Source organism: Grus americana, chromosome 18 (genome assembly GCF_028858705.1).
Source record: "Grus americana isolate bGruAme1 chromosome 18, bGruAme1.mat, whole genome shotgun sequence".
In the NCBI taxonomy this organism is placed as follows: Eukaryota; Metazoa; Chordata; class Aves; order Gruiformes; family Gruidae; genus Grus; species Grus americana.
Genome location: NC_072869.1, coordinates 2,962,070 through 3,088,205, shown reverse-complemented (window position 1 = coordinate 3,088,205; position 126,136 = coordinate 2,962,070). Strand labels below are relative to the sequence as shown.

The 126,136-nt window shown below is 51.5% G+C and overlaps 5 protein-coding genes across 16 annotated transcripts; 2 read left to right on the top strand and 3 right to left on the bottom strand.

The window, feature by feature from the left end:
• The first annotated feature begins 11,961 nt into the window (after positions 1-11,961).
• ARSG (arylsulfatase G) lies at positions 11,962-54,097 on the top strand. Of its 3 annotated transcripts, XR_008579815.1 has the most exons (13): positions 11,962-12,502; positions 32,596-33,357; positions 33,652-33,839; positions 34,733-34,780; positions 34,860-34,971; positions 35,283-35,423; positions 38,132-38,325; positions 38,888-38,968; positions 43,299-43,407; positions 48,103-48,223; positions 51,807-51,897; positions 52,214-52,695; positions 52,943-54,097. XR_008579815.1 is itself a non-coding variant. In XM_054847024.1 (12 exons), the coding sequence occupies exons 2-12, from the start codon at positions 33,161-33,163 to the stop codon at positions 52,546-52,548; spliced, it is 1,617 nt and encodes a 538-aa protein (XP_054702999.1). In that variant the 5' UTR covers positions 11,962-12,502; positions 32,596-33,160; the 3' UTR covers positions 52,549-52,875. The 3 variants fall into 3 exon arrangements, 2 of the variants coding, with proteins under 2 accessions (XP_054702999.1, XP_054703001.1); XM_054847024.1 differs by lacking the exon at positions 52,943-54,097 and having other exon boundaries at positions 52,214-52,875; XM_054847026.1 differs by lacking the exon at positions 52,943-54,097 and having other exon boundaries at positions 11,963-12,502; positions 35,286-35,423; positions 52,214-52,875.
• SLC16A6 (solute carrier family 16 member 6) lies at positions 17,461-25,876 on the bottom strand. 3 transcript variants are annotated; one of them, XM_054847028.1, is made up of 7 exons: positions 25,629-25,876; positions 25,426-25,482; positions 23,376-23,618; positions 22,610-22,753; positions 21,720-21,848; positions 19,912-20,733; positions 17,461-19,281 (listed from the first exon to the last, which is right to left on the bottom strand). In XM_054847028.1, the coding sequence occupies exons 2-7, from the start codon at positions 25,436-25,438 to the stop codon at positions 19,037-19,039; spliced, it is 1,596 nt and encodes a 531-aa protein (XP_054703003.1). In that variant the 5' UTR covers positions 25,439-25,482; positions 25,629-25,876; the 3' UTR covers positions 17,461-19,036. The 3 variants fall into 3 exon arrangements, with proteins under 3 accessions (XP_054703003.1, XP_054703004.1, XP_054703002.1); XM_054847029.1 differs by lacking the exon at positions 25,426-25,482; XM_054847027.1 differs by lacking the exon at positions 25,629-25,876 and having other exon boundaries at positions 25,280-25,482.
• On the bottom strand, positions 53,849-75,320 carry WIPI1 (WD repeat domain, phosphoinositide interacting 1). 3 transcript variants are annotated; one of them, XR_008579816.1, is made up of 14 exons: positions 75,174-75,320; positions 73,713-73,795; positions 71,964-72,133; positions 68,309-68,405; positions 64,533-64,630; positions 63,371-63,463; positions 62,998-63,068; positions 61,995-62,102; positions 61,421-61,585; positions 61,137-61,244; positions 59,773-59,894; positions 58,932-59,032; positions 56,712-57,371; positions 53,849-54,400 (listed from the first exon to the last, which is right to left on the bottom strand). XR_008579816.1 is itself a non-coding variant. In XM_054847035.1 (13 exons), exons 1-13 carry the CDS (start codon positions 75,242-75,244, stop codon positions 57,303-57,305), a joined length of 1,356 nt encoding a protein of 451 aa, XP_054703010.1. In that variant the 5' UTR covers positions 75,245-75,320; the 3' UTR covers positions 53,849-57,302. The 3 variants fall into 3 exon arrangements, 2 of the variants coding, with proteins under 2 accessions (XP_054703010.1, XP_054703012.1); XM_054847035.1 differs by having other exon boundaries at positions 53,849-57,371; XM_054847037.1 differs by lacking the exon at positions 56,712-57,371 and having other exon boundaries at positions 75,174-75,317.
• A 10,720-nt stretch (positions 75,321-86,040) lies between these two features.
• On the top strand, positions 86,041-103,019 carry PRKAR1A (protein kinase cAMP-dependent type I regulatory subunit alpha). 6 transcript variants are annotated; one of them, XM_054847039.1, is made up of 13 exons: positions 86,041-86,175; positions 86,825-86,969; positions 87,322-87,385; positions 88,288-88,466; positions 93,832-94,005; positions 94,628-94,719; positions 94,943-95,004; positions 95,526-95,572; positions 96,192-96,350; positions 97,010-97,070; positions 97,360-97,481; positions 98,082-98,163; positions 100,560-103,019. In XM_054847039.1, exons 4-13 carry the CDS (start codon positions 88,290-88,292, stop codon positions 100,730-100,732), a joined length of 1,149 nt encoding a protein of 382 aa, XP_054703014.1. In that variant the 5' UTR covers positions 86,041-86,175; positions 86,825-86,969; positions 87,322-87,385; positions 88,288-88,289; the 3' UTR covers positions 100,733-103,019. The 6 variants fall into 6 exon arrangements, with proteins under 6 accessions (XP_054703014.1, XP_054703013.1, XP_054703018.1 ...); XM_054847043.1 differs by lacking the exon at positions 86,041-86,175 and adding an exon at positions 86,234-86,638; XM_054847040.1 differs by lacking the exon at positions 86,041-86,175 and adding an exon at positions 86,313-86,659.
• Positions 103,020-103,997: 978 nt separating this feature from the next.
• Positions 103,998-121,760, bottom strand: FAM20A (FAM20A golgi associated secretory pathway pseudokinase). The gene is made up of 11 exons (XM_054847023.1): positions 121,349-121,760; positions 115,408-115,592; positions 114,900-114,950; positions 114,340-114,418; positions 113,033-113,125; positions 111,433-111,548; positions 110,824-111,004; positions 110,392-110,501; positions 109,951-110,032; positions 109,809-109,868; positions 103,998-106,450 (listed from the first exon to the last, which is right to left on the bottom strand). Exons 1-11 carry the CDS (start codon positions 121,654-121,656, stop codon positions 106,186-106,188), a joined length of 1,530 nt encoding a protein of 509 aa, XP_054702998.1. The 5' UTR covers positions 121,657-121,760; the 3' UTR covers positions 103,998-106,185.
• Between the last annotated feature and the right edge of the window lie 4,376 nt (positions 121,761-126,136).

Here is a 126,136-nt window from a genome sequence, read left to right as displayed (position 1 = left end):
TTTGCAACCGGCTGCAATATGAAACAATGGTTTGCAGCAAAACTTTGATTTCTCCTTGTCAGTTTTTATAGGCCTGAGATACTTTATTTTCCACAACAGCCTTCAGATTTGGCTGGCATGCTGTGGACACTAAATCTCTGAAAATACTCAGACCAAGTCAGGCTTGTTTATAGAGTTAGTGCTCAACATTAGTATTCGTCTTGATAATCAGAATACATAAACTGTAAAAATTCTTGATGTATGTGGATGTTACTGTGGATTAACGGGAACCTGCTCGCTCTCCCCCAGCCCCTGCGTTGAGCGGAGTTCACTGTGGGAAGGAGCCGCCTCCGCTCCCCAAAATTAGGAATTAAAAACCGATCAGATGCCCTGAAACTTAACCCAGCTCTGCAGTGCGGTTTTGATTCTGGGTCCTGCCTCATCTCGTCACCACTTTTTTTTTTGCACTGAAACAGTGATGAACATAACTTGTGATGTTGCTGTGACTTTGAAAACCGATCTCTTTAGGGTTTTTCTGAAAGCTTTTTTTTTTTTTTTTTTTTGCATCTTATTTCCTGAGATGCAGTCAGCCACCTGAGGAGTAAAGCTAACACCTAGAACTCATCTTAACAGATGGTGTTTGGTTTTTTAAGCCCAATATTACAAGTGTAATTGCATCAAGGTCACCTGGGCTTCTAGTTAAGCTCCCGTTGACTAAAGCTCTCATTACAAATAGGTTGTTGGTGGTGTACCGTCCAGCAGTAACTTGCAGGCTGATAACATTACCGCACTGCTGCGCCCAGCAGCTGAAGGAGGGGCAAGGAAGGAGCGTGTTACGGGATTTATGTGAGCAAGTGGAACTTTCTTCACTTTCACAAAGTTCTTGATTTAACAAAACACCTCATTGCATGTACTACTAAATGTAGGTTGGGTTTTTGAGCCTCTTCCTTCCTGTTAAAGTAACTCTGTGATTACACAATAACTGACATAAGGGAACGAAAATGGAGTGGAGCTCTGCCAAAAGCTTCCCTGGCTGCTGTGCCGGCTGTGGGAGCCGGTCTTAGAGCTGGCCTTTGGAGTCCTGGTCCTGCAGGGGACATGGCCTGGCCGTTAAGATGTACAGCAGCTGAAGGGCGAAGTGCTGGAGGAGCCGCTCCAAGTGAGCAGGGCCCTTTGTGCAGTGTGCCTGGAAACAGGGCGAGAGTCTGCGCTGGTGCAGACGCTGCTGGGTTTTTATCGAAAAAAGAAAAGGTAGATAGCATCAAGTTATTTCTGGCCAGCCCACCTAATGCACTGCTTGGCTGTGTTTTCCACACAAGCTGAAATGTGTTCGCTGTGTGTGAAAAGCAAATTAATAAATTAAATTAATTAAGAAGGGTGCAGATAGACCGAGCCCCACAAGGTTCTGCAACAATGTTTTATTTGTGCCTAACTTTAGATAGTATTGGATTTCTTTTCTCTGCTTTATTTGCTTGTGTTTCTATGCGTGCTTAAAAATGAGGGGCAAGACGTTTGTTCCTGCTGGAGTGCAACTTCCACCATCGGCAGCTTTGTGGGCTCTGTGATTCTTGTTACTGTTGCTCCTAAGAGAAGCTCCTGCAAGATCACAGAGCGAGCCCCGCGCTGGCCTGTGAAACGTGCCGTGGCAGAGTCAGTCCTTACGCCCAAGTTCAGTAAACAAGCTGCAGATGACTCGAAGATAAGGAATCAAAACATCCAGCAGAAATGAGATGTGCACGGTGACGGGAGATGCCGTCCCCACCCATACACTCAGTCAAACTGCTGCCTCTGCTTCGCTCTGTGGAGGGCACGAAGAGTTTGATTAATTGTTGAGCGCTAGATCTGACAAACCTGGATTTGGGGTAGGCTGTGGTACTTGCGACTTCATACAAAAGTTAATATTTAAAGCCTATGTGCTCCCAAGTTGTGCGTTAGTTGCTCCTCAGGCGATGAGGGCTGTAAGGCGCTGGAGAGTAAGGTAGGAAGGCGTTTGTCAGCAGGCGCAGTGAACGAATAAATCTCATTTCTCTGCCTGGATGGTTTGAAACGAGGTGACCCAGTATGATGACGCTGATCAGTGCAGACTGGTTTTTATTAATTTAGGGCTCACAGAGCAGGACGAAGCACAAGACCCTGTGCATCCAGCAAAGTGAGTTTTCCCCACTCCCTATTCCAATATTCAGTGTAGTGGACCGTGCCTGTGTAGAAGATGCTGACTCCCTTCCCAGGCTTCTTCCCGTTGACAGGCGGCAATGCTTAGAGTCAAAATCCCTGTCTGATGTCCGTTTCTCTCTCCTACCCAGCACCAGGCCAAACCTTGCATGGCTTTTAGCCACGTTGCAGCTCTGTCCTGTGTTCTCTCTGTTCTGTCGCCTGCAGCCTGGAAGAGTCAACTTCTCTTACGTAGAATAGAGCCACCCTGTTACCAGAGTCAAAGGGGAAACAGTAGTGGGGAGAAAAAAAAAAAAAAGGCATGTATTTTAATGTTAACACTCCCTCAGATGGCCTTCTGTGCTGATCGAGCGAATGAATGATTGTTTCCATGCTGACCGTGTACCATGCAAACGATGTTTGTGGGATGACACCAACCGTGAATAATTTATCTCCAGCAGCTCACCGCATCAGGCTGTTCCGGCAGTAAGCACTTCCACAATTAGTAGGTGCAATCACCAGCCCTGACGTGAGGTTCAATTCTGAGTGTGCTGCATACCCACAGTCTTTGCCTGGGAGTTGTTCTTTGCTTTCAGCCTTTATAGAAAGAAAAGGCATTACCTGTAAATGATACAGATCTTTAGGTGGTTACCTAGGCATAATATTTTGCACTTTTTCTGTATAAGCTGGATCCTCTTATATTAATCCAAAGTCTTAACAGTGGGAGCAGCTGTGATTTGATGACCATTTCCTGCTGTAGCCTCCATTTTCCCTGAAGAAAAAGGAAGCAAAATAACTTCAGTGAAACCAGCATTTCCAAAGAGTTATTAGCATTAACATTTGCAGGGGAGCGAGTTGAGCAAGCCTTCGGCAGCAATAGCCTTCTTACATCATGTCTGGCATTTGCTAAAAGTTGTCTAGAATTAAGGGGGAAACTTCCTCTTTTATTCATGCAGATAACCCAGGCAGACTCTCCTTCCCCCTCTTTCCCATCCCCACTTACAAAACTTTAGGAGAAAAGGGGATGTGATGCAGCCTGTGCCAGATCTGCTGCGGGGCAGGTGGCTGCGGGCGCCGTAGTGCATCGGGAGCGTGCAGGGCGATGGTGCCAACCCTCAGGGAATTCGTGCTTCTTGTAAACTTGTGGTGCCCTTTATAAAATCACAACCAAACCAACCTCAGAATTTCTCGCCGTGCTCACAAGCCTGGCCGCTGCCCGGGAAGGGGACGCCAGCCCGACATGACTCCTCCAGCTCCGCAGCCGCACCAGCTCTCCTTCCTCCGCTGCTCCTGGTGTGTCTCTCTGCCGATGGCATCACAGCAGGAAATCTTTCTGCTGTTCCTTCTCTCAACTCTGCAATACTCAGGGAGAAATATTGCTAAATATTTTTTTCCAGCGTGTAGCAAATCCTAAATCTTCCTCTTGTTTCCAGTGCAATGTTGCCTTTCATTGCACTTATAATAAAGCAGTGCACAATCATCTCTACTGTCTTTTATCTGGGGATGCCACTGGGGTAAGGGAACACTTTTACAGGTACAAACAGCAGCAAGTCGCTGGGGCTGTTTCCTTGTCATGCTAAAGCACTGATTGACGCTGTTGCAAGATTTCTTCCTTTAGAAAGGCAACCCCAGTTGCCTGGACCAGCAGGATAGATACATGGAGAGTATTTAGACATTTAATATTCAAATAAATTGCCAAAAGTAGCTCCTTTCTAAGAGGCTAGCAAGGTAAAGTGTTTTGGTTTTCCCTCTTCACAGAAGCAGGGATCGAATATGAAAGCACCTGGAAGACAGCCAGCCGTTTCGCTGGAGCCAGGCTTTCCACTCCGTGTCTCCATACCCCGTCTCATTTGCTTGCAGCAAGACAAATGTCTCCGATTATGCCAAAGTAAGGAGAGCAGAGGAGGAAAACATAGTCCAGCTCCTTCGCTTACTGCCGTGGCTCCGTGGGAGTGGAGGTCAGTGATTCCCCAGGCCGTCCCTTGGGTGAGAGTCACTGCCCACATTTGGGGAACGTTTCTCAGAGCTAGCAGCTTCAAGAGCCACCTACAATTAGTAGGGAGAAAAAAGCACCTCCAGAGAGCAACTCAGCCTGAAACAGTGACCAGGTAGGTCGGGTGAGCCGCTCCCCAGCAGTGCCAGAGGTGACGAGCCCAGACTTGGCACTTTCGGCCACCTCCAGCGCAACGAAACCACCTCTGCCCCAGCACCTTTGTGCTGTAGTTCCCTGATAAAGAAAGGCAGCACGGGGTGAGCGTGTTAGTGTAGAGCACTCTTGAGATCCTCGGAGGAAAGGTCTGGTCTATCTTTTTGCTGAGGGTTGTTTACAATGCAGGGTCCTCCAGCACCTCATCGTGGCAGGATTTCACCCATCCCATCTCCACGTTCCCTTTTGTAGCAGTCACAAGCCGTTGCAGATAAATGGCTCCAGATCTTGGCAACGGTGTGGGAAGTAACCCCACGTATTTTACAGTTCCTTAAGAGCAAAAGAATAACTAAATCCTGATTTAAATTCCCACTTCCATAGCTGGAGCTCTTTGGATCACACATGTCTTTAGTGTGGGGTAATTTTTTCCTCCATGTTCCAACCAGACAGGATTTTGGTTTGTGCGGACACAAACGTCACCCCAAGTTCATGTTTCTCCCTGCGTGGGTAAACTGCCCGGGAAGAGCTCCTAATGCCACGGTTATGACACGTAGGCCAGAGCTGAACCTATTAGTAAGAGAAACGGCAGATCTGCAACGCACAGCTAGTTTGACTGAAATGGCAAGATCATTCACTGCACACAATTCTGTTTGAGCCCTGTAACATTCTGAAGCAAGCCTGCAGCGTGACGCCAGCGTTACACCACGTATGTGCCCTGAAAAGTGTCGGAAACGTCGGAGCTGTCTCTGCTTTAGACCAAATCATCGCGGAGGAGCTGCGAGGCGGAGGGAGAACCGCCGTGATCTGAGCACAGGACTGGATTCCAGGAATGTCTGAGCACTAAATATAGCAGCCGTGCTCGCTCAGCAGCTTCGGGTCCAGCAGATAACACCCTGCTTCAGGACAAGGCTACGGGAGAAATCGTGTCACCCCAAGGGGAGGTGTGAAATTCAGTTTATCACCACATCGGCAACACTTCCCGGGAAACCCAGGACCCCTGTCTTTTTGCTGGTTTATGTCTCTTTGGGAGAATAATGACATTATCAGGGGAAAAAACCAGAACATTAATATGTGTATTTTATAACCATGGGCTAAATGGGCTAAACTCTTCCTCTGTCTGAACACTGTATCTTCCAGCAAGCCTCACTGATGCTTGTAAAAGAACACAAAAAGCATGCCACGAGTGTAAAATATTAGAGCTTTTGTTTGTTTGCTTGTTTTACAAAAACACCAAAGAACTCTTAGGTGCATTAAGGAAATGCTGCTTCTGGCAGGGGAATAGAGAGGGGACACGTATACAAACCAGTAAGCCCAGGAATACCTCCTGCTATAATATTTCCTAGAAAAAATGTCTCCTGGTGGCATTCATGGAGGCAGGCAATCCCCTGAAGGGTTCAAACACCGTGATGAGAGCGCGGTCACGGTGCCTCGTCGCTCAGGACACTTTTTTCCCCCATTTTCGCAAGGTCTACACAAATTCTCCTCCAGAAAGGACCATGCTCCGGTTGCACAGACCACAAAGGTCTCCTTCGCCTGCTGCTGCTTTCACGCAGGTCTTTTAAAACTTTTAAATTGTCAACTTTTAAATTAGCTGTATTAATAAAATATGCTCCCTCTCTCTCACGCACACATTTTAAATGAACAATTGCAATCCTGTTGTAAATATACGCTGGAAAAAAAGAAAAATTAGCAACAAACACAGCATGCCACGTCCTGGTGCACATGTCTCGTATTCGATCGGCTGTTTTGGGGATGCGGAGCTCCTTTCTGAACCAAAAGCTGAATTACAGCTCAGTGTCATGGTTTTGCCCCACGCTAATGGTTTTTTTGGTGCTACAGGTTGTGGGTAACATTGTGGTTTTGTGGTTTCAGCCTCATGCATTGCTTTGCTCGGATGTGATGGCTGTAAGCAAAGCCCTTATTCTGTGGCAACAGAAGATACCCAGCGTTACAGTAGTTATTGCAAACATCTGCATTGCTGTTACGCATTATTTTGGACTGCTGCTGTGTAATTCTGTTTGCCTTTGTTTATTGGTTAAGATGGCAAATATCAATGCAACAGATTCTTGGAATTATAAGGAATTTGTAAAAGGTTACATGTGTAGTGGGGGCATGTTATAAATGCCATCTAGCAGTGACTACATGTGTTTTTTCCCCTGAGAAATTGGTAGAAATTTGAAATTCATTAAAAAGCGAAATAAGTGGGAACATTACACCTCTGAGGAAGAGCCGTGGAGGGAGTCGGTTGACTTAACTGATGAACAGAGGGGACTTTGTCGCTCACCAGAGTGGAGATGTCTGATAAAAGATGCAGGGAAGGGCTGTGAGCGTGGTTTAACGCTCCCCGTCTCACCAGCCCCAATCCTAGCTCCGGCAGCTGTTGGATTCTGTAATTTTTATTTGCGTCAGTCGTTCCCTTCCAGCCGGCAGGATGACCCAAGAGCCGCGGGCTCTTTATTCCCGAGGCTGGGGAATAAACTCCCTGCATCGCTGCGGTGGTCAGCTGGAGGTTTTGCCTTTTGTTGAGCATAATTATATAGGATTTAGATTCTAGCTTCAACAGTAAAGATGAAACTCTTTTTAAGCCTAAGGCAAATTTTCTTTGGGTATAGTAATAAAATCTACTGTTTGGGCATTCTTAATGGTGATTTTTATCTGATGTGATGATCTACCAGGAATTTTGCTGAGCCCACGTAGCGTCCATAGGGCTAGGAAGATTTTTCCCACTAGCAGTCAACAACAGATTCAAGCATCTAAGTTTCTTACGCTTCTTTCTGCTTTTGTAAAGTAATGTTTCAATAATCTGTGAAGCAGAAAAAAAGTAAAATCTGGGCTGGTTTGTCTTGAGGCCCAACTCTGCAAAGAGAGCTTGGTCTTCAAAAGTGTTTCTTTGGAATATGGTTGTGTCTGAATGCTCAGGCTGTCCACCTCAGTAATGTGCATTTACGTACGTGAAAACAGCCCTGTGTGTTCACAGCTTTTCTGTATATTGCTGCTTCTTTCCTGAAAACAGCCTTTTCATAGGTGTTTTTTTCTTTTTTTTTTTCCAGGGGACCTCTTGAAATACCTGAAGAAGAAAAAGCCTGGAGATGCTTTGGGTATTGTGGGAATAACCCTGATGAGTCTTGGAATTTCATCATTGGACAAGCTGCTTTGACAAAAGGAGCACAACTTTTAAGTGTCGAAAACTAAAATGACTGTCAAAATATCAGCTCCATGATAGGAGAAACGCCAAGTCACGCTTGCTGCTGAAGTGTGGTGGAGGGCGAGCAGGGATGCTCAGTGCCTGGCGGTTTGCTTTATGCAATTTTTAGAAGACTGATGAATTTCCAACTCATTAAGTTCTAGATCATTTGGAAAAGGCAGGGACCCGGGTAGCACTGATTCACTGCGCTGCTTAGGCAGCCTTTCCTTTGCCAAGTTTCCCCAGCAGATAAAATGAAGGAGGGGAATTCCTAACAGATGCCGGCTGCCCTGTCGCTCGCAAGTGAACTTTTCTGTTGGAGGGGAAAAAAGTGTCCTTGATTGTTTTTACGTACTGAAAATGGTCATTACATGGGAATGACTGGATACAAGATATTATTTTGCTGTAAAACGAAGGCAAAGAGTGTGAAAAGATAGTAGGGGAAAGAGCCAGGCTGGAAGCGACCTGATGCCACATTCAGAGCAGGAGTTTGCCTCCTGGTCGCAGCAGGATTCTCTGATGCCTGAACCCTTCTGGACATAAATACGTGTCCTTCCCTCACAAAACGACGTCTGTGTTCATTGAAGCCGTCATGTATCAGACTTCCCTAAAGACGTCACGCTTTAAAAGTGAGGTTCACGCAGCGGCAGGGTGACGGTGCAGGGGCAGCTAGGAGGCTTCGTGGGCACCCACAGCAGGAACCCACCCCGCGGTGACTTCAGCGAGAAATACAGCTTTGAAAAGCTGACAAGCCAGGATGACCGTGGAGGCTGGAGTTCCTGTGTGGGCTTCGCCATCCCAGCAGCAACCTGCCGCGAAGCTCATCTTTTCGCTGGCTCTCTCGGCTCTTGCGGGTAGTTGGCATCTCCCCGGAGCTGCCTGCAGTATGTCACGGGGCGTGGGGGGGGAAACAGCGTGTGGGGAAAGACCTGCTCAGGCGTGCACCCACGGGTGGGAAAATCTCATCCCACTGGGGTTCCCGCTGCTCTAATCAGAACGGAGCATCGCGGCTGACGCGTGTGCGGAAGAGGGCCTGGCTTAATTAGTCTCGGCGCCCCGAGTCACGGGTGCCCCCCCCCACCCGTGATACCTGTCCCGAGTGGCCGGGCGGGACCGGCGCAGCCCCGCGGGGGGCCGGCAGGGGGCGCCCTCGGGCCGCGCAGCCCGGGCGGTGCTGGGGGACGCGCGCGTGGCGGGACGCGGGACGCGGGTGGGACACACGCGGGGGGGGTGGGGTGGGTGGGGGTGCGGACCCACGGGGAACGGGTTGGGGGGGGGAGCGCGGCTGTACCCGCCGGGCAGCGCCCCGGGAGCCCCTCGCAGCGGCGCCTCGGCTGCCCGAGCTCCCCCCCGACCCCGGGGCTGCGGGACCTGCGGCTGCGGGGGGGCTGGCGGGGCAGCGGGCACCTTCCCCCGCACACGGCGCTGGTTGCCGGTTCCCGGGCACTGCCCTTCTGTAATGCCCCGCTCCTCGGGGCCCACCAGGTGAGAGCCCGGAGCCCACCCTGCGATGGGCAGTGTAGAGGAGTGGCGGGAGGCGAGGCGTGGGTAGGAACGAGTTGCCTTCCGCAGGCTGTTTCTCAGACCCTGACTCATGAAATCGGGCAGAGTTTCGGTGTCCGTCACTGCCCGTGGCTGCAGGGCGTGATGCCGGGCTCCGGCCACCTGCGATATTTGGACAGACGTCCCCTGACCCTCTGCCCGGAGTGTTTGCAGGCTGCCGTAGGCTCTGGCGTTACAGAAGGACGTGGGGTACGCAGGCTGGGCAGTCATGCAAGCCGGCCCCCAACCTTTTCTTGCCTCCCGTCCCGCAGCGCTGCGGCTGTGCTGTTGGCACCCTCCGCCGAGCCCTCCGGCCGCTCACCCCTCCGCATGGCATCGCTGCCCACCCGCCTGGCAGGGCAGACCCCGGCAGAGTTGGTTCCAGTGGCACAGGAGAGCCGGACGGGCCCGGACCTGCGGCACGTGTGCCAGCACCACCAGCCAGCTGCTGCCCAGTAAAGTCACCCCCTGCCCTGCAGAACCAGCGCTCGTGAACGTCAGTAGCACGTCTTCAAAGCTGTGTCATCACCGATCCCAAGGCCTCCTGGAGACACGGGTGCCCAGGAGCAGCGTGTTATCATCAGGATGCTCCGGGCAGATTTCTGCCCCCCCCTCCTCCTCCCTGGGAACCTGGCTGGATGTGTGCCCGTCCCGTGGTGGGGCAGAGGCGCTGGGCCCTGGGAGCCCGTACCTGGCCCCTGCCTGGGACCCATCACCTCACGCTTCAGCCTGGATTACGACATCAATGGTGTGCATCACTCGGCCTCGCTCTTCAACTTCCTTGCAGGATGAATTTCACAACCCCTACGTTAGTTTGTGTTTCAGCTGTTGCTGTAGATACTGTAGCTTCTGTCTGTGCGTGTTTTCTTGTTTTTCTCATCTTTCTATGGTCTTACAGATGTAAAAACTGAAGGAGCATGTAAGTTCAGGGTTTCCAAAGGAAACTGTGGTCTGAGACATGCAAAGAAATGTCAGTGGTAGAGGGTTATACTTGTGGTTAGTAACTGTTTATTTGTTTTGCTAAGTAGAAGCAGGTGTCGCAGAAGAGTCAGGGTGTTTGGGGAAAAAGGCAGAAAGGTTGCGTTGCTCACACGGGTTGGGGGTTGAAAACCTTCTAGCCAGTATGAACCATATTGTGTTCAAATACAAGAAGCAGAATGCAGCGGAGAAAGGGAATGATTTTGCTTTAGTCTTTCAACATTAAGATCAAAATCTTTCCTATTTCATTTTCATTTAACGTGTTACATCTTGAAGACCTTACTATCAAGGAATGTGTGAAGATGATAGCGAAACAGTGGCAGGAATCCAAACGTGTTCACCAAAACCCCAAAAAGGTTCAAGGAGAGCCGCAAGCGGTTATTAAAGTGGCTTGATGTGCTGCAGGACTAAAGCGTATGGGCAGAGTATATCGTATACGCAGAAAAGCTCATGTATTTTAAAGGGTTACTTTCTGTCGTTTACTACGGACTATTTTAAAATTTACTGTCTGACAAGAAACTACCAGCGCGCTAAAAATTCTTCACTGAAAAGCTAATGTTTGTATCATCTCTTGGCTGACGGTGGTTGCTAACGTGATGCTGCAGTATTTGGGCTCTGCTGATGCCACGTGTATCCAGGGATGTTTGTCTTCATCACTCTTGAACACTTCTTTTCTAAACAGGGTCCGGGGTGTGCTGCATCCCACACAGCTGCAGGCGACTTGTGCCGTTTATTTCTTTGTATTTTATAAGATTCTAATAATAAAATTGCAGGAATGAGAGTCCCTATGTAGAAGTAAAAGGGTGTTTGCAGGTGAAAGGGGCAACTGTGAATGAACAGCGGGGTGTTGGGGGCCTGGCGCGACTCAGCACGTGGTACGTGCCAGAATCTGTCCCTGGCGTGGGTTGCAAGGAGAGGAGCAGAAGTCTGGTTGCATCTAAGAGTTTGCATGAAGACCGAGAGGAGATGCCTTGAACTTTAATCCAGGTTATTTACATAGTTTCTCTCTTTCTTTTTTTTTTTCTTTTTTTTTAAATCAGGTTCACAGATCTAATTGGTGCTTTGCGTGAGAGGTTTAATTTCCTGTGTCAGGATGTTATTTTTAATTACTGTGACCAGGATTTGGTTACGCTTCTCTTTTTCTTTACATCACCCAGGTAGGATGCTTCCTCCTCTGTGCCGGTAAATTGACTCCCTCCTCCCAGGGCCCCAAATCAGGCTGACGAGGGAGAGTTCCCACTGGGCACAATTTTCAGGATTAATTTCTGCTCTCTGCTTCACAAATCTACTTTTGTGCTCCCTTCCTGGTCTTACACACTGTGAGCAATTAGATTCTCTAAGGCCTGTGAATTATCTGCTATTAAAGGTACACACCAGAGTGCATCTATATATATATTTAAAATTACTCTTTTGAAATAGAATCACTTATACATTCTGATATTTATTGCTGTTGTTTCCTTGCTTATTAAAATTGAATTTGACATATAGTTTATGTCCAGTTATCACTTTACACACTGTTAGCTGACCACTTTGGCCCCCGTTGCTGCGCCGAAGGTGCTTTTTTACCGAGGAGAAATCCAAGACGTAGGTCAGGCTGCAAGATCAGCGTCCAGTCCTTGAAGACAAACACTGAGGTTGAAATCCTCGTCTCATTCAAAGCTGTGCAAAAGGGGTTGAATAAAAAAATCTCTGAGATGTGAAGATGCCAGTGTAGATGTGGGAAGGATAGGGGCCATCTCACTGAAAACGTTTTATGAGCTAAAGCTTGAACGTGGCTTTGTATTTAAATATTTGGGTGATCTATTTGCATCGGGATTTGCTGTAAGTGCTGTTGGGGGAGCGGGTTTCCACCTTCCCTGACCTGAGTGCTCTTGATTGAGATATTGGCAGAACCTGGGAAGGGCTCTGGCTCCGCACGGGGGGCAGGGGGAGAACAGCCAGCAAAAGGGAGAAGAAGCAGACAAACTGCCTCTGTGCTTGCGGACTCCTTTCCAGGTACAGTTTATTTAATGTATTTTACTTCTGGCAGAGCACGGGGAATCGCATGGGTTACCGAAGGAGGGGAAAGTCTCGTAAGGCCGGCAGGGGTTTCTGTGCGGGTGAGGGTGGGCACGAGCGTTGCTGGAGCGGCAGTTTGGGGTTTGCGAGCTGCGATGGTATGCGGGCAGGCACGAAACCCCGCACTGCATTACGCGCGGCCGAGGCTTGAGCAGCAAAGGGCCGTGTTTTGCGAACAGCGAGGGAATGACTGCGCGTCTGTCGTTCAAGGGCTCGCTGGAGGTCGGGGAGCAGATTTCTCTGGTGGTACCGAGCGGCGTGCAGGACGGGGTGGGACGTGCCCCCGCTCTCGCCCGTGGGGGATGGCCGGGGGCCGTGTGCTGCGGGGCCGGTGGCGTGGCCGCCTCGCCTGGACTCCCCAGCCCGCGCTCCTCCCCTCGGCGTGGATGGGGACGGGGAGGAGCGGGGCTCCCGTGGTCACGCCGCGGCGGGGAGGACTAAAACATGGCAGGCAGCTCTGCACCGTGAGTGCACAGGCTTTTGCTTCGTGTTTTTCTGTGTCTGGGGAGGGGGGGGTACCTGGCTTCGCGCTGACTTTCTCCGGCAGTGCCCAACTGCCCGGCATCCTTTGCCTGGTGGGACCAGTTGGCAGGAGCCCATCCCAGCGGGACGGGAGGCCTGCAGCGTCCGATAGCACCCGGGGGTGCCCCACAGCGGGGCGTGGGGGCAAGGCTGCCTGTGCCTGATGCTGATAAACCCTTGTTGCTGCATCCTGGGGTGCGTGAGGGAGGAAGATACAGGCGCACGGGGTGTTCGGTGGCCGTTTTTGGGTACGGTGAGGGCAAACTCGGAGCGTGCATCGGAGGCCCGGGGCTGCAGCAGGAGGAGGGGAAGGGAGTGATTTCACAGCGGGCAGGGAGCCCTGCGGTGTGTGGGAAGGAGCTGGCTTTTCTGGGGGTTCAGCTCGAAGCAGGGCACGGGCTGTTGCTCCACGCGTGTTTTCCAAGATCAAGTTTCCTGGTGTGCACGTTGCAATATTCGGAAAGGCTGCCTTGTCCCCAGCGCTGCTGTCGGACGAGCAGCAGAGGCACATCCTGTCCTGCATCCGCAGCGATGCATCCCGTCCCGCGGCAAGGCTGGCTTCTGGCGCCGGGATGCTCTACTCTTCCCTCCTCTCTGTGCAAACCGGAACCTGTTTTCACACCTGGTACAGGTTCTCTTAGAGAATGCAAGGTGGGAGTGTCAAGGTGTAGTAATTGCTGTGCTAGCTCCTGCCTGCGGATGCTGCGTCTTGAGTAGAAGTGGCCACGCGTGTCGAGGTGCCCTCAAATCCCCGCTGCGCTCCAGCTGCCAGGGCCGGCTCCGGCACGGACACACAGCCGCTGCGTGGTCACCACCGGCAGAGAAGCCGGGATGCAGACCCGCGAAGGGGGAGGGTTTGAGTAACTTTGGCCAAGCACTGTGCCTGGGAGCGGATAAAAGGCTCCAGCGGCAGGTTCGTCTGAGTGGCAGAGTCAGAATCAGGCCCTGTCACGTGTCTTCGTATCCTTTCGGCCATCTGTGCATCCGTCACCGCGTTATTTCGTCATTCCTTTACTGGCAGTTTATACCCACTGCAGGAAACCTTGCCCACCATCACACGCGGCGTGGAGGTGGAGCGGGGGCCACGAGGACGGGCTGCCGAGCTGGGGGCTGGGGCTCTGCGAGGGGACCCGACCCCGCTCACTTGGTGCCCAGGGCGGGGGTTAGGAGGATGCTCAGCGGGGGTTAGGAGGATGCTCAGCTCAGGCAGGAGCATCACCCTGTTACTGTGCGTGGGCAGCGGTGCATGGCTGCCCCGTGCCCTCCGTGCCCACCCCCTGCAGTCCTTGAACCCCAGGTATAACTTCACAAATGGCCTTCGCTTTTCACTGGTTATTTTGGGTCTTTGTCTTATTTTGCAACAGTAAAAAAAAACCCAAAAAAACCAAACCCAAAAAATTACCAGCCACATCAACAGCAAAATGCAAAAGCCTTGATGTGCTTCAAGTGCCCAATTTTGCTGTGTTCCCATAGCACAAGCACAAGCTGGTGCAGATTAAAGCGAATTAGCGGAGCAGGGAGGCAGGACGGTAGGTACCAGCCTCGCTGAGGAGAGCAGGTTGCTGAAGCACGGGGTGATGCCCAGCGCCCTGGTTTGCCATCACCCGACTGGGTCTCGCTGCTGCTCGGGCCCTTTGGGGCTGGTTTGGGCCGTTCCTCTGCCAGGCTGACTGCGGCAAGCAGCCGGCAGCGGATAAAGTAGAAAAAGACACTCACAACATTAATGAAAGCTTTGACAAAAAGGAAGTGAGGGAAACTATTGTCTCCTTGGCCTTATTCTCATAATGTCTGTGTGTAATAAGTCTTTTGGTTATGCTTGTGGCTTCTGTGACAAAGCAGTGATTTAGGGGGCTGTCTTTAACAGAGGCAGAGCTGCTCACGCAGGCCAAAGTGCTGGTGAGTAATATTTTACCACAAATTGTTGTAACTGGAGCTTGACAACTGCAGTAGGAAGGGGGGTGGGGGTTCGCCTTTGATTTATTAGATGACTTACTGCAATTTGCAAGAGCGAGCTTTATGCTGGCGCGGCCACGAATTTGCGAATCCTGCAAGTAAAAGTCCACGCGAGTGGAACCGGGGAGGGGAAAACTCTGCGTCTCGCTGCCAGGGTCCCCAGAGCTCGGCTGGATCGGCGGGAGGCACGCACGCGTCGCGGCTGCAAACCGGCTTCTCGAACCGACGGCACCTTGGGATGCCCGGGAGCCTTTCCCGCGTCACCGGCGCGGCGTGCCGGTGGGAACCAGAGGTCCTGTCTTTTGGTGTGGGCATCAAGTATAAAATAATCCCTCTGGGCAGCAGCGCTTGCTTTCTCAGCCTTCAAACCAAGCCGAAAGCTGAAGGGATGTTTTCCTAAACCCGACCTGTGAAGTATCTTAAAGATGAGCGTTAAAGAGGGAGGGAGGGAGGGAGGAAGGAAGGCTGCTGCTTGGGCTTGCATCACTCTCAAAATTCAGGTCATGTTTACTACGGGCAGCTGGAAAATGATGATCTCAGATGCTAACAAGTAACATCTGAAGGGAAGCCTTAAAACATTCAAGCTGTTTTGTAAGCACCTACTTTACTTTTTTCCCAAAATCAGTTTAGCTATTTTTAAAGATTCATTTGTCCTGTTAAGTACCTGATGTCTGCTTATCTAAAAGAAAGAAGTGAAAAAGAACAAGAGGTTGCCCTTCCTTTTAATTTCAAATGGAAAAATGGTTTTGTCATAGTTTGTTTTTTTTAAAAAAGACCCCAAACAACAAACAAACTCACTGTACAGCTTCCTTTCTGTTTCAGAAAGGATAGATACCTACGGTCCGAGGGCTTTTTGTCCTTCTGCAAGCTGACCTTGTGTAATTTCCTTTATTTAGAGTTGGCTGGCACTGGCCTCATTGACTACAAGAGTTTATACAAGCACTTTTGAGAGGAATACTGAGGCTTGCAGAAGTGAGTTCTGCCTCGCGTTGTCCCCTTATTTACTACTAACAAAGTAGATACACAATTCTACTGAATAAAAATAAGTGTTCTCATCCTATTTTGTTCTGGCCTTAATGCCATCATACCAGGATAACAGAGGGGTTGTGGGCAATTGATTTAAACCAGGTGGGAAAAATTACTCAAAATTGTTTCTGTGCAGGGAGACATCTGATAGCGTTGCAGTTTTATGTGCTTTTATTTATGTGAACAGCGTGCAGCCTTTGTAATCCCTTTTTTTTTTTTTTTTGGTGTGTGGGGGGGTGTTTTTGAGGAAGATGTTGCAAATAATGTTTGTTCACTGCTGTAATTGAGTCAGAGTCAAATTTGGAGACAGATTAGCTTCCCAGGACTTTGGTATTTGCGTTGTTTGTGCCGCTTGCATGTGCGATCACGTCTGTTCTAGGGCTTTTGCAACCAGAATGAAAACAAATTGCACTTAATACGTATTATCAGTGGCGTGATGATTCCTTCGACAAGCAGTCCATTTGCAAGTCGAATACATGCATTGATATGTGGAATTAAGCAATGCGGCAGCATTGCTCCTTGTAGGGTTTGGTGCTGCTGGAGTTAGGGGCTAAGCGGGGAAGGGCGTATCTCAGCTGGCGTAAAAAGAAATGAGGTTTGAAGGAGAGAAAATTGCCCTTTAACACAACTGTCCTGCTATTTAGTAGCTTGATTTCTGATACATGAGCTGCCTAGCCCGGAGAAAGCATTCTGCAATTCAGAGATGATAAAATAATTACATGATTGCATGCTTCTTGAAGACGCAAGGATAACGTTCCCAAGTGCCACCAATTCCGTTACCACTCAGGAGAAGAAAAGGCTCCTTCTAATCACGCCTCCTCGGGTAAGGGTTTACAAGAGTACCCTCGAGGTCGGCACTAATCTACCAGCTTCCAAGCAACTCATTTTAAAAAAAAAAAAAAACCAAACCCGTAGGATTGCCTAATTTGCAGGGTAAACACACTACTTCAGGCTGAGGAAGCGGCATGTGATGACCACGAGCCCTTCGGGGAGGGGGAAGCGGGGCCAAAGCCTGCGACAATCCCTCATCCGAGGGAGGGAGAAGAGGGAGAGGAGGAAAGTTTCTTCATTTTCTTTATTAAAAAAAAAAAAAAAAAAGAAAAAAAAAAGAAAAAGTTTATTGCAAAACTCAGTGTTTTAGAGTATTTCCAGAGTCCGCTAGCTACGTTACAAACAAATCAGTAAGTCTGGCTTTGAACGCATTAAAGCCTGCTTCTGGGTCTTCTGCGCCCGCACACACACATACTCACTCGCTCCCCTGCTCGTGCCGCGACACAGACAGGAACAGAAATGTACTGTGAGGTCAGTGACAAACATATTATTTGATCTGTATTGGAAATTGTTGTAAAAAAAAAATATTAAATTACAGTAGAACCTCGCAAATCTGCAGAACAGGGAGCTTCCACACACACGCAAAACCTGGAGGCCTTATTCCACTTCCAAGCAGAGTTGTGATAGCAAAGTGCTGTAGTGAGGTCTCGTATCACAAAGACTTCAATAATCTTACAATTATAGTCTACAGAACATTTACCAAAATGCTTGAAGTATCATAAATTAACAATAAATAAAAAGTACATCTTAATGCAACATCGTTATTTGTTCATTTACTCACTGATTCACAAAACTCTAGTTCTCTGTAAGGGGTCTTCCAGTCCTGGGTGCAATGCAGCGAGGTTCTGCTGGCCGTGATAAAGTGCTGAGGCAGAGGAAGGACGCGAGACCGCAGGTCTCGGGCAGTGAGGATGGATTGCTCTAGCCACTTGGGTGCAAGAGTGCCTGTTGCTCTTTTTTTTTTTTTTTGGGACATGTAAGACAGGGGAAAAAAAAAAAAAAAAAAGAAAATCAAGCACCTTCCCAAAAAGAGTTGGTTTTGGTGGTGGTGGTTGGGGTTTTTTTTTTTTTTTTGGGGGGTGGGGGGGTGGGTTTTTTTTTTTGTTTTTTTTGTTTTTTTTTTACAGATTGTCCCACATTTCTATGGCTGGTAAGATACAGACAGGTCAGCATAGCACTTAATGCATGATGCCACTTCCACTGAAATACACAGAAATAGTGGTTTGGGTTTTTCCCCCACACCTGAACACTTGTTTTATTTGTCCCCCTGAGTTGCCTAGAGGCGTTACGATGCACATAGGTGGGGTAAGCAAGCTTGTGTCACCATGAGTGGGACTCTCCCATTAAGACTAAACGAACAGCTAGTACATTATCTTCTACCGCTCCCGTCACACCTTCAACGTGCACAGGCTCCAGTTCAGCAGCAAAAAAAAAGAAAACAACCAACCAACAAACCTCTCGCTGACTTTGGGGGAGCCAGGGAAGGGGGTACGGCTCAGAGCAGCCGCCCCGTGCCCCCGCCGGTGGGGGATGCGGGGAGCAGACAGAGCGAGGGGGTGGGGAACGTGAGGCTTCCCCCGTTCCTTCGGTGACGCAGCAAAGATTTCCTTGTGCACCTGTAAGCAAAAGGTTTCGGTACATTAAGACATACTGGGCCAAATCCTCCCTGCGGGGTGGGCTGGTTACGGCAGCGGAGCTAGGTCCATTGACACCAGCTGAGGCCTTTCGGAAAGTGATGCTGGAGCTGTAGTTTATTATTTTTTTTTTTTTCCTTTTTAAATAACAACTGGGTTACCTAAGACCTACCTATTAAAAACAGCTACACTTTATGCTGTAAGAGTAAGTTTCCCAACAACTTCACAAGCTAGCAATACAAGATAGGTATTGAAGAGATTGATGTAAAGACAGCTTTCCATTATGCAAAAGATGATTTTTCCTCTCCAGTTATTTAACCTAACCTCTTTTAACAATCTTAGAATAAATTAATAAATACTAGTTAAATTAGAAACAGTACTATCAATAGAAAACAGTTCTCAGGATACCAATCGGGAGAAGAAAAATTATCTTATGAAGTATGTGCAGTAATAACTGGCCATAAAGACATATGGAGCCTCCAATTTCCCAGCATTTGTGACGTTCAAGTTAATTAGAAGAACATTAGCAATGGTTTAAGTCAGCTATCTAGCCTAGCCTCCTCCTCAAATCTAACACACGAGTCCATATTCTTCCAGAAGATGATGCAGTTGGCTACTGGTGGTGTAGGAAACGCTCGTCTCCAGTTCGTATCATTGGTTTCTTGACTGCGTGGAGTTTCGGTAGGGGACGGGTGAGGACAGTCAGAGGCTGAGCTGCTTCTGCTGTTGCTGTTCTCAGTTTTTCTGGGATCCGTTGAACCTTTAGCTATGCTTGGTATCAGGAAAGCAGGAGTGTGCATCACATCTTCATGCTAGACAAGTTATTCTTATGTGGCTATCAGTATTTTCTATGGAGCTTTCCATTGTTGGTTAAAAAAGTTCTTTCTAATAGTAATAAAAAAGTTGTTGGTAGCAACTGTTCACATTTAAAATTTCACATTCCCTTTAGAATGTAGTTTTAAAATGTGGAGCAGAGCTGATGGTTTCCCCAGTCTCACGCCGAGTACATTAGATGGAGAAGGAACAGCGATTTTATGCCATGCTCTCACAGCCTTTTCCTGAATTTTCTGCTTTTCCAATATCCATTTCAATAAAGTCATCTGGTAAGTCTGGTACGACGACCTCCGCCGCGCTCTCCTCTGCGCACGGCTGCTGGCGGTGGCACAGCCCAGCCTTGCACGGTCTCACCAGGGACAGAAACACAGCACCCAGGACCATGCCAGCAGCACAGGAGTAAAAGGCTGAGCTGTAGTTCTGCGTCGTATCCACTAAGACACCTAGGGAAAACACGTTTACAGCAGTTAGCCACGACCGGCTCTCCCTCTCCCATCCATCCCCCCTATAGGATTTTTAATTTGGGAACCACTGCATCATTTTATTTCCAATCAAAAGCTACTCAGTGGCAAACAGATGCTACCTTAAAAAAAAAAAAAAAAGTAAAACCATTGCATTCAGGGCCGTGTAGTGTCATCTTCAGGCAAGTCAGAACCCTTCGGGCACTGCAGGGACACTAAGCCCGAGATGCATCGGGCATCTATTTCTTACGCTAGAGACTTCACCTCTCTGCAGCGTACGTAGGAACACAGGCACCGTGAAAGCGATTTGTTTCTGCCATTCGCTAGAGCCTGAAGCGGTGCCAGGTTTAGGTTTTAACAGGAGCAGGGTAGCACTGCAGTATTTTCCTTCACTCCGAGGTTCCTCAGTGGAGGCTGCCTCCTCGGTGGGCCTCTGCAGAGCTGCATTGCAGCAGTCTTCTGGCTCCCAGAGTCTCCTACTACTAGTTGCAGGGCTTTTAGGATAGTACTATGATTAGCGCTGCCAGAACACTTTCTAGGCAGAGATCAGCACCAACAGCTGTCAAGCATACAAAAAAAAAAAGAAAATTAAGATGAAAGTTTTAGAGTTACCTGCAAGGGGTGGTCCGGCCAACCCAGCTAAGCTTTGAATGAAGACGTAGACTCCAGCCGCAGAAGACATCTTTGCGATGCCAACCACGTCGTCTTCTGCCAGGAGGGGAATATGCGTGCCCGCTACCGTTCCGAGCATGAACCCGAAAAATATGCTACATGTCATCAAGCCCCAGAATTCGGAGGCAAAAGGGAAGGCAAACAACGCTACAGACAGCAGAACAACGCAGATGAGTTCGATGTAGATTTTGCGGATAGGCTTTTTGTTGAGAACCCAGCCAGCTGAAATTCTTCCAAAGACCTCTGCGATGGCCATGGCGGACAGTATGTACGCAGAGTGGTCTTTGCTGATGCCAAGGCTGAGACTCAGGGGAATGATGTAGAGGGAGGGAGCGAAGAAGCCCAGGGTAGCGAACAGGCCAAAGAATGCATAACAGATAAAGCTATAGTCTTTCATCACAGAGAAGTCCAGTAGTTTGGTTTTTGGTTCTGGAGGGGTGCTGTTATTTTCAACAAGTATCTGTACGTGTTCCTTTGGTTCTTCACTTTTCGGCTCTGCTTTGGTTTTTCCAGGCACATTGCTGGGTGAGGTAGTTATTTCTACTCCTGAGTCTATGGACTCTATTGAGGTGCGTGTTTGCTCATTTTCAAGCATGTACTTTGTCTCCGTGGGCTCTTCTGGAGGCTGTGCTTTCACTTCTTCTTGCTCTTTGATGATAATGGGTCGCAGCAGTGATCCACAGATGACGATGCTTAGCTGTAGCACCCCGACAGAAAGGAGGCTGTATCTCCAGCCAATCTGCTCCTTCAAAGCAGTAATTGCTATGGGAAGAGAGCAGCAGAAGAGAGCATAACTAGAAAAGCCCAAAGTTATACCAAGACGTTATCTGAATTTACATCTAGGGAAGTAACTGAAGCTTCAATCACTGGAGGGTCCCAAGCACCTCGGCTCTTGCCGAGGCTGAGCAGAGGTCCCTCCTGCCCAGGGCCACCCAGGGGTCTTGCACCCACATTCTTCCCATCAGCTGCAGCAGACAAGAGCTAGAAGTTGCATTTAACATCTGGCTAGCAGAAGCTATCTTCTAGGTAGCCACTTCAAGGTCCCAGCAAGTTTGGGATGCGCAAGGATGAAGGTGGTGTTATTTTTAGTGAATGAGAGCAAACTCGAGTTTCCTTTCTCAGCTGACCTCACCCTGAAACCAGCTACTAGAGGAAGTGTCTTGCTCTACTCAAAGGTGCATGCCACTGCTTAATTACAAGCCTCCATCCGCAATCAAAGCAGCTTTGCAATGGGTATTAGCGGAAAGCAAGCACGCACAGCAGAAGACCACCTAACTGCAGAGGACAGGCGGTGACAGGGACGTGCTGCCTGGGGACACGTCCCCAAAAGGCTGGGGCAGTTCGGCAGCCCGTGCTAAGCACAAGCCCACTTAACCTTTAGGAGCAGTTATGTGTACTGCATATGTTTTAAATAGCTGAAGTTTCTTGGTCTTATTTTTAGCCTGCTAGATCTATATAGGGAGCCTGGCAGGCTGCGTATCAGCGAGGCACATCCTGCTCTGGCAGGCGATGCTGGGGAGAGCTCAGGCACCGTTACACCAGTCTCCAGGGTTACTTGTAACCCTGCCTGCCGGGCACGAGTGCCACAGGCATGTGAGCGACTGCTCGTGGGCTTTAGCAGCTCGTGGAAAGCTCCGTGAGCACCCTGATATCGACGGCCTTTGGCTCCCATTTGCTTGGGAAAAGGATGGGCGCAGCGTTGTGCTTTAGGCATGCATGTATGAACTCACAGTAGTCGGGCACTGTACCTGGTGCAAAGGAGAAAACAGCAAAACATTCTCCTGTAGATGCCACTGCTGTGACCAGCGAACGTCTTTTGTCAAAATACTGTGATAAAATGGTGACAGTCGGGAGGAAAGAGAGGCAGTATCCAAGGCCTGTGAATAAATGCCAAAAATTGCCATAACAACAAGTAAGGGAGGGGGAAACACCGATGCAAGAACACGTTAAGTCAGCTTTCTTGGTGGCGAGATTACAGTATCATTTCGGCCAACTCAGCAAGTCACCCTGGAAGAAAATCATTGGGGAAACCACAATGTTATTTTTTTTAAATTGGCGGGGGGAATAGAAGAGAAAAAAAAAAGAAAACCAAAACCAAGAGACCCAACCTCCCAAACCTGCTAGATAATGCCTTCTGTTCCCAAACAGCCAGCGGGGTCCACTTTGAGGACCTCGTCTGCTTAGAGTTTGAGCCTGTAACAATTGCTCTCCTAAGGCAAGCTCCTGGCCATGGATGTGAGGAGGACACCCAGGCCAGATTGGAGAGGGGGGAAAAGTGTCAGGAGAAAAAAAAAGCGATAGAGGGAGAGGTTAGAGGATTTGACCCCACAAACAGCTTTCACATCCCCAGCAATCCCAGTCAATCGGAAGCAACCAGAACAGCCGCACTAGCACGGTGGTCTGCGGGACCAAGTCCCAAGGTGGTCCCCAGGTGACACTGGGCAGAAAGCCAAGCCCTGAGCCCACGTCATCACCTCTGCTGGGAGGGTGAGGTCAGCTCAGACAGGGCAGCAGCATTTCTCAAGCACTCCCAGCGTCGCGGGGAGTAAAACCCTCCCCACCCCGGCCAGAGCCACGCTTGCGGGAAGCCGCAGGAGTAAGCAAAGAGTTCGGCAGGTACGGGAATAGGACGACTCACCAGAGATGACACCGATGGTGACATACATGTCCACAACAGTGCGGGCAAAGGAGGCGGTGACCATGCCGGTGCTGATCAGCACCCCTCCGGCCATCACCACGAAGCGGTGACCGAAGCGATTGCTGAGGACCGTTGACAGAGGAGCTGGATGGGTGGGAAAGGAAAAGAGCTGTGGTCAATACCCGAGTCAGCGACTTCACCAGCTACCGTCTCCTTCAGAGATGCTTCCTGTACCCCCACGCAGGTCTCTGACCTGCCACCTCCCCTGCCCATGGGCCTCACAGCAGAGCATCGCCCCACGGCCATCCCCGGAGCACTGCACAGCTCACAGCATTTAGATGTGCTGAAAAATCCTAAGAGACTAAGACGGGCGCGTGGCAGCGTGGGACAAGCCTGCAGCAACATCCACAGACGCCAGTGGATTTCTGTGAGGCTCAAGTTATTTCTAATCCTTTTCACTACAGAGCCAGGTTTCAAAACTCTTGTTTTCACCCCTTGCTGATGAGAGCTGAACGGCCGGGCCAGGGTCAGTGACACAGACCATGTCCCTGTACCACACAGCAGGAAATGAGATGGGGCTCAAAGGGACTTCTGGGCTGAAAGTAAGATTTCTTGGCATTTCAGGAGCACGCAGCCTCCGGGCTGTGTAGCTGTTATTTATAGCTGAGCCATTACAGACTCAAAAGTCGCAGGTACCAGGTCCTCATGTGCTGAGTCAGCAGCATGACTGCCCCTTGCACTCACACTGAACGCCTGTTACTCTTACCTGTGAAAGTCTGTACAAACACACATATGGATATTATCCAGGATATCCTGCTATTGGTTTCATCAAAGCTTTCCATCAGGTCATTAAAGAAGACACCAAATGATTTTATAATGCCGTATGTTAGAGCTTCCACAAAGAAGAAAGCAAAAGCAATTGTCCAACCCCATCCTCCGTCAGGCACTTTAGTATAAACATTTGGAGCCGTGCACGGCATTTTTACAGCTTTGACAGTCATTTTTTGATCTGGAAAAGAGGGGAGAAAGAGCCAGGCATCAGTTTAAGATGAATTTTGCTGGAAGAGGCAGCTGAAACACCACTAAGGGCACTGCTAGCCAGTCCCTGTGCTGCTGAGGGATTAAATGCAGGAGCTGGGCTGAAGTTTCTGCCTTTGTCACCCCACAGGGCTTGTTTCTGTTGGTACCCTTTGAGCCCAGGACCAGAAACTCTCCGCTTAGCACCCGGGCGAGCTGTTCCCATCAGCAAACCCCAGCGCCTGGGAGCCGTTGTCTGTATTTTGGTGTGTGTGGGTGGATGGATGCCGTTTGTGAAAGATCCACCGCGGGACCCAGCGTGGGCTCGTGGAGCCGCAGGACCTCCCCAGGAGCACCCATCCTCCCCACCACACCCTGCTGTCTGGCTTAGGGTGGCCGGTGACACCTCAGTGCCACCCCTTTGCTGCGGGGTCGGTCAGTGTTACAACCCACCATCGCACCCTGCGGTGTCCTGACCCCACTGAGCGGCTGCTGGCGCTTGGGGCAACAGGAGCTCCTCGGGAGCCTGCCTGTTCCCCAAAATGGCTGCTCCAGGGCTGCCAAGCACCCGTTGCCCACAACGTGGTAACCCGGCAGTAGCGGTGGTGCCACCCCCACTGTCACCAGCTCCCCAGCTGTCCCCTGCAGCCCTGGGGGTCACACCCCCCCATCCCCCGGGGCAGGAGGAGATCACCCCGTATGGCATGGTGGGGGTTGTGCTCTTCAGCCCTGCTCGGTGTCACCGTGGATGCGCAGGGGCAGCTTTTGCCCTGCACGGGCTCCCCGCCGTACCCGAGCACCGCCACACCTGCGGGGGGGGGGGGGGGGAACGGACGGACAGGGACACGGACGGACCGTCCCGGGGTCAAGCCCCGGCGCTGGTTCCCAGCGGTCACCCCGGGACAGGACCGCGAGGTGGCCGTGGGCTGCCGCCCCGTGGGCTGCCTCCGGCCCCACGCCCGCGGTGTTCCGGGCACGGCGTGAACCTGCGGTTCTTGCGGGCGGCGCGTTTCCTCCCCGCGCCGCCGTCCCCAGCAGCCACCAGGCATTTCCCTCCTCCATTTTATACACCAGATCATCGGCACGACTCTCGGCGGAGGAAGCCCGAGTGGATCCGGCACCGCTCCCCCATCCCACTGGGGAACTTCTCACGAAGGACCAGGCGAGTGCGTGCGCGTTCCCGGTGCCACCGGCACCAGCACCCACCGGGGACCCGTGAGCGGACCCACGGGAGCCTGGCTGGATGGGGGATGCAGGGGTCCACGCGAATGGGTCCCTTGAGCGGGGCGTGGGGCTCTCAGTACCCCGCTGACCCCTCTGCGGTGCTGCGCGGTGGCTCAAGGCTGGTGCACGGCTCCCTTGGGGGCTCTTCTGCCGAGGGATGGAGCGAGGCGTGGGCTCCAGCATCCCTCCGGTGCTGCCTGCGCCCAGGCTCTGCTGCAGCCCGGCGGGCCTGGGGGGGCAGGACCACCGCCGTGTGCCCAGGCGGGAGTTGAGCCTCTGCCCAAAGTTTGTGGGAAGTGCCTGGATGCCCCCCGAGAGGGGCACCAGGTCTGCAATGAATTCCTGTGTCACTGCACAAGGCATGGGGGGGGGAGAGATTAGATCAGAAGGAAGCACGCTATTTAGAAGCAAAAAAAAAAAAAAACCCACCCAAAACCCCACAAACGCTGGCGTACATTATGTACATTTAAAAATGAAAATAAATTATGATAGGGGAAAAAAAAAATTCAAGTGCCAGAGCTGAGGAGCCCAGTGCGGCCCCCCCTTCCCTGCATCACTTTCCGAACATTTCAGACCTGATTTCTGCATCGCCACCGCCGCACCGGCTCCTCGGCGGGCGCCGGGGCCGCCAGCTAAAAATAAAGGGATGCGGAAAAAGGGAGGGTGGAGGGAAGCAAAAAAAAAAAAGGCAGGAAAATTAAAAAATAATAATAATTAAAAAAAAAAAGGCAAACAAAGACCCCCCTCCCCCGGAGTTCCCGGGCGGGAGCCCACTCACCGGGCGGCGCTGGGTGCTGCGGCGGGGCTAGGGGCTGCCCATGGCCGGGGCAGGGCGGGCGGGCGACCCTCGGCGGCGGGGCGGCGAGAGAAGGCGGCCCCGCTGCCCGCCGGCCTCCGGCCGCTGCTGCTCCCGCTGCCCGCGGCGGCGGCTGCTCTGCGCTCGCTCCCAGCCCTTATATACCGGCTGGAGCCGGTCTCCGCCGGCGGCTCCGCAGCGCCATGTGCGCGCCGGGCCCGGCTCGCCCCAGCGGCGGCGCCGGCACCGCGTGTGCGGCGGAGGGGCGGTGCTGGCAGCGGGGGAGTGCGGCCTCCCCCCCCCCCCCCCCGCCCCGCCCCGGCCCCGCTCCCAGCCCCCCGGGCCGGCACCTGCCGGAGCGGTCCGGGCTTTCCCTCGCCGCCCCCCCCCGCCTCCTCCCGGCCAAGCTGCAGCCCCGCGGGGGGCGGCCGGGGCTGGAGCAGCGCCGGGCGCAGCAGGTCCCCGCCGGTTCGGCCGAGCCGGAGCCGAGGCCGTGCTGCGGGGCGGGGTGCCGCTCCCCGGGGGTCGCCGGGTGGAGGAGAGGGGGCAGAGCAGCGGTAGCAAAAACCCCGCCGGTGCCACCCCCCCTCCACCCCCCCCGCCGCTGCCCTCGGTGAGCGGCACCGGGAGCGGGTTTGGGTCCCCCCTAAAGCCAGCCCGCTCCCGTCCGGTGCCGAAGTTTTGGGCCCTTTGCAGAAAAGGCCTCGATCCCCTTATGGGAAAGGGATGAGATGGTGCGAGTTGGGGTGCAAGCAAAAATCCCCACACGCTTGAGGCCCTTTGGGCAGCGTGACCGGGATGCGGCCGCCTGCCTCCCTCTTCACCCCGCAGCAGCGGGACGTGGTGTTGGGAGCATCCCGGGTTCAGGCTCGCTGGGAACGGGACGGGAGCAGCTGGGATGGGGCTGAGCACACGGCGAAGCCCTGCGTGCCGTTTCTGAGGACGGCAGCGTGTGCCCATCTCCTCCGTGCTCTAGTGTGGGCAGCGCGTTTTTAGGGGAAAACACCTCCCTTATTTAGGGAGCTTAAAAAGTAGTGATTTGTGAGTCAAACTGGAAGCAGGCAAGACCGACTCACCACCTATATGGATGGGGGAGGAAGGGAGCGGGAGGGGGGGTTCAGACATCTGGCATGGAGAGCACGGGACAGAGGTCTTTCCCAGCAGTGCCTGGCAAAGGGGAATGGAGCTAAAATAATGAGCGCTTTAGGGTTTCCCCTAAATTTCCCTGAAATTGGTAAAAAAGAGGAAAAAACTGACAGCTCTGCATTTCCCAGCTCACTGTGCCACAGCCACCGCTACCGCTGCATCCCGGTGCTGGCTCGATGCGCTGGGCGTGGACGGACGCTGCCAGGGAGGTTTTGGAACCTTGCACCGTTCCCTGGGGCTCGTGGGCGAGTCACTTTTCCCCCCAGGTAATAACAGAGGGCTCGGAGTGGGGTGGTGACGGGACCCCTCCTCACCTGCCCTCCTGTGCTGGCCCGGGACCCCACCGCGGTTTGCTGGGTTAAAATGGAACCTGGCGATTCTGGGTCGTACCCCTGGAAAAACAACCCAGGTTAAAATGTTCCTTCAGTGCCTCACCCGTCAGCAAGGGCTGCTGTGTTTGATTTGGCAGGAGTCCCTTCTCTTGGTTTTTTTTTTTTTTTGTCACAATAGGCATTGCTAGGTGGGATGGCACAGGTAAGGGTAGCGGGCAGAGGGGGCAAAATTTTGCAAACTTCTGATAAATGCGGCAAATTAGCTATTGCTTTCGCTCGGTAACTTTGAGAAAGCAGCCGCTAATTTCTCATGGCTGGTCCAACGGCCACCGCCTCCAGCAAGCCGCCGATACTCTTGTCCTTGCTGGGAGGTTTCGGCAGCTTCACCCCTCGTAGTCCCATCCTGAACAAGCTAAAATCCAGGCGCTGGGCCATGGGGGGCGATGGGGATTGTGCCCTGTGTGTCCTTGGGGAGCCCCGTATCGCCCTGTCCTGCAGGAAACCCCTTCCTCCGAGGGGTTATGCCTTTCAGGGGTACAGATAAAGGGCAACCACCTTGTCTGGCCTCAAAGAGCCGATATCCCGTTACACAATCTTTTCCTTGCGAATGGGTCGCCCTCCCCGAGCTGTAATTCTTCCTGGCAGCGACAGTGCAAGTGGTTATGGGACAACAAAAGAGGTTTGTGCCTCCAGGGGAGAAATAAGAATGCAGATATCTTTGGCATGAAAAAACAAAGGCGATTTACTCCTTGGTATTTCTTGTCAGTACTTTGCATCTGTCTCTGCTTCACCTTCTCATTCCTTTCCTTTGGGCTTTCCAAGTGCAATAAGGCTTTGGGGAGCGATGGGAGCCGGAGGGGCCCTGTGGGAGGGATGGGGCTGACCGCTGGCGGCTGCAGCCTCTCCGGCCCAGGGCTTCGCGGCTCTGCTGTGAAATTCTTTTTTCCCCATGTTGTTCAGCCACTTCAGGCGAATTTCCCCTGCTGCAGCCCGGCCTCGGAGAGGGCTTGGTCATATCTTGCCGGGACGCTTTGCCCCAGCACATCCAGCGCGGGTCCGTCCCGTGCCTGGCAGCAGCTTGCACCAGGACGCGCTTCTCCATCTTCCCAGGGACTTCTGCTCTGCTCCCAGCTTGGGTGCGTGGCTGATGTTTGAGGGCTCTGTAAACCATAGTGAAAGAGAGCAAGCGTCCTGTCGGTGGGCATAAATCAGCCGGGAGCTGGAAAACAGGGCGGGCTGCAAGCAGAAAGGGAGCGTGGGCCCCTGCTTTCTGCCGCCGGATGGGTCAGGGACTTCCAGTTCATTTATTCTGCTGGGGTTCACCCAGCCCTGCTCAGCATGTGTAATGTTTTCTCTGAAAGACCTAGCAGTTATATGGGTGAAAAACATTATCCTGTCTCAGGAACTGGCAGAAATCCTAGTAAATCTGCAGAAGTATGTTTTTGTCGGTGCTGCTTATTCTGTTAGGGGAACTAGTATAAACTATTCCAGTAGAAAACCTTTTCCTGGAATAAAGTCTTGACTTTGTTCAGAGCATTGTCAGGACAGTTGTACTGGGAACAGAGCTTTGCTGGTAAACATGCCCGGACCGAGGAGGCCTGATAGGGCAGACGCAGAGCTCGTGCACCCTCTGCCCCACGGACAAACCCCTCACAAGGCACCTGCTGCCCTTTGCTGCGCTCGAATCAGAACTAAAATCTGTGCATGGTTAATTTGCAAACAAAATATGGATTTTTTTTTTGCTCCCCCCCCGGAAGCCTGGCTGTCCCAGCTGGGATGTGCCACCGTCCATCCCCTTCGGGCTGCGGCTGGGCATCCCCAGCGGGGTCAGGGTCAGCGCCGTGAGCCATGCCATGGGGGCACGTCCCCATCCTGCGTCACTCGGCAGCCGTGCGGTCAGCACGCAGCTTGAGCGATCGCTGCTGCTTGCCTGCCTCAGTTTCCCTAACTCAGTCCGGCTGATGCGAGGGGTGATGCTGGGAGCCCCCCAGGGTGGTCCTGGGATAACAGCGGGTGCCCACACCAATTTGAATTTCTCTTCCCCTGCTGTGTCCTTATCTCCCCTCTCCTCACAGCCAGGACAGGGATGCCTGCCGGGGCTTTTGGCAGGAGAATATGTCCGCTGGCATGGGTTTGGGCCAGAGATCAGAGCCGTGATGCCCTGGGTGGGGTACGAGCCCCGGGTGCTGGCGGAGGACGGCTCTGCGCAGTCGACATGGCTGGGCGTGCTTCAAAGGGCGGCAGGTTTTACTGGGCTCAGGCTGCTGCTTTCCTCTCCAGGCAGGCGTGAAAATGTGAAAGAATGTGAAAAATGTGAAAATGATCGTGCTGGCCCCAAGATTTGTAAACTTCTGGTTAATGTGTAATAAATACATGACAGATACTTCCAGCACTGGGCGGGTGACCGTGGTCGCTCAGTGGTGGTACAACGGGTGGTGGCATCCCGGAGCCGAGGAGGCATCTCCCATCACGTGCCCTGGGGCCAGCACTGGTTGGAGAGGCTTTGGGGCTTTTCTAAACTGGTTTGTCTGGTTTCGACTTATCCCCCGTCTTTTTGTGAACTGCTTCATCTGGTTTGCAAAAAATGCACTTTATTTTATTTGTTTAATTCTTCCCTGGTACAAGGTGCACGCCGTGAAGCCCAAGTGCACAGCGTCCAGTCCGAGCGATGCTGGTGCTCGCAGCCCAGCGCCACGTGGCAAGGAGCGTGGTGCCGGTGCTGGTGCCGGTTATCTGGAGACCTTGGTTCCTGGGAGTGCTTCTGCCCGGGCAGCTCATCAGGCTGTAACCACCGGTGCAGTATTTCCTGCTCGGCATGAAGTGAGGTGCCGCAGCAACCACGTTCCCTCCGTAGTCAGTCTGGGGAAATCTCTTCCGAGTCATTTTTTTTTTTTTTTTTGCAAAAATAGCTAAAAGATGGTCCTTCAGCTCTGGATGGATCTGGTTGTAGCAAAGCTATAGGGGAACAGAGATGCTACTGAAGCACGGGTCATGGCTCGGCGGTGAGCGGGGTTCGTCCCAGGGAGGCTCCCCACGACCGCCGTGGCACTGCCAGAGGTCGTGTGCAGCGTGCCACGGGGCCAGAGCCGGCACAGCCTGGACTCGCCCAGGAATTCGAGATCAAAAGGGTCGGAGAGGCACCTCTGCCAAGGAGCTCAGAGGGGAGCGTGCTGGAGTTGATGCCAAGGGGCGGCCTCGTGCTCCACCGGGGTTTGGACCTGCTGTGGATGTGGACGGTTCTGCAGGAGCCTGGCAAGAGCCGCACCGCATGTCCCACCTTCCACGGGCCATGTTCCACCTCTCCTTCAAATGGCCTCTGAGCATCACAGATCAACAAGTTTTCTCTGATGCTAATGCATAAATTTCAAGCCTGGATGACTTTCCCCTATAATTTAGAGAGAAGAGTGTGTACTTTGAAAATGGGTTTGATTGTTTTTGTTAGCCGTGTCATCCTGGCATCCCTCCCCAAAGTAAATGGAAAGGACAGAGGTTTGTGGGCGAACATGGGTTTGGCTCCCTTGGGTTTTGCTCGGTTTTTCTGGGTGGCTGCAGGTGCCGACGGGGGATTTCCAGTGCACGTTGCGTGGCACAGGGCCAGCCCCGGGGATGGGATGGGGTCTGGCACGGTGCTGCGTGGAGGATGCTCGGAGAGGCTGGGGCTCGGCGTGGAGACCACGCTCGGCCTGGAGAAGGGGCCCGGGAGCTGCTGGACTCCGGCGAAGGGGCCGGAGGGTAGGATTACGTGGTGTGGCTTCCCGGAAAGGGTGAGCACCACCCGCCTTAGGCATGGCTCAGCTGGGATGGTTACGTGGGGCTCAGCTGCACGTTGTCTCTTTATTTTTTCCCCAAAACCAGTTCCTGTGCTGGGCGATCTCCTGCTCCATCGCCCTGCGGAGAGCCCCGGCCAGAGGGCTGAGATGGGGCTGAGGTCACCCTGGGCTCTGCCCGGGTTAACCCATGCAGTTCCTATGAAGCTGGTGGCTCAAGCCCGTGCTTTCCTCGGTCCCACAGGGCTCAGCCCCTGCGCGGGGGTGTTGGACTGAAGCAGGGATGCTCCTGTGAAGACCCCTTCCCTAAAGAAACCCCAAGAGCTTTCCAAAGAAATTGGAAAGGGAATTTTTTATGGGACAAGAAAAGCAACTTAGCTGCCGTCAAACATGTCGCAATACCTAATCTGGGTTCTTCTCGCTGTTTGTGGTTCAGGCATGAGGGACGAGCTCTGGATGAGTTAGGATGCAGAACGGGAGCCGGGCTTGTGCGCTTTGTTTGGGCAGAGCCATGCAGCCTCTCCCGTGGCTCAGCCCACCAACCCACCACATCCCACCCCCGTTAATTAACGTACCGAGAGCTTCGAGGCCCTTGGATGGAAGTTTATAAATTGATGCTCTGGGCTATGAATTATAAATGGATCCACATCCCTGATCACTGCAGTGCTACGCCGACAGTCCTGAAGCTGCTCATCTGAGTGACAGCCCAAAGCTTTTAAGATGTGAACAGTGAAACCTGGGAATAATTTGCTTTGACAGCTACAAACCTCTTGGCCTGCAGGTGGGAATCATTGTATTCCTTCTCCTGCCTCCTCCTGTCACCTTCTCCTCTTTTGCTTTCCAGTATTCCTTTCTCTCCTTGCCCTCCTGGTTTGTCTTTGTAGATATTGTCCTGCTTGGTCTTGTAGACCATCCCGTGGGAGCTGCGTCCTCCATGGCGCGTTCCTCCCCCAAGGTTGCTGGTACCAACTGGGGACGTCTGCCGCAGCGCTGGTCCTGGCTGGGTCCCCCTGGTCCCCTGGCCGTCCCCCCCTGGTCCCTGTGCCATCCCCGCAGCCGGTGCAGAGCTCCTCACACAGGGCTCAGCGAGGTTTTGGCAAATCTCTGCAGCTTCGTCTCACTTTGGCCATAACTTTGAGCTCAAGACGTCGTGTTTCATGGCTCCATCTCTGCCGTCGGTCTTTGGGGTGTTTGTCCTTGAACCCCTCCACCACTGGAAGCCAAATCGTGCTTTTAGCAGCTGTGTGTGCTTCCTCCTGTAAACCCAGGCGTGTCTGGGCTTTATTGCCTTCTGGGTTTGCCTGGGTTTCTGCGTTCTTACCTCTGGGAGTGGCTCCCTCCCGGTGCCCCGTGGCTGCTGCCCGCACGGGCTGCGCTGCCTGCTCTGGCCATCCGGCAGCAGTGGGGCAGCGTGAGGAGAGCTAAATTTAAAAAATGAGCTTTAGAAACGTGTCAGTTGTTACAAATGAAGGCAAGGCCCTGCACATTTCACCCCCTGCGGGAAACCATCCCAGCCTGAGCGATGGACATGGGAAAGCGGTGCTCGATGTTTCCAGTCCTTTCCAGTGGAGCCATCGTGAGCTGGGCAGCAAAAAATACGATTCTGAAGGCAAAGTCTCGGCATCTGGATAAGCCGTTCTGCCCCGGGCCGGGGTGCAGGAGGGCTCTGGCAGGTCCTGATTGTGTCTTGTTTCTCTTGCACAGGGGATGCTGTAGCCATGCAAGGTGAAGGACGGACTGACAATCGCCGGCAGAGCCACAGCAGTTACTTATCTGCCTGAAGTTATTTATCCAGCGCTTTGGCGAGCTGAGGAGCCGGTCTGCATGGAAAGAGCCGTTTGTTGGATGCGAACATCCCCCCGGCTGCTGCCGCAGATTGAGCACGCTTCTGGAGGGAAAAATACCACTTTGGTTTGGTGTCTAATTAGATATTTACCAGGAAGGAAGGAGAGTTAAAAATAGGGTGACAGTGACTTCAAAGGGTGTTTTTGACTTCTAAGAATAACACCTTTGCTGGCACCGATTTCAGGAATATCAGCTGTGCCTGGGTGTGAAAGATGGAGCAGACGTTGCAGCTCGGTCGGCAGCCAAGGGAGCAAACCCAGACCTCCCGGCCCCCGGCCCGGCCCCGCGAGAGCAGCTAAGGAGGGGCCACTCGCATCGCTGCCCACGGAGAGCTCAACTGCACCCGCGGGGACACAGCGGGGGGACTTCGGGGAAGACAAAGCCACTGGTGCCCCAGCGAGGGTGGGAGGGGACGTGTGGCACGATGGGGACCCCCTCCCCGCGGGCGGTGCTGGTGCTCGCCGTGGCGCTGGCAGGGCTCTCGGCTCCCCAGGCAGCGTACAGGCAGCCCAACTTCATCGTCATCCTGGCAGATGATGTGGGTTGGGGGGACCTCGGGGCCAACTGGGCGGAGACGAAGGAGACCCCGCATTTGGATGAACTGGCGGCCGAAGGGACGAGGTAACGTCTGTCCCACTCCCTGGCCCTCTCCAAGCATCCCTGCTTGCTCTGTCCTGCAGCAAAGGGGGTTCCACTCCTGCAGGGACCGGCAGGCAAAGGGGGTTTCACTGACATGGTTTTGGGTGCACAAGGAGGGTGCAGGTCCATCCATCCCCGCTGGGACCTGCGAGCTTCATCCCCTGCTCCAGACCCTCGTCCCTGGGGCAGAAGAGGATGCGTGCAGGGGAGCAGGGAGGGACGGGGCAGCGTTAGACACTCAGGCACTCGCGAGCGAAGCGTCCTTTCATCCTCCAGATTCGTGGATTTCCACTCGGCTGCGTCCACTTGCTCCCCATCCCGCGCCTCTCTGCTCACGGGGCGTCTCGGCGCACGCAACGGCGTGACCCACAACTTCGCCGTCACGTCGGTCGGCGGCCTCCCCATGAACGAGACCACCCTGGCCGAGGTCCTGCGGGAGGCTGGGTACAGCACCGGGGCTATAGGTAACGCCCGCCGTGCCGAGGGGGCATCCGGGGCAGGGAGATGGGTGGGGGGATGGAGATGCCCATGTCCATCCCTGTGGAAGACGTACCGCAGGAAGTTAGGTGAAATGCTGGCAATTAAAGGAAAGTCTAAAGGGAGAGAGTTTGCCCATCCCCCTTGGATTTTGCAGTCCCAAGCTGAAAATCTTCATTTTCAAACATATGACGTTGCCTGAATTCAGCCCCACCCCAGTCCTCCACTTAAGCTCCAATTGCTTCACCTCACAGGGAGCGCGCTGGGTTTTCCTTAGCAGACGTGACGGTGCACAGCACCTCTGCCATCCTGCGTCCCACGCCGGTGTGATGCCACTAGCGCCGGCACGGTCGGTGCCGCTGGCCCCGTGGCTTTGGGCCCCCTCCTGTCGCCGTGGGTCCCCCCACCCTGCACAAGCCCCAGCTGGCAGTGAGCCCTCCGCACCTGCAGCTCCTGTTGCTTTGTGTGCATTGCGCTGGCAGAAAAGCCCTTGGTTTCTCCTTTCCCCCTTAGTTTTTGCAGTTCTCCCTCTTGGATCGCCGCATTCAGTGGGAGCAAGCACGTGCCGGAGGTCAGAGGATGAAGCTGGTTGTTTGGGAAGGGTTAGAAAGTCGTCTCCTCTGAGCACAAATGCATGAAAGAGCCTTTTAAGGCTGGAAGCAGTCAATTTGCACAGGCGTGAGATACCTTATGCATTTTTTCTGAGTTTCTGCCAAAAAAAAAAAAAAAAAGGCATTCTGGCAATGCAGGCAGCACAAACAAGTAGCCTTTCTTGTTGCTAGATTAAAGCCCCCAGCACTGCGGGTACCTCCTGGGTGATGGCTGGCAGCGACCGTAGCTGCATTAACCTCTGAAATGATGTTCTGTGGTTTCCACACAGGCAAGTGGCACCTGGGACACCACGGCCACCATCACCCCAGCTTCCGCGGTAAGGGCTGCGCCGGCGGGGACAAGCCGAGCATCCCATGGCTGCCTTGTCCCCGCTGACACCCTCGCTTGCCCTTCAGGCTTCGACTATTACTTCGGGATCCCCTACAGCCACGACATGGGCTGCACGGACACCCCCGGCTACAACCTGCCGCCCTGCCCGCCCTGCCCGCGGCACGGTGCAGCTGCCAGGTACCGGGATGCGTGGGGGGGTTCGTGTGCCAGCACTGGGAGGTGGGTTTTTGCACGGGCGTTCCCAGCCCTGAGAGCTGCCCTTTGCTGCGGTCGCCTCCCCTTACGGCTCTGTGCACCCGCCTTTACCCCCCGTGCACCCTGCAGCAGGGTGCAGGTCGTGGAGGCGGGTCGGTCCCCAGAGCATCGTCCCCTTTCCGCTTCCCTCCCCAGCTGCGCCTTTCTGCAAAGCCAGGAGAGCAGCCAGGCTCCGTGCCTGCTGCCACACCGGTCCCCACTCTGGTGACGAGCGTGGGGTGGCTTCTTCCCAGCAGGGTGGCAAGAAAAGACTGTTACACGGAGGTGGCCCTTCCTCTCTTCGAGAACGTCACCATCGTCCAACAGCCCGTCAACCTCAGCAGCCTGGCAGCGCGCTACGCGGAGGAGGCAGCACGGTTCATGCAGCGGGCGAGGTGAGATGCCACCTGCCGTCCCCTTCACCGGGAGAGCTCGTGGGTCACTGCAAACGTCTTCTGCGTCGTGTTGGTGCGATGCCGGGGGGGACGGGTGTTGCCCCGTGGTTCTTGGGGAGCAGAGCTGGGGTCTCCGTGGCTCGGTTCCCAGCTGAGGAGGAGGAAGCCACCAAAGCTCTCACCGGTGTCCTGCAGGGCTCGCCGTGGAAGCCTTTTGGCACGTCTCCTCTAAAGGGATCGTGTGTTTTTAAACCCACCGTTTACAAGGAAGGTCAAAGCCTTTGAGCTGGGCTGTGCCTCCTTGCAGCGAGATCCCGGCTGGCGGGGACAGGGAAGGAGGGAAGTGCTGCCATGCCTCTGTCCTCCGTCCCTCTGTGCGGTGCACGGGGCGAGGTGGCAGCGGGGCGGCTCTGCCCGGCGGTGGGGGTGTCTCTGTGGGTGGGGGGTGCTGGTGGGGGTGCGGGAGCAGGTCCTGAATGGGTGCCCATGGCAGCTCTGGCAGCAGGACCAGAACAGCACCCGGAGGTGTTTGAACCCACTCTGTACGTGGGGTTTGCTCCATTTTGGGCATAAAGTGCTCTGGGGTCCCTGGACTTCGGCCGTGTGGGGACACGAGGAGCCCAGGCATGCTCTTCCCCGAGGAGCAAAGCGGCTCCTCCGAGACTACGACCCCGAAGCTCTGCTGACGGGTTGCATAATTTTAATCCCTATTATCGGCGGATTATGAGCTGTGACTTTGCAAAACACCTCCCTGCAGTGTGGGGAGGGGAAGTGCTGCTGGGCAGTCGTGTCGGAGCCCGTCCCGTGCCGCATCCAGGGATAACACAGACCTGGGGAAGGGCCACAGCGGGGGGGTCCTGCAGGCACGCTTGGGGAAAGGTTTGTGTAACGGGGGTGAACGAAGGGCTGGGCAGGGAGCAGCCTGCAGGGAAATGGCTCGTTATAAGCCTGGGTACTGTTTTGCACGCCCAACACCTATAGTTTATCCCCTTTGGGTACCAGGAATCGGCCGCAGCGTGGCCCAGCCGCGTGGTCAGGATGCGTGCCTGTACCGGGGCCGGAGGGTACCTGGGCAGCGGGCTGCAGGGCAGCAGTCGTCCCTCCTCCCGTGCAAACCCCCAGCCATCCGGGCTGCGAGGGTGGTGTTGGGCTGTGAAACCAAGTGCGTGAGCTCCGGGTTAATAGGAAAAACCTTTAAACTCCCAATAGTATTTTGGGGTTATCTGCGTTCATGGAGAACAGGATTAAGCAGGTGCCTGTCTTTTCTCTCCTTCTCTTTGATGGCTTATTCCAGTTTTCCTCTGCCTGACTCATTCGTTGTGGGGCAAAAAAAGAACGCCGGATTTGTCATCTCGGTGTTTTTTTAACCAGTTGTGTCAAGGTTGAGCAATTCGAGGCAGTGAGACTTGGCTCTGCTTGGGACACTCAGAACGCGGTGAACATGGGAGCAAAAGTCAAGGACGTTTGTCTTCAGTTATTGATTAGATCTTTGCTCAATTTTCGGGAGAATTCTGAAATGTGGAAGCAAAAGGCAAGCGGCACGTTCAGCTGAACACCGTGGTCATGAGCCCTCCCGGATGCTGCAGTGGGGCAGCCCTGGGGCTGCTCTCCAGAGCTGCCGGGTGGGATGCGAGCCGGGGGAAGCAGCTTTCCCTGCTCCAGCATCTCGGGCATCCCAAGGGGAAAGGTGCCACGCAGGATTTTGCAGTGGCAATTTGCAAGGGGTGCATCAGCACCCCCCAGCCCCCAGCATTTTGCAGGGCCAGGGAACGCAGCCCTTTGCAGGGCTCCAGCGCCGCTGGGGAAGGATGCGACATCTCCGGGCGGCGTGGGATTTACTCATTTTCCATCCCCAGGTGGGTGACGGGTAAAGGAAGGAAGTGCCGAAACGCACGTCGGAGAGGCCCCGAAAGCTTTCTGGAGGCAGCGACGGGGTGGCCAGAGCCGGGCGCGTGCGCGGGCTGGGGCACGTCCCCGGGATCCGGCCCCTCCCCGCCGCTCGCCATCCCACCCTTCCCCTCAGAGGTCCCTGAGGAAGAGCGAGCCTCGTTGGAGGAGATAAATATAGCTGTAAACAAGAAAACAGGACATGTCCTCTGATGATTTAAAAGCAAATAGACAGCAGGGCAGTGCACGGCGAGCGAACGTGCCGCACTCCTTGTCCGGGGCTGCTTGGCAGCACCGAGGCGGCGTTTGGGGTCGGCATGGGTGTCCTGCTGCTGCTCATCCTCTGCTAAAATCACCGGCAGGGGCCGAGCACTTGCTGGGGAGGGGGAGAAAGGGCCAAAATGGGGCCCGTGAGAGAGGGGAGGGAGACGGGTGGGTGCCACGGGTGCACCGGCACGGGGTGTTCGGCCGGCGGCTGGCACGCCGCTGGCTGTGGGACACTAGGGGTGGAGGAAGGGGAAGCTCATCTCAAATGGGAGGACAGTGGACAACGGGGAGAGGGTTAAGTAGGAGCAGAGGAGGAGTGGCTCACACTGGGCCCAGCATCCCCCCCGGCGGGGGAGCAGGTGCCCGGGGGTTTGCACGAGGCTGGTTTTCCCCCCGGGGAGCTGCGGCAGGGGCAGGGGTGGCTGCAGGGCTCGGAAGGAAGGGCCACCCGTCCGTGTGCCCGGGCTCCGCAGTGCCACCACCCTGGCGACTTCCTGCTGCCACCTTCCCTTTCCCCGACCCGACTGAACGCGCTCCCCCTCTTCCCCGTGCAGCCACAGCGGACGCCCCTTCTTCCTCTACCTGGCGCTGGCCCATATGCACGTTCCGCTGGGGGTCCCCCCATCGCCCCCCGCCCCGGGCAGGGACATCTACGGAGCTGCCCTGAGTGAGATGGATGCTCTGGTGGGACAGATAAAGCGCGTCACCGACAGCCATGGAAAGGGCAACACGCTCCTGTGGTTCGCAGGTACAGCAGGAAAACGAACCGGCTGCGGTGGCTGGGGGTGACACCGGCGGCTGCACCGGCACTGCTGTGCATGGGTGGCGGGGCGCAGAACCCGTGTTTGTCCCCTGCCCTCCATGCTCCTGGCTGCTCTGTGGACGATCGGCCACGGGGCTGAACCGGCAGGGCCGTGCCTAATTAAACCACAAATCCTCGCTCATTAAGAAGCCCAAATCCGCTCTCGCTGAGCAGCCTCCCTAATGAGGATGTCTTGCTCCTGACGACAGGAACCGCTCCGTCGCTCATTAACGCCCAAAGCTGGTGGCAGCCGTCCCCACCCCCCCCTCCACACCCCAGCTCTGCTCCAGCCCCTCACCCGGGACTTGGGCAGCCCCAGCCCTTGAAAATAAACTTTTAGAAATAAAAATAAACCAACCCGCTGCTCTCGCAATATGGGAAAACATCACAGGGATGGGAAGGAGAGATGGAGGGGTCACTTGTCCTTGCTTGCCCCCTCATTGTGGAGGTGCCCCCCAAAACACCCCAGTCCTGGTGTCGCTCCTAGGGACGTTCCTTTCTCTTGCAGGTGACAACGGCCCCTGGGCGCAGAAGTGCGAGCTGGCGGGACGCCTGGGACCGTTCGTGGGGGCCTGGCAGAGGCAGCGAGGTACCCTGGCAGCGTGGGGAGGGCTCCCTGTCCCCGGGGGTGCGGGAGGGGCTGCTCCACAAAGCCCTTCATTGCCCATCGATGGGGACGTGGGGAGCATTTCACCCCCCAGCCTGTCCGCTGGCTGCTGCCCTGGGCTGAGTTCCCTCAAATACACCCCAGAATAATTTTTGTCTTTCAAGCAGACACATTTTCCCCTAAAACTGCTGCTGAGGGGGGGGGGCAGGGCTGCTGAGGAGGGGGCTGGGGCCCCCCCGTTCCCTGTTATCCCAGAGCTCGAGGCGAGTGGCCACTGGTTTTGGAGATGGGTGCTCTCACCGCCCAAGCACCGGGGCCATCGGCTCCGGCAGGGTCTCGCAGCCCCCAGCCCCATCCCGCCTGGCAGCCCTCCCAGCCCAGCCCCGCCGGGCTTTGCTTTTTTCTTTTCTTTTCTTTTCTTTTCTTTTCTTTTCTTTTCTTTTCTTTTCTTTTCTTTTCTTTTCTTTTCTTTTCTTTTCTTTTCTTTTCTTTTCTTTTCTTTTCTTTTCTTTTCTTTTCTTTTCTTTTCTTTTCTTCTCTTCTCTTCTCTTCTCTTCTCTTCTCTTTTCTTCTCTTTTCTTCTCTTTTCTTCTCTTTTCTTCTCTTTTCTTCTCTTTTCTTTTCTTTTCTTTTCTCTTTTCTTTTCTTTTCTTTTCTTTTCTTTTCTTTTCTTCTCTTCTCTTCTCTTCTCTTCTCTTCTCTTCTCTTCTCTTCTCTTCTCTTCTCTTCTCTTCTCTTCTCTTTTCTTTTCTTTTCTTTTCTTTTCTTTTCTTTTCTTCTCTTTTCTTCTCTTCTCTTCTCTTCTCTTCTCTTCTCTTCTCTTCTCTTCTCTTCTCTTCTCTTCTCTTCTCTTTTCTTTTCTTTTCTTTTCTTTTCTCTTTTCTCTTTTCTTTTTCTCTTTTCTTTTCTTTTTTCTTTTCTTTTCTTTTCTTTTCTTTTCTTTTCTTTTCTTTTCTTTTCTTTTCTTTTCTTTTTTTCTTTTCTTTTCTTTTCTTTTCTTTTCTTTTCTTTTCTTTTCTTTTCTTTTCTTTTCTTTTCTTTTCTTTTCTTTTCTCTCTTCTCTTCTCTTCTCTTCTCTTCTCTTTTCTCTTCTCTTTTCTCTTCTCTTTTCTCTTCTTTTCTTTTCTTTTCTTTTCTTTTCTTTTCTTTTCTTTTCTTTTCTTTTCTTTTCTTTTCTTTTCTTTTCTTTTCTTTTCTTTTCTTTTCTTTTCTTTTCTTTTCTTTTCTTTTCTTTTCTTTTCTTTTCTTTTCTTTTCTTTTCTTTTCTTTTCTTTTCTTTTCTTTTCTTTTCTTTTCTTTTCTTTTCTTTTCTTTTCTTTTCTTTTCTTTTCTTTTCTTTTCTTTTCTTTTCTTTTCTCTCCACTGTTTGGTTGGGGTTTTTTTCCCTGCCTTTCCTCCTTTTCCGGCCAAGCCATCTGCTTGGTGGGTTTATTTCAGCCGGAGCGGCCAGAAGCATGCATGAGTCAGGCGTTTCCCACTTCTGCTTGTATTACGCAGTGTAAACGCGCGCCGAGCTCAGTTCCCCTCTTTGCTCAGGGTCAGCGGGGAGGGAGCGGTGGCGGAGGGGCCGCGGACGGCAGCACCTCTTCCTCCTCTGCTTCCTGACACCCAGGCGATGCAACCGTGGCCGCTTCCCCGGGCAAACGCTGCCGCCGGGCTGGCTTGCTTTCCCGTTCCCAGAGCCCTTCCTTTGGCTGGCCCCGAGATGAAATCGTAACCTTAATTTATTTTTTTTTTTTTTTAGTAAACAAACCCTGCTGACGACCTGGGTTGCTCTTGAGCAACCGACGGTCACAAGCTGGAGCAGATGGTACAGGCAGTCCAGTGGTCGGGAACAAAGCTAGGAAAACACGTCCCCTTTCCAGCATCTTGCTGCCCTGTGAAAACACCCCGAGCCCCAGCTATCGCGGGAGGTTGGGGAGGAGGTCGGGCTGGCAGGGCTCTGGGAGCTGGCTGTAAATACCAGCTGGGAAGGATGACTTCTGCAACCCCTCAGCTGGCTGTTGCACGGATGTTTTGAAAGCCAGCCCGGTGTTACTGTCTGCTGTCGGCTGGTCCAACGCTGCAAACACCCGCCCGGGTGGGTGCTGGGGGGTGGGATGCTCGGCTATCCCATCCCATCCCATCCCATCCCGGGGGTATCGTCCCCGGGTGGGGAAAAGCCCTTTGAGGAGCGGGAGGGCAGGGGAGGACGGGCTGCTCGGGACTCCATACATTTCACATAGCATGCCGTTTCCTTTTAGGGTCCAACCCAGATTCCAAGGATGTTTTCCATTGATTTTGGGTGGTCACTGGAGTCAGTCCTTGCTGGGGGGGAGCAGCACATCCCCCCCTTCTCTGGTTGGAGAGCTTCCCGCAGCCCCCAGCCCACCCCAAAAACCCATCTCCCACCTTGGGGCCAAGAGGCCAGCAAGGGGGGGTGCCGGGATGGGGATGCACATTTCGGGGATGTGATGCTGGGCATGTTTTGAGCCAGGTTTGGCAGGCTCCGGACCTGGTGTCCCTGTGCTGAGGACCTGCTGTGCACAGTGGGATTGGGACCAGGGGATCCATCCCAGCACGGGAATGCTCCGTTCAGCTGTCTTGGAAAGCCGTGGCCTCCACGGTCCCCACAGCAGCAGGGCTGCACCGTCCCTGCTCTGGAGAAAATCCCTGGCTGGGCTTGCGGTGTTTCAGCCCTGTTTACTGCCCAGAGTGTTAATGTGAGCTCGTTTACAGGCAGCTCCGGCATCCTGCCCAGCCAGAGGTACTTGGGTGGCTGGAGGGAAATGCCCACCCGTGTCTTCCTGGAGACCGTGCATGGAAAAGCCCTTGAAATACAGCTGCCGTGCTGGGAGGACGAGTTATTTAATATACGTGCAGAGATGGTGATAGATATTAATTGCTATAATTGCTGTAATTTCCTAGGGCGTCTGAAGGCAGGGCAGGCACCTTGCCTAAGCCACACGTGATGTACGTTGAAGCACTGTAAAGTTTCCAGTAGCCACAACAGACCTCGGTGCCGGTTGTGTCCCACCGCTTCGGGCCCAAAGAGATATTCATCGTGGGGAAATGGCCACGATTTGGGTGGGGAGCGGGAGAGATTGGGATTGTGCCCGGTCCGTGCCGGCAGGACGGGCTGCGGGGTCAGAGACCTTTTCCCCGGATAATTCCTCGTGCCGCCAGCGCTGTGGCATCTGTACCGTATGTGTCCTCCTCCGCTCCGGCGGCGTGGGTACGGCAGCATCGCGTGGGAGCGCAGGATCAGCCCAGGTGCCCGTAGCATCCAGCAGCGACTCCCGGAGAGGCCGGGCTGGGATGGGGACCGGTGCAGGGACACAAGAGGAGCGCGGGGCGGCTGTGCCTCGGCGGGGGCGTCACCTCTCTCTTGGCTCTGCCCGGAGGAAATGGCTTTGGGTGAGCGCCGTTGCCATGTGCACGCTGAAAGGCAGGCGGACAAAGGCTGCGCCTGGGAAGTTTGCTCGGTGAATCGGGTTGGGATTTTCTGTTTGCCCCATTCCCAGCCCCTTCCCCCCTGAGCCGCCTGGGGCCCTTTGGGCTACAGCCAAAGCAGAGGCTCTCTAACACCCTTCCACCCGTTTCGGTGCTCAGCACCCCTGTTTTGTTGCTCAGCACCCCTGTTTTGTTGCTCAGCATCCCCATTTTGTTGCTCGGCACCCCCATTTCGATGCTCAGCATCCCCATTTCAGTGCTCAGCCTCCCAGGTGGAGGAGGGGACCCAGCAGCTTCCCTGCACCGTGCATCTCAAACCCAAGGGCAGAGTGGGAGCATTTTGGGTGATGTCAGGGAAACAACTGAACGGGTTAATTAGCTGTCAGGAGGGTTATCAGCAGGATGGTATTTTTAATGAAGCGGGTTTCTAGCAGGCTGGGTGCCTGTTGGAGCTTTACCTTGCGGAGGGCAGCAGCCGCCTGCACGGGGCCGTTCGCAGCCCCTGGCATAAATTCCTGCCTTTCCCACCTGCTCCGTATTCTTGCCCAACATCAAAAGTGGGTGGAAATGTGGTGGCTCCAGCAGTCAGCTGTGTTTCTCATCACTCGCTGGAGCACAGGAGAAACACAAAGCAGTGCCAAACTGAGCCCCCTTTTTTTTCCCCCCCCTTTCCCTATTTCTTTTAAAAACTCCTGTAACTCTTCTCCCTCCCCTGACCCAGCTCCAGCTCCAGCAAAATCACCCTCCTTTGGGGTCATTTGGTCCAATCTCTGCCTCTGAGTAGCTCCTTTCCCAGAGAAGCTCCGGAGTCAGGAGTTTTTCCCGGTAATACAAAGCTCCCGGGGGGTGGGATGCTGAGCGCTGCCCTTTTCTCTTGCAGGTGGGAGCTCGGCGAAGCAAACGACCTGGGAAGGAGGGCACCGGGTGCCGGCGCTGGCGTACTGGCCCGGCCGCATCCCTGCCAAGCGGACGAGCCGCGCTCTGCTCAGGTAGGAGCCCAGCCGGACCCCTGGGGAGCGGGGCAGCCCCTCTGTCCCCGTTTGGAAGGACGCTGGGACCCAGGTGATGATCTGGATTTTGGCAGCAGCAGCCGCCCGCACTGGTTATTGCCTGCCTTGTGCCAAATTCCGTACTTTTGTCCTCTCCCAAGCCCGTAAGACTTAATGCTTCAGCAAAGAGGAGTTGAAAGGGCTTTTTGTGAAGCTGGTGGATTGGCGTTAGCAGCCGCTGGGCTCCGTGTGCCTCCTGGCCGCGGTGGCTGAGTGCCTCCCGATAATTAAAAGATGACGATGTTCTCTCTCTCCACCAAGGAGCAGGCTTAGGCTTTGTGGTTTGTGAATGGCTTTATGTGGAGGAGGGTGCGGTTGTGGGAAAGGCTGGCCGGAGAGATGGTGCTTGCAATCAGCACAGGATGCGGCCGGGCTGGGACGTAGCGGGTGACTTTTGCCGTTTCCGGCGAGAGCGGCGGGGAAGGGCTGCTGCCTCCCGCTCCTCGCCTTGCCAGGGCACGCTGCACTGCGGAGGGTGGCGTGGAGGGGTCCTTGTTGCAGCACTATTGCGCCTCTGCATGCAGCAATTGCACCTCGGCATGCAGCATTGCAGCTCTCCCTTGCAGGGATCGCACCCCTCTTTACATCCCTCCTTTGCAGCAAAGGCAGCGCAGGGGGCACAGCCTGGGCTGGGGGCAGCGCGCTGGGATGTCCCGGCCCCTTTCGTCCCTTGAAGCACACGATGGTGGAGGTCAGGGTGGTAGGGCCAAGGGTGCTGCTTGGTGTTGGGAAAGTGTCCCAGCTGCTGGAAGCGGGTCCTGCCTGGTGGGCCCTGGGGAGGTGCTGGGTGTTCCTAAGGTCCCTGAGATAAGCTGGAGCCACTTACTCCTTACACGGCCTGAGGGCAGCTCTGGGAGCTGGAGCTTGCAAGTGGGGGAAGGTTGAAGGCGTGAGCTGGGGCGCTGACGTCGTGCGGAGGGGCTGGGGTGCACACAGCACCCCTTGGGTTTTACCTCCAAACCCTTCCCCTCCACGGCTGAGTGATGGACCGACCGCTGGGACGTGGGGCAGAGCTGCCAACCCGTGCCCGCTCGAGCGGCTGGGGCAACACGGTGCAGGATCAGTGCCCGTCCCCGTCCCCATCCCCCTGTCCCACCAGTCCCCTCCCCCTGCACACGCTGCAGCCCTGCCGCCAAGCCCAGGCATTCTGTTTATCTCCCGGAAGACCTTATCTCCTGCGTTTCCCAGCTCCAGTCCAGCAGGTCGGGCAGCTGGAAATCTAGAAAGCCGGCGGTGCTGTGCTGCGCTGCATGCCAGCTGCTCAGAAAGTGGCTCTGCAGCTCCCCGGGAGTCACAGCTCAACCGGCGTCCTCCCCAGCGCAGCCCAGCGTGGCCGTGGGGCCGTGCCCGGCTGGTGCAGGGTGATGCCCGGCTAGCACAGGGTGATGCCCTGGCATCAGGAAAAGGCAACCCCCTGTTTGGGAGACAGCGCAGAGCCAGCGTGGGGGACGCGTGTGACGGCCCATGCTCAGAAAGGCATCACCGCTGTGGCCCCGGCCATGGTCTGAACTTTTGGGCAGGGGATTCAGAGGGATGCAGCGGGATGTGGAGGGATGCAGCGGGATGCAGAGGGATGCAGAGGGATGCAGAGGGCAGGGGCTGCTCGCTGCTTGCAGTGCCTCAGGGCAGGCAGCTTTCTTCCATACCCAGAGCCACCCTTGGGGACATCCCTTACAGGACAAGCGTGTGCTGGGTTGACTGCTTGCTGCCCTCATGAAATAGGGTGGCTGAAGACTTGTACCCCCAGCTGGTGCAGAATCTGGGGAGGGAATGAAATCGGTGGGCAAATGTGGCTGGGAAGCCTCGAGGAGGGACCTCTGCCTGGTGGGATCCCCTGGGAAGGATAGGGGCTGGGCAAGGGCAGGCATTAACCACCTGCGTGAGCCTCCTTCTGCCCCTGAGGTTATGAAAATGCTGACAGCCTTTGCCAACCGGCTTGGGAGAAGAGCCTGCGCCTTGCCTCTCCCTGGCATCGCTCGGCTTTGTGTCCTCCCTGGTGCAGGGGAGTGGAGGAGTGAGCGAGGGTAAGCGTGCCCAGGGGCCGGGGAAGCTGAAGCCAGCAGAGAAATGCTGATGCATCACTGTGGACCTGCACCTGCATGCTGGTTTCTGCAGAAAACTGCCTTGTTGGCTTTTCTTAATCATATTTAATTGTCGGAGCCACCCGCCGTGCATCTGCCCTTCCCTGCCCCAACCCAAAGTAGGGCATGGAAGAAATAGGTCAGTGGGGTGGTGAAGAAGCAGCAGCAAATTGCACCACCCTGGCTGTGCCGCTGGCGTGGGGCTGGGCAGATTGGGCAAGCCAGTTGCGGTGTGGGGAGAGCTGGCTCAGCTGCCTGCAGCTGCCTGCAGCTGCCTGCACCACGTCACAGCCAGGGCAGGGCAGCGCTCCCCGCCGCCGTTGTGCCCGGGATGCTCATTGCCAGCGCAGCGCCCGGGGCAGCTCTGCCCCTTGGGGTGCAGGCAGGGACCTGCCCGGCCCTGGGCACTGCCCGGCCCTTCTCCCTCCGTGTTCGGGGCGGCAGCAGGATGCCGGAGTGGCTTTATTTATTAAATCTCTCTTGGCCAGGGCAGGGGGTTGGCAGCGTGTCTTCCCCTTTCCCTGCGAGCACGGCTTCCCCAGCTTGGCTTCCAGGATGTGCCTGCTGCTGGGGTCTTTGCTTTGATGCCAACTTTGACCAAAATCCTATTTTTTCTTGCCTTTTTCCATGGGTTACATCTGCCCGTGGCCGGGGGGATCTTTCTGACCACCTCTGCCCTCAATTATGTCATCCTCCCACCTCCGTGGTGGTTTCCAGCAGTCCTATCCACTGGGTCAGGGCTGCTCGGTGCAACCGTGTGAGCACCCGCATGCACCGTGCTGGGGGCCAGATCTTGAGGGTGCTGAGCACCCATGGGACCAGGACTGCACTGACCAGGGTGTGCCCTGGGCTGCCATTTCAGGTGGACCTGGGCTGACCCCAGGGAGGTGCCTGCAGGGATGTGCCCTGCCTTGGGCACAGCGGGGAGCCAGAATTTTTTTCGGCGCCTCCCGGCTCGCCTGGCCGCTGGGACCGTCTCCACGAGCGCGCCGTACCGGGGCTGCCTCTCAGCAGTGTTTGTTCTTATTTGTTCTCTCCGTCTCTTAGCAGCTAAATTAAAACTCGTTGAATGGGAGAACCGGGGGCCCTTAAGTCCTGGACTCTTTTCTCTCTCCGCTCACGCAGCCGCCGTCGCACACCGGGCAGGAGCAGCGCGGTGGCAGGACAGCGGTGGCAGGACCGGAGCGGTACCCTGGGTGCCCCACAGTTGGGGGACCTGGTGTTTTCGCCTCCCCCAGCAATTTCCTTGCCCCAGCTGAGCCCTGAGCTGCCGGCACAAGGGTTTTGCAGCCGGGGGGATGCGGGCTGAGCCCCCGATGGCTGCCTGGCGCTGGTGGCTCTGCCGGCTCATCGGCTCCCGTGCCACGGCATCGTCCCTGGGGAGGGCTGTGCTGTGCCGTGTCACTTGGCCACACTGATGTCCCGCTGTCCCCCGGGGCTGTGGGACACCCCCGGTGCGGGGTGGTTCCTTTTAGAGGTGTGGGGTGACCCCGCAACCACATCAGTGAGAGGAGGGATGCGGTGGGGGGCACACAGACACCTGTGCCTCGCAGGGATGTCGGGGTGAGGGTCAGACGTGGGGGCTGCGAGCGGGCTGCCCCCGTCCCGCTGGACCTAAGCCCGGATTCTGCTGGGCAACATGGCCAGAGGAGGGGGACACCGATGCCCAGGCTGTGCCATGGTCCCCGTCCCACCCCAGCAATGACTTTGCTCGACCCGTGGTCCCTCTGCACCACGGGGACGTGCCGGCGGCTGGGCGGTCGCCAAGGCTGAGCTCTGGCCCCAGGCCACAGGTAGCAGGCAGGGAAGCAGAGGCTCTCCCCCTCCGCATCCCACGGAGCCAGAGGGACATTGGGTCACCTGCTCCTTCCCTGCATCTCTCTGCACCGGGAAGCAACCGAGGATGAGCCCTGAGCGCTCTTTTGTGGCTGAGGCCCCTGAAAAACCCGGGAGGTTTACGGTGGAAATGCTGACGGGCGTTTTGGTGGGAGTGCACAAAATAGCACCGCTCTCATTTTCCATTCTGGCTGCGACGGCTCGTGCTGCGCCATGCAAAAGCGAGACCACATTTTCCTGGGGCGATGGGATCTGCTGTCATTGGCGTAAAAAGTCCCTGTGCTAGCACTTTCTCCAGAGGGTGACCTGCTGCCTTCCCCGTGTGTCCCCGGCGGGGGACAGGAGGGCGGGAGGGGGCTGCCCCGCTCCCCACCGTGCCCCTGCCCTGCGGGTGTGGGATTTGCCGGGCGCGGGGAATGGCAGATCCTGGCTGAACCCACGGTGCCTGGCGAGCAGCCGGCGCTGGGGGTGGGAGGTGTGCTAAGCTAGGGCTTGCTGGGGCCGAGTCGCTGCTTGAAGCCGGTTTTAACCTTTTCTGCAGAGCTCAGCTGTTGGGATGGGTGCTGGGAAGCGGCCGTCCCCCCCACCCCAAGGCACTCCCCTGCCCTCGGTGCACTGAGTGCCCCCTGGGCGAGGGGCTGTGGGGTGCAGGTGGGGTTGGGGGGACCCTCCGGGATGTTCCACTCCTTGCTCTGATGAAAGCCACCTCTTTCCCCAGCACGCTGGACATCTTCCCTACGCTGGTGGCCCTGGCTGGGGCGATGCTCCCCCCGAACAGGCGCTTCGATGGCTTGGACGTGTCCCCAGTTCTCTTTGGGTGGTCGGATGTGGGGCACAAGGTAAGGCAGAGCCACCCCCCCGGGGACATCCCCCTCCTGACAGCAGGTCCCACCGCCTCTGAGCTAAAACGGGGCGGGAAGGCTCAGAGCTGGCGGACGTGCGGACCCACGGGAGCATCATCCCCCTGGCCCAGGGGAGAGGACAGCCGGAGACGGCTGGGTGCTGTGCAAGGCTGGGGTCTGGGTAAAAGGGCTTTTGGATTAATGAGGAGTTGTTTTATGCTTTGTTCATAAATCTGGGATCATAGGTGTAAATGCCTGTGCCTGCGGCTTGGCGTGCCTTCCTGTGTGCCGGCTGTCCCGGGGGGACACCGTCCTGGGGGATGCCTGGGCTTGCCTGCCCGCACGGCCACCCTGCTGTGCCCAGCACGGCGTGTCTCCTTTCCAGTCGCAAAAGGTACATCACTGTGGGAAAGAAAAGCCTCAGACCTAGTTGTATCCGCTTTATTTATCTCGCCCGGTCGAGACATAACGAAGCCCTCCTCCAAGTCCCTTGGCCGGGGAACGTGCCCGTTACTGATGCTCAAGCGGGGCAGCCCATCCTGTACCCTGCAGCTCTCTGTCCGTACAAAAAGAGCTGCTGACAGCTCCTTTAAGCCTAAAACCCACGGTTAGCAGAACAAGCAGTATGGCAATGCATTTTTCTTGGACATGCACAAGATTTTTGCAGAACCAAAAGAAAAAGAAAAAAAAAAAGTGGCTTTAATAGCAGTCCCACAGATAAAGCCTGATTTTGCTTTTAAAGTCCACCCTCCCGCGAGCACCACGAGCCAGCTCCCAGCGGGGATCTTGGATTTGCTTTCTGCGTCCATCAGGGTTTTGGTATTTGCTTCGTATTTATGGAACCCTCTGCTGAACCGTGAGATAAAGTGGGGAAGAGGATGGGATGTGGCCAATGCGCTCTGCTGTGCTCCTCAGGATTAACCCTCTTCTGCATGCATGGCACCGGCAGTGGGGGACTGGTGGTTTACTGGGAGCAATGGTTTGCGGGGAGCGATGGTTTGCTGGGAGCGATGGTTTGCTGGGAGTGATGATGGTTTGCTGGGAGCGATGGTTTGCTGGGTGTCAGGGCACAGTGGAGGGGCACAGGCCCGCAGGAGCCATTCCTGTGTGTTTCAGACCGAGGAATGAAGTCCTGAGCTGCGATGCACCGCCAGCTCCCCAGCTGCCCCAGCATCACCCCGGCCCAGCGCTTTTTTGGAGGGGGGCTGTAATGCAGTTAATGAATTAACCCCTGCGGAGCTGGGGGGCACAGCCGGGTCGTTCCTGCCCGTCGCACAGCTGGATGCGATCCAGCTGCCCACGCTGCCGCGGGATGGGGTGATCCTGGGGGGGGGACGCACAGCACCCCCCTGCCCCGGCCCCACGGGGTGATCGGGAGCACGCGCGTGTCCCCGCTCCCTCCCCGCTTGGCTCTCTGCCTTTCATCTCCCGCTTGCGAGCGTCCGATAGCAACCCCCCCGCTTTGATGTTGCAGGGTTTTCCTTGACACAAATCCTCCCGAAAGCGGTTCCTTTGCTCATCCCGCCGCCCGGTTTCCGCACGAAGCCGACAGCTGCTTTCCTACCCGGGGTCCCTCGGGCGGCTGAGGCTCCCCGGCGCGCGCTGCCCGGGGTAACCTTGCTCGGCGTCCCAGCCCGCGCGCTCGGCACCGGCACAACCTGTGACGGGGCTGGGGCGATGCCAAGGTCCTGCTTTGAGTGAAGGCTATTTACAGTAAAAATAAACACATCCTACAAAATGTATCAAGGGTACGAGTGTCAGACAAATAAGCTCTTTCCATTAGCTCAATGGCAGAGGGGTGTGCGCCTGCTCCCCGCGCACCCGCTCTCTTCTGCAAACAGCCCGGAGCTCCGAGTTCAGTTTCTGGGGAGAAAAGGCTTTATTTCCCCCTTTCTATTTTTTTTTTTTTTTTTTTTTAAATTAAAATAACAAAGTCACAGATCAATAGAAGGGTTGCAGACCTGGGAATGTTTCTTGAAAGGGCTCAATCGAAACAAGCTCCTTAATTATGCAGTAAACGATAATAGATTTTCTTAGCGTGGGGTTTTATGAGGCAGTTTTAGGAACGTGCTAGTTGGTAGCAAGGGAGGCTTGAGTGCCTTTACACCGAGATGGCAGCATCCCAACTGTGCTGCTAGAGGTGTGGGCAAAGCTTTAGGGCTGGAAGCGGATGAATTGGTTCAGTTCCTGGTACTTTGGCTTCAGGGGCCCTTGAATATTTGCTGATTTCTGCTTTGGAGCAGTTTTGTTCTGACTGAGGAGTGTCGGCATGAGGGGACTCTGTAGCAGGGGTTTCCTCCTCGCAGCAGCCTTACACTGAACCACCTCTTCCACCTTACATGCCTTTTTTTCCCCCTAAAATATGATTTTTAAACCAAATTCCAGGAGATTTTTTTTTTTTTTAAATTCACTTTGCAAGAGAGGTCAATAAAGGAAACCGAGAGCATTTGGAAATCACCCCTACCCTGAATCCTGGCATTTCTCAGATGAGTTACCAACTGGCCCCCCGAGACAGCGGCTGCATCCGGACCAGGCAGCACAGGACCGACATCCCCGGGTGACCGAGCAGGATGCCCGGCGGTGCTGCGTGCCAGGGCAGAGCTCTGTGCCGGGCACCTGCTAAGACATTACCGCGCTGATCAGCTGCGAATGCTGTTGCTAAACTTGGCATCCCAGCTGCCTACAACTTCAGCAGATGTTTCTAATTTTTAGCACAGTGGAAATTTCTTGAATCACTTTTATACTCAGTTCCCAGGGAGGAAACCTTGACTGACTCATCCCTCAATGAAGCCATTGGCTCTGCGGCACATATTGTCTGACAAGACGAGCCCGCTGAACTGTCCAGCTCACTTGTCTTCTCTCCTCCCGTGTGCCAAAGCAGTCATCCTGTGCAGATCAAGTGTCCTAAATACCGAAAGGGAGAGATTTGACCCACCCTTCCCTCCTTCCTTCCCTTCTGACCCCCATTCCCTGTGCCGGGACGGCTGTCGTTAGGGAAGGGAGCGCTCGCACGGCGGGGTGAGTCAGCGGCGGAGATGGACCGGGAGTGATGTTCCAGCACCTCACCTACCCGTGCAGGCTCTGCTTCGCGTGAGCTCACCCTCGGCTGGCGGCTGGCCCCAGGCAGCGACTCGGCTCCCTTAGGTGACCCTGCACTGAGCTGGGAGTACAGAGGGAGAAGGGTGTCTCGTTGGCACGGGGCAGTGGTGGGTGACACAGAGCACCTGAGACCATCCTGGCTCCAAAATACTCTGCCCTGCTCTGCTGAAAGCCCCCACATCTTCCTGATCCCTTTTATTGCAGTAGAATTGGTCTGGGGAGGTAAATTCGGGGGGGGGGGGGGTCCTGCATGCAGGGCCAGGAAGGCACAAGGGAGATGCTGGTGTTTGCCGGTGCCCTCTTGCTGTCACCCCACCCTTCAGCAAGCAAAACTGGGCTGGTTGCTCAGAGTCCAGGGGCTAAATGGTGCCTCTAAATGTGTGCACGGGTGGGACGTGGCCTCGTCTGGGGAAGGAGCGGGTCTCACAGGGCAGGATTTCTCTGCAACGGGCTGACGGGCACTTTTCTGTTCTTCCTTCAGGTTCTGCTCCACCCCAACAGCGGGGCAGCTGGGAAGGACGGCGAGATAACGGCGCTGCGGCTGGCTCAGTACAAGGCGTTTTACACCACAGGTACTGCCGCCCTTTTAGAGATTGTAAAGTCTGGGAAAAAACTTCCGGAATTCTTGGTTCCCTGCAGGTACGGGTAAAACCCAGCTCAGGTTAATTCAGGCAAGAGCAAACCCAGCGAGGAGTAAGTATGTGCCCCCCTGCGTGATGGGCTTCGCGGCCCGGGGCTGTTGGCCTCAGAAGCACTCTCGGACTAGCAGCAGGACTTGGGCTCCCAAAGCTGGGACGTGGTGGGACTGGGCCATGAGAAATGGGTGAGGGACACAGAGGTGCCTGGGCAACCGGGGACTCTGGTGTTTTTCTCTCGTTTCTTCCCTAGGAGGGGCGATGGCTTGTGATGGGAGCATTGGGCCAGCTGAGCATCACCAGCCACCCCTCATCTTCAACCTGGATCGTGATATCCAGGAGCAGGAGCCTTTGGATGTGGCATCCAGAGAGTATCAGGCAGTGCTACCTGCAATCAGCAGGGCTTACGCCCAAGCCCTGGAGGACATCGCAACAGACAACGTCTCGGTTGCAGATTACTCCAAAGACCCGGCCGTGACCCCTTGCTGCAACGCGCAGCACGTGGCCTGCCGATGCCGAGCGCCCGGGACTCACGCAGCCGTGCTGGACTGTCGCACGGAAAGAAGAGCAACGCGGCTTTGTCTTTAAGCAAATAATTGCTCAGGCTGCTCCTTTCCTGAGCCTGGTTTCTGCGAACGGGGCTGTTGTCCATGCTGGCGCCCAGGCTGGAGGTTGCCCGCGGAGGAGAGGGATGGAGGCTGCGGTGCCCTTCGCTCCGTGCCACGAAGCAGGGAGGTGAGTTAGTTGCGGGTGAGCGCACGGAGGGTCCCCTTTGCTGCAGAGCAGGATTGTCCCCCTGGCAGAGCAGGGTACTGCAGTACCTGGTGGCTCTGGGCACAGGGAAGGAGACAGGCTTTTTGTAGGGCTCTTCAGCTGAGAACGAGCCACATTTTGGATTAAAACTACCTGCTGTGAGAGCTGGCTTTGGGAGAGAATTCCTCTCGGAAATTCATTTGGCTTTCCTCTAAAATGGACCTTACAGGAGCGGCTGGTGGGAGCACAGGGCAGGGGAGGACGGGGCCCACAGCCTCTGAGCAAACGTCCCTGCTGGTGCTGAGACCCTGGAAGTCTGTGGCTGCAGAGAGAAAATTCCCGGCCGGCACAAGGTGAATGCTCTGGGAAATGGAGCACCTGCCCCGCCAGCTGCCAAGTGAGGTTTATTAACGGGGTTACGTTAAATACCCAGCTGCAAAAGAAGAAGGGACCTGGGCTCTTCCTGGCTGCTGCCCTCCTCGTGCACAGGATGCTCAGCTCATCCTGCGGCTGCTTTGCATTGCCACAGCAGAGGTCAGGCGCTGCCCTGACACACACCCCCAAGTCCCAGTGTTTGGAAAAGGCATTTTTGGGAAGGTGTGGGGGAGAGGTGTGCAGTGCCAAGCTGGGGTAGCTGCTCCCCTTTGCGTGGGAAGACCAATGGTGTAACTGGTTTTTTTTTTTTTTTTTAGGGAGGTCAGGGAGAGCTCCCTGCCCCGAGCCCTCCCAGCAGATCAGGGATCCGGGCAGAGAAGCTGCTCCTGCCTGTCCCAGTGCGATGCCAGGGAGGCAGATGGGGTGAAAGAGCTCTTGTAGGGCCATTTCTGGGCAAATGTAAAAGCCTGGGGAGCTGCAAAGGCAAAATCAAAGGTGCTACTGAAACTTGAGAAACCACTGAGATTTCTCAGCAGCTGAATGTGGGTTTTCTGAAACAATTTCGGACTCCGATTTACGCACCCAGATCTTTCTTTGGACAAGCCATGAGTGGATTTGTGTGAACTTGGCCTGGTGGGTCAGGTGGAAGCAGCTGTCCTCGCACCAGCCCCCCCCAAACCCACTCTCCCACTCATAAAACTTAATCAAGACTGACATCTTTAGGGCCCCACAAAGAACAGCAGGAGCACGGGCAACGAGCTGCCAGGGACAGACCGTGACTTTATTCTGTCGTTAAACATAGCAAATGGCATCTTCTCTAATATCACTGCAAAAATACTTTGCCTGGGTAAAATAGTATGTATATACTGTACAAAGACATAAGTTTAATATATCTTCCTATAAGTACATTTATACACATAAACCAGCATAAATTAGAAAAGGGACAAATGGGTATATAAAATTCTGGTTACATACAAATCTGATTAAATTAGCATTTACATTGTCGTTCTAACATATAGTTTGTTAAATATAGTGATGTGCATACAGTACATTGACACCCCACTCAGACACACATTAAAACAAGGGGCTAGCGGGGCCAGGTATTCACTTAAACATACCGTAGGAAAAAGCAGTGGCCCACCTTGGATTTGGGTTTTTTTTTTTTTTTTCTCATCTTGGGGATTCACAAATCTGTTCTTCGAAATTCCTGGCTTTTCCAAAGCACTTCCCAGCAGCTGTCCTAAGCGCGGATGTTTGCTTCTCATCATGACCTCTTCGCTTTGCCCGGCTGACCTCCACGGCACAAGATTATCTACCAAAATCAAAACAGAACGGCCTTACTTTTCCCAGCAACAGGGTGTGTTTCAAGTTGGTTTTACGCACATGGGAGGAGAAGGGGGAGGGATGTCCTGCAGTGTTTTACTTTCCATTCAAAGGCAACTTGTGAGCGGTTTATTTATTTATTCTCCCCCTCCCCAAATTTACAGTCCTGGGAACAGGAACCATCTGGCTTGGTGATAAGTGTGTCTTGCCTCTAGCTGGCATTGGGCTGTGCACAGCCGTGCTTGTAGGAGTTTGGTTACCGGGGGTGAGGTCCGTTTGCCTGGCTAAGTCCTCCCAAAAGTTCAGCTCCTGGCATGGCGGGAGGGGAAAGGTGTGTGCCGTGCTTCACCATGTCTCTCCAGGGTCTCCAGATGGAGCCCAGAGTTAAACATCTGCACGTTAGACTGCATTAAGTGAGGGGAAGCCTAGCCTAAGTATCAGCGAAACCTTTGAGTGAAAGAGTAAAGCAGGCGCGTAGAAGAAGCAGGCAGCAGCGAGGACCCTGAACCATGCACATCAGCTACTCAGCCACAGGACGAGGCTGGAGACCCTGGGGCAGGATGTGCACCTGCTGCTGGATGAGGCTTGGGCAGAGCTGCCGGTGCCTCTGCAGACACGAACCATGAGCCAAGGTCTCCCCTTCATCAGCTCCGGCCTTGTCAGACTTGACCTGCATCTCCCTGCCGTGTGGATGCCATCCCCACAGCCCCAGCCGCAGGACGGTCTGTGCCAGCTCCTCCTCCAGGGATCTGTCTCCATGGCCTTTGGGACCATCACTTGCCTGGTTTTGAGGCACAAGACATTGGCACTCGATTACATGTTTCCCAAGATAACGTACTGATAAGCTGGGCTTAATCCTGCACGTCCCAGGTGCCCAAAATGCCTGTCTGAGCTACCAGGCAGGAGCTGCCATGAGGAAGAAGAGGCCAGTCAGGTTCTGCCAAACTTGCTCATTCCCCGTGAAACACGATTACTAGTAGAGCTCTACTGCAAAATCTACTGCCTCTCCTTTGCTAACAGACAGCTGTTAAAAAACCCCAAAACACTTAAAATCTTTAGCGTTGCCTATCTGCTCAACAGAACAAGTGAAACACCATCCAGCAAACAGCGAGGAAGAACTTGGGCAAATACCGGTCCCACGGAGCCAAAGATGCGTCTGCAACCTGGCTGCTTGTATTGAGATGCGTGGTTTGGAGCAGGAGGGATGTGTGCGGACCCGAGGCGGGGGCACTGATCTGGGGAAGCATTTCTCCCCCCTGCAGACAGCAGCGCTGCCAGGGTGGGGACATTGTGCTCTGGAAGGCGGCCGTGGTGCACAGGCTGCTGGAGCTCATGGTCCTGCCCATCCTTTCAGGGAGCAGGTAGGAGCGGGAGCTGCAGCGAGGAGCTGCTGAGCACTGCTGCTCACTGCTGGGGGGGGTTATTCCACCCTGCGCACCCCGTAATGAATGCTGCAGGCAGGAGCCACAGGCACGCACAGGCAGCAGCATCCTTTGGCAGCACAGGCAAGCTGCCCAAACAGGTTTGGAGATAGCCAAAAATCGATGTGAAAGAGATGGTTTTTAAGACTATCAGTGCATCAGCGAGGGGAAGCTGTCTTTGAAGAACTGACTGCTGTACGCAATCTATCCTGACAATGAAATGGCTCTCCTGATAAACCCTTCACATCAGCTCTGGTCCCCAAGCGGACAAGCTTCAGCGTGCAAGCCAAATGCAGGACGGATCATGTATGCCTGGAAAAGCACTGAGCAATCTGCTGGAAGAAATCTCAGAAGTTTTAGGAGAGATCCCCTGGTGTGCATTCCTCGGATCCACAGGCCATCTTGCTTGCTGTATCCTGTAGGATTTCTTTTGTCAAACCTCACAGCACTACCCCGAAACTGTTCTGACCGTGCCTTGGTGGGGAGAGCGGAGCTGGCCAAGCAGTGCCCTGCCTGGCCCGAAGCAAACACCAACAGCTCCCAGCACCACTGGAAACCTCACCGACACTGATAAACCCACAGAAAAGTGGCAGCTGTGTAGGCAGGTAACCAGAAAACAGCTATAATCACCGCAACCATTTGCAGCCAGAGCTGGGTTTGCTCTTCCCATCCCACAAAGCCTTCTGACCAGGCAGAGCAAGATGATGCAGCCTCCTCCCAGCACCTCTCAGGCATGGCACCTTCTCTTCACCGGAGGCTTTAGCCTCCTGTCCATCTCAATAACGCCCGAGTCCTTTCTGTGTAAGATCAAGAGCAGACCTGAAAGCGCCTAATCCACCCCATCAGCGCAAGGAAGAGATGTAATTGAACTTGTTTAACCTCTTGCCGCAGGATCCTTCAGCAGTCCTGGCACAATCAGTAGGAACATCCACGTTCACTCTTGTTGAGGCCGCTTTTTATGAGCCCTCCTTGGGCTTCCCATCTCTTCTCTGATCTGTCCCTCCTTCTGTTTAATGAAGAGGCAGTTTTCAACAATCGGCAACAGATTTTATGTTAGACTGAAGCTGCTTTTCCTTGCTCTTAACAGCTGAGCCTCTGAAGTCTTGCTTGAGGTCAGGGGAAGGCAAGATGTTTCAAAATGGAGAGGAACTGCTGGGTCTGAGCACTGCTGTTCCTCCAGAAGTATGTCTAAGTTCAAAGCCGTACTCGTGGCGTGGGCTGCGGGTGAATATTCCATTTTGTCACAAGTTTTGAGGTTTTTAAATGTCTTTTTGTTGCACACTGGAAAACAAACAAAACTCTTCCCATGTTTCCGCAAAGCAGAATGCTGTCAAAACATTTTTGTTGGATAAGGTCAGGTTTTTCTCTCCCTCCTTCTCAACACAGAAGTGACCGATGCCTGAAACCCCCCTCGAACGCGTCATTGAGACCGAACATCTCGGTTGAGAAAACAGCGAAGTTCAGTGAAATTCAGAGCATCAAAACATCCCGACCAACTCTCCTTATGCACTCACGCAGCGGGAGCCAGCGCCACACTAGCTGGTAGACAGGATGCAAAACACGTTACTGTCAGCAACGGAGGGGCAAACCTGCAGTCCTACCTGCAGACACCTCACCTGGAAGCTCCAGTTGCTAAACCACCGCATCAGGGAGTATTTTTGGAAAGCGCCTTCCCTCCCACACCACCTCCTCCCTAAGATTACACACGTAAGTTGCTGTCAGGCTAATTACAGCACAGGATTTTGACAGATCAAAGTTCATTTACTAAAGCGCCTGCTGTTGTACAGCAGGGGTTTGGGGCTGCTCTTACACGGCATAGTCCCAGCAGGAAGGCTCATGCAGGAGCAGCGTGATTCCTGCTTGCTGGCATTTGCTTCTCCCCAAACCACATGTTCAAGAGCAGGTTCATCAGAAGGAAGCAAAGGATTTCTCTCTGGCCCTGCTGCTCCTTCCAGGGGCCTGGGCCACCAGCTTCTCCACGGCCACACGACTCTGACCAGATGTTTTAAATACCCTTCTTGGGTAACGGAGTCGGAGAACTAGAAAACTCTTGTTGTCAGTTTGCAACAGGTTACAGTACGGGTAACAAAAGAGAATTGGTCTGAGGTTAACGCAACTTGAAGAGCTGGGTTTAGGTAGTGTTGTTTCAAAGGGAGTCATGAGCTAGTCACCTTTTATCTAAGGAACACTTTGCAACAGCTAACAGAAAGTGCTTCACAGAGGTCAGCCTCTGTTCCTCCCAGAAACAAGTCCTGGGATCCCGATAAAGTTTCTATTTCCTCCTTCTCAGGCAAAACTCCAACAGCAGGATATGTAAAAATGGAGTAAGGGATTCAAAAGTCTGCCAAGCCTACAACTGGAAATCCATTACAATATTCTGCCACATGAATGCATTACGATTATGAAGACACCGCTGATTACAACCAGATCACAGCACAGTACCAACATCTGTCCATTTAGGGGTTAATACTTAACACGATAAATGTGGTTGTAATAGCAAGAGGAGCAGGAGAGACACTGCCAGGCTTAAGTTAGATTTTAAAAAGCCAGTATCTTCTTCCAACGGTAACTGAGAAAGTGTCATATAAAAATCGTAAACCGGTTTACAATGGTTATACCTTTCATCTTTGTTTCCTTTTCAGTTAGCTTGGAAATCAAAAGACTGGTGAGGTTCAGGTATGTCCCAGTTGCACTCCATAAACTAATACAACTGACTGTAAATGCAACAGGGAGTACTAAGTTTTTATTTCTAAATGAAGGTACTGTTCAAATTAAAGCTATTCCTAGTAATACTAGAAATCTGTGCAAGGCACAAAGGTCAGATCTGGATCTGAACATCATTCCACATCTGCACTTCACTCAACTAGTTTGTTCAGATTCATCTCTAATTATTAGGTTTGATCATCTTTGCCCCATCCCCAGCTGCCATTTAAGGGGGGTGTAATTTTCCTGGCACTGTCCCTATAACTTGATTAGTTATTTTAGGCTTCACAGTGAGCTGGGACAAGGTGGGGGCAACGGTATCTCTTCTGTAAGAGGTTAATACTTTCTTCTTAGCATGAGGGCTGAATTGCAGTTTTAGGGGTCCCGAATGCTCACAGGAGGAAACTCATTCTCGTCATCAAGACACACTGGTCCAGTTGCAAATTCATGCTCTGGGATAACCTCTCCTCGCAGGGCACCACCGTCCTCCGAATAACCTGTCCAAGCGAAAATACAAAACGTTATGGACAAATGGATGGAAGGAGGCTGGAAACAAACAGCGGAGACACTACGTTGATATCCTTTTAGCAGAGAGCTGCTTTCTCTGGCTTTTTGGGAGAGCTCTGAGGACTGTAGAAGGGAAAGATATCTCCATCGACACTACAGATTAGGGAACGGACTACAGGCTAGCTCCTGTGGCAGAAGCTTTTCTCCTCCCACCATGAATGTAAGCACCAATTCCAGAGTAAGATCCACATCTGCACACGGACCTTTAGGCTCGGGAATATAATGAGATAGTCACCCAGCCTTCTCCTGCAACAATTTAGTGCTAGCTTTGTTAGGGTAAGGTATAACAGGTTTAGGAGAATCCATAGTGGTCTTGCCACAAAAATAGTGAGATCTGACTTTCAGCTCCTGGAAACCGGCCTGGCAGCAGCGGCTGTCTGACAAACTGTGAAGCCTGGATGTGGTTACTGCTCTGCCGGTGGGCCCGGCTGCGGTGCAGCTCTGCACAAGGAGGAGAAGCGCTGGGAAGGGGTCCTGGGAAACAGCAGAAAACACCTGGCCTGGTTTTGGGGCAGGGGATGAAGCGTGTGAGCTCCAGAGAGTCCCGCTGCCCGAGCCTGCACTGCCCAAGTGGTGTTTCTGATTGAACCCTTGGAAGTTGGGAGACTTTCCACTTTGCCCCAGGTTGCTTTCTTGCTTCTGCCTGAGGAAGGGCAGATGTGATGCTTACCTGGCATGGTCGAAGTTGAAGGCACTGTACTTTGTCTGGCTACAGTTGCTGCATAAGATTGAGGTAATGGAGGCCGAAGGTCATTTTCTTTGTTCTCCTCCATCTTTCCTGAGCCAAGCAGACTAATTGTACAGGAGCAAGACAGGGGAGAAGAGTTAGTTCTGATCCCAACCATTCCTCCCCCAGCACTGGCTAAGACAAGTACATGCATCCATGTCTCCTGGAAGCACATCACCCATCCGCACTGCCGCACACAGGCACTGCCTGCAGCCCTAGCAGCACTGCAGAGGAGAACATTGTGCTCTACAAGTAAAGCAGGGGGGAGGCAGAAGATAGGGAAAGCACTACTTTGGCTAGAGGACAATGCTGGCATGAGAATAGAAAGGAACAGATTGACCACAAAAGCTTTAGGTTACAAAGGCAAACAGTGTTTCTAATCACAGAGGGGGCTCCAAAGGGCTTCCAACAGGAGCGGACTAGATGGGAAAAGCAGCACTGGCTAGTTTAGGATGGAGTTTGAGCAGAGATACAGTATGATGTAACGTAACTCATGACCCAAGGGCCCTTTTCAGTCCTCTGATGCTAAGAGGAACCCACATACAAAGCTGGCTTGCCAGCTCCGGACGGCCGCTTCGGGACAGGAGCAGGCGGGCGTCAGCGGTGTCTGAAGGCAGCGGGGCGGCCGGAGCACGCTGGACAGCGCAGCTTTGAAGTGCCGTGGTTTTGTGGCTTTTCAAAAAACTGCTGGCATTTTCCTGGCTGTCAGCCACCTCCCGGCTTAGAGCACATGTTACATCGCACCCCACCCCAAAGGCTTCACATCTGGAGCCAAGTAGCCCAGATGTGCGTGGGGGGGTTACGTGCTTAATCACATTTGCATACAAACTGAACAGCAGCACGGAAGACTCTGCTTTGGCACTGCATGCCTGCAGGCGTGCATCTGTGCGGGTTTTTGTTTACGGAAGCTCCCTGCGTCGCTCCACGCCATCCTACCCCCAAAGTCAGCTCTCCAGCACCCACTCACGCTTAGAGAAGGTGCTCTGCTCTCCTGCCACCATGGTGGTCAGCACTCTGCTGCTGGAGGCATCGCCCAAGGCACAGCCTGCCCACCTCTGCTGTCTAAGCTGAGATGTCCCACCACTGCTGAGGGATCTGAGAAGTGTCTGGTTTCTTCTGCAAGAAGCCCCATGTCCCTGCCTGCTGACATGGTTCCCACCCATGTCTGTCGGATCAGGCAGCTAAAATCCCAAAGTCAGTTCTAACGTTCTTGCTCCTACAGCTCCATTTTGTGCTATCAGGTGAAATTTCCCTTGATTTTTTAAAAGATCAACCTCTGTATCAGATGTGTCTGGAGGTATAGTTACCTGTGTTTCTTAATTAAGACACACTCCCCTCCATCTTGCGGGTCCAAGTTATAGATATAGAGATGTCCATCTGACGTAGTCACCAAGAGTCGAGGCAGCTTCTGAATCCTAAAGAGAAAAGTCCAAACGCATCTGCACTCGCACACAGATACGGCACGCACCCACGCTGTGTGCTCCACAGGCATGGGTGCAAGATAAGGGGCAGCAGTCGTGGTGTTCTGCAGAGATAGCTGTGTCTGCTCACAGGCTGGCGTGGCAGAGGGGACGCAGAGGAAAACACATACGTGGAGAGGGCGCAGATGTTCCTTTGTCCAGAGATGTTCAGGCGGACAGTGGCAAAGGCTCGATCCTGGTTCATCATGCCTGATACCTGAGCAGGGAGGTAGTTGGTAGCAGCCTGGAACATCTTTCCCATGTAACCGCTCCAGGTTGGAGGCTCTTCTGGCCGGCTGAGGGGGTCACAAAGCAGCATCAGTGGGGCTACCACAGTCAGCCGTGACAAAACAGAGCAGGAACAGCCAAAATGATCCTGATCTCAGATATGTGAAGGCTTTCTTTGGGGCACCTGCACACATTGTGCACTAGCCTAGCTGCATGCATTGGAAGGAGGCAAGGGACAGTGGCAGCTAACGAACCCAGCACAGGCCTGGAGAGGCTGACAGCAGGGATGCAGTGTGGAGCTTTTCCAAGGAGTGAGCCCCTCAGGACACAAAGCCAAAGAGACAGTTTGCAGCTGGTATTGCTCACGGAGAGTACGTGGTGAGGAAATGGAGGCCAGCTGCATAAAGGCAGACATCTGAAGCAGAGAAACCCCTGGCGCAGGGGTTAACCCAGGTTAACCCAGGCTCACCCCCTCACCTGTCAGAGAGATGCTCCAGTTTAAAGATGTGCACGGTCTCCGTGTTGCTGGAAGCACAGAGGAACTGGGAATCCATGCTGAAGACCAGAGAGCTGATGTTCACATACCTAGGGCCAAGCAAAGACAGGACCAGTCACTTTGTGGCGTACCGTTCAAAGGGAACTGCTTGGTTTTGCTCACAGAGAAGAGGATGGGGAGGAAGGAGACCCATACACAGCGAGGAGCACGCTGCCTGGCTGACTGACTAGCATTTCCCTAATCCCTTTGCCCAGCATAGCTGGGGGTAGCCTCAGGTAGTGACAAACAGCCAGAGGTGGAAATGTCCTTGCTCACAGAGCTGTCTGTGGAGTGAACATCTGTGCTGCCCTTGCTACAGCAGCTAAAGCTTCTGGTACTGCAAAGGCTAGGGAGGATATCCAAAGTGCTGGGTAGCCAGATACATGCAGCATCTCCTCCTGCGCAGGCTCAGCAGGGCCAGGGTGTCTTGGTCACAGCAGTTTTTGTCCTTGCAGAAGTGGGTGACAGGCAGATCAGGGATGGGGAAGAGGGAAAAGGCAGGAAAAGATCTGAAAACATTTGAGGGAGCCTGCAGAAGGGCAGCAACAGCCCATCCCTGCCATCGAGACTTGGGCTCTGCACAAGTGACTTAGTAGCTTTGAAACACCTCCTTTGAGAGGGCAAGAGTTGGGCTGATAACTTTGGGGACTTCATTATTTCAAGTAAGAAACAAGAAAGGACAGAGTAAATGGACAGAATCTACCTCTGTTCTCTGCGATTGCCTGTTCTGTGACACACTGAATTGAATCACTAAACTTGCCGGAGGCAGCTGGGTGCAGTGTGGCTGTCTGGCACAATGACATTTCTATCTGATACGCCTGCTCTTGTTTTCTTTCTGCAAAAGATGCCAAAGCCACCAGGATCTGTTGTTGCCCTATCCCTGTGTTTACATTTCTGCTCCGGGAGCCCTCTGTGTACTTGTCACCAACAGAAGAATGAACTGACCTTTTCATCCCTCGCCGGAATTCATAAAGCTTTTGCCCACCAGGAATGGAAAATACACGAATGACTGTGCCCTGCAAAAAATGCAAATGGAAAGATCACGCAGGAGCAGGGCAAAGAGCGTGAGCCCTTCCTCTGACACACCCAGGAAACTCAGGATGTGCAAAGGCCCCTCCTGTTTGCCAGCTGAACCCGATACACTGGCCTCTTACAAGTCAGAGTCCTTTTAGTGCCCCTCCTGTGCTGGCTGTGTTTGAGAACAGTCAGCTCAGAGCTCTCCATGCTCCAGGCAGCCGAGCTGGCTGGGACCCCCCCTGACAGCTGCAGGCAGAGAGCACAGGCAGCAGGGAGGGTGCTCACAGCAGCACTCACTCACTTTTTCGGAAGCACTTGCCAACTTCGAGCCGGTGGAGTTGAAGGCGAGAGCAGCCAGAGGCCCATCATGGGCAGGAATCGTGCAGGCTGTTTTCTGTGGGGTAGAAGGTAATGTGAATGGAGACACACGTTGCTCCCCAGACTGTGTAAGGGCAGGGCGTTCCCTGCCTTGCACCTATCCAGGCCTGCCGATACGGATTCACGGGATCATATCGCACTTATGGTATCCCTTCAACATCCTCAGCATTTCTTATCTTTGCCCTGCCTTGAGCTCACTTCCCACCTACTAGGGCCACTGTGATTACAGAAAGCTCATTTCAGGGGCAGAGGTCCTCAGCTCCCCACTTCTCCAGGCTGCGGGATCGGGACTGCGCCATCTCTGAAGCCTGGCATTTCTTTGTGCAGAGACAGAGCTGGCCTCCCTGCAATTAGCTCGGCTATACAGCAAATCCTGCTGCAGCGACACCACCCTGATGCCTGCAGGGAGCCCAGGCCCTCGCTAGTATCTCTCACAGCAGCAGCGTGTTTTCCCCTTGTGCTCTGCTCCTCCCCTGCTGCAGATCCTTAGCTCCCCCTGCACGTACAGAGCGACAGCCTTATGTAATCCAAAGCCCTGCCATAAACAGCAGATAATCATGACCCTGCTTCCAGCCAGGGACAGATTTCCTGAGAGGGGCTTTGGACACCTCACCCTCTCCGTGACTTCGGGCCCGGCATCCCTTCCAGCCTGTGTGGTGGCAAGGCAGCTGCTCCAGGTCCTGCACCACACCTGGAGCAGCTCCAGCCCTCCCTGAGCCACCCTGGTCACATCACCCCCATGGGATATGCTGCTGAAGCCCCTATAGGAACCCCCTATAGGAACCCCCTATAGGAACCCCCTATAGGAACCCCTGTATCGGCCTGGCAGTGGCCCTCCGGCTGCAGGGTAATGGGTCATGTTTCCCTGAAAATCCTGTACTGGGAGATGGATGTCCTGATCTCAAAGAGGTTGTCTGCTTCTCATGGCGTCCAAACAAGGGGACGTGCCCGCCCCAGGCAATTCCCTTGCAGTCTAGCTCGGTGGAGTGTATTTATTCACCCTTCCCAAAGGCCCTGTTGGCTCTGCTGTGGTTCTGTTTGTTTTCAGTCCCTGCCGTATCCAAATGGGCGAGCTTCACACTTACCAAAGTATTTCCGTCGTAAAGCACGATCTCTCCGCTGGTCGCACTGCCGGGATAAGCCAAGTAGGAGTTGGCGTGGTTGATCGAGAGAGCGCACAGACCTGGCAAGGCAAGAAGGACACAGCTGAGGTTGTTTGCTGGTGGAGGATGGAAAGCAGAAACACAGCCATGGACACCACAGGGGGTTCAGGCTCTGTCTCATTTTGGGGCAGTGTCCGGCACCGGGCGCACGCCGGCTGCACGCTGGCAACGCCTCGGCCGTGGGGACACCTGCTGGTATGGGACAGTACGGCTCCCTTCTCCCAGCCACCATTCTCCCCCAAACCCTGCTCAGAAGGAGCCCAGGTCCTGCTTTTGGGCACACTCTTGGCTTCTCCCCCTTAATCATCTCTTTGAGAAGGCAAGAGTGGGTGCATGAAAGACAGCAAGGGACATCTTGGTCTCAGGGCTAACAGGACTCCTGTCCAGGCACATCTGGGTACCTCCAGATGTGCGCGGAGTGCAGGTGCTGAGTCAGAAGCTCGGATGAGCAGTGCGGTGTGGACGCAGCCCCGGTACAAAGGCTGGCACGGCAAGGCAGTGGCTGTGGGGCTGGGCAGCGCTGTTTCCTTTTTCTCTGAACGGAAAAGGGAAGCAGAGAAAGAGAAAGCAAATGCCACAGTGGTGCAGGGAGTTTCTGGCTGACAAAGAACTTGAATGTAGCTAAATTTTAACCACAGGGGGAATTCTTCCCCATCATAGCCATCTGCTTTTATGCCAACATGAGCATAAACGTTCCCAAACACCCCTTTCAAAGTGAGCAGGAATTACGAGATGAGACAGGGAGGGAGGGAGGGAGGGATGGATGGATGGACGGACGGATGTGTCCCTCCGCCTGCCCCCCAGGTGACCTCGGAAAAGAGCATCTCTTCCTGCCTCAGATTTCTGCTGCTGGCTGAGGACCCATCCCGGTGAATCCTGTCACATACAGAAACGAGTCTCACTTGCTTCCTGCACCACATCCGCACGCTCACAGTCCTCCCAAATCCGACTCAAGGCTTCGGCACGACCTGAGCTTCCTGGCCCCCGCCGGGGGGTCCCACCTAATCCCACGTGTGGAGGAAGCCGTGGGGTTAAAGGCTGCCAGGGACCCTGCCATACTCCCCAAACAGGACGCCCGCACGCATGCACGTATATGCACGGACGTGCGCACACATGCCGTGCAACCCGTCGTGTCAGGACACAGCCCTGGCCCAGGCCCAGCAGCGGGGAAGGATAGGCTGAAGCTCTCATTTTAGGTCATTGTTTATAACTAAACAAAGAGACCGCAGCGGAGCCAGGAGCTACACGATCGGCCAGGGGCCCCAGGGATCCACTCCCTATCAATCAGAGGCATTTACATCATGCCAGGGACAACGTGCACTGGGGAGAAGAGGCAGCAGCAGCAAAGTGCAGGCAATTAAAAGCACCCAAAGAGGGAGGGATAGGAGGAAGGCAGAGAGAGCCCAGAGACTTTGTTCGTGATGAGCGAGGGTGTCTGTTCAGGATGGTCTTCCCCCGGCCCAGGCACTTCTCTAAGTGGAGGATCTAGAGAACGCTCAGGCTAAACAAAGCAAGCTCTGAGCGGCTGGTGTGAGTCACCCGCTCCCTCTGCTCCGTGCCTGGCTTGGAGAGGCGGACGGGAAACCAGGCCAGGGGAAAACACAGATGCGAGTGTACTGGGCTGACCTCCGGGACACACAGAGAACAAGGATCAAGCCTTTGAAGATGCTCCTCTGCTCTGGGCAGCCCCACAGCCCTGACGAGGGTCGCCGCATGCAGTGGCAGGCTCAGGAGAGCTGGTGCTGCTCAGGATGGTAGGTCTGGGAATGCTACGTCGCAGGTCGCTTCCTCGAGCAGCATGGAGAAAAGCTACTGAAACCAAGAAGCCTGGCCTTGCCCCCAAGCCAGCAGGTCCAGGTGGATCTGGGGCTTGAGGGGAGCCACATGAGGTGATTTCCAAAGCTGCAGTAGTCCCTGAGACATGCCCTCACAGCATGCACATCAGCACGAGCACTGCAACCTCCTTGGTGCAAATCCTGTCCCTGACACAAGCCACGTGAAAAACAACAGGCTCGCCCATCGCGGGCATTTTTTGTCTGCTGCGTGAAGGAGGCTGGACCAGGAGCCAGGTCCTGGCCAGGAACAGCCATGGTTCTCACTGCGACTGGCTGGTGGGTGTGCAGCAAATCCCAGCCCTCACCATACTGATGTTACCGTGCCCATGGTGAACATTTTTGGGGGGTGGCACGCTTGCTGTGTGGTCCTACACCCCCTCAGCACAGATCCTCACTCCGAAAAGGGTTGTGCAAAGAGTGGTGAGGCTGGACTGCCTCGGCCTCCTGGACACACTGCCCTCGAGGTCAGCCTTGGGACCAAAGCAGATGGTCCAGGGATGAAGGGAGCACGCGTGGTACAGCGCTTGTCACTCAGCTCATTTCAATGACAGCTGCTGTGGTAAAAGGGTTTTAAAAAATTAAGCCCCTCTGAAGTCCTGTGATCTGCAGCAGCCTAGTCCTGTCCTGGTGAGCGCTGATTGCTGTCGCTCTTAAACCATGACCTGATCGTTCAGCCCCACTGCAGAACAGCTTCAGGCCTGGGTATCCCTGCCCTTCCTGCTGCTGCTGGGCTTTCTCGAGAAGGTTTTAAACTTTAATTATATTTGCAGTATTTAGTATGTTTAATCCACATGGAGAGGCCATCTGTTGAGATCTGAAGTAGGTCAGGGGAGCTGCCCGAAGAGCATCCCTTGAAAGCCCCGAAGCCAGGCTTGAGCACATCAGCAACTTCCCGATCAACGACCCATGAAACGACGCTGCAGCCTGCGACTGACCAGGCTATCACAGCAACATACGGCAGCGCTGCCGCAGGCGCCTGGCCAACTTTCCCTATCCGCAGCTAAAAATAGCTCCTCTCCCATGAGCAGGAAAGCCAGATTCACCCCGCGCTGCACAGAGAGGATCTGTTCTGCAGCAACCTGCCCTGCCCCTTAGGTTTGCAGCGTATATGGAATAATATCAGGTGGCAGCCCAGGCTCCTGAGAACTCCCTGGCAGGGAATCAGCACTGTGCCTGGCTGTGTTTTCTGCCCTGGCTGATCTTCACAGTGCTAATCACTTTGGGAGCTGACCCCAAGCCCGTAAGTAATCACAGGAGCTTTCTACCTTAGTGGAGCAATGCATGTCCATGGCCAAAAGAACCTGGGTTAACCACAGGTCTGCAGGGAATGCCGAGCTCTGCAGCACAGCATGATGCTATGGAGCTGACTCACACCAGCAGTGCAGGGAAGTGGGGCTCCTTTGTCCAGAGAGCAAAAACACCGTGGGACTGTCTGACGTAGGGCATGGTGAAGGAAGGGCAGGGAGCCCCGGAGGGAGAGTTTCAAGTTGTCCTGTATGTGGAGGGAAACTTGCGGTCCTGGCCCGCCTTACAGCTTTCTGCTTGTGAAAGAGAATAAAGGCACACTGTGGGAAGCTGTGAGGTGCACAGGCATCCCATGCGAGAACAGGAAGGGACTGAACCTGGGAGGTGAAGTCAAACCACACTGACCATTTCTGCTCTCCTTCGATGCATTTGCTCAGGACAGAGCAGGGTTTGTGCTCTCCCAAGCCCGACTGCCTGCCTCCATGCATTTCTAGCTTCCCAAAGCTGAATTAAGATACACAAACCACAGGCTGGTTTCAATTCTAACATGAGTGTTGTGGCTCTACAAAGCTCAGGTAGAGCTAGTATCTCCCTTTCACACAGTTTTTCTGTGCTTACCTGTTGTATTTGGAGGCGTATCCAGAATAGTCTTCAAAAGCTTCATGTCCTTAATGTTATGGATGTAAATTGACTCCTCCAGGCAAACAACCAGCCTCTGCAAGGACACAAGGAACATGCACAGAACCTCACCAGCATGGGCACAGTGCCTCTGTCTGCTGCTCCCACATTTCACACACCCAAATCTTCACTGTTAGAAAACTCAACAGGAATTTCTCACGCACTGAAATGTAACAGAAACATGATCTCTTCTGCTTCTGCATCCCCTCTGACTGGACAACCTTTGATTTTGCATGACTCTGCTTTCGAGAGCTGCCTGCACCTGGTCTTGCTTTAGAAAGCAGATGAAACATCATGACCCCTCTGCTACTCTAAGAGCTGACCTTCCACATCCTCAGACCCCAGGAACAGGAAGACACATCAGGGTTATACCCTATCCATGGGGGCCTGATTGCCATCCGTTCCTCCCCCAGCTTTTCTTTGCAATTTTTTTCATAGCAAATTACTTTTTGATCATAAAGACCAGGCAGCAGAGAGGCTGCCAATCCTGCCTGTCAGTATGCCTACAGATGGGACTACATGCCCCTTGCCCCAACTTCTTCCTGATTTGGGACTGAACATTTAGGTGATTGGCTTCCCACTGCTAAACCTAATGCATCTGTTCAGCAAATTAATATTTCTTTTCCCATTCAGCATCAGCAGGCAAGACTCTGCTTTATGTGCCCTGAGTTGTGCAGCAGAATTGCATAAAACCTGGGCCAGGAAACATTTGTTCAGGGGCAGTCGCAGTGGTTAGTGTTTCACACCAAGTATTTACACCATGCTGGCAGATGGGTAGGGTATTTTCAAGTTAATGTGCCTGTACCTCTTCTACCAAACTCGTCAGGAACACCCACCCACCCAGCCAGTCAAGAGGCAGCCACGAAGAGAGGAGCTGCCGAGCGATGGGAGGAAAGGCAGAAAGGAAAAAGGGAGCCTAATGTTATAACCTTAGCGCTGGGCAACCATCTCCGTGACCGCTCAGCTTTCTGTCTCAGATCTCTACATGTTACCACGGAGGCATTTTGCATAGAGGCTTTTTTGGGACCAGGCTTTGGATCTGGCTGAGGAGTTGTGATTTCTAAGCCCGGCGAGCACGCAGCTCCACCTACGTTAGTGTCAACTGTCCAGAAGCGCTGAAAACCTCCCAATAAAAACGTAAGGCCAGACTCCATCCAGGCTCCTGAAGTTGGAGCACCCGAATCCATGTACAGGAAGCCTCCACCTCTTTAGAAATGAGGCCACTGATTTAGTATCTAAATGTGGAGCTTAGTCACTAACTTGAAACACCCACATTAGAAAATCTTTGCCTTGCTCCACCATTACTTTCGGATCAGACTCTTTCCCACTTCTATTCCTGCTAACCACAGCATCTGGGGCTGTGTCAGAGCCATTTTGCATTTCCAGGAAGACTTTGCCTTTTCTACAGTAACAGCCATCAACTTGCTAGCAGAGACCGTCAGAGTAATATTTATACAGCTGATTTCGGCAAAGCCACCATGTGCTTTCCCAGAACTGCAAAACACACTGCTATTGCTGTACAGGTGAAGGGACGTTTCCAGATGACGGCAAAGCAACAGCCAGAGCTGCAGCAAGAGATGCTGGCACCAACAGGGACAAAATCCAGGAAAGTGATGGGGGTGGGAGGTGAACAGGTGAAGGAGGCCTGGACAAGCTCACCACGACTTGGAGAGGGCTGGTTCTCTGCCTCCTGCCCTCCAGGCAACCCTGTAGCCCATGCTAACGCCAGTGCAAACGCTGCTGAGATGAGGAATGGGTTTTATTCTCACTGTGCACACAGACAGAGCCTCAGAGAAGGTGCCTGGTGTTGCAATGGCTACACAGGGTTCGAGGCACTGCACCTAGTACAAAAAGTTACTGCTCCCCAGTATTTTTCTTTAGTGCTTCCATTTGACACAAATCAGGTTAGATAAGTGAGTTGTGTGTTAAGGACTTACATGTGCTGGGTATGGACCCAGCCAGGGAAAAGTAGCAAACCTCTCCAAAGAGCTCAGCAGGGTTTCAGCAGTGAATAAAAACCCAGGGAGGCTGTGGGAGAGCTTCTCACCAGTCCCACAGCACAGCCTTATTCCCCACTTGGAGACAAATCACAATCTACCTTAACACACTTGAAAGTTATAATCGAGCTTGGAACAAAAAATTCCCATGGATCAACAACTGAGGGACTTGCTCGTTTGCATAGTAAGGACTTTTTCAGAGAGATCAAATTGAAACATGCACCATTTGTTTGAGACCTGTTCCTGTTTTATTTGCCACCATTTTCCTCTGTTAATGCCTTGTATGGGATTTGGCTTTCTACAGCCTTTTAATGAAGTACAGCTCTGATACAGAAGCCCAGGCAAAAGGCTCAAATGTCACAGCACACGCAGAACCTGACTGCCACCAGTTTAAACCTTGAATGTAGATAGAAACAGTGATTTTTCTACTATCTACCCAAGTATCTCTAGCACCTTCAGATCTCTCCAGGTTTGTCTGTGTTACAGCTGGAGGACGAGCTCAGCCCAGGATTTGAACTCAAGCTCATACAGCGGCCAAAGAGTGCGGAGGCAAAGCTGGGCCTGTGCATCATCTTCAGGCAATCTCCAGAACAGCACATGGGTAAAAGCCTGAACTTATTTTATTCTCACACTAATCTCCTAGAGCTCCTAAGCAGAACCTCCCAGTTTATTTTTATACATATACATCTATCTGCAATTCAAAGGAAGTCCTTATTTTGCCAGCTCCGTTGTAAGTTTAAGTGAAAAAAATCAATTTAGGACAGATTTAATTGTAGTACAGGAACTTCTGGTCAAACACAGCTTTACTGGAAACTCAACCCAGAGTTTCCTTATGGGAGAGCCTTAGTGCAGAACTCACTGTTGCTAACTGAGGAGAGGTTGATTATATACAATTACAGAGACTGCTTATTTCTTCATTGTAAAATGTCCTCTGCTTCTTATGGCATATACTTTGAAAATAATTATGGACAAAAAGAAAAGATGACTTAAAATCCTCCAAAAGGGCTCAGGGTTGTATGAGGCTGTGTCAGTTCAGAGAATAACATTCTAAAAGCCTTCCTCTAAGTGGCCTGAGTGTACCTTTCTGTACCCTTAAAAATAAAACAAGGCTGCTAGTAGTACTTAAGAAGCAGCCTTTCGCCTCATCCACAGAGTTCAAGTTACTCCTGGGTTTTGTTACCACCTCTGAAGGTCTCATTTGCAACCAAGATGGCAGAGGCGGGCCTGAAGTCAGGATGTGGAATCCAAGGGAGGGAAGAAGATGAAAAGGTATTATTTTGGCAGAGCTGCGTGCTGAATAGGCAAGAAGGCAGATAACAACCTTTGTGTAACTGCTACAAAAACAAGGACTTGGCTTCATTTTACTGAAGCAAACTGTTGTGGCAGATGATCTCCATGGCCATCCTGCTCCTCTGTCAGAGGTCACTAAGCCTGAAGTGGAGCTGGTAGGAGAGGACAGGTACCAACCCCTCTAGTCCCACCTCGCAGTCTCTGAACAAACCTACCCAGGCTGCCAGCGGGGTCCTGGCTCTAAAGTCAACACCAGCAAAGAGCCAGAGCAGGACAACTCTGGCTAACCTCCTTCCCCAGCCTCTTACCTGACGATTCAGCCGGATGGACAGTATGTTACTGGAATAGCTGTAGTTGCAGATCTCTGTCCCTTTCTTGAAGTGGTAGACATTCATTTGCTGTGGCTTGGCATGACTGACCACAACCACAAGGCTGCTGGAGAACAGACGCTCCACGATGTAAACATCTGGGATTTCATCTGGGCACAGAAAGAAAGCAGGATGAAGTCTTTAGCTTGGCTTATCGTTGGTTTGATTGCAGCAACAAGTAAGACTCAACTCGAGAAGGAATCGGGTTGGGATGCTCAGTGCTAAGGTATTCAACATCTGCTTTTGTTAAAAATTTCTCATACCTGACACAAATATTTAGGACAGAGCAGGAAGGGGTTAATGAACCTTCCCCTGAAGGCAGAATTTAAGCCAGCCCCCTTTGACACTGCTGTTGTGCCTCTCCTGGGCAGGGCCCTCCAGCTGAAGCTAATCTTTGGGAAGGGGATATAATAAGGAGGAGCTCACCCAACTTGGTCAGGGACTTTCCTGGAGGGAGTGGGCAAGTTGAGGCTTACTGAGGTAAGGAACAAGCTGTGTGTAGCTCACTGTTTATTCTGCATGATATCTGATTTCTCCTGGCCTCCTTAGGGAAGGCTGATGTGTTTAAGCCCTCCCTGTCCCTGGGGTTGTGGTCTCTGGAGAGCTCTAGCATGGCTGTGGTGAATGGTGGTGTGGTATGTCTTGCAGAGACTGTGTTTGGGATGGCTCCTGTTGTGTTGAAAAGGCACCATTACAATGGTCCTGGTGGACCTGCAACTAAATCATCAGGGACTATGAATCTTAGTGTAGATGGTTCTGAATGGTGCTCAGTGCTTGGGCTGTCCTGCACTGGAGGTACAGGGACTGCTTGTTTCTCAGCCCATCACCTTGAGTGTGTCACCAGCAGGGAATCTGTTTTTCTCTGGCCTTGATCTGACTCTGGGGACAATCTAAACTCCTAAATAATATTGAAGTAAGTCTATGACTTGCTGCTGTATAACAGTTGAGTTACTCTGTAAGGTAAAGAGGAAAAGGGCCTGGACTTTGTTCCAGATGATGCAGTTATATCTGGTTGCTGAGGCTCCTCTATAACCAGTAGAGAGAGACTAGTATTTCCCAGCTGTGAGAGATATCTTTGGTGCATCTCAGCTGAAACACTTCTGGCCATGGCCTGAACCAGACTAGAATACATGCTCTGTGAGGCCTGACTTGTCTGGGGCTGTTAAGTGCATTGCATGCTGCCATGAGCACAGCTAATAGCTGAAAGCCTGCAGTAAATAACCTTCTTACACAGGAAACCTGTTAAAAACATCTTGCTTGTAAACACTATGCTGGACTAAAAGCCTGTGAGTTGTTATCCAGCATCTGTGCTGGGATTCTGCAGTCTCCTGTCCATGTATCTGAAATGTGTTTGTAGTACACTACCTCTGAATGCTGGCTTGCAGGGCAAGCTGTTGCTGTCAGACTGACAGCAGTGAAAACCAGGCTGGACTAAACTTGTGGGACTCCTTCCCCTTTGAGAGTACTGCTGACTGTTCAGCAGCTTCTCCAAGGCTGCAGCTCACTCTAAGGGCTGCTGTGCACAGGGCAATAACCAGAACTGTTCCTCTCCCGAGACGGGTACAGCAGAAATGATGCCCTCTGCGCAATGGCAGCGAGCAGAATCACCCCCTGAAGGCAGACTGAAGTGCAGTAACACAGGTAAAGCCTGTTGGCTGATATTGCACTGCAGCAAAACAGGAGACTTACTGCTTTCATGGACCTGGTCTAGTTGCTCCACAGAACTTAAGGAGAAGAGCCTGTATCCAGTTGTGGTTCCAATTGCCAGGGAGCTGCAAAGACAAGACAAAACCTTGCTAGTTTAGATCTTGTGGCCTCCAGTGACAGTAAGAGCCCTTGCATGTGGGGGAAATGAATAGTTCCTGGTACAATGACCTGTGAGGGCACAGCTTCAGTTTCTACTCTTGATCTAAAGCATATAAGGCAACAAACCCAAGAATCCTGCTTTCCATCTAAGGCTACTGCAGCCTACAGAATGCAAGTATCCCTGTGAGACAGCAAATTATCATCTGTTCATGTGGTCCTGTGGCTGCTGGAGGAACAAACAGGTGTGTATCTACCTGGGAGGCTGCAGTCAGGACCATTGGGACATAAAGGGGGGGCTATTTCCTAAGGCAGGAGCTGATCCATCTACACTGACACTCTGACTTGTGAAGGCTGTGGAAGCTTTGCTCTCGCTGCTAATGGCAGTGGGTGCAGGCATGTAGCACAAGGCGCAGTCGTGCCAAGTGCTGGCCCTGCTCAGTTCCAGATATAGTAAGCAGCAACATCTAGGTCTTAAATCAGCAGCTGGCCCAGAATAACAACGCACAGCACTTGTGCTGGCAGCAGTGGCCAGCAGGTTCACGTCAGCAGCACATCGCCACCCATCAAAGCAGTCTTTGTTCAGGCACAGTAAATACAGAGCAGTGCTGCACAGGTAAGGATATTTCCAGGTGTGAGGCTGGTATCTGTGATTCTTATCTTGTACTCCATGATCTGGGCTGATCTTGGCTCTGGGCTGCAACTGCCAGACACTGTGTACAGCTCACTGCTTCAGGATGTTTGTTGTCCCACTCGGAAATGGTTTGTTAAAGCAGGTAAACCAAAGGTTATTAACGGTGTGAGGGCGAGGTGCTCCAAGGAAACCCTCTGTTGCCTTGAGGTGGTGGTGGGGTCACGCTTTGGCACGGGCCGCTCACCAAAAGCCCGGGTGAGGCTCTCGGCACGGAGCCCTGGGCAACTCGACCACCGAGGAAGTGGCCACAGGACAGGTCAGCAGACAAAGCCCTCGGTCGCTGCTGTGCCCACCCAACAGAGCTCCCTGAGCTGCTGGGGAGGCAAAGCCCGCCATCGCCTGAACTTGCTGCCCCCCTTGGACTCCCAGGGGCGCCTGAGGATGGCCACCGAGAGCCAGGCGCCCCCAGGGTGGGCGGCAGGCCCTTGTGGGGGCCCGGGGGATCCCGCAGGGCCAGCCCCCTCTGGGCCGTGGGGAGAAGAGCCTCGCCCGGAGCCGGACGCGTGTGGGGAGCCCCACGGGGGGCCGCCGCTGTAGGGCCAGCCGCGCCCCGGGCTGTCTTGCCCCGTGGGGGCTGTGTGACCAGCCCCGCCCGGCCGCCGCCGCGCTGTCGTCGCCCCCCTCCCCCGCTCCGCGGCGCCCGCTCCGCTTACGTGCAGTCCTGGTTGTAGGAGAAGCAGCTGAGCGCCGCGGGGCCCCCGGGGGCCTCGGCCGCGGCCTCCATGGAGCGGGCGCGGCGGCTCGGCCCGCTCCGGCCCCGGCCCGGTCCGCGGCGCTGGCGGAGGCCAGGGGCGGTGCCGCCTCCCATTGGCTGGCGCCCCGCCGGAGGGACCACCCTACCCGCCGATGGACTCACTTATCGACCTATCCGCGAGGGGCGGGCGGGACGGCCCCGCCTCCAGAGTTAGCGGAGCCGGCTGCTATTGGCTGTCGGCGGGAAACAGCTGTGCGTGGCCACGTGGTGATGTTGTGGTTGCATCAGACGAGCCCGGGCAGCTGTTGGGGGGAACACATCTGGGGGGAGCACATCTGGGGGGGCTCATCGCTGCCTACAGCGGCTTGAGCGGCGGTACGGGGGGAGGGCAGCAACAAGTGGCTGCTGGGGGGGCCGGGTCTGCCGTTAGGGCCGGGGTGGGCGGGGAAGGGCGCGGTGATGCGAGGAAAACGGGTGATGACGCCGCTGACCGGAAAAAAGGCAGTCCTCCCCTCTGCCTCCTCGGCTAAACAGTGCTGTGAAGGGTCTAGTTCTTCCTTTACAAAATCTACACGCTAAACTGACTGCGTTTGCACACAGAACGGCTTCATTCATGCGGTGAAAGCCGCTGCTACCTTGTGAGGTCAAATCTACCAGGGAAAATACAAAGAAAAACAAACCCTAGAGCCAGTCGCTAAATGACAAATGTTCTAGAAGTTAGTACAATGACATTAACAGTGCACAGAAACGCAGGGGCAGAGTCTACAAACCCCCTAATTAGATGAGTAATCCTCATGTGAGCGCTGAAGTCATTGGCCCTAGATCACTTGGTGCACACCACAGGCCTTTTGGAAAAAGAGCCGCATGCAATACCGTCTAAATGAAGCAGATTCCATGTGGACGCATATATCTGCCTAGATTAATCCCCCTTTGCAGCATGTGGGCCTTTGAGCATCGGCAATATTCCCCTGCTATAGAGTTTGAAACCTGCAACTGTGAAGGTGATTGATTTTGGGGAGGAAATATAAAACCACACAGCTTCAAAACAGCATTAGCGTGGAGTGAGGCTGAGGGCAGATTGTCCCTAGGACACAGAGCATGTGGGAGACACTGCAAAGGCAGCAGGGGAATAATTTCAAATTCATCATGTTTTAGGGGAAAACATCTTCTATTCATAGGGGGCTAATGAGAAGCTCTAATAAAACCCAAAAATGAAACAGAAAAGCCGGTTTTTGATGTCCTGAGACTGTCTCTGCGGATCAATATAGTTTGATTTTGAAACAGGGATGTCAGATGGAAAACAGGGTTGTGGAGCAGGAAAAAGTTTAAAAACAAACAAACAACAAAATCAGGGAGTCAGTGCCTTGTATTTCAAAAACCGGTTTCTGAGCAACTGCTACAGTTGGATGTTTGCTGCTTGGGTAATCACCATGAGCTGGTTTTAAAATGAAGCCTTGATAAAGCAGAGCCACAGAAACATCTGAGACTTGGGCAACACAATTATTTTTGTATCTTGACTGTTGCAACCGTATTGGTCAACCTTCCTTTCAGCTAGCTGCCCACAATGGCTATTTAATTAGCAGAGGTGGAAGAAACAAACAGTTCTTGTCCTCTACTGCAGCGTGAAAACCTTTGGTGGCCTTTAGAGCAGGCATGGCTGAGCACAGCGATGGCCATGGCTGGAAGACCAGGGCAAGCTGCTACCCTGGCTGGAATAGCTTTTGTGTGTTGGTGAAGCCCAGGCTCATACGAGTGCTTAGAAATCTCAGGATCTGTGCTCTGGCCGATTGGGGCCTCTTGGGCTTTGGGCATGAGATAGGACCTGAGGTGCTGTGTGTGGAAATCGTGGGTCTTTCTGGTAAAGAAATAGCTAAACTGTGGTTTTCAGGAACACAGCTTTGGAAAGAGACAGTAGTTTGGGGCTGAATTCCTTCTTGGGATCTGGGTATGTCACACCTGGGGAAAACAGCCTGGCAGACACAGCAGAGAGTCACGCCAGACACCAGAAGGATAGTTCTTGCTCTGATGCATGCGTTTGTTGGGGAGAACATATCAGGAGTTGGCTTCCCTCTCCTGACAATTCTGTGACTGCAGTAACTCTGCTTCGTGTGCAGTAACCATCGACAGTAACAATCTCAACTCAGTCACTAACTCTAAAACCAGTCCCGAGAGTGGCTATCTGAGAGTGAATATTTTTCAATGCAGAGGACTTTCCATGACAGATGTTGGTTTGCGTTCTCCACCTGGGTGTACATACTCAAACCTTAACGAGGAAATGGAGGTGAAGCTGGTGGACAACCAGCCACTGTGCCTAGAGGGGCCTCTCCCAGCCACTGTGTCCTGTGCGTTGCCATTCGACGTGAGGAGGGCTAGGTACCCTTTGATAGCTTTTAGGCTTTTCCCTGGCTCAGTGTTTAAATTCCAGCTAGGCTCTTCCCTCTGTCAGATAAAAGCCTGCTCCTACTGATACATCTGCTATTTGAATCACATCTGCTACAGGAAAAGAAGGGTCTTGGCAGAGGCTAAATCTGTTAAATATCCTTCACTGGTATTCATGATAACCAGGAGCCCGTTTGAAGGACTAGAGCCTTCAGGGGAAAAATAGGCAGGAGGGAACAGGCAAAATGTGAATGTCTGATAAGGAGAGCAAGCATTTCTCATAGTAGGGAAACCATCTTTTGAGTGTGAAAGGAGTTGGGAGAGGTGGCACGTGCACGTTTGCTTTGCTGTTATCTATTCTGTTACCTTTACCAAGTGGTATCAGGATCATCGAGGAGGAAGAAGGAGCTGCAGCTCAACCTTTAGGGACTTTAATAGCATGAGCTGTCAGGCACTAACAGCCGGTCCCGGCTGCTCTAGGCTCTCCAGACAATAAATGCCGCCATCTGGTGCCCTCAGTCCGGCTGCTCACATCGTTCGTGCTGGTACTGCATCAGTACGCAGCGATGCTTCTCCCTGGTACTTGTTAAATGGAGAGAGCAGTCTTTGCTTACTCTTTGGATTATCCACTGGATCACCTGCACCTCCACTGGCTTTCAGCACTGATGTAGGAAAAAACACTGACTTCAGAGAGAGTCGAGTAGTCCTGCTAATAAAATGCTATAGAAAGGAATGTGGAATTTATACCTTGTAAGTCATCAAAGCAAGAGGAGAATGCTTCTTGTTTATGTCAGGACAGATAAGTTGGGTTTTTTTCCTCTTATACAGTGGGAAAATGAGGAGAAAGTGGAGAGCCGGACTGTATATGTCAGAGGCCAGTCTGAATTTGGAGAACCCTGATCAGAACATCCAGACACCAGAGAAGTCATCGCTTCAAAGCATTTTTTTTTTATATAATGATTCTTGTATTGAATATAAAAATGTGGGAAAGAAAAATCAATGGACAGAACATATTCGTGACAGTCACCAGCAGTGGCTTGTCTTTCTAAACTGACTAGACAGATACTAACCTAGTGTGTGGAGGGGGTACCCAGTGGAAGAGTGCAAGCCATGTGCATACAAGAAGTTTCATTGCACTGGGTTTAGGTACAGGCATCAGGAAAGATGCATCGAGACCTCAGGAGCCATCTGCTGGCGCTTACATCAGTCAGGGTGACAGGAGGACAGGAGCAGTTGTGTCTGACTCCACAGCCGGTCTGAACGCCACCAAAGTTTTGAAAGCTTTGCTTCTACTACTTTTTCCTTTTCAGTTTTCAATGGTGACCTCGAGCCAGATCCTGCCATTTAACAAACTGTTGTTTGTGAGCAGCCCTTTCAGAAGTGCTTGCCAAGGTCAGGGAAGAGCTTGCAACCCAATGCTGCGTTTCCTTGTAAATTGGATTAATGCTCCTTATCTTGTCCTGACTCTGGCAAACATCCCACTTCCCTGACATCACGCTTACCCTGGTAATGGATTATCTCACTGGAGGCTCTCAGGAATTGGTTTGACTTGCTGCTCATGGAAATGGTATAGGCTGGTTGATCTCCATGTCCCTTTGGGGTGCACACCAGACTCTTTAAAGTCTTGGAGTCCCTTCAGCTGAGAACCTCAAGACCTGCACCACAGAGAGCAAAGGGGTTAAAACTGGAGGGGAGGGGAATGCAAACTTCTACCTTCCCCTTAACTCTTGGCTACAGCACTAATTGTAATTCCTCTGCAATTGTCTAAAGATCAAAGAGCGTTCCAACATGAGAGATGAGAACACGTAACATTGCGAGAAGGAGCCTGGGAGCGTGCTGAGGTCTGGACAGACAGGGGAATGTCTCGTTCCTGCACAGACCACAGGAGCAGCTCTGCTTAGTGAGGCTGTGGAGGGATAACACTGGGAGAGACAGGCTCACTGCCCAAGCTCCTAGCACGTAAGTCTCATGACCTGGGTGACTTTCTCCCCTTTCACGCTAGAGGAGACAAGGAGGGGCTTTGAGGAGAAATGGCACAAAACATTGGTATAATAAATACATTCATAGCAGAAACAATTTGGTTCTTGTTCAAGCAGGGAGGCATCTACACTGTCCATGGGACTGTGGTGTACGCAGAGCCAAGGTAACTGTAGCCATTGCTAGCCATAGCCTCCGAGTTCATGTGGCTGCAGCTTCATGACTTCTTTAGCAAACCATACTGAATCAGTCCTCTTGTGACTGGCTTAAACCTTGTTTGAGTAATTAAACTGCTGATCCCCTTTACTGGAGCAAACTGTGCAAACGCCTCATGAGCTTGGCTTCATCCTTAGCCCAGAAAGTGCTTTTATCCTCGTTCTGCTGGGGGAAGCAGAGATAGAGCAAGGAGACGCTGGAAATCAGTAGCAGAGCAGGAAACTATATTGTATTCCTGCGGCGCACAGCACATGCCAAGCAAGCCTTAGCTGACGTTTCAAAGACCTATTGTTTTTAAAGTGGGTTCCTTCCATCTGGGAAAATGTTCTATTATCTTGGGGGGAGGGAGGTAGAAACTTGCATCAGAAATCGCTTTGTTCTGTAGCCAGTTTGTTAGATGTCGGTCCAGACATTGTTTGGATGTCAGTCCAGACCAAGAATAGTGGATCTGACCGACTGCATGATGTGTTTACTTTGCTACCTGCTTCCAGAGACCAGCACATAAGCAAATGGCTGTTTTGAATACTTTTATGTGTGCGTTTAGCTTGCGACAGAACTGTGTCACAGATGATGCTCACAGAGGGAGCTCTCCCCAGACTGCTTCTATGTTAAAAGCATGGGAACTGAGGATTTTTTTTCAATGGGGGTATTTACATTCTATTACAAAACAAACACTGGTAGTATTTCACATGGGTTCCTGGAAAAGAAGGCAACAGTAGCTGCGTACTATCTCATTGCTCTTTAATTCAGTTTGCGTCAGAGAGATCTTAAAGTCAGGAATCACATTTGCAGATGCTTGGGCAGTCCATGAACTGCTTAAGCCACCCAGAGGTTGTATGAATGAGCAATGCAAAGCAAAGATGGTTTGCATCCCAGCTGCAGGAGGCAAAGACCTGCTGCTCTCCCATCTCCTTCCTTCTCCCTGGAGGACTGAGTCTCACAAGGTCGTCTTTTCTGTGGTTCAGATCCTGTTTTCTATCTTCTAGTACTTGTGTGGCAGTCTATCGCTCTGTTTCCCACTGTGTTAACTCCTGTCCTCACTCAGAGTTGGAGAGTCCTTGAAGTCCTTCAGACTTGTGCAAAGACACCTAAGCAAGGAGTTTCCAACAAATATTGTCAGGAGGGTGCTTAGAAACTTCTTGCCTCACTGCTGAGGTGCAGGTTAATTGCTGTTCTAGACACAGCTCCTTAGGTCAGAAGAAAGCAAGAACACGGAGTTCAAGTTAAGCATGGCCAGGTGGCAGGCAGAACACCATTATCTGTGTTATAATTTAATCAGGATATCATGACTTTTTCAAAGTGTCATTGAGCCCATCCTTAAGCAAACACAGGAAAGCTATGTGACATACCTGCAATAATGACGGCACCCGGGCTGGCCATACTGCCTCCCTCATGCTGCTGAGCTGTTTAGCATTCACTCAGGAGTCAAAATGTTCCCGACGTTGCCTGTTGGGTGTTGGAAGTCTTCCAGCTGGGAACCACGCTGGGTGTGTGAAGGGCTGTGTTGCAAGAGGCACATCTTGCAGATGTAAATGGATTCCCCAACTGGCCTATCTTTAAGATCTGGACACTTGAGGGCATTTTTTTTCTTGGCTCTTGGTTACTCTGCTTTAGGTCTTACCAGTCATTTTCTTCTTCAAAGTAACATATGGAAATGATTTGAGATCTGCTGCTCAAAGCAAATTCATTCTGCACTGAGGACCATTTCACACAGCTGCTTGCCCAGATGATGTGCAGCAAGACCAAAGCCAGCTTCCACGCACCATCTTTCAGGGTCCAGAGTGGTTTTTAGGCCATGGCACAGCTCACAATGGGGTTAGAGCAGGAAGCTCAAGTGCTGTCTTCCAGACTGTATGGGTTTTTTATCATATCAATTCCTCACTCTGTTCCTTTATCACCTTTTACGTGGCAAAATTACAGATGTTGATACCAGATTTATTTACACTGTAGCTCATCCAGAGGCTCAGGCTACCTGGCAAACGTTGTGTGGCAAATACCCTTTTTCTCTCCTTGCGTGCAGGTATACTGAAATGTCACACTGAAAGCAGTCAAGTTCATACAGTCAGCTCCAGAGTTTGGCCTGGAACCTAGAAGCCCTCAGTCTATTGTTAAACAGGAATACATTTTTTTTTTTTTTCTGTCTTTTGGTTTCTAATCTATGGATTTTCCTATGAAGCACTCTATAGTCTCAGTGAGACATGGTGTGCAGCAGCAATAGGCTGCTATGCTAGTTAAAGCTTAAACAAAATACAGGAAGATATGCTCAAAGGACACAGCATGAACTCTACCTTTTGATATCGTCACGGTCCACATTGAGCTCACAGGTTTTAGTTCCACTTTCTGATTGCCAGCCAATGTCGATTTTAGCGCTGTTGGGGGTAATGGCAGCTTCTTTTGGTAGAAGAAACCTTTCTGTACCGTTAAGCCTTCTTCATTCCCCCCACCCCGAGGCAGTGCACATGCAGCAGTCCCGCTGACCCAGTGTCGCGTGTCGGACTGTGCCTTTTTGGACCCTGCCTGTACATTAAGGATGATAGATTTGCATGATTTAACATGTAAAACTGGGGACACACACACACACACAAACGTTAGCTGCTTCAATTTGATGCTTGTTCGATTCATTTGCTTTCAATCCCAGTGGCTTGTCTGTGATGGTGGTAGCTCATGATACCAAGTTGGGATGGTACCTGCAGTAGGAAACCCTGCTGTTGTAACTGTGGTGCCACACAGCAGATACCCACAGGCACTGTTAATTTTGCTGCCACTAAGGTACCTCTCAGGAAGCTGGTTTTGTTCTATGCACGCTCTTATTTCTCATCTTGGCTCACACAACTTTTTTTCCTCTGAGCTCCCCAATCACTGCCCCACTGCTATTCCTGGCAGAGCACGGTTGCTCGTGGAGGTATTTTTTTCTCGCCTAGTGATCTATGACTTTTTTTTCATTTTCCTTTCAGATAGATCCAGCGACTCCTCAGCCACTTTCGTTTCCAGCTGCTCTTCACACCCCTGTAACACTGCTCCTTGTGCCCTCTCCCCATGCCAACCTCCCTGTTCCATGCAAAGCCTTCTTACCTGGGCTACCTTGCCCTGGATCTCCTTCCCCTCAGCTAACTGCTCTGCCAGCATGCTCTTATTTACTTCCTCGGTGAATGCTGCAATGCTTTATGCTTGCAGGATAATAGTCAGTCAGTCTCTCTGTGGGCTTTATATGATTGCACGATGGTAAGCAGAAAAGAAAGCCTTGACTTCTTTCCTTCCCAGTGACCATTCTTAGCTTCTATTACTGTTGATCGCCATGTTGATAAATAGCACTATAAAAATTAGAGTAATAGATTTAGTCTTTGTAAGAACTTCTGGGAAGCTTTGTTAAAAAGCAAACAAATTATCTTCCCACTTGGGATATTTCAGATGCTTTCTACAGACAAATTTATTGGTCTTTTGCGAGACTAGGAATACGTATCCTACATGACTTAATGCAGAATGGAGGTGAGCCAAATGCCTAAGAATGATGAGGTGGCATTATTGTTCTGTTGATGAAGGGATTGTGATGATCCTGAAGGGGGATGCTGGTTTTAATCATGAAAATAGTGCTTTTCACTCCTCCTTATGAGGCTGAAGCAGGAGTGGCTAAATACATAACCTAACAGTAGAGTACTTTGCAAAAATGCGTGGACATACTGGACCAGGTTCTCCAAGGGAGTTAGGCGGCCAGCTCTTCTTAACTTGCAAGGACCTAAATATCTTTGGATATTTTCTTCCAGAATCTGCCTAGAGATATCGTACTTCAGGCAGTGTTTCTTGGTTTAAAAATGAGGCTGCTAAAATCCAGGAAGTCCTATCTGCAGCTTCTGCATGTCCGTGCTGTGACACGATGATTCACAGCCTCTGCCTAGGGAGTCAAGTCCTCTCATCCATGCTCAGGCTCCGCCAGTATTTACCAGTCTGGGAAACTGCGTGTCCCACCACTAAGGACCCACAAGGGTTACCATCACTGAAATCACCACCATGCTAACCTTGGTCCTTGCCATTGGGGTTTCAGCCAGGACTGGCTTCTAGATTTGTCTAAAAAATGAATCAAATGGTGCTTCAGGACAGCCTCTGCTACAGGATAGGAGATGAAACTGAATTAGAAAAATGGTTCTATGGAGTTCTTATTGCATGTAACTAGAAACAGCCAGTGCAGTTCTCCACCTCACCCCTCTTCACGGTGACTTGCTGGCTGTACCGCGCTGTCTCTTATGCTTGCATTGGTATATTCTGCTGGCAGACCGGGAAGCTCTCCTCTGCTCGTCAGCAGCCACAGCCTCAGGCAACAGATTGCTTCATGAGAAACTCTAATGCATAAAATTGTTTGAAACGAAAATTGTGGGAATAGTGCTGATGGTAATGCAAGTTATTTACTCAGGAATGTTTATTATTTAATTAGACAGTTAAGACCGGGGTTTGACTGTAATTCAGACCAGACCAAATGGAATAGGGCTTCCTTTGTAATTTCTTTGACGTCTGTAACAGTGTAAGAATGAACACATGAATATGTACGAAGCATGATTTAACTTTCCAAGATAAATCAGTGCTGACTCAGGCTGAGGGAGCCGCACACAGTTAACAAGAGGGACCTCAGGTTGGCATCACGAGGCTCCTGCTGAAAGCCTGTCCTGTTCCCTTCACTGCACTCCTGCCTTGCCGTCTGATCTCTCTGGCTCCAGAGCTTGGGAAAGGATTGCATCAAGAGCACGCTGTACAACAGTATACTTGTTTTCTTAACAAAGAGAAGTTGCAGAACAGGTTTTACTTAGGAGTCTGATCTTTGTTCCAGATGGGATCTATACCAAAACAGCACTGGGACTTGTCCAAACAAGGAGGATTGAGATGTGACAATAGCAGCCAGCTTGCAAAAAGGGAAGATAAAAAGAAAAAAAAAAAGTGTGTAGGGGGGAATGCACACAACTTTTTTCCAGTGTTCAGAAACTTCTCATGGTTTTCGGTTACAGAAAGAAATACTGTGTTACCAGATAAGCAGATAGATTTGGTACTTACTAATACTGTACTCTGACAGTATTTCACAAATATTAATGATTCCTTACAATTCGTGTTGAGATGGAATTGATTTTTTTTTTTTGGGGGGGGGGAAAAGCTCCCGCTTTTGGCTTAGTGTCAGAAAATCCTGGACCCTGGCTTCTAATTAACCCATAACAGACAGAAGCCATCAAACATTTAAAGAATGTGAACTTACGGGCTACCTTTGGTCTGTCATAAATGCAGACCTAAGACCTAGACCTAAGCCTGGTATCTTTTGTTTCTTTAACGTGAAAAATAGCAAATGAGAAACTCCATGGCAGACAGTTCCTGATGGCTTGGTGTATCGTTACAAAAGCACCGAGAGCTTCTAATCTCGAAATACACATTGAACACTAGTTACCGGAATCATTTGGTTTTTATGTCATGCGATTCTCCCAAATGAGTGAAGGCCCGGTGAATTTTGGTTGAAACACTCCCGCAGCAGTTTTAGCATCGAGTTGTAAGCTGAGCTGTCCTCCCAGCTGTACCTCAGGGAGCAGCACCCGGGTCCATTCCTGGCTTCTCCCCGCCAGCGCAGCCGAGATCTGCAGTCACTTCTGACAGGCCGGCAGCGCGCAAAGCGAGGGGATTCAAAGACCCGTGGAATAGTCCTGCACGCGGATTTTAATTCGATTATAGCGAAATCTTTGCCACACTTGAGTACGATTTATCTCCCCCCTGGCAGTCCCTGATCTCCTCACGCGGCGGTCCCAAGGCCGAGGCCCACCCGCAGCTCGGTGACACTTAACGAACGGCTCGCACGGCAGGCCGGGCCGCCTGTCACCGTTAAGGCCACCGGGCAGGATTTCGGTAAGGCTACAGCTGTCAGTCACTCGGGGCAAGGCCCGCGCAGGCGAGAGGCAGCGCGGGTTTTCTCCGGCCGCCCTCCGCTACCGGAGCGGGCGGGTATCCTCCGCCGGAGAAGGGAGCCCGCTCCATCCGCTTCCCCAGCCGAACCGCGGGGCCGCAGCGGCCCCCGGGGAAGAGGGGGGGGCGCTCGGCCCGGCGCGGGTGCCCGCTCCCCTCAGCGCTGCGGCCGTTCTCTCCCCGCCAGCCTTAAAGGCGCAGGCGGCGCTCAGCGAGCCGCCCCCTTCCCGGCGCTACGATCGCCCCGTTGGAGCAGCGGCGCCCTGCGCTGCCCCTTTAAGGTTACCGCGGCGACGGGTCTGGGTGAGAGCGAGGCGCATTGACGTCACGGCGGGCGGTGATTGGCCGGGCCAGTTGGTTTCCGGTGGGAGCCGCCGCCGCTCCTGCTGCTGCTGTCGCCGAGGCCGCGGCCGGGCCGGGACGGGCGGGGGGCGGTGAGGGCCCGGCGGAGCCGCCCGTGCCAGGTGAGCGGCGGTGCCCTGCCCGGCGGGACAGCCCCTGAGGGGGCGGCGAGGCCGGACCAGGTCGGGCGGGAAGAGCGCGGAGCGGGAGGCCTGCGGCCTTGGGGGCGGGGGCCGGCCCTGCTGAGGGGAGCGGCCCGGTGCCGGCAGCTCCCGGGCCTGCTCGGGGGGGGCAGTATCCCCTTTCCTGCCTCGGCTGGAGGCCCCGCGTGGGAGGCGGGAGAGGCCGCGTTGCGCGGGGCCTCCGCGGGCTGTGCCGGGCGTCGCCTCCAGGCGCTGGGCACGGAAGCGGTCAGACGCTGAAACGATCCCCCGGCCCGACACGGGGCTGGGGGGTTTGTTTCCCACCCCCCCGGGAACGTCTTGTCGTTACTTTCGCCTTGGTGCTGCCGTGGGGCTGCCCGCCCGCACCGCTGGGCAGTGGCGGCGGCGCCTGCAGGGAGCGACGAGCAGCCCCGGCCCCGCGGTGAGGGGCGGGCTCGGCCTGGTAGGGCAGCCCCGGGGCGGGCAGGCCGGGCCCACGCGTTTCGCGGCAGCCTGAGTGCGGCCGAGCGTCAGGGGGCTCTGGGAACCTTCGGGTTTGCAATATACAGGAAAAAAAACCCTTGTAAAAATGTCGGAGTGTTCATTATTTCTTTGGTATTTTCTGCAGTGGTTTTGCTCTTGTCACGAGCAGCCGTGGCCCACGTCTGTTGTCTGTCAGCAGTGCGATGCTTTTTCCATAGATTGTAATTTGTAAGCTGTCATGGAGCCACCGAGTTTCTCTGAGGCTGTTAATTAGGACTGACCTTCACTGTGTGAGTTGTCAAAACAAAAGAAGTAACTGGAGAACTTTAAGGCACTTTTTCAGTCCATGTGAAGTCCGTACTTGGTGTTTATGCAATACGTAATACATCCGTCTGTGCGTACTTATGCAGGGATTAACTGTGACAAGAATGAAACCTGTTTGAAGTGTTAGCAATTTCCTATTAACTCTCATCCTCCTGTAATCTCTGGTAGCATAATTCAAGGGGACGCAGTGTTATATTGCCTATGTGGCCTGTGTTTCTTAATCTGTTGCCTCAGTAGGATAAAATGCATATAATATGACTGTACTGCTTGGCTTTCTCAAAATTGTTTTGTCTGAATCCATTTTTTCCCTTTCAAAAGCTGATCTTGGAATCAACGTATCTTACTGCATATTCATAAGCCGTTGCCACTGTCCCTGTATCAGGTAACTTTCTTTATATTTCATCAAAAAAGCCTTGAGAAATTATTTCCTATTTCTTTAGCTGTCTCAGTGTTAATTGCTTTATGAAAAAAATGATATGTTTTTATATATATATGTAAAAATATATTCTAAAATGGTCCTATAACCTGAAAGGGAGGAAGAACCTGCTTAAGAACATTTTTGAAAGTGTAGCTGCTGGCACTGTAATTTTAATGTTTTCTGAAAACCTGGTGTCGTAACAGATGTGTTTAACAAAGTACTCTTGATTATTTACAGTTGAAGAAATATTTTTGGGTTTGCAGTGTATTCACGGAGATAGTTATGAAGTATGGACCACTTTAGAGAGCAGCTTTTTAGGAGTAACGATCCTAGTTCCATAACTTCCGTTAGTGGACTCTGCCTTGGCATTTGGCGAACTGGCTTCAACCTTAAGATGTTTTACTTCCTAATGCTTTTCATACTTGCCTCTCGGATTCCCAGCTTCCTCCCACCTATCTCCTGGTCATTATCCACATGACCCCATACAGACCGTGCAGCTCTGAAGTGAGCCTCCAATCCTACCAAATGCCGGGTTAATCAGTAGAAAGTTTAGGTGGGAGCTTCCCTGACTTTCTTGAGCTGTTAACGCTTTTCCAGCTCTAGCAAATGCTTTTCCTTTTCTGCCTGTGGCTGTAGAGTACCCAGATTTTTTATTTCTTTCCAGGTGCTAAATAAATTCATAGCTTTTTCTTTCATGGTTTAGCTTAGTTACTAGTCTTAGAGATAAAGGTAGTTTTATGCTGTGATATCACTAAGATGATAATGCAGTATAACTTTCTTCTAGGCAGCAATATGTGCCTGACTATAGTGGGCAGCAGCATCTTCGTTTCCACTATTATTTCACCTTGTCTTTCTCTTATCTTCAGCAATGGCAGCTTCTAGCAGCAGCAGCAGCGAGGAGGAGCGTAGTCTTCGGGAATGTGAACTTTACGTCCAAAAACACAACATTCAGCAACTTCTGAAGGATTGCATTGTACAGTTATGCACAGTGAGACCTGAAAGACCTATGGGATTCCTCAGAGAATACTTCGAAAGATTGGAGAAGGTAAAAATACATAGTGGGAGCGAAGGAGAGTGGAACAACCTACGTTTACATCATCTCTTTGTGATTTAGAGGCTGAGCTTCAGATTTGACTGGTATTCATGTTGGTTGTTTGAAATTGGAACTGATGCTTTTGGAAGACAAATCCTATTTTCCAGTAGTTTATGCCTGTTGATCATGGTGTAAAAGCATCTCTGTCATAACAAAGCACACAGGGCAGAACAAAAGCTGAGACTTACTCAGCTGGGATGCAGATGTAATCCCAATCTAATGTTTACTCATAGAAGCTAATAGATAGCATCAATGATTGTGTCTGTAGTTAGATGATAACTGTGGCATTTGACCTTGGTTAGATGCTGGCAGTAGGCATTTGGTTTCTTCTATTGAGATAAATGGTTTACAATAATTTGGGTACAGCACAGTAGTAGTAGGCCAGTGGTAGTTATCCAGGCCTGTTTGAAGTCAAATGGAAGATTTTGTGTTCCTAATCTCTAGGAGAGCAAGCCTGTTTCTGCCTTCTCTTGGGAGGCTGGTGTTTTGCTTTGTTGTTCCTCTTGTGTTTGTCCTCAAGGTCTCTTTGGTGGTGGTGGTGTTGTTGGAAGCAGTCTGGGATCTTGGGAATGGAAAGCATTTTGTCATCTTGGTGCTCATATTTGAAACCGTGCTTTCACATTCTTTTGAACTGTTCGTTTTATATAATATCTAAGCAGATAGGAATAGAAAACGAGAGGTTTCAAAAGCTAACGCAGAGGACAGGCTAGATACAACTCCATTCAGAATACATTGTTAGTGAATAATGTAGCTGTGACCTTGTGCAGCAGTCATTTGCAGATGCTGCTTTTGGTACTTGTTGTATATGGGAGGTATATCTTTTTCTTATTATTTTAATTCTAGTTAGTTACTAATTGCTGATGTAAAGAAGAAAGAAATTAACACTAGAGATTGTAAATATATATAGTGGAAATTGTCTTTTAATGGAAGTGTTCGAGGTAGATACGAGAAAATGACCAAATGCTGCAAACTAATCTCCTGTAACTCACAATGTATGTGAGGAACATTTTGCTTATTAAATGAACAAGAACTCTGTAATATGTCTGACTTTTTGTGTGTGTGGTTGCATCTTGAGTACATTCTCTGTCAGAGAGAATACCAGCAGCAAACCAGGTAGTAATCAGGCTCTTAAAAAATCCATTGTCCTTCCCTGCTACTGTGCCTCCTTCCCCACCTTGGATTCTTGAGTTTCTAAGTATTGATAGATAGATAATTTTTAAAACATCACAGCAAGTGTTGATATACTAAACTTTACAAAGTAACCTGCACTGCTGCACTTAGAATAAACTGTAAACCGATCCATACATAGGGTTATAAACCAGGAATATTTGGATGCTTTGGTGTAATGGACTTAGGGTCAACATGGAGTATTTAAGATTAAAGGAAACTTAATTTGCTTCTAGCAAGACAAGAAGTCTAGCTCTGAACTTAATAACATGTATTCTGGAGTTGAATGACTCTTGATTTTATTGTGGTGTGAATAGGCTGTCTATGTACTCAGTCAGCCTACAAGGAAGCTGAAAATAAAACTGGCTAGGTAATGGTTTTTTCCCCTTAAATTACTCTTACAATTTTGGTCAGGGTCTTTTATTATGCATTGTGTTGCCATGGGTTATGCATGCCCTCTAGTACAGCTATAGCTACAAGTGAAACCATAGCATTTTTCTTCTGGCCTTCTTGAATTTAAAAATTGCTACAGCTTTCTCTAACTAATTTCACCATTCAGTCTAATGGTTTGGTCTTAATTTAACCAGGTAATGTGGTACCTTAACAGCTATCAAATAACAGAACAGTGAACATCCTGTACTACGTTAGCAAACTCCTCTGACATCCATGTCTGGGAAGCACAAAATGCTAAGTACTATTATTAACCAGCTCTAACCCAGTACTTAGCTCTGGTAGAGCAAAAATGTTCGAAACGGAATCTGCTTCACCTTCCAGAAGTAATGTCTGTTACATCTTTCATAAAGCAGAGCAACTTTTCAATGTACTTTCTAAATCTGTTCATCTGTTAGACTGGATGAAATTGAGGTTGAGATACAGTATTTTTTTTTTTTTAAAGATTGAATTTTGAAGGAACACCATTTAAAACTGAAGCGAGGTTGCTATTTTCTCTCTAGTTATCCTGACAAGTCATCTCTTCCACAGTGCGCAAACACAGAGCTGATTCACTGTCATGTTATTAAAATACGTTAGAGACTATTTAAATATGCTTTCGAATTTATGTTCAGAAACATTAAAATTACTGCCTCTGAGATTGCTGTAGCTGCTGTAGGAATTCAGGTGTCCTCTTCTGAGTTATGAAAGTTGTTACATGAATGTAATTACTGCACATTGATTGTATAAATGTTTTTATTTTATCTGTTTGTGGTATACTAAGGCCTCTGTTCTTTTTGCTGTGCAAATAACACTAATACATATTAAAAGCTAATAGCCATCCAATGCTGTGCTTGGCTGTGTAATGTAGTTTGAGCTATGGAAATTTAATGTGGAGATCGTTATTACAGCCTGCTAGTCTTGGATATTGGACATGGCTGTCAACTGGAATAAGTGCACATTTGAAATATTGTGTGTAATGCAGTGATGTGCACATTTGGCTTTTGGGAAAGCTGGAATTATGAAGTGCGACTGATACCTAGTCACTGTGCCTCCTCCCCACCGCCGACCCTGCCTCCACAGATGCATACCTGACTATTTTCCTGTTTTCCTAAGTGTTTCTGTTGCAAAACATGGTAGTTTAGAAAGATATACTGTGCAGTTGTGACTTTATGGCAGAGCTTTTAACACTGCTTTTCTAGCTTCTGAGTTTTTGGGGTTTTTTTAAAATATGTGGAGAGCTGATATAAATGAAATACTAATTAGCCAGAAGTAGTTGAGGCTGTTTCTGGTGTAATGACAATTACCAGGTGCCACACTATACAGTGTAAAACATAATTCTGAAATTGTGAAGGTTGTCTGCGGTAGCTGATAGACTTAAATATGAGTATGTGAAGTCTCATCACTTTAATATTTCTTACTTGTCATAATTTAAATGGGCTTAATAACTATTTCTTACTTGTCAGGAAAGATAAAATTTATAGTTAGGGGTCACTGACACTGAAAACTTTCAACTGCTTCATCAGCTGAAAGACCAGGATCAACACTTGGATGGAATAAATAGACTATTACTAAACCTTTTTAAAATCCTGGTAATGGTTATACTGATCACTATAGAGTAAAATGAGTGCCTTTGTCTGTTATGTGTATAATTTGAGTAGCTTCTAAACCCAAACAAATACATTTTCTCACTCATAAACACTGGCTAAATTCTGAGGTAACTGAAAATAACAACTGCCACTCTTTCCTAGTGTGATTTTTCTCTCATCTGGTGGTGTAATATATGTGGTTTAGTATCAGAAATTATAAAAGGTGTCTTTTAAAAAGATGAATACATGAAAAGCTACTGCTATGAAAACAATGAGATTTTTTGCACGTCACTTACTCCATGGCACAGTGTTGCCTTGCGATGTGTGGTGTGAATATATGGAGATCCGTCTCATTTGGGGATAATCTTCCTCTGGATGAGTGTAACAGACTATTTAGGATAGCTGGTATATTTTAAGGTAATGGATTATCTTACCCACCTGTAACTTGTTTCTGTGTCCATGCCCTACCTTAACATACTTCTTAATATAGTAACGTTAAATCTTGGATCAGACAGAAATTGCCAGCTGTATTTTTTCTCTTAGTGCAGTTTCCTTGTTCCTTGAGTGGGCCATTACCCTGATGGGTCTCTTGTTGAACAGTGTTTTGATACACAGCTCCCTTGCTAAATGCTGCTAAAGTGGTTCTATCCCTGAAAGTTACAGGATCTTTATATTTTCTGTGATACTGGAAAAAATACAACAGCTAGTGTTTGCTTATTTCAAAAGTGTCAAGGTTTTTTATGGGTTAAGTGTTCTGTATATGAACTAACAGTATGTTTCTGAGGTTGGTGGTGTTGCCCACTTTGTTGGAGAGGCAGTTTAAACTGAACACTTACTACTGCTCAAGCTATTTTTAACTTCATCTCAGTTGAGACTTGTCTCTCAAATCAGAAGATAGAAACAAGGTTTTAAATATGTTTTGCTCCCATCATTTTGAAATGTGGCACTATTTTATCAATGGGCAAAAAGCAGGAAGTGAAATGTAATTCGATGGGTCAGTGCTTGCTCTGTGGCTATCCGAGAGGTGTAAAATATAAAAACTCCCTGTAATGGTTATCTGATGTCCCTTTCCTCAAAGCGTTGTTGTTATACATAGCCTGTGTGCACCTCCGGAGGGGAGCGTGGCAGCCAAGCAGCAAGCTGCCCAGCTGGGCAGGGGACGGTTTGATCAAGGACACTGGGACAAACCCAGCTTTAAAAGTGCTGGGAGCTCTCAGAGAACAGATGACTCCTTGTTCTTTCGAGGCATGTTCTGAAATCCTGTTTCCTTAATGCTGGGAAAGTCATTTTGAGCTGTTATGATACAAATGCTCTGGCTCCAAGGTTGGCTTTTTTGTTTCGTTTTTAACTTGATTTTAGTTGATTAAGGTGAATCGTCTGGTACATAAAAGAATCAAATTTCCGTGTGTCCAATTAGTTAGACTTTGTTTTATTGTAAGCATTCTGGTCTTCTACAATATCACTACAACACAGCACAACAGGTAGCTGAGGGACATAAGGAAAATGTGTAACGTCATGCAAAGTTAACAAATCTGTGTTTTGCAAAAATAAAACCAAACCTACTGTTTGGCCTCTAGCATCCTTCCTCCAGCTCTTTTGTAAGCAGTGTTCATATTTCTTTCTCCTAAAATAACTGTTGGTTATTGAGTATCGAGTTGGTCCATGACTTGACCTTGTTTCAAAAGCTTCTCATGTAACACGGATTTCTGAGGAATTGCTCTTCTGTCTTTCAAATCAAAAAAGACTTAACACCTCACAGCTGAGGGGAAGAACTGCTGGGTTTACACTTGAGAAAAATGTCTTTAGCATTTGCAGAATGTCTTCATTGCCTGTTGAATACACTAGTGGAAAGTAGAATCAACTTGTTTATGCTTCTTAATTGATTAAACTATTAGTGTAACTTACTAAAATAAACACCATTGTGATACGAATGTTATGAATGAAAGGCGTATCTGCCATCTACTTAGAAAGGCCTTTGATCGTGGTTGCTGTAGTCTCCTGTTTGCCTTAATGTCAGAGTAATAGTACACAGGAAGCTCCCTTGCACTGGCAGACTAAATTGGAATATGATATATAACGACTTTTTTCTTTATTGGATTATGTGACACAAACATGTCCTCCTTCCTGTTTAGGAGGAAACAAAACAGTTGTTGAATCAACAGAAGTCTGGTTCTCGCTCAGACTCACGGGAGGATGAAATCTCTCCTCCTCCTCCTATGAACCCTGTGGTCAAGGGACGAAGAAGGCGTGGGGCCATCAGTGCAGAAGTTTATACAGAAGAGGATGCTGCATCTTATGTTAGAAAGGTGCTCTAACTTTCAAACATTGCTATAATTTGCATCTACAATCCAAGAGTTTACCTAAGACCACCTTCTCTCAGTGTGTTAGGTAACACTAAGCTCCTGTAGCCTGTTAAGTCTTGTGATAACTGTAAAAAGCAGACCTGTGTGTATAGCTGTTTAATTGGAGGTTAGAATAAACTGTCATGCAGTTAAACCATTTGTGCATAATTTAGACTTGTCCCCTTTGAAGTAATATATATTTATATATTATATATATAAAAAAAGTGCTTCCAGTTACTCAACAGTTGCAACAATATTACATTTACCCTAATGGCAGAGCAGACTTGCTGCTATTCATAGGAAAATGCAAGTTGAACAGATACTTGTATTCTTGCAAAAAAAGTATAAACTTAGCATGGAATGATGCTTTTACATTTGCATAAAATAATGCAAGATTTTATTTACCTTCTGCACAAACTGGCTGTGAACATTGACTGTATTTGGGTTTAGATCTATAGTGCTTGAAAGAAACTGGAAAAACTCAGCCAGTGTATTGTAGCAATTTAAATAATTTATTTACCCTGGGGAATGCAGAAACTTCTATTGAAAAAAAATTAATCGGTTACTTTTTCTGATTATTTCCTAGGTTATTCCAAAAGATTATAAGACTATGGCTGCTTTGGCAAAAGCAATTGAGAAGAATGTGCTGTTTGCCCATCTTGACGATAATGAAAGAAGGTAGGAATAAATCTTTGTAGTCTTAAAGAAAACTTCTTAAAGTGCAGGCTTCGGAAGAGCTAAATGTGTCCTAATGTACCAAGCTGCACAGCCTCTTGACAACAGTCAGTGTAACCATACAGAGGTTGTAGGAAAAGTATTGGCGAGTTGAAGGTACAGATCTATGATTGCATGCGTGGCAGTTGTCCAAGCAGTTGTCTAATTTTGATATCCTTTTCTTCAGTGACATCTTTGATGCAATGTTCCCCGTCACTTACATTGCAGGAGAGACTGTCATACAGCAAGGCAAGTGACAATCTTTACATTGATGAAAAAGTTGGGGATGGTGAGCAGGCTCTGGCCTAGTGCTCTTAGTTTTGGGGTTTTTTTTCGAAAATAACATGGTCTGGATGCAGTGACCCTTTATTGCTATGTTATCTGAAGCACAGCTCGTGCTAAGGTGAGGACTGGAGTAATTGTAGGAAGGTGTGGTTTTCCTGCATGTGTTATCTATTGGAAAGATTGTCATTTGATGGCTCTGTAGAATACATTATGTCAGTTTATGGATCTGGTACGCCTTTCCAGTAATCCCGGAAATGCTGTTGATCTCCTGCATACCAGTAGATGTCCTCTTTCACGGGACTGAGAGGAGTCTGAAATTGGCAAAATGTGACATGTCACCCTGTAAGCTGTGCAAAATTTGTCTCTGCCAACCTTATTAGATTCTAATCATCAAAGTTGGCAGAGATGCCAGTTCTGTGAGACATGAATGCTTGCATAGCTTTACTCTCATTTTAGTGTATATTCATTTTTTTTTTCTTTTTTAGGTGATGAAGGTGATAACTTCTATGTTGTTGATCAAGGAGAAATGGATGTAAGCATTACTGGTAGTTTACTAATGACATGTTCATCCCTAACAGAGGAATAGCCTGGTCTATTTTACAGGTCCTTGCTTTAGCAGCTTTTCTCCTAGTGAGTTCTTAGATATAAAGCTTATTTTGCTTTGGAGCCTCTTTGCTCCTTAATGGCTCAGTCTGGCTGCACAGACTGAGTTGTCTTGAGTTTCAAAATGAATGATTTGGAAACCAACAATGCTAGTGCTTTACAAGTGCAGGGTGGAGTCTAGCTGAGGTGTGGGACAGGCTTTAAGAATGACCAGACTTTTTGTTTTCCAGTCCAACTAATCCATAGCTTTCTCTGACAGAAACTTTCTTAAGATTTTATTTCCTTTCAAGGGGTCTCAGGAGTCTACGTGTGTAGTCTCTGTGCATGTGATGTAGAGGAGAGTCCCCTTGTCAATGAAAGTAAAAATTGTGGCTAGGACTGGGGTTGGATGTGAGTGCTGATGAAACCCTGAAGTGGTCAACTCTGTACAGATGTGAGAATTTCCCTTTACTATAGAGGAAATGCGGGGTCCCAGGAGCTTCGTGTTGTCTCTGACCAGCTCACAAGACACTGTGGGCCTTGGCTCATCACCGTGCACTGCCTTTCAGGTTTATGTGAACAGTGAGTGGGCGACCAGCGTTGGTGAGGGTGGAAGCTTTGGAGAACTTGCCCTTATATATGGAACTCCCCGTGCCGCAACTGTCAAAGCGAAGACGAATGTGAAGTTGTGGGGCATTGATAGAGATAGCTACAGAAGGATCCTGATGGCAAGTATTTTTCTAGCTGATGTGTGGCTTATGCCATTGACTCAGGTAGCTGTTTGCTGACCTGGAATTATGCTTTTGGTTTTACTATTCACTCATAGTGGTCATTTGACCTTCTATCTGTGCCTGTCCTTTGCTGAAGTTACTTATTCAAAATCCTGTTATCTCTTCTGTAATCAGAAAGCTGATCGCTCAGCATGCATCTGTCGGGCATGGGGCAAGGGGGAATCTTGCATTAGTGAACAAAACGATATCAATGCAATATTAAACTGGACTAAAAATGTGATACCTACTGGTTAACTTGCCAGTTTTGATTCTGCTCTCTATTTAGCTTGCTGTTTGTAAGTAGTGTATGTCAACTGCAGCTGTAACTAAGTAATATTTGTGAATTTTGGTAAAGTTATACAGTAAGAATGCATTTAGGAAACATTAAGGCTGCAATAAATGCTAAGGACTTTATGAAGATTGCTGAACTCTGCAATATCACTGAAATAATGAAATTTGAAAACACTTAATCTTGTGGGTTTGGGGTCTGTGAGACAGGATGTGGTATGTTTGGTTAAATACATTTTTGTCTGAAGTTTTATTTGAAACCTCATGTAAAACATGAAGTAGAAAGAAAACTTACTTTGTGTGGGGATTTGTTTGGTTGGTTTTTGTAGGGGAGTACTTTGAGAAAGAGGAAGATGTATGAGGAATTCCTTAGTAAAGTATCTATATTGGGTAAGTGAGAAGATTTTTGTTCTGAAGTGGAATAAATTGCCATATTGTAATAAAGCTGTTACCCAGCATTATTGTGATTACAGGCTGTTGTGGTAATCCGTTAAAACTGACTGCAAAGCCTGTACTGCTTTTCTGCATCATTCCAAAATAATTCTAATTCAGGTCTCGATACCTGATGCATAAATGTCACCAGAAATAGGTTGACCTCTGGATAAAGACAGAGCAAAGAGTAAAAAGTATAACTTATACCTTGAAAAGATACTCTGTTAATGAATTATTAACTCTATAGAATCTCTGGACAAGTGGGAGCGTCTCACTGTAGCTGATGCATTGGAACCGGTACAGTTTGAGGATGGGCAAAAGATTGTGGTCCAGGGAGAGCCAGGAGATGAGTTCTTCATTATCTTGGAGGTAAGGTCAAAATTAAAAGCTCAGAACTTTACTTTTTTTTTTAAACATGGTTTATTCTGTCCCTAAGTAGACGCTGGGAGAAAAATGAAATGTAAGAATGTACTTGTAGAAAATTCCTAAAGAAATATAATCTTGCAGGACATGCAGAAGCTTATATTTAGTTTTGCTGTTTGTACAAATGGTGCTTCCAGGAAAAAAGTAATGAGTTTCTGGCTGAAACCAGTTTCTCTTTCAGAAGAGTAGAAGCCTGTTCTAGATAGCTAGTAAAGTCTTGCTGATGGTATCACTGTCTTCTGTGTGGGTTTTTTGTTTGTTTTGGGTTTTTTGTTTGGTTTTTTTTGCTAGTCATACTGTAACATTGTTACTGTTACAAGGAAAAACAGGAAGAAGTCATACATAAATACCCAAGACATTTTATACTTAAAAGGGAGGACCAGCTGTTTTTAGAGCAGTCCAGCGAACTATGCAAGGACTGTGAAGTGGGTTTTAGACTGAAACGTTGTAACAGTTACTTCTGCAAAGCAGGTGATTCCTTGTGGAATTCAGTGTTTCAAGTGATGCTGGAAATTCCAATTGTTTAATTGTTGTGATTTATTAAAGGGCACAGCTGCAGTGTTACAGCGTCGATCAGAAAATGAAGAATTTGTTGAAGTGGGCAGACTGGCACCTTCTGATTATTTTGGTGAGTTACACAGTGACAACTATGATTACATACACCACTGTCTCCATTTTACCTGTGCAGTGTGGATGACTGCTGTGGATGATAGCGATGGGATGAATTTGCTTAATTACTGGCTTGGCTAACTCTTGTGGTTTCACTCACTGTCAGGTGAGTATCAGAGTCACTTGGCATTCAGGTGTGTGTGCATCTCACAGAAATGTGATGGTTCTAGAGTACTTTAATTTAGAAGGGGCCAGGTGGTGATTTGGTCTGACCTCCCTACCCTGAGCAGAGCTGACTTGGAAATTGCATCATATTGCTCAGGCTGTGTCCATTTGAGTCTCTTGTGTCTCCAGGGATGGAGATCCCACAACCTCTCTGGGCAATTTCTTTCACTGTTTAACCAGCCTTGTTGTGAAGAATTTTTTTCTTCGTGCCTGACAAGAATTTCCTGTTCTGCACCTTATGGCTTTCTCTCTCTCTTTCACCATGCAGAGAGCAGCCTAGTTTTTTGTCTTTATAATCACTCATTACATAGCTGAAGACAGCAATAAGATTCCCTCCTTAGTCGCCTTTTCTCCAGGTCAGACTAACGCAGCTCTTCTAGCATCTCTACGTCCTGTGCTGCAGTCCCATAACCATCTGGGTGGCACTGCTGGACTTGCTCCACTTTGTTAGCGTCTTGTACTGGGGACCCCAAAATTGTGTGGTACTCTGGACGTAGTCTCCCAAGTGCAGATCGGAGTCTTTTCTCCTTCTGTTGAAGGTGTTCTTACTCGGCTAAAAGTTACATGGCATATAAGTTGCTTTGACTTGAAAAAGCTTGTGTGTGCTGGCAAAAAAAAAAAAAAAGAGTTCAGATCCTATTATAAATACTTACAAAGCCTTTGAAATAATCTTCACATGGAACTAATCACTTGTCCAGTGGATGTTGATTTATTTTGGATCACAAATGAGGACCGGGATATGTATGCTTATGGAGTGTTCTTGGAGTATAATGTAATAGTATATAACAAGATATTCCTGGTGGCCTTATTTTGGGTTCAGAAGAAAACTAGCTTGCAGTTCTGAAATAAAGCAACCTATTCAGAACCTACTATTTAATCTTTAAATACTTCCACCTCTCTGTCTCTCAAAAAAAATAAAAAAGCCTATCTTTTTTCTTATGTTTATGGTAGGTCCTCTCTCCTTACTACTCTGTCTAAGCAGTCCTCTTGCGAAAGCCTTCTGGTTGTCTGTTCAGTTTTTCAGCTTCATAGATGATGTAATCAACAAATACTGTGGTGCGAGGCCTGAAGTGGGATGTACTCGAGGGTGCACTAATAGTACTGGATCTGACCAAAGGTCTGCTTAGCTCTGTATCTAGTACTAGGTTTTTGTTCTGTATATGTCGTTTCAGTCTCTTCTGATTTTTTCCCTTGATGTGTACTCTGGAGTTTCCCACTCTTAAACTAAATGTTATCCTACCATTGTGTTCAGGTGCTGCAGACCTGTCCCCCAAGGGTTTAACTCTCCCTTAGAACCTACTTACTCTTTTGCAAGCCTGTGTTTTGGAGGCTAGTGAGTTTGAGTTTTAATTGGGCACAGAGGAAAAGTTTTTTCTCATTTCTTTTGAATAACCCTTTTGATAACGCAGGCAAATTTATTCTCTGAGGAGCACCGAGTTCTTCCCTCGGTCCTGAACATGGAGATAACCAGCCCAACACCTTAAAAACAAACAAACCCAAAGGTTGATGCTGTGGTTTTTCACGCTTGTTGCTAGGAATGTTAGGGGTAGCTGTTGTCACCAATGGAAACAGGCTTGTTTAAAACTTCATTTCCAAATATGTTGTTTAGCCGTCATAACAGTTATTTCAAACAATCTTTTGGCGTGTTTGTGCATAACTTATGAAATGGGAATCCGATGGGACTTCAAGATTCTCATCTTCCACAGCCCCATGGCAAATTCAGATTCTTGATTCTGGCTTGCTGTGGGTCAGAGGCTTCTGTGTGCTAATATTTTTTTTTTACTTCGATACTGTGGTCATCTTGTCCTGAGTTTTCTAGAAATATTAGAATTGAACAGTAGCATACCTTACATATTAGAAAAATAATTACTTGTTGACTGGGAAAATTACATGGTTAATTGAAACATCACCTTTTCTCAAATACAACCAATGTTGAAAATTCTTTAGGCCTTCTTCAGTGACACTTGAATGCAGACGGGTGTTTTAATAAAACAATCAAGTAGTTTTTTTTTAAACTGCCTTCACAGTTGGTTCTAATGTAACTACATAGATACTTGTTCTGATCAGTGTTATAAAACCTGAATTACCTTCTGTTCCATTCCTGCAGCAGTTTGAAATACAACAGGGTAATTTCTTCAGCTCTTTTGCATGTTGATTTTTAACACTGTTCACGCTTTCCTGTTGCCCTAGGTGAAATAGCTCTGTTGATGAACCGTCCCCGTGCTGCCACAGTTGTTGCTCGTGGCCTGTTGAAATGTGTAAAGCTTGATCGACCCCGATTTGAACGTGTCCTGGGTCCGTGCTCGGATATTCTCAAGCGAAACATCCAGCAGTACAACAGTTTTGTATCGCTGTCTGTCTGAAACCTTCCTCCCTATCCAAAACATGCTTCACGAATGCAGACTGCTTTATTACCCTTGTGCAGAGCCACATTGCCACTGGCATTTGCAGCTTCCTGTCTGTTTAAAAAAAAAAAAAAAAAAAAAAGGCTTATCATGGCACTATTTTTAATTTAGAGCATATTAGTTCTGTGCTCTCTGTCCCATTAAATTAATAGAAAAAGTTCTATGGAGACGTTTGCTGTTACGGCTTCTGTCTGTGCAACAGTGTCCAACTCAGGCAAACGCAGCCTTGCTTCGGCGAGGGAGAGATCTCCCGGCACCATGCCACTTGCCATAGAGTAAGGAGGTGACAGTGTGTGGGGGATTTTTTTAAAGGTGTTTCTCAAATTGTTGGACAGATTTTTAAGGCTGTGGTCATAATCTGCTGTATTTCTTTCCAAATGAGAACTGCCCTTGTAATTGAGCTTCTTGGGGCTCGGGGTTTTCTTTTTTTAATTTTCTGGGTACTGTAATCCTGGGTTCAATCGTGAGGCATCAGCTGCTAAGAAAGCCACAGTTGGAATTTAACAGTATAATTGTTCCTGTGTCTGCTGGTTTAAGATTGCTTAGTTATGTTTTTGTCAAGTGTAAATCAAAGCTTTCAAGGTTAATAGTTCTGGTGAACTACTGCAGTTGTTACTTAATTTGCTGACTTGCCGCAACTGATTTTTTTTCTTGTTCTTTCTTCAGCGATAGATACGCCATTTAAAACTCTTTCTGTTCAAAGTGGCAAGAACCAAATGTTACATTCAATGCCTAACTTTGGTCTCTAGTACATAGATTGGTGTAAGAATGGTGCAGCTGTCTGGCTGTTAGTAATGTTCAAGTACTTAGATTGGTGTAGAAATTGGAAGCAAATATTTTATTTTCCCTGTGACTTTTGCTTGCTTTGTATTCCTCAGTTGACTTTTTAAAAAATGATCATAAGTTCAGGTGACCCTTTGTTACCAGGGAAAATAAATGTTGAGTATTTATGGCCAGCATCAGTTGCAGGTGGCAAGATTGCTGGTCTGCATAGATGCCATTATTGTTGTTAGAGAATGTGAGGCAGAAAAAGTGAATGTTTTAACTTTCCTGCAACACACAGTTATTTTAAGTTTTTATCAGTCAATTCATGGTTTTTAAAATGGTTAATTATAAAGCTAGTTTAAATACAAAAGGTGCATTCTCTTTCCTTGCTTATACATGACACACATTTCATACTCACTCTTTTTTCCAATATGTTGCGGAGTCTTAAATGTATTTCAGTATTTACCAGCTTTGTGTTCCATTATTCTGTGCGCACCAATACTTCCCAAAAGTTTATACTGAATTCCACGGTTCAATAATGGTAGGCAATTTTTAAGGTTTCCTTTAAACTGTAATTTATATAAAGTAGCGTAGGTTTGTATTTGGGAGTGACAGCAAGCAGTTTTGCATTTGTTGTGCAACTACTTCTAACGATGGAGCCCTCATTTTATTTCCTTTCTGAGGTGATACGGATTCAAATTCAACAGACTTTCTCCCAGGCACGAGGTAATCAGAAAGAGTCTGCTAATTGATACAGAATAATACTGAGCGTGTCAAGCCTTTACAAAAGGTTTCAGGGTATTTCTGAACCTGAAATTCCAATAATGGGATTTAAATGCTTGTGGTTTGAGTTATCTAATCAGAAGATGTTGAGTAGAGGATTTCTGCCAGAGTCCTTAAGGAGTAAGCAAATGCTACCTTTTTTCTTTTTTTTTTTTTTTTGTAAAACTGTTTTCTTAAGTTTTGACTCTATCCAAGTTTTTTCTTCATACGTGTTCTGTGTGTTACTTTAAAGCACCAAAAACTGTGTAAACTAGTTAGAGCTCCACAAAAAATGCACATTTTTTTTATACAAGGCTTTCTAATCGAGTTTCACTACTGCATCTTTTTAGCTTGCTGTTTACTCCCTTTTGTAGTTTTACCTACAAGATTTTAAGATAAATCAGCTAAGTCTGAGTTAAATATTAATCACAGTTAGAGCTTTACCTTTGTGTGCAATTTAAATATGTTTGAAACCACAATTGGCATAGTTTTGCCTTAGCTAACATTCAGGGCTTTAGAAGTAATATTTTGCTAGTCCACCTTTAGCGAATTTATGAAGTCTATTGCCCTAGAAAGCTATAGTCAACCAGAGGACCATTTTTGTATTGTTACCTGACTATATAAGTCTGATTTACTGTATGTGCTAATATATTATATTCCTTTTGTTATAGATTGTCCTAATGGCAGGTAAAGCAATAAAATGATTTAAATTCTTAAATGCAATCCGTCTCTTTTTTTTCTCCCATCCCTGTGTTGTGTTTTCTTCTGGCCTTAGTTTCTACCACCTCATTAATAATGTATCCTCTAAGAAGCTTAATGGCTTAGCTTTGTGTTAACTCTGGAGGCTTGAGCTCACATCCTAGCGCACAGCACAACTGAACCTTCCCTGCAGGAGAGCTTGGTCTCCACAAGCCAACCTGTGCCTGGGACCTGGGAACTTCTCTGGAGTTGTGGCATTGGGTGCACGTGGCTTTTGAGGTAAGAAGGTACCTGCGTCTTGCTTGAGTATCTCTTAGCAACTCCTGCTGCTTTGATCTTTTAAGGTTGTTAATTCCCAGCCACTATTAAGCTGAAGGAGGGGAGATTTAAAGGAGATACTAGCAAAAAATTCTTCCCTGTGAGGGTGGTGAGGCCCTGGCACAGGTTGCCCAGAGAAGCTGTGGCTGCCCCTGGCTCCCTGGCAGTGTTGAAGGCCAGGTTGGGTGGGGCTTTGGGCAACCTGGGCTGGTGGAGGGTGTCCCTGCCCATGGCAGGGGTGGGACTGGATGGGCTGGGAGGTCCCTTCCAACCCAAACCAGTCTGTGATTCTATGATTGGAGCTCATAAGCTTCTGTAGTTGTCTGCTCCCATCTATGCATATCCTTAATGACAGCTTTGAACATGCGATGATTAATCATGAATGGGTTCTGGTGGACAGACAGTGAGAAACAGGAGGGGGATTTTTACAGTATGATGAAGTAGGAAAAAAATTGAAGAGTGATGACCTGGAGTGGCTCAGAGTGGACATGTTTTGCACCCAGCTCTGAGAAAGCTATTGCCTTCAAAGATATATTAAAAAGCTATCATGTAAAGGAGAATAAAAAGAAAGCAACCTTGCAATCCCTGTTTAATGTACTAGCTATTTCAATATCTGTGGGTTTGTTTCCTTCATCCTGCCCTCCCTTTCTCCCATCCCCTTGACCAAAAAAAAAAAACCGCTGAAAACTTTTTTTATTACCTAAAATGAAACCTAAAAATTTCCACTTCCAACCTTACAAATTTACTTTTAAGCTTATCTTCTGTTGCCATGTTCTTCCTGTTCAAGCAGCCAACAGTAACCATTCCATGATACCGACGAAATTGATTTTGCGCTTGTCACGTGTGGTAAGTGCACAAAAAGTCACCGGTAGAGGGAGATACAACTTTGGGAATACAGCATCCTGTACAGAAATAACCACCGCACTGTGCATGCCCAGAGTGAGTTAAATCCTTTTATTTTCATCTGTTCTCTGTCCACAAGAGTAAAAATGTCTCTAAGTCCACCAATGTCGAGAATTCTGTTGGTTTGATTGAGACTGTCTAAAAGCTTGTTTTTGTGAAAGCTGGAAATGGAAGGACATGCCTGAATCACAAGAGAGAGATTAAACGAGCATGGTGCGGGTCATTCTTTTTGGTCGGTTGGGTTTGTGTGGGGATTTTTTGCTAACCTCTGTGGCTGCAGATGCTGGAGGAATCTCTTTGCTAAGTAGAAACACTCCAGACTTTCTCATAGAAATAAATAGAATAGGCACCTGTGGGCCATACTCAAATTACAACTACAGTCTCTTCTGTAGTTTTACAGTGTGGAGACAGGTGTATTGTGGAATTATCGTGGAGTTGAATTAAATGTCAACACAGTCCCCTGTAAAAAAACCTCATAGCTGTGTCCAAATAAGTTTTGTTCCTTCCTTGTATGATCCGGGCACACGTTGCCAGTGTCACCGAGTTCCCTTCAGGTTGGGCAAAATTCCAGCCCACAAGAAAATGAGCCGGCGGTAGGTGCAGCAGCTCGCCAAGAACCTGTTAACAACTGCTGCCTGACAACGTTTGTGCTGTGGTCTTAGGAGTCTCTGAAAGGTCTGCAGTGCTGTGGATGGTTTTTGTTTAACTTAAAGGTTTAGAATGAGCTTCTAGTAGATTGCTTGTGGTGTTTTGTATTTTTTTTTTCTCTTAAGGATGATAAATTATCAACAAAGTTCTCAACTACTTTCCCTACACTGCCAAAAACCTCAGTGTTATTGTTCTTGAACAGTTAAAGGAAAAAGTTATTAAACAGAGCTTCAGCAATCAAGTTATTCTTAAGCCTTGTTGTTAGGAGGCAATGGGAAAACTATAAATCAAAAGATCTACAATAACTCCCTCCCCATGCTTTTTTGGTCTCCAGTTCCTATTGCATCTCCTCAAAATGCACAGAGATGGGGGGTGTGTGTGTACCATTTCTGTTGTCCAGGGACTCCTGACAAGTGATTTTTAAAGATACGAGAAGTGAGAAGATGACCTGAGATAGATCCCCCACTTTGGCAAAATGTTTTCACCAGAAGTGGGTGGCTTCTTGAATTGTAAATACAGTCCTGTGCCCCTGAGCAGCTTGTCTTGTTTTGTTGGTATGGGGTTTTTTCCCCTTGGGATCAAAGGCAACACATACCTACCTGCCTTTTAACCAAAACTGGTTCTTCCACCCATGAGGCAGGTAAAAGTAGAAGTGATTTTACTGCCCTATGAGGCAGTGGGCTTTTGAGCAACGTGCAGGGATCGAAGCGGAGTGGGTTGATTGCTGTTGAAGAGACCAAGAGGCGACAGACGGGCCTGATGGTGAATATTACGCAGATGCTCTTCAGTCTGACCGTGCCGAATCAACGCGCTGCCTTGTCTCAGTGGCAGGTACTGCCCTTGTGAAGGGAGACTGCTCTTTTCTCAAACACACAGTCTTGATTACAGAACAGAGACTTAATGAGAGGAAAATGCTCTTGGCATCTCTTTATTCAAGCCTCATCCTTGGATCTAGTTCGTGTCCTTCACAAGTAAGACCGAGATCCCGTGCAGGTCGAGCAAACCAAGGGCCGTGAGTTCCCCTGCCCTCCCAAGGGCATGCCCAGCTACAGAGCAGGAGATCACTGCGTCTCCACCAGAGCTGGTATTTGGGATGTAAAGGTCTGCTGCAGTCAGACCACAACTTACCAACACACTGGCCAAGCACAGAAGCTTTGGTTGAGTACCCGGCACAGGAGCCCAGTGTGATTCCTGAAGATCTTCTGAAGAGTTTCCCCTCTCAGCCTCCGCAAGCGCTTGTAGATGGAAATTACCAGCTATTAAAACACTCGCCTTGCAGGGGTTTTCCCCACCTCTGAGAACAAGTTAAGGACAGTTTAAGTGGTCAGCTTGACTCTGTCAGATGCAGGAGCCTCGGGCTGCGTGGTGTCGTTGGCCACCACCTTGGCTTCTCCATACGTGTCTATGCATTTCCTCACTGCCTTCAGGATAAGCTGTAACCGTCTGTCTAAAGCCAGGAGATGGGGCTCGGTGAGGACAGGTGCCAGGCGGTCCTGCAGGAGGGATTCCCTCATCACGTCGCTGAGCCGATATTCGGGCTCAGCCAAGAGCTGGAGTCGTAATAACGTTGTCCTCTTTATTCTGGGGAAAAAAAGAAATTGGACATCTTAGTGCAAACTTCTTGCGAGAACCAGCTGCCTGAGCCCCTTGGTAGGGAGGGCAGAGATGGGTAAAGATACTTGACAAAGAACTTTGGAACAAAAGCTTTTCCTTTCTGAAGGAAATGAAAATTTTTGCAGAAACCTCTGCTTCTTCCTTTGTTTTTCCAGACTGCAGAGTATTTGTACTGCAGATTTCTGTTATCAGAGAGAAAAACATGATAGAAGTTCTCAGTAATGAGTTTTTCCTCTGAGTCAGAGATGACCCAGTTCCCCAGATTACTGCAGGGTGGTGCCATGTTCCCAAGGATGACATTTATGGGGTGGGGGCTGAGGGGGAGGTAAAATGAAGAGGCATGAATGAGAAAAAAATCTGTCAAAGCTCTGAGCAAAAAGGGAATGTTTTCTGGAACTGATTTAACTGTGACTTTTCACCTTAAGAGGTACTGAGATTTAAATATTATTCCCTTTTGACAGAAAGTGGGAATAAAAGCTATAATCTTAGAACACTTCTGGGAATGCAACTAAGTATTCTGAAATAATTTGTTTAATCCTCAGCGAAAGTGTTTTGACTTCAGCATCTCTAATACTGAAATTAATCAGTGGTTTTAATTACTGCCCTTTAAATTTTGGAAACAAAGTAGTCTGTGTTCATGGAGCCATTCCTATGTAGCTGAGCCAGAATTTTCAGATGGAAAAAGGTGTAGTCAGAAAGATTTATTTATTTTATTTTTTTTTAAACCAGCTCCAGAATTTGCCTTTGTACGCCTGTTATTTATTCAGGCCATCGATTGGGAACGGAGATCTGGCTCTCTCCAGCTGTAATAGGACACATGCTGCTCGGATGCCAGGGGAAAGGCTTGTTGCTGCTGCCGTGCCTGGCCAGGCAGTCCCTGACTTGCACCGGGTGCCGGCAGCGCTCCGGAGCAGCCGGGTGAGCTGCGTGTCTGTGGGCAGCGATGCCTCTCGCATTGCACGAGGGAGGGAGAAAGGCGCTGCGACCGGCCGCCTCCTGCGCAGTGCTGGCACGGGGGCCGGCGACTTAAAACTCTGGTTGTCGACCCGGCTGCCCGCTGCCAGGCTTGCGTTAATATTCCTGAGAAAAAAAAAACCAAACCAAAACCCAACAAAATAATCAATTGGCCAAGTGCTAAGCCCGGCGATGAGGCTTTAAATCGCTGCCGGAGCACGGCCGTGAGGTTCTGCTGCCAGAGAAAGCTGTGCGGGGAGCAGTGGAACCGCAAAGCGAGCGCGTGTGCGCTCCCCTCGCGAGGGGTGACTCCGAGGAGCTGCTGTGGGTAAACACCAGCTGTGTTTGCTCTGGTCCGGTCAGCGATGGGGCTTGGAGTCTGACCCTGTGGGGAACAGCTTATTTCATGCTCTAACAGTGACATAAGAAACAGGCAGAACGTGGAAATCCCGCCGCCGCCCCGCGCCTCTCCCGGTTGTAACGCTGCTGGTGTACTGAATTGTTGAAGATTTGACCCAGAGCTTCTAGGGGCTTCACCAGCCAAGACGACGGATGTGCCAGGTTAACTGGGGGCTGTTTGGGGGCCCATCTGTTCCTGTTAGTGAGAGTTTTGACCCTTTCAGGAAAACAAGCATTTCTTACTGCGTGGCTGTATTTGTGCCGTTCACCGCACTCGGAGCAACGCTGGGAGAGGAGAGCAGCAGACTTCAACGTGTGGGACAAGGACTGGTGTGGGAGCTGTGAAAGGGAGCTAAAAATACCAGACTTAAATCTGCTGGAAGCCAAACTTAGAGAAGAACTCAGCTGGGAACGAGATGAACGTGTTTAACGAGGAAGCGAGCAGCCTGTCGTTCAGCATCCCTGCGGTTTGAGGACTTCTGGCATCCCTCTTGGCTGGAGGACTTCGTTCCAGCTTAGGTGTGCATGGCTGAACTTCATGCAGGGACAACGAGGTGACCCGGTGGGCTGAGGCGAGTTAGTTGGTCAGGGCAGGCTGAAATCTGTGGCCTCTGTGCTTACTCAAATAAACCTTTTTTTACTGCCTTTCCAAGCGTTTTTGGATTCTTCCCCACTCCAAATGGACTGGCTGTGGTGGGAAATGAGGTTTTGTGTGTCTCCCTCAGGCAGTGTGAGTTGCTTTTACGCTGTTCTCGGCCCTAGTTGGCTTATTACAAGGTGCAACTTGCAGGTCGTCTTACCACTGCCTTTTACAAGGAGAACTAAATTAAGGAGCAGCTGCTGGGAGGCACATCTGGAAGAATAGTGTCTGACCTGTGGATATTACTGTATACAGGTCAAATTAAGAGGCAGAGTTAATTTAAACTGCACAAAATAGGAGTTCAAGAGAAGGATTCACTGCGAGCCTGCAATTATAAATGAAGAGACTCGCTGGGTGCAAATAGCAGTTCTTACGCTTGTATTACTAGATCGAATTTTATCAGGAGAGAGTGCAGTTAACGCCCCGAGGCTGAGATGGAGCAGGTACAGGGAGGAAATAGGTTAGGCATCTCCTAAAGAGAAACCACAGGGAAGAGCAGCTTTTTCTGTCTCTTAAATTGAACTTGCAGCTGACGATTTATGTGAATTAATAAAGGGGGAAGATAGGATTCAAACAGTACAATTTATGAGCTTCTCCTTAATGCCAGGGGAAGAAGAAACCTGATTAACTGTATCAAAGTTCTACCAGCCTTCTGGATGGAGATTTCTGAGCTGATGAGCACCTCATGTTGATGGACTGGGGAATGCTAGGAGACCCTTCTAGAAGGGTTTGATCCAATGGACGCTGTCTCCTGGTCTATCAGTGAAAGCTTTTACGCTTGCAAGGCCTTTTAGCTTCAACGGGCATTCAGGCAGATCCCTGCCCAGTGCCAAGCGAGGCAGCTCTAACTGGGACCAGCGTGGGAGCTGGTGTTACGGTGGGAAGGGCCTGGAGGTTCCCTCACCCAGGCTCCCTCCTCCAAGGAGGAGAGCATGGCTGGAGGAGGGTGGCTCAGAAAGTGGCAATGTGAAATGTGAATGGCAATGGAGGTTTTGATCTGCTCCTCGCAGTCCATGGGGATGGGGGAAGCCCACCTGGGGTTTAGAGATATTTAGGGTATTCTGATGGCAAGGGACCATCAAAATGGAAAGTATCCAGGAAGGAAAGCTGTATGACACCATAGCAGGCTGCAGCACAACAGAGCTTGATACTCTAACTGATATAAAAGGGACAACTTGTGATTCCCGTGCTCTGCTGTCTGGCCTGCCCCCTTGGCTGGGATTAGCAGCGGCTCTTCCCTGCGCTCGGGATGACTTCTAGCAGCAAGTGCTGCCAGTCCGCTATGGTGGGAACACCAGTGTGTCTGGGAAGGAGGATGAAACTGGCACTTACATGCAACACTGGGAGAGCGGGGCCAGGATGGAAGTTTCATCGTGGGAATGCCGCCCAAACCTGGGGGTAAGCAGAGAGCACAGAGCTGTAGTGCCTGCCCACCACCTTCCCCCCACTCCCCGATGTCCTCCCACAGCCTCACCCTCTGGCGTTGTCCAGATGTAAGAGGAAGCCGTCGTCCCCAAACTTGGTGAACATTTCATAGTGGTGACGGTCCATGTTCCCTGGTAAAGGGCAGACAGAGGAACAGCATTTCCCTTGCATGCCAGCAAGTAATTTTCTAAACTATTCTATATTTTCTCTCAGGTCTGCACAAAATACTTGTTGCCTTGCTGGAAGTGTCTAAGATGCTCAGAGCTGCCACCTTCAACTTGCATGACCCCCCCGGGGAGTGGGCTGGGGTGGGCCTGGGGACTCCCCCTGCCTGCACGTCAGGAGGGGGTGGGCTGGCTGGCTGGGGGGAGGCAGCAGTCTCCCAAAACCGTCTCTGGAGCAGAAGGGATGGCTTTGAGAAACACCGTGGCGTGGGAGGGCAGACAGACGGATGCTGAAGGAAGGAATGTTATTTCCCCCTTCATCATACCTATTAAGAAGTCAAATACGGCCATGTCAACGATGTTAAGCAGCCGGTTGCCGTTGCTGTAGGGGTAGATCTCCCGCACCGTGTCACAGTAGAGCGGATTCACTTCCCACCTGCAGGAGATGGAGAAGGGGCAGGTGTGCTCAGTGGTTGCCGCTGCCATGTCCCAACAGCACCCCAAAGCCGGTCTCCCGTGCGGAGATGGAGAGGAGGAGGACTTAAATCTCCCTCCTTGCACACGCAGGAGACTGGAAGTCAAACCCAGTCGATGCGCAGGCATAAGAATTATTACACTAATTACAGGCAATCTCTGAACCTTGGCCTTCCTCTGCCTGGACGTACAAGTTCTGTACGTGTGTCTGTACCCTACTCATTCTCCTTCCCACGCGCTCCCTGCAATGCAGATAGGGGAAGCAGCATCATTTACCCACTTACTCCTCTTTTCCATCAAATGAGTAGGACCGGATCCATGGGTTTGGGATGGAGAGTCGTGGTGCCAGGTTGAGGGATGGCAGGAAGGCGGAGAGGGACCCTTCCAGGAGGTGAGGGTTCCCACACACCGCGTACTCCGTCTTGCACATGTACGGGCACTTGGCAAAGAAGCAAACGTTGCTGGCTGGAAGGAGAAGAGAGAATGGGGAAAGGAGTTATGATCTGCAGGAGACTGCAAGGTAACCTGGACTGACCTCTTCTCCATTGTGTGGCAGTGACTGCGTATGTTGTGGCGTAGGTAACCACATCACGGATATGAAACTGCCAAATCGTGGACAATACCTGGATTTAGGTTGATGGACAGACCTGGTCCCATGCTAAGGGAAAGGTTGGGGAAAATTGGGCAGGCGAGTAGATCTGGCAGATGATTGCAGCTGTACAGTAGAGCTACCTCTACCGCAACCATGTTTTTGTGTATGTTTCACGCAAGAATTTAATTTCTGTTCAACGGCACGAGTCCTGCCGGCCCTTTTTGCGTGCAGACCCTGCCCTTCCACCCGCCGTGGACCAACATGTCCAATCCCAGCTTGTGGCAGCCAAGTGCTCTCCTACCTGGCGAGACAAAAAAGACGCTCTGCAGGATCTCGTTCTTAGTGACCTCCAGGATCTCCTTGGTGACGTTGATCAACCTCCCAACTGTGGGCGGCACCCTCCGGAAATCCAGGATCCTGCACGAAAGGGACGGCTGCTCAGGGCAAAGGGATGTTATTGCACAGGATGGCAGCGTGGGATGGCAGATGCTGTCCTCGTCCCTTCCGTTGGTAAACCAGGGGCCTTTTGGTGACTGCACCACATGGATTGTTTTTCTCCCACCTTCTTTCTAGCAAATAGCCAGGATCACTTTACCCCCTGGACCAAAATGCAGCTGAGTTCAGATTTTTGTATTTTAATAGATGCTGCCTGGAACAACCTGGATGTTCTCCAGGATTCAAGTCTTTTCCCTCACCGGTTTCTCCCATCCCCTTGCACGCAAGCTGGGCCCTTTGGGAGGCAGAACAGCCCCTCAGGACTTTCTGTGCTGTTGGGTTTGACAGGGAGAACAGATGCGTTGAACCTGGCACACCACAGCTGAGGCAGCAAGAGGAGAGGAGGGGTGATCGTGCCCAGCTGATTCATCTCAAATATTCTTAAAAAAAAAAAAAAAATCAGGGCCTGGGGCAGAAAGGCATTCATGTTGGTAAATGGAAAGCTGCTGCTGATTGCTGAGTCAGTAGCACGGGGTGAACCAGCTAATGCTGTGCTTTGCTCCTTGGGTAATGCCCTCTGCTTCTGAAAATTGGGCACAAAACAGAGTTTAGCCTGTTACTTATTGAGCAATGTTTAAAGAAAAAAAACCAAACAAACAAACTTGCTTTCATCTAGATCTTTCAGCTCTAAAAACCACAAAGCACTTCAGAAAAGCAGTCCAGCCTCATTTTTCTGGTGGTGAAACTGGGAAGCTGATAGTGAGTCAATCAGAGTCACCGCGGTGATGGAGGGGCAGAGCTGGAAAGGGAATTCAGCTCTCCTCTTTCCCTCGCTCACAGTTTGAGCTACAGGACTTACAGTCTAGTCCCGCTTATCACATAAATCGGGCGTGGGAACTGGAGACCCCATCCACCGTCATCATCAGGGACCACTTCCCTTCATGTTCGATACTCATCCCATTGAGGGGAAGAAGGCTGCCGCCCTCCTCTTCTAAGAAGGGTATTTTTGATTTCATTAAATACAAAGCCTGCTGGGAAGAGGTGCCAGGTTAATTGCTCATTAGCTGAGGGCTTGAAACTGCATCGCTGCAGTTTATCTCAACCCAAAACACGCCTTGATTGCTGATTGAGCGTGCGATTGTCTCCCCGGGAGGGCTCCTGGCTGTGCCCAGAGCTCATCTTTGCACTTTGTTGCACGGGAGGGACGACGTGTGTGTGGTCGTGTGACAAATAACTGACCCCTTCCCAACCTGGACTTCATCTGCCAGCCTGTTCTCGTGCAGCGGCCAAGGCAAAGCTGACTCCTGGGCTTCAGATGAGAGCCGGAGCCTCCCCATCCCCAAATAACGCATCAGCTCCCAAAAGGGTGCTGCAAAGCAATTGCTTCTCCGAGGCCGAGCAGCTCTGCAGGGCCAAGAGCTCTCCGTGGGCAGAGGACCGGGCAGCGGGAGGAGGCAGGCCCCTACCTGTCCAGGTGGAAGGCGGCGATCTCCGCGTTGTGCCGCTGGAAGTCAACGAAGTAGAAAAAGTCCTCGGGAGTCTCTTCCTCGCGCTTCTGCCTGGGAGGGAGCGAGGGGGGTTAACCTAAGCGAGCAGAGCAGCGCAGGCAGGTACCAGTGCGGGCAGCTGGCAGGCAGCCTGGACACTAAGTGCTGGCACAAGGACGGTGCGCTCAGGGACAGCATCGTCGTGTGCCCAGGCTGGTGCCAGGGCTGCCGGGCAGAGCTGCAGCGCCTGGTGCCCAGGACAGGATCCAAAGTGCCTGGGGCTGAGCTGGGACCAACCCGCCGTGCCAGGGAGCAGCACTTGCACCCTGTCTCGGTGCCGGGTGGGTGAGGGAGGCAGAAGGGCTGACTTGGGTTTAAAACCTTTTGTGCAGAGTTGAGACCCGCTGAGGACAGTGTTTCGGGTGGGTGTAACAGCGGGGGTGCTAGAGGCCGTGCTGCACTTCTCATGTCCCTGTGGGAGGCAGAGAAGAGCTCGGGTTTGATGTTCTCAAATCCCCGAGACGGGAACGCCAGCTTATTTAATTTCATTTTCTGGCTGTCTCACAGTGCCCCGGTATGTGTAGCATGTGAATTTGCACGCTCGGCCTCCCAGGCAGTTGTATATCACAGGAAAGCCCCCAGGCATTGCTGAACCCTCCTGGCTCAGCTGAGTGCACAGACGCTTTCCTTCCCCTCCCGGACCCGCCGGACACTGGGCAGAGGTGGCTGGAAACCAGCGGGAGAGGAGCTGGCTGCTTTCTGGAGGAGCAAACCATCGCAGGCGGTGTGCTGCCAGCTGCCCTGCCTGTGCACGGAAAGTACGGTGAGGGGGAATAAATGTGAAGAGTCCCAAGGGGCTAGAAATAAATGCAGAAGCAATTTAAAACTCCTTTTCGAGGTGACCGGGACTGATGGCTGTTTCTTGTAAACACTCCGGGGAATCCAAGGAGAAACGAGGTAAAACACAAAGTCAGCTGGGGAAGAGGAAGAAATGGGCAATCCCTAACAAGGTCCTCTGCTGTCTGACATCTGTGAACCGAGAAATTTCCAACGTCAATAAGCAGTGTGGGAACGCCGGTGTTTATCCGCGTGTGTCTCTGGGACGGTGCGAGCAGCCAATAATAATTAAACCTTTTCAGCTGTTGAGGTGGCTGAGCGCAGGAGAGGAAAGACGTGGCTGCGGTGTGCCTGTCCTTGCCAAGGATGCTCGCACCCCTCGCCGCGGGGCTCCTTGGTCCGTGGCTACGCGGGGGGGGTTCGGCGGGGGCTCTGCCAGCGTGCCTTACCTCATGGGCTTGAACATGGCTTTCCCAAAATCCTGGAACCGGAGGACCAGCTTCAGGTGCACGCCACTGGGCTTCACAACTTGGGGAGGAAACGGGACGTTAGCTGCCTGGGACGCCTCCGCGGCGAAGCACCGGTTACACGCTGCGGTGCGATCCAGCTTTCTGCCCCGGTGAGCGCATCCCATCGCTCCGTCCAGCTGCTCCCCTCGGCTTTGGTGCTTCTCCCATCTGCCTCTGCCGTTACTTTTCCTCTCTCTCCCCCTTCCCTGTGCCACAGAGGAGATTTTCCTCCAGCACCTCTCCTAACAGCCATTTGTTACCTCCTCCTGGGGACCTTTTCCTCCCCCCCAGTAGAAACCAGTGGCGTACTGGTGTCCTGGCACCCACATCCCAGCCTCTGCTGGGGCGGTGGGGTTTAACCGGAGGGGAAGGGCCTGCTATTTCCTGGCTTTACATTTCCCTTGCTGAGGTTAGGGTGGAGGAGTTGGGGCTTGGGGGTCAGCTGAAGCGATGGCGATGGCGTGCGAGGGCAGAGCAGGGGCCCGAGGCAGTGTACTCACTCTGGCTGCAGTCGCAGGCCCCCAGCAGCGCTTTCTCGTCCTGGCTGTAGTCTGCAAGGGCAGGAGGAGCGGTGAGACCCTGCCAGCCTTGGTCTCTTGCTGCTGACCCCCCTCCCAGCACCGGGCATGAGGGGAGCACTGCCTGTCCCTGCCTGTCCCTTCCTGCCTGTGCTGCCCCAGCCTGGCAGCCCCGGTGCCACCGGTGCACAGCGAGGGGTGCAGTCCCCTTGGGGGGCTGAGGCAGCCTGCTGGGATTGAACTGCCGTGCAATGGGTCCCCGGCATGGCTGGCGCCAAAAACCGCTGCATTTCTCCCGTCTCAAGGTCAAGGCACAGCAACTGCGCAGCATGAAACCCGCTGGGAAGCCGGTGCAGGGCTCCAGGCTTCCTCCGGCGAGCCACAGCCCCTGCCTCGTTTGCAAAAGTGACCTGGGGGGGGGCTGGAGCCCCCCAGCCCCATGCAGCTCCCAACGGCACCATCCCCATCCCCGCGGCAGGATGGTGCTTACCGGCACTGATGGTGGTGAAGTCTTGCATGTCCCGGAGGAGCCTGTTGACGGTGGGGCTGGAGCGCGGGTAGAGCCCGTCCCGGCTGATGCCCAGGTGGAACTGGAGCCAGCTGGCCTCCGGCCGCAGCGGCAGCGGCACCGCCGGGGAGGTGAGGTTGAGTTCCTCCCTGTAAAGCTTGTGTCGTCTGGAAGAGAGCGGTTATGGGGTGATGAGGATGAGCCCCGGGATGGAAACCCTTCCTGCTCTGAGCCCAGATGCTGTTGGGGAGCGGGGAGGGTGCTGGGGAGCAGAGCCGAGGGGCACAGGGTGGATAAGGTCTCTGGGTGCTACCCGAGGGGAAACTGAGGCAGGGAGCGAGGGCTGAGATGGTCAAAGGTCTCACAAATTGCGCTGCTTTCTTCCCTCTGCAAAGCCCTGGGAAAGCAGTCTCAAGCGGGAACACAAGGGACTCTGTTGTCTTCTCCTCGCCCCATCAGGACCAGGAGAGGTGTCAGGGCATGGCTGGAGCTAAACCGCATCTCTAGCAACACGAGAGCTGGCCTGCGTGATGGGTGAAGTGCTTTCTGGAGGGACCGCAGGCTCCAGGCCAGGCTTGGGGAGGGGATGTGAAGTGACAGCAGATAACTTGGGTCTTGACTGCTCAGTGAGGCGTCTGGAGAGCCTGGGAGAACATCAGGGTCTTGTCCCACAGAAGACTGTCTTTACGGTCATTACACCTCTGCCAGAGTTTTTTCCTGAAGCCAGAGGTCCCAGGCAGGGAAAAAAAAAAAAAATCACCAAGTTAGAGCCACAAATTGCCTCCATGACCAGATTCACAGCCCTCGGTCTGGTGAGCAGGGATGCGGCGAGGCCAGCCGGCAGTGTCCTGCCCATCAGCTCTTAAAATCAAGGTTGAACTCAGCTCTTTCTTGGCAGGCAGAGCCAAAGGGGCCTCCCAAGTTCAGTAATATCCCCAAAACATCTCCCCACTTGATCACCGTTTTTCTCAACCTTGAGACCTCCACGACTAGGACGCACACCTCGCTACACTGCAATCGAAAGGTCGCTTATTCCGCCCGGCGGAGGACAGAGCGTTAGTTTCTCATTAACACCAGCCGAGCCACGTACGGAGTAGCCGGTCCTGATAAAGGGAAAACGAAGTTCAGTTTGCACTGAAAGTGCCAAGATACATCTGTGAAAGAAAACAGGAGCTGGGGGCTGATAACGAGTAGGGCATTAACGAAGGTTGGGATGGAGAGGCTGGAGAGAGAGGTGCCACGCGCCTCGCTAGACCCAATCCAGACCTTTAGCAAAACACACTCTGGGAAACACAAACAATTAAAAGACTTTTCCTTGCCTGCCTTTAGTTTTTCCTATTTTTTCCTAATTTTTTTTTAGGTTTTGCCCAATGCAAACAAACCCAAAAGCAGGGAGGAAAGGGAGGCTTTTCAAGCGTGGTGGGAGCGGGGAGCGTGCAGGCACCCGCAGGCAGGGCAGGGTGTCCTCCGGGACGGCGGTGTGGCTCTGCCGGGGTTTGCCACGCTGCGTGGTTCATAGCGGTGGCTGCAGCAAGCAGGTGCTGACCGTGCACCAAGCCATTTATCAGCCAAGGAGCCGGTGCTGGCGGCTGGAAAGGGCTCACGGGTGCTGCTGGATTTTTTGCTTCCCTGCTCAGAGCAGCAGGAAAACGTTGGGTTTTTGGTTGGGGTTTTTTTCCATCATCCTTCTCCATCCAAGCAGGCTAAACAGTGTGGTTAGTCCGGTCTGAACATGAGCAAGGGATGAACCCTCCTGGGGGTGAAGGACACGTTTCAGTAGCGTCCCGGGAGAAATCTAGGAAACGGAGAGACGTGGCAGATGTGCAGGTCAGAGCAGCCATCCCGTTCCTTCTCCCAGTTTGTTTGCCTTTCAGATGGACTGGGTCAGCTACAGGCACAAAGTCCACGGGTGTGTGGTCAGGAAGAATGGTGCCGGAGCGTTTCTCTCTCTCGGTCCGGCTCTTTGCTCAAGCCATCTGCAAAGGAGGCAGAAGCTCCCCCGCCCCCGCCCCGAGTCGGGAGGAGACGGACACGGGAGCGTGCTAAGACTCGTCGGCAGGTTTGGCTGGCAGGCTGCGCACGAGGACGTGGCCCCGGGGTGCCGTCAACTCCGGCGGACATGCCTCGACCTTCCAGCGCGCTGCTGTGCACCAGATCTCACGTGAGCACAACCTTAACCGCCCGCCACAGCCAGGGACAATAAAGACCCCAGTGTAATTTAGAAGAATGACTCAAGATTTTTCCCTAGGGAAGCTGCCCAAATATTTGACCATATTTGCTCTCCTGCCTCCCATACACACAGGCTGTTCCCCCCGGGGGTGGCAGTGAGCAATAGATTACTGATGGGGAAAAAAATGCAGCGGTTATGCAAGGGAAGGCAGTTCCCGGCCGGCGGCTGCTTCCCAGCCCAGCGCCCGCACAGTCCCTGCCCCGGGCGAGCTGCTGCAGGGCCAGCGAGCCTTCCCCCAGCCTTTCGACCCAAAATACAGCTCCCTCTGCCTCCCAGTTTCCTTCAGGATTCCTGAAATATTTCCCTGTAAGAACACAGTTCTGCAAAAAAACATAATGATATAAAAACCAGGTTCATTTCTAACTCGCTATAAATAGCTCCGGGGTTGCCCTAGCTCTCTGCTCAGCCAGCTCGCTGCTGGGCTGCGAGGGGCACGGCGTAGGGTGATGCTGGGCACAGGCCACCGATGTCTGCTTGCCCTGTGCCTCCCCCGGAACCGAGCTGGTTACAGAGTCTGGGGTTTTGAAACTGGTCCTTCAAGGATAAAAATAAGCTCTGGAGTTTTTGGGTTGAGTTGTGGGGTTTTTTTTCATTCTGAAGAGATGTGGATGGTTTTTTTGCTATTTCCTTCCTGCATCCCCATCAGTCTCTCCAGCTGGTTCTGCATCCTGCAATCAAACTCCTGGTCCTAATTGAAGTTCTGGGGAAAAGCACGGTGACGGGCAGCAGCCAGCAGCCAGCGAGCGCTGTGGAGGTAAGACATGTGCTGCTGTGCTCCCCCAGCCATGGGTATCCGAAATGGGCCGTATCCTGGGGCACTCCATGAGCTGGCAGAGAGTCCCAGTCCAGCTGATGTCCATCTGGCCACAGAAATGGAGACAGGCACGCTGTGCTGAAGGTACAGGGTTAAGCTACAGCTTGTTCCACTCAAAACGAGCATCCTGCCGCTCTGAAAGCTGCTTTGCCAACAGTCAGACCTACGTGATGCAGAAATGCGCCCTGTCACGCAGTCAAGCCGAGGAGGGGATGGCCCATGGACACTCAGCTCTGACCCTCTTCTGCCTGGTCGTGGATGTGGACACACCTCGGTGAGAGCTGGGGTGGACCTTGCTCCTGCAGCACTGACTTCAGTCCTCAACAACAGCAGCAGCTTCGCTAAACGTATGGATTGGGAGAGAAAGCCCGAGTCCTGCGGAGGACACTGCCCTTCGCTCTCAGCAAACGTAGGGACAGCTCTTTCACTGACCACATTGGAGAGGACATGGGCTCTGCAGTGCTCCTAGTGAGGCAGAAATTCCTCCATGCCCACAGCAAATCAATGGTCTTACGAAATGCATCAGCCCTGGCAAGTGCCATCTTATTATATATTCAATTTGCAGCACCAACGGCAGGAGAGGTTGTGTGTCACCTCGGCCTGTGCATGCTCTTGGAAGGCTTTTACCTGTTTATGAGCACCATATATTTCATTTCAAAGTGACTGAGGAATAATCAATACTCTGCCTCCCTTCTCCTTCCCAGAGGTGCAAAGTGAAGTCAATCAAGGGCAAATGGCATCACAGCTTTCCTCCCAGCCACATCACAACCAAACCTCAGAACAAAAGGCAACGTGCAGCCACAGCTTTGTTGCAAATAGCACGTTTAAACAAAGCAGTAAATAACGTCGGGGAATGCAGACTTCTTACCAAACAGCCGAGGCTGTCCCGCAGGTGAGGCTGGTGCAGATATAATGCCAGTGCTGCTGCAAACGCTCAGCACTGGGTGCTCAGGGCTTCTGGTGATGCTCACTCAAGAAGACATCAAGTACGTGCCATGAGCTGCTCTGGTTCAAATCCCCCAACCTCACCGGGCTTTTGCTTGGGAAACATCCACCTTGCTGCTGAAATCCTAATGTCTTCAGGAGGCATTGCTCAGCTCTGAGAAGTTGCACTTGAGGGGGGGGTCCGTGGCACTTCAGCACAGCCTGGCCATGGCGCGTGTCCCCAGGGATATCCAAACCCATCGCCCACGGACTTCAAGCGATGTGAAGAAGGATTCAACCTGCTCCAGACTGACTCAGGCAAGGGATGAGCCTCACAGGGGTGACCCCGGCCGAGCACACGGGGCGGCTCCAGGCCCTGGGCGCTGCTGAGGCCACGAAGGTCATTCTTTGATTCCTTCCATTATTGCTTCCCATCATCTCCTGCGAATCACACCTGAAACTGGGGCTGGGTGAGTTCCACAGAAATAAGAGGAATATGCATCGAAGTGGAGAAAGTGGGAGCTTGGAAATCCTGCAACAGCACCTGCGTGGCGGGAGGAGCAGGGGCTGGGTCTGACACTGGAAACCAAACCTGGGCAGTGGGGAAGTGCCAGGACAGGGACCTCTGAGGTGGTGCCCAGGAGATGCTGCCATCCCCTTGCAGGTGGGCACCATCCCTGTCCCATGAAGGGGGCAGTGAGGCGATGCCGTGAGCTCCGTGGGCTGGGAGGCACCGTGGTGACCTGCTCCAGCACCACATTACCGTGGCTGTCCGCGTTGGATCTGAGTTTGTGCACGAAGAAGGAAGGTGGCGGGGTGCAGGGAGGAGCTGGGGGACGCTGGAGGACGCTAGCTTGACCACAGCCCTTCTGCAAGGGGAATTAGATCGGGGGTTCAGGGCCCCGGGGTGTGAAGCCGCAGTGGTTGGATCATGCACAGGTGGCCGATGCTCAGACCTGGTGCTGAGGGTCACCATCCCTGCCGGGGCACGGGCTGCGGGGGTTAGTGACAGTCCCACCCCAGGAGCAGGACATGGGGGAATTTTCCTGCAACAGATGCTGGGGCTGGGAGAGGCGGCAAGAAGAGGGCTCTGAGCCGGGAGTCCCCTTCTGAACAAAAGTAAAAACCTCCGCACCTTTTCTTGCAGAGAAGTCAGCAGTGGGAACAGGGGAGGGTCTGAACGGGGAGCCAGCACCCTGACACCGCTATCATGGGTCAGAGGAGACCCATGTAATTGCTTGGAGGCAACACCAAGACATGCAGGACTCTGGCCTGGGGGGTTGTGGCTGCTGGAGCCTGGGGGCTCTGGTCATCACCCCCCCTAAGGGCTGGTGGACGCAAGGAACCAGCTTTGGGGTTCAGTGCCTGGGGGCTGACTCCTCTTCTGCCCCAAGCCAAAAAGGCGACGCAGAGCAAAGGTGACGCTTATTCCTGGGAGGACATGGCTCGCAGGGTCTCACCCCGTGCCCCAGCAGCCACACTTCCCCTTCCTTGGGTCTCTAACAGCAGAGCGGGAGGCACCCCAGGAAGGCCCCTCCCAGCAGAGCCCCCTCTACCCCGGGCTCAGCCCTGCCTGTCCAAGGGGTGCTGGTTGTTGGGGAGGGGGGTGATGGGGAGGATGGTGGGGCGGAGAGCCAGGAAGCAGGGCACAAGCCCGGCTGGGGATGCCAGGGGGTACCCAGGGGGTGGATGTCCAGGCAGGGGTGCTTAAGCAGGGGTGCCCGGGAGAGCCGCCCAGAAAGGGGGTGCCCGTGGGGTACCTGTGCAGGGAGTGCCAGGAGAGAAGGTGCCCGGGGGGGTGCCCATGCAGGGGGTGCCCTGGAAAGGGGTGCCCAGGAGATGCCCATGCAAGAGATGCCCGTGGAGGAGACGCCCGGAGGGTGCCCGGGGAGGGGTACCCAGGCAGGGGGTGCCCGGGGCGGGTGCGGCGGGGGTTCCGTGGCGGCGGGACGCACCTGTTCCAGCGAGCCGCCTTCCGCCGGTAGTAGCGCAGGGCTTCGCGGGCGCCCAGCAGCGGCTCGGCGGGGTCCCGCGGGGCGGCGGCGCGGTACAGCGGGTGGGCGAAGAGGCGCCGCAGCGCGGAGGCTGCGCGGGCGCGGGGCGGCGGGGCGGCGGGCGCGGGGCGGCGGCGGCAGGGACAGCCCGGGGCTCCCGCCGCCAGCTCCCGCCGCGCCCGCGGCCAGAGGTGGAAGTAGAGGTCGGCGACCAGCAGCGCTCCGAGCAGCAGCAGGACGGCCGGGCGGTCCCGGCGCGGCCCCGGCATGGCCGGCGCGGGTTGCTGCCGGGAGCCGCGGGTAGGGACAGCTCCGGGTGCGGGGAGCCGCCGCCGCCGCCGCCTCCCGGGGCAGGGCGCACGGGGGAGCTCGAGCGGCGGAGCCGGGGGGTGCGGGCACCTCGGGGCGGGGACCGGGCAGGGCGCTCGGGGCCCGGGGCGGGGGATCGGGGACCGGCCGAGGCGGGAGGGGGGGGATCGAGGATGAAGGGAGCACGGGGTGGGGCCCGGAGAGGGGTCGGGGTGCGGGCGGAGGCTGCCCCGGAGGCGGTGCGGGGAGCGAGCCGAGCCTCCCCGGGCCCCGCCGCCCGCAGCTCCGCAGCGGCCGGAGCGCCTGGATCCGCCCGGCTTCCCTCCGCCTCGTCCCGGGCAGGCTGCGGGCTCCCCCCACCTGCTCTTACCCCCGGTTCCCTCAGGGGCTTTGCCCCCGCTCCCGAAGGCAGAAAGTCCACCCAAAACCTTTGGAGGAGCTGGAAGCTGGCGAGTGCGGCTGCTGCAGGGGACTCAGCGCGGTGTTTGAGTCGGGGTATGGGGCTGAGGTGCCGCAACAGCTCTGGGCAGACCCCTGGTGAGTTCTGGCCCCGGAACTGGGCTTGCAGCCCTTCTGCAGTGCTCTTGGGCACATAGTTCAGACTCTGCTTTTATTTTCTTAATTACTAAAAAAAAAAAAACCACACCCAAAAAACCAACCCAAAAAACAGTTGAGGAAACTCCTCCCTGCAGTTTACTTGGAGAGGCTTGGTGGTGGGGATGTGCTTGGGCTGGGACCCATCGAGCTCATCATGGGGGGAAGGAGAGCCCAGCAAGGAACAGGTTGAGGAGCACCAGGCCAACGGAGGGAAATGGAGGAGAAACTGGCTGTAAACAAAGGGAGCGTGACTAGACTAGCCTGGCTCCAGCACTCTGCTGAAGGGAGAACAAAAAATAAACTGCAGAAAGAGGGAAAAGTCAATTATGTTTTCAGCCGGCTGGAGTGGAGTTCAGTTTTGCATGCAGCACTGCAAAGGGAAGCTCTGGAAAGTGTGCTGGGATCAGGGTTTTGGGGCCGTGCAAGCAGGCATCCGTAGAGTTGTTGGCCAAACATCTGTCCTGGAGCCTGGGATGCTCCTTTTGCCAAGGATGGGCAAGGAGCTGGTTCCCTGGGCTGGCCTGGGTTGTGGCTGGAGGGACCTGGAGTGCAGGACATCTGTCCTCGAGCGCAGTGTGGTCAGAGCATGGGCAGTGTCCCCAGGAACCCACGGAAGCTCCTTCCAGTGCCCCCCTGTTTCCCCTTGGTCTTTGGAAGACAGGGGCTAGGTCATGCTCTCATTTAGAACCGCAGTTTCAAAGTTGCTCTGCTCCATCTTTTGATATTTGAAGAGTTTGGGTTTAAGGTTTGGGGGGGCTTGCTCTAAGATTTTTTTCCTATCATACCAAGTTTTATGTATTTTCCACAGTATGTCAGAAAAATCATAAGTGAAAACTGGAGTTGGCACTTCTAGGGGCTGATGAGGACCGATGGGAGCAAATAACGTGTTCCCCACGCTGCTTTGCTTCTGCTCATGGACACCCGCTGCGCCTGCCCTTCTGTGCTGTTTGGGGATGAAATTGCTGTAATGAATACCCTTGGATTCCTTTATGCTCGAAACCAGACATGAAGTATCAAGAGGGAAAATTTTAGGGTCCCGCCTGTATTGGAAAGGCTTTGGGGTGCTGGGTGGGCAGGGGCTCTGCTCAGAGGCGCTGGCTTAGGGTCTGCAGGACGGGAAGGGCTCCCACCAGCCTTTGAGTTGATCCTCCTGATAGCAAAGGAGAGAAGAGGCTTTCAGGACATAAAATGGGGTGTAAAGAGGGGGAAAATAATCGCCAGGTCTCTGGCCACGTGGCTTAGGTGAGAGCAAAGGGAGTCATGCTGCAGCAGCACGCTCGGTGCGGGGGTGCCACGGTCTTCAGCCCTTCCACGGGCCAGGTGGCTTGGCAGCTTCCCCAAATCAGCGTCATCATGAGCCTGATAATAAGCAACAACTTGGGACTAACAATAGGATTCTTTATTTTTTTCTTTTTTTTCTTTTATTTTTTCTTTTTTTCTTTTTTTTTTTTTCCTTTTAAAAAAGGTGAGATTAACCAGCTGAAGTTAACAAACTCTGCAATTCAACAAACCAGAATGAATCACCAGGAACAAACACTGCTCTGTGGCTGTCAGCCCTCTGAAGGGCACTCATTGACTCACTTTAAACTCAACGAGCAACTTTTGACAAACACTCCATCAAAAAATTGACTAATACTTGCTTCGTTCTTAATCCTCTCTGAGCTGTTTCCCCATTGCTAATCTCTCCCAGAAACCATTATTGAATCTTTCCTGGTTTGCAGCGTTAATTCTGAACAAATGCATCAGGAACAAAACATCAGCTGGGCCTGTGTCTTTGTGTTATTTGCATGCTCCACAGGAAGATCGTTTCATTTTTTAATGAGACTAATTAAAAAGAAACAAAAAATAATAAATCAATCCCATTAATCTGTAATAAATTGAAGCACTACGGTCTTTCCCAAAGCGTTAGTGACTGCCAGCTCCTAACACGCTGGAATGCAAAATCACTCTTCTCATTATTATTTAAACCATCCCAGCGATGCTCCCGTAATGCCAGCGTTACCTGGGCTTTGCCGCCACGGCCACCGGCCCGGCGCTGCTGCCGCGCTCAGCCGTGGCTTGGGGTCCCGTGGGAGCCGGGGTGGGGGGGGATCCCGCTGGAGCTTGTCTCCATCCCACGCTCACCCCTCAGCATCTCACCATGTTCTGGTTTCTTGGTTCGTTGCTCCCGCTGCCCGGCTGTACCTGGACTGTGCGCAGCCGCTGCGGTCCCTGGGCTGGAAGGTAAATGCCGCTTCCCACCCGGAGTCTCGGCAGGGCTGGAGCGGGTGGACGTGTTCCTAAAAATTAACCTTCAAAAACTGATTTGATAGGACACTGACAGCTAAAGTGGAATCAAATTATTGTTTGGAATTACCATGAGATAATTGGCCTCATTTACTATTTTAAGACCAAAAAAAAAAAAAAAAAAGGCTCCCTTTTCCAGACAACTGCAATGGAGAAATATTCAGGCATAGATGATGTCCCAAAACATATCATTAAAGCTTTAAATAAATGTATGATGACATCTCATGTTAAAAAAGACTTCCTTTGTATTTCAGATAGTAACAAGCCAGGTCCTTTTCAAAGTAATTTTTTAATAAACAAAAGATATTCCTCTTGTTTTTCCAAACACACAACTTAAAATATTTGGAGATGTAAGTATGTAATTTGAATTCTTTCACACATTATTGATTTAAAAATCATCTTCCTTAGAGACGTCTCTTACTTGCCAAAAGGTAAATACCTCTGCCTGCTGCTTTTTGTCTTTTTTACTCTACTCGAAACGCTACAGAACTGACCCAGTCCCACCCTGCAGATGATAATGTTTGTAAAAGGGAGAAAGAGATGAGAACTAGCCCTTTCTCGCTCCCTCATCAACTACAAGGATTAAACACCAAGGCAGCCACACAACATTGTAAAGAAAATAAAAATATGAATTAGAGGAGCCAAGTTCTGCGTGTGCTGCTTCACTATCGCGACGTGTCTGAGCATATCGCGGAGCGGGCAGGCCAGAAGCACATCCTGCGGCTGCGGTCCCGTTCCCGGACCAGCTGGTCCAGTCGGGGCTCAGAGCACCAGGTCCAGCTTCTCCCTTTTTATGCACCGGAGCTTCTCCGTGCCGGCAGCAGCCCTGGTTTGGGGGAACAGGGATGTGATGGGGGACAGGGAGACCACGGTGTGGAAAAAGGGTTTGGTCTGCACGTGGAGCTGCTGAAAAAAGGTGATTCCAGTTTGTGTCCCCAGTGAGGAAGGAGAAAAACCAAGAAGGAGCAAGGGAGCCTGGGGACACGTTAGCACAGGGATGGAAATAGAGACAAAACCGCAGCTTGGACCATCCCAGGGAAAAACCAGGCTGATCTGCTGCTCTTCTGGAACACGAGTTCATGTCTGAGGTCTTTGCTGTTTCCCTGAGCCGTGATGCAGACGGCTGTCTGCACTTGGCTGTCCCTGTGGCTCTGCGGTCGGGGCTCGCTGGGGTCCCCACGTGTCCGGCTGCTCCCTCCCATCTTCCGTGGGGCTTCGGCTGCGAGTCCTGGCCAGAACCTGGCGGGACCCCCTCCGGAGCCGGCCACCTCCGCTGCCCTCCTGTCGCACACCCTTCCCACCCATAACGTGATTCGGGAGTCGGAGCTGCTGGCTTGGACTCCCGCCTGATGTCAGATGCTCAGTGGTTGCATCCCACCCGGATTTTTGGCAATGGAGGGTCCCAGATAGAGCGCAGATGTGCTGGCCGCTGTGCTCAGGGAGGTGCCTGAGACCCTTGCGGGGTTTCATCCCCCCTTTCCTCTCTGCTCTCGGGGCCCAGCGCCCGCTCCCAGCCCGGCTGCCGGACCCAAAGCCCCCCCGGCTGGCAGCACGCGG

Bases quoted from the DNA above. Each gene is read 5' to 3' on its own strand.
- WIPI1 (XM_054847035.1), bottom strand. From the start codon at position 75,244: ATGGAGGCCGCGGCCGAGGCCCCCGGGGGCCCCGCGGCGCTCAGCTGC. The intron at 68,406-71,963 runs GTAAGAGGCTGG...GTGTCCTTGCAG, and splicing joins CCATCCGGCTGAATCGTCAG to AGGCTGGTTGTTTGCCTGGA. The intron at 63,464-64,532 runs GTAAGTGTGAAG...TCTACCCCACAG, and splicing joins TTTACGACGGAAATACTTTG to AAAACAGCCTGCACGATTCC.
- ARSG (XM_054847024.1), top strand. From the start codon at position 33,161: ATGGGGACCCCCTCCCCGCGGGCGGTGCTGGTGCTCGCCGTGGCGCTG. The intron at 34,781-34,859 runs GTAAGGGCTGCG...CTTGCCCTTCAG, and splicing joins CCATCACCCCAGCTTCCGCG to GCTTCGACTATTACTTCGGG. The intron at 48,224-51,806 runs GTAAGGCAGAGC...TTCTTCCTTCAG, and splicing joins GGTCGGATGTGGGGCACAAG to GTTCTGCTCCACCCCAACAG.
- FAM20A (XM_054847023.1), bottom strand. From the start codon at position 121,656: ATGCCGGGGCCGCGCCGGGACCGCCCGGCCGTCCTGCTGCTGCTCGGA. The intron at 114,419-114,899 runs GTGAGTACACTG...TTCCTCCCCAAG, and splicing joins GGCCTGCGACTGCAGCCAGA to TTGTGAAGCCCAGTGGCGTG. The intron at 110,502-110,823 runs GTAAGTGGGTAA...CATCTCCTGCAG, and splicing joins TCATTTGATGGAAAAGAGGA to GTGGGAAGTGAATCCGCTCT.
- SLC16A6 (XM_054847027.1), bottom strand. From the start codon at position 25,316: ATGTACATAATGTACGCCAGCGTTTGTGGGGTTTTGG. The intron at 23,619-25,279 runs GTGGGTTTTTTT...CCTCTTTTCCAG, and splicing joins CAGCGTTTGTGGGGTTTTGG to ATCAAAAAATGACTGTCAAA. The intron at 22,754-23,375 runs GTAAGAGTAACA...CCACCCATCCAG, and splicing joins GTTTGTACAGACTTTCACAG to CTCCTCTGTCAACGGTCCTC.
- PRKAR1A (XM_054847039.1), top strand. From the start codon at position 88,290: ATGGCAGCTTCTAGCAGCAGCAGCAGCGAGGAGGAGCGTAGTCTTCGG. The intron at 95,005-95,525 runs GCAAGTGACAAT...TTTCTTTTTTAG, and splicing joins AGAGACTGTCATACAGCAAG to GTGATGAAGGTGATAACTTC. The intron at 97,071-97,359 runs GTAAGTGAGAAG...TTAACTCTATAG, and splicing joins TAGTAAAGTATCTATATTGG to AATCTCTGGACAAGTGGGAG.